General features: G+C 53.2%; 7 protein-coding genes across 14 annotated transcripts; 5 read left to right on the plus strand and 2 right to left on the minus strand.

The window, feature by feature from the left end:
* Nucleotides 1-6,150: 6,150 nt before the first annotated feature.
* Nucleotides 6,151-17,915, plus strand: GLA (galactosidase alpha). 2 transcript variants are annotated; one of them, XM_006137446.4, is made up of 7 exons: nt 6,151-6,271; nt 9,372-9,546; nt 10,500-10,677; nt 12,640-12,731; nt 13,815-13,976; nt 14,824-15,021; nt 15,234-17,915. In XM_006137446.4, exons 2-7 carry the CDS (start codon nt 9,385-9,387, stop codon nt 15,558-15,560), a joined length of 1,119 nt encoding a protein of 372 aa, XP_006137508.3. In that variant the 5' UTR covers nt 6,151-6,271; nt 9,372-9,384; the 3' UTR covers nt 15,561-17,915. The 2 variants fall into 2 exon arrangements, with proteins under 2 accessions (XP_006137508.3, XP_075752831.1); XM_075896716.1 differs by lacking the exon at nt 6,151-6,271 and adding an exon at nt 7,661-7,907.
* A 542-nt stretch (nt 17,916-18,457) lies between these two features.
* RPL36A (ribosomal protein L36a) lies at nt 18,458-24,183 on the minus strand. The gene is made up of 5 exons (XM_075896717.1): nt 24,020-24,183; nt 23,435-23,540; nt 22,337-22,404; nt 18,806-18,928; nt 18,458-18,526 (listed from the first exon to the last, which is right to left on the minus strand). Exons 1-5 carry the CDS (start codon nt 24,143-24,145, stop codon nt 18,506-18,508), a joined length of 444 nt encoding a protein of 147 aa, XP_075752832.1. The 5' UTR covers nt 24,146-24,183; the 3' UTR covers nt 18,458-18,505.
* Nucleotides 24,184-30,020: 5,837 nt separating this feature from the next.
* On the plus strand, nt 30,021-59,891 carry BTK (Bruton tyrosine kinase). 4 transcript variants are annotated; one of them, XM_075896721.1, is made up of 21 exons: nt 34,362-37,231; nt 37,577-37,635; nt 44,871-44,930; nt 45,224-45,415; nt 46,209-46,307; nt 47,091-47,159; nt 48,247-48,328; nt 50,342-50,470; nt 50,610-50,677; nt 51,239-51,420; nt 51,543-51,605; nt 51,900-51,954; nt 52,812-52,894; nt 53,060-53,187; nt 54,788-54,865; nt 55,370-55,541; nt 55,859-56,075; nt 58,249-58,313; nt 58,647-58,765; nt 58,911-59,068; nt 59,389-59,891. In XM_075896721.1, the coding sequence occupies exons 4-21, from the start codon at nt 45,275-45,277 to the stop codon at nt 59,458-59,460; spliced, it is 1,980 nt and encodes a 659-aa protein (XP_075752836.1). In that variant the 5' UTR covers nt 34,362-37,231; nt 37,577-37,635; nt 44,871-44,930; nt 45,224-45,274; the 3' UTR covers nt 59,461-59,891. The 4 variants fall into 4 exon arrangements, with proteins under 4 accessions (XP_075752835.1, XP_075752834.1, XP_075752836.1 ...); XM_075896720.1 differs by lacking the exons at nt 34,362-37,231; nt 37,577-37,635 and adding an exon at nt 30,021-30,215; XM_075896718.1 differs by lacking the exon at nt 44,871-44,930.
* A 1,616-nt stretch (nt 59,892-61,507) lies between these two features.
* Nucleotides 61,508-64,206, plus strand: TIMM8A (translocase of inner mitochondrial membrane 8A). The gene is given in 3 exon segments (XM_075896728.1): nt 61,508-61,598; nt 61,601-61,740; nt 63,243-64,206. Coding segments are annotated over 3 exon segments (378 nt in total). The 5' UTR covers nt 61,508-61,522; the 3' UTR covers nt 63,405-64,206.
* Nucleotides 64,207-67,272: 3,066 nt separating this feature from the next.
* Nucleotides 67,273-79,298, minus strand: LOC102452109 (magnesium transporter NIPA2-like). Its single transcript, XM_075896727.1, has 6 exons — nt 79,172-79,298; nt 76,055-76,202; nt 74,576-74,632; nt 70,976-71,066; nt 70,681-70,841; nt 67,273-68,575 (listed from the first exon to the last, which is right to left on the minus strand). The coding sequence occupies exons 2-6, from the start codon at nt 76,191-76,193 to the stop codon at nt 67,944-67,946; spliced, it is 1,080 nt and encodes a 359-aa protein (XP_075752842.1). The 5' UTR covers nt 76,194-76,202; nt 79,172-79,298; the 3' UTR covers nt 67,273-67,943.
* Nucleotides 79,234-91,499, plus strand: TAF7L (TATA-box binding protein associated factor 7 like). Of its 4 annotated transcripts, none has more exons than XM_075896723.1 (13): nt 79,244-79,366; nt 79,654-79,722; nt 83,213-83,286; nt 84,624-84,702; nt 85,584-85,717; nt 86,088-86,214; nt 86,441-86,499; nt 87,970-88,042; nt 88,541-88,657; nt 89,083-89,271; nt 89,425-89,537; nt 89,867-89,926; nt 90,826-91,499. In XM_075896723.1, exons 2-13 carry the CDS (start codon nt 79,710-79,712, stop codon nt 90,868-90,870), a joined length of 1,083 nt encoding a protein of 360 aa, XP_075752838.1. In that variant the 5' UTR covers nt 79,244-79,366; nt 79,654-79,709; the 3' UTR covers nt 90,871-91,499. The 4 variants fall into 4 exon arrangements, with proteins under 4 accessions (XP_075752839.1, XP_075752838.1, XP_075752841.1 ...); XM_075896726.1 differs by having other exon boundaries at nt 86,441-86,498; nt 87,963-88,042; XM_075896724.1 differs by lacking the exon at nt 79,654-79,722 and having other exon boundaries at nt 79,234-79,366; nt 86,441-86,498; nt 87,963-88,042.
* Nucleotides 91,500-91,636: 137 nt separating this feature from the next.
* On the plus strand, nt 91,637-105,282 carry LOC102457172 (aryl-hydrocarbon-interacting protein-like 1). Its single transcript, XM_025178652.2, has 7 exons — nt 91,637-92,325; nt 93,222-93,401; nt 93,971-94,159; nt 94,333-94,509; nt 95,185-95,326; nt 97,169-98,228; nt 105,210-105,282. Exons 1-7 carry the CDS (start codon nt 92,230-92,232, stop codon nt 105,280-105,282), a joined length of 1,917 nt encoding a protein of 638 aa, XP_025034437.2. The 5' UTR covers nt 91,637-92,229.
* Nucleotides 105,283-106,116: the final 834 nt, after the last annotated feature.

Raw genomic sequence — 106,116 nt, forward strand, 5'->3', positions numbered from 1 at the left:
GGCCCAACCTCTCCAGCCCCGAAGCACCGGGGGAGGGAGGAGGACGCACTGTGCCTCCTGGCCTGGCCCGGCCTGGCCCAGCCTCTCCAGCCCCGGAACACTGGGAGAGGGAGGAGAGTGCACCACGCTGCCTGGCCCGGCTTCTCCAGCACCAGGAGGGCGAGGGCTGAGGGCAGCAACACCTCACCCCAGAATGCCTCCAGTAGGTGTTCTGGGGGAGCTGTGTGGGCGGGGCCAGGCTGGCGGTTTGGGAAGGCAATTCCTTCCCCCGCCTTACCCACCGGACGCCCATGCAGCCAGCTGACACAGGACCTGAGTCAGCCACAGACCCTGGGACTTGCAGAAAGAATAGCAAATATGACAGGTGACCTGCTTGGCTTCACAGGAAAATCTTCGGTGAGTTTAAACACAAAAACAACGCTGACAAGAGGCGGCAACTTGGGCAGGTGATCCCGGAACAGTATTAAAACATCGCTGGAGCATGCAGGGGTGTAATCAGGCCAAAGTGTGCAACTGGAGTTGCAGCTAGCAAGGGATGTGAAGGATAACAAGGAAGGTTTCTACAGGTATGTTAGCAATAAGAAAGGTCAGGAGAAGTGTGAAAAGGCAACCTAAGTAACTGTGGAAGAAAACATTGTCCTTCCTCTGCGTTTGTAAGCAACAAGCAGCCAGAGGCAGTTTTATTACGAGCTGCAGCAAGGGAAAAACTGATTCGGATGCGGGGGAGAAGGGAGGGAGCCCCCTCTTCCCAGGCAGATCCTTGAATACAAGCAATTATGAAGCTGTTTATATACTGTCTATTAAATATAATAACAATAACAATTAGTCTCCTTCCCATTACAAACACCAATGGCTAACAGTTATTTAGTTCCACCCAGATGCTCCTTATCTCAAGGTCCCTGCCAGAGTCAGGATTCTATCCTTATCTCCTATGGAGGCGAGAGGCAAAGGCAGAGTCTTATTACAGCTCTCGAGTTGTCGAGTCATAATTAGCCTGACTCTTGCTCTCTTGCTAACAAGACCAAGATGGCTGCACACAAATTCTCTTATTCCCTTTTTCCTGCCTCCACACAACAGAAGTGGAAAAAGCTGACCTACTCAATAGTTTTTGCACCATTTTTCACAGACAAGGACGGTTTCAAAACTGCTCCGCTGGGCAGCATCGTATGGGATGGAGGTGGGCAGCCCTCAGTAGGGAAAGAACAGGTTAAGGACTATTTAATAAAGCTGGACCTGCATAACTCCAAGGGGCTGTATCCAATGCAGCTGAGGGGGCTGAGAGAGTTGGCTGATGCAAAGCCATTGGCCATAATCTTTGAAAACTCATGGCAAATGGGGGGAGGTCCGAGACAAATGGAAAAAGGCAAATGTAGTGTCCATCTTTAAAAAGGAGAGTCCAGGGAACTACAGACATGTCAGCCTCACCTCACCCCCTGGAAAAATCATGGAGAGGATCTTCAATGAATCCATCTTGAAACACTGGGAGGAGAGGGAGGTGATTAGGAACAATCAACATGGATTCACTAAGGACAAGTCATGCCTGACCAATCTGATTGCCTTCTATGACAAGGTAACTGGCTCTGTGGACGTGGAGAAGGCGGTGGATGTGATATACGTTTAGCAAAGCTTTTGATATAGTTTCCCACAGTACTCTTGCCAGCAATTAAGGAAGTACGGATTGGATACGTGGACTGTAAGGTGGATAGAAAGCTGGCTAGATTGTCAGGCCCAACGGGGAGTGATTAATGGCTTGATGTCTGGTTGGCGGTCGGTTTCAAGCAGAGTGCCCCAAGGATCGGTTCTGGGGCTAGATTTGTTCAACATCTTTATTAATGACCTGGAGGAGGGGATGGATTGCACCCTCAGCAAGTTTGTGGATGACACTAAGCTGGGGGAGAGGTAGATATGCTGGAGGGCAGGGATAGGGTCCAGAGTGACTTAGAGAAATTGGAGGATTGGGCCACAAGAAATCTGATGAGGTTCAACAAGGACAAGTGCACTCGGGGAGGAAGAATCCCAAGCATTGCTGCAGGCTGGGGACTGACTGGCTAAGCAGCAGTTTTGCAGAAAAGGCCCTGGGGGTTACAGTGGATGAGAAGCTGGAGATGAGTCAACAGAGTGCCCTTGTAGCCAAGAAGGCGAAGGACATATTGGGCTGCATTAGTCGTAGCATTGCCAGCATATCGAGGAAGTGATTTTTCCCTTCTATTCAGCTCTGGTGAGGCCACATTTGGAGTATTGTGTCAATTCTGGGGCCCTGATTACAGAAAGGATGTGGCCAAATTGGAGAGAGTCTGGGGGAGGGCAACGAAAATAACAAAGAGGCTGGAGCACATGACTCATGAGGAGAGGCTGAGGGATTTGGGCGTATTTAGTCTGCAGAAGAGAAGAGTGAGGAGGGATTGGATAGCAGCCTTCAACTACCTGAAGTGGGGTTCCAGACAGGATGGAGAGAGGCTGTTCTCGGTGGTGATGGATGGCAGAACAAGCTTCAAGTTGCAGTGGGGGAGGTCTAGGTTGGATCTTAGGAAAAATTACTTCCCTAGAAGGGTGGTGAAACACTGGAATGAGGATTGGAAGGGATGGAATCTCCAGCCTCAAAGATTTTTAAGGCCTGGATTGACAAAGCTCTGTCTGGGATGATTTCATTGGGGTTCAGGGGTTGGTCCAGTTTGGGCAGAGGGTTGGACTAGATGACCTCCTGAGGTCTCTTCCTACCCTAAACTTCTGCAGTTCTATGAACCTTTTCTGAAAAAGCCTCGTTCAGCGAGCCACAGTGCTGGATGCAACTGCCTTTGCTCAGACACTTTCCTATCAGAAATAGCCCAGTAAAGGATCAGTTCTCGCCCCACTGAAGTCAGCAGGAATTGTGCACGTGACTTCACGAGGAGCAGCGCCCCTGCTCACAGTGAAGTCACTGGGAACATTGCTGGTGATGTCAGCAGGAGCAGGATCTAAATGTGGATCCAATCTGTCAAGGCGCTGAGAATCCTCCGTGGGCCCTCTGCAGCTTTCAGGAGCAGGCCCGTTCTGCAGGGAAGACATCCCCTCTTGCTGGGCTTAGCTCTGAGGACGTAAGCGGAGGTGACAACTGCCAGCTGCTGCACAACGTGGACTGCACACAAAGCAGGTCTCCCCAAGGATGCAAAGGGTCCACTCTGGCGATTGGCTTAGCTGTTTAACCCTCTGTAGCCCTGGTGCCTGCAGACTTTGGAAACAACTCTTCTTCCCCACTGACATTTCCCTCTGGCTGGCTGGCTCTTTGTGGTGTCAACTCTGAACTTACCTTCCTTAAGGCTTTCAGGGTTCACATAGGGAGGGGCGATGCACACACCCCTCCCACCCCCCACACATGGGGAGTGATAACAGTGCACACACATGTTTCCATGTTCCTCTCTCAAATGGGGGGTGACTCTGACCAACCCTCCCTGCCTGGCCCCCTCTGTCTTCCATGCCTGGCTGGAACCCCAGGGTGGTCCCGCCTCTCCTGGTACCCGGTGCCACGTCTTCCTGAGGTGACATGTGGGCAGAGGACATGCAAGGTCACATTCCCCCTCCCAGATTTCTGCCAGGGTTAGCACCAGAATGTGGCCAGCAGCAGCCTTCTGGCTCTGTGAGGGAGGTCCGGGATGGGAGCTGCTTCCACCCACAAGAGGGGGGGAGGGGAAGAGATGACTTGGCCCATGTCTTTGCAGAGCTCATCTCTTCTTTCTCCCCCCCACCCCCACCCCGAAACCTGTGGCTGGCAGCAGCTTGTCCCTTCCTGGCCAGTGTCGAAAGGCAAATAACAGCCCCAGGCTGCTACTGGCTACTGACACAGCTCAGCCACCTGCTGTCCTGTCCCCCATCGCTTCCCACTACAGCGCGGGAAGGAAGGGGTTAAGACCTAAGGCTGCACAACAGGGGCCAGGGAACCTGACTATGGAGGATGGGGGGGGGGGGGCAGGCAGAAACCTGGCCACTTTGCCACGAGGGAACGGCTGCTGATGGACCGTCACCTGACACATGCCTGGGACCCAAAGAGAGACAAATGGACCAACGCAGCAGATGGCTCATTCACTGATTTAAAGATGGCCCTTTGCAAACATGCAGTAACCCCATAGCCCCAGACTACAGGAAGGACTCTATCCTGCAGACAAACACCTCAGAGGTAGGACTAGGCACCATCCTTTTGCAGATGGAGGGGCATGAGGATCACCCAGCTCTATACCTCTGCCTGAAACTCCACCCCAGGGAGCAATGATGCCAAGGGAGAACATCTAGCAGACAAACGGGCCATGGAGACCTTCTGATACTACCTGCTGGGGCGGCCCTTCTTCCTCACAGCAGACCACAGCACACTCCAGTGGCTGCACAGGAACCAAGAAAAGAACAGGAGCGTGACTAGTCGGTGCCTGAACCAACACCCCTTCCACTTTCGAGTGCAGCCCAGAGCCGGAACCCGACGTGGCAACACTGACAGCCTGTCGTGACAGCACAGCCCTGCCGTCCCGCCTCATCCAACCCCTTGGTGCTGCGGGCTGAGCAGGGCTGAGGGGAGATACAGCAGGGCCAGAGAACAGCAGGAGGGGGTGATATAAGCCCAAGGCTAATTAAGGTGGTGTCCTCAGTAGACTAGGGACAGCTATTAAAGGCTAATTGACACACTATAGCCAATTAAGGCCCTGTCAGGAACCTAATAAAACTCCCTGCTTCAGGCAGACTGAAGTTTGCAGGCGTGTGGCTGAAACAGCAGCAAATTGGAGGAAGAGAGACCTTGCCCAGGGTTGGGCAGGGGGGGGAGAGAAGAAACCCACAGAGGCTGGAGCTCAGGCCCAGACCTCTTCCCCACTCCCCTCTCTCTCCCACCAGGACACAGAGTGCACAATGCCCAAGAACAGGGACATGGGGTGACACCCTCACCAAGGGAAAGTTAATGCTGGCCATTTGCCACAGTCCCTAAACACAGCTCCTAAGAGGGTGTTCCCAGGCAGGATCCCTGGCTGTCCTGCTGGGGTAGATTCCTGCAATAGCCTCAGAGGTGCAAACTGAGCCCAAATATGGCAGTCAAGTTCTAACCCTGCAGTCAAAGCAGGAACTGAAATCTCAAGTGCAGCTGCTTTGGGGGTGCAGACACCACAATGTGGAAGTGAGCTGGCCTGTGGGGTTGGGAGAATACACGGTTGACTCCAAGCAAGGCTTCCATGCCAAAAGGTTTATTTATGCAGGAGCCCCACAGGGAGGCTGCACAGCTCCCCAGATGACCCGGTGTTCTTGAAACCAAGGCTTGCTTGACAGTCCCCTTTTCTCCCTGCTTTACCCATCCCACAGAGCCTCTCCTGAGCAACGAACAGCCAGAGGCGAGGATGCTTCTGAATAACTGTGATGGGATAGGACAGTGTTTCTCAACCTTAGGGGTACTCGAGAGAAGTCTGGGGGTACGTCAACACAACTGAAATTTGGAGAAAACTGAATTTTTATTTTAAGTTTTACAGCGTTTTATTATTTTTATACTTTTAACACCCAAAAATGTCATCGCCCGCCTGGCTACAATTAAGTTGTTTAAACAAATGTGTTGCAATGGTAGAAAAAAATTTTTTGTGCCTGAAAACTGTAGATACTGGGGGTACAGTCCAGGCATGTCTGGTAGGCCTTGCTGAGCCCCAAAGGGTGTCTCCTATGAGAGAGTCATTGGACTATCACGCCGCTGCTGGACAGTGGCTGGTGATCTGTTTAGCACACACCCAGGTGTTGGTTACCTCTGGTGTCATTGTCTCTGGAGAGTTAGTGTGGCCACAGCCTATTTTAGTGACAACCCTGCAACACAGGCGTATCGATAGTGCCTATGAAGTTTAGACAGAACAGTGACTTTCAGCAGATCATCACCTTTCCCCTGCTCCCTCACACGGCCTGCTTAGATGTGATATCACAATTATCTACACATCACAAAGATGGGCGTTATGTGAAGGTCCCCCACAGTACAGAATGTCACAGTGACCACCAGTTGTGTGGCTAGGGTGGTCCAAGCAGGTAACATCATGACATGCTGAGCAAATGGACAGGGTGTGCCTCTGCCAAGCAAACCCTTTGGCAGCTTCCAAAACTCTGCTCATTCATAAAAGCAAAGGCAATGAGGGGGGAAAGGCCTGATGTAGGAGAATGCTCAGCAATGCCCAAGGACATCCCCAGACATTCATCTCAGAGCTACTGAGCCACAAAACCTCCTTTCAAATGCCTGTGGTGGCCCAAAAGGAAAGAGCAGCACCTAAACTCCTCACCTGCTTACAGCTAGGTAAGGCATGTAGGGTTGCCAGATTTTTGCCCGGACAATCCGTTATTTCTGGCCCCTGTCCAGTTAAAAAATAACAGAAAATACAGGAAGCAAGGAGTGCAGGAATTCTAAAAGGTGCAGCGACTTTCTTTTTTTTTCTGTTCTCCCGTTTTTTTGTTTTTTCTTAAGAACTTTCGTCTCCTGAGTTGTTGGGGTTTTTTTTCCCCTCAACCAAGTTTTTTTCCTGCCATGTTCGAGATTTTTGGTGAAAGCATCTGGTAAGCCTAAAGGTGTGACTGCAGCTTTAATCTGGAAGTAATTACCAAGTGTTTGGGGCAGTTTATACAGCCTCTGCCACAGCTCATTCTGTTGCAGTTCTGCTGTTCCAAGACTCTAGTGAACAAGATTACAGCTCGCTCAGGGACACCCATTTGAGCAGCAAGCACACTGTGACTGCAGCACAGACACACTCTACAGAGGGGATGGGGGGGGGGGGAGCCGGGAAGAGGGGGGAAGAGGCAGGGACAAGAAATAATGGGCTTAAACTGCAGTAAGGGAGGTGTAGGTTGGATATTAGCCAAGGAAAAACTTCCTAACAGTCAGGGTGGTTAAACACTGGAATAAATTGCCTAGGGAGGTTATGGAATCTCCATCACTGGAGATATTGAAGAGCAGGTTAGATAGGCATCTATCAGGGACGGTCTAGACCAGTGGTCCCCAATGCGGGGCAGGGGGACAGGACTTCATCTCTCAACATCCCGTCCTGGTCTAATATTCTATGATTCTATGTGCCCTGCCAATAATCGAAAGGAGCACATTTTAAATTCTTTTTATTCTTTGATTCCAGAGGCTTTAGGATGTCGCTGCAGGGCAGTTCCGAGCTTTTCCCCCAGCAATTCTGAAGACTAGAACCTCTTTTTAAAATGGAAGTTGAGGTGTATGCCATATCCTGATTCCAGCAACTGAGACTTTAAGGAAAACTCCTGCTGAGACTCCCTACAGGAATGGGGCCCCCACCTGCAGGGGCAGCCTAGGGATGGCGCTGCCCCTTGCAGCCAGGCTGGGGTTAGCAGTGTGGGGGAGCTTGCTGTAGCCCAGGGCTCTAGGGCTGGGCAGCCCCCAGCCTGGGGCCAGGAAGGGGAGACAGCTGCCATTCCTGCCCCGCCCCCGGGGAGAGCAGGGGTCACCTGACTCCCTATAGGAGACACAGGCAAACCGAGGCCATCACCTGACACCCTGCACACACGTCAGTCACATGACAGCCCCAATCACGTGACACTCTTCCTCTCTGCCTCCTGGAGGCTTTCGGGTTGGGGTTGCCTACCTTGTTGGATGGGCGGCACCCTGAAGCATTCCGTGCCCTGATTGGCTGAGCTGTGAGGACGGCAGGCTCGGATTGGCCACCCGGAGTGCCCGTGCGGGGCTCTGTCGCCGGCCGGCCCGCGTTGCCAGCAGTGACTGTCCCGTGGCCGATGGGCTCGGCGGCAGCGAGGGGGCGGGGGGCCGCGCTGGCCTGGGCCCTGGCCCTGCTGGCCTGGGGCGGGCGGGCCGGCGCGCTGGACAACGGGCTGGCCCGGACCCCCACCATGGGCTGGCTGCACTGGGAGCGCTTCCTCTGCAGCACCGACTGCGCCGGCCAGCCCCGCTCCTGCGTCAGGTACCGGCGGCGTGACCGCGCTGGGAGCCGCTCCGGCCCGCGTGACCGCGCTGGGAGCCGCTCCGGCCCGTGTGACCGCGCTGGGAGCCGCTCCGGCCCGTGTGACCGCGCTGGGCCGGGCTGGGAGCCGCTCCGGCCCGTGTGACCGCGCTGGGGCCGGGCTGGGAGCCGCTCCGGCCCGTGTGACCGCGCTGAGCCGGGCTGGGAGCCGCTCCGGCCCGTGTGACCGCGCTGGGAGCCGCTCCGGCCCGCGTGACCGCGCTGGGCCGGGCTGGGAGCGGCCAAGGGCTTCCAATTCCGGTTTCCAGGCTTAGTCACCGGTAGCGCTTTTCTGGAGCCCGCTTCCCCCAAGGGCCCGGGGAACACAGCGCTGCCGGACGGGTCACACCCCGGTCTAACGTGTCCATGCGCAAAACAAGGCAGTGGGGGAGCGGCCCACCCTGTCTCCCCCACCTGTCAGAGGGTGACGGTCTCCCCATGACCTCCAGGCTAGTCTACGCTGCAGGCTTCTTGTGCAAAAACTTGGGGGCTGTGTCTAGACTGGCATGATTTTCCGGAAATGCTTTTAACAGAAAAGTTTTTCCGTTAAAAGCATTTGCGGAAAAGAGTGTCTAGATTGGCACAGACGCTTTTCCGCAATAGCACTTTTTGTGGAAAAGCGTCCGTGCCAATCTAGATGCACTTTTGCACAAAAAAGCCCCAATTGGAAAACAAATCTGAGCTGTCTGCACTGGCCCTTTTGCCCAAACGGGAGCAGCACAGTATTTCCGCAAGAAGCCCTGATTTCTTACATGAGATTGTCAGTTTTCTTGTCGAAATTCAAGCGGCCAGTGTAGACAGCTGGCAAGTTTTTCTGCAAAAGCAGCTGCTTTTGTGGAAAAACTTGCCAGTCTAGACACAGCCGTTGAGTGTCTACACTGCATGCGCGTTCTTATGCAAGTAAATTTACAGTAAAGCATGGGAACAGAAGGCTTCCTATGCAAGAGTTAGTCCTCTCCTCAGAGGAATAAGCCCTCTTGCGCAAGAAGGCAGTGTGGACAGGCAACAGAAGTTTCTTGCGCAAGAAACCTGTATGGCTAAAATGGCCATCAGAGCTTTCTTGTGCAAAAGAGCGTCCACACTGCCATGGACGCTTTGGTGCAAATCACATGACAGTGTGCACGCGCTCTTGCGCAAGAACTCTTGTGCAAAACAGTTCTTGCACAAGAAGCCTGCAGTGTAGACATAGCCCCAGTGTAAATGGATGGTGGCAGTTGTCTCTAAATACCCCATGAATTTGGATTTCCCATTAGCAGACTCTGCTCCATTTGTGTAAAGTGCCTTGAAATCTATGTATGCTGCACTGTAGCATCTATGTGTCCTTTCCAGGCGGAAACCATGTCGCAGAGAGATTTCCTGTTGGTAAGATGATATGACACACCATACTCTCTCATGTCCTGTGACCCTGGTTCTTGTGTCCCTCAGTGAGCAGCTGTTTATGCAGATGGCTGATGTGATGGTGTCAGATGGCTGGAAGGATGCAGGCTATGAGTATGTCTGTATTGATGACTGCTGGATGTCTATGACCCGAGATGATCAGGACAGGCTCCAACCTGACCCAGAACGCTTCCCCAGTGGGATCCGCAAACTGGCAGACTATGTGAGTGTATTGATGGAACCTGGCCTCCCCACCACCATCATGGGCTCTTCATCTTTCCTCTAGTTAAAGACATTAGGAATTATATGTACAGTAAAAGGTCTAATGGGTGTGGAAGGCAGGGGAGTTTCTACTGATCAGCTAAAACTTACTGGCTGGCTTGCTTGGTGTACAGTAGACTTCCAATAATCTTGCACTTAGGTGATGCCGGATTATCAGATTTGCGGGAGAATCGGGAGGTCCGGTACAGCTGCACGGCTTAACAGCTGACCAGGACACAATCTCCCTCCCTCTGCCCTCCCCCCTTCATCTTCGTGTCTTCCTCCGTGCTGTAACCTGATCCTCCTCCCCCTCCCCTTTCCCCTTCGCTGAAGCAAAACGCTCTTCTCCATACTATAACACGATCTCACGCCCCTCCCCCTCTCCCCCAACCTTATGCTCCATCTGGTTACAGCCAGCAGTGTGCTGAGCTGCAGGCTTTTTAATCAGCTGGTCAGTAGCACTTGGCATTTAGATGCCGGGAGTATCAGGAGTGCCGAACAGTTGGATGCCAGACTATCGGAGTTTTATTGTACTGGGGTTTTTATGACGACTCTTTCTCAGATTGGCTGCCTAGCAAATTCTATACATGGGTTTCTAGCCCTGGCCTTTGGGGAGCTCTGAACTAACCCCTAAGTGGATTGAGCCCCTGCAGGGAGAGGGGGGGGTTGGTCCTCATTCACATTTTCCTCTAGGCCTGTGAAAATGGGATCCCAGTGGTTTCTGGGCAGTGATTCTCTCTTGAATGGGCCTGTTCTTGGCAGAGCAAGAAATTGACTCCTCAGCTGTGTGGTCAAGGTACTGCAAGGGGCTTTCACGTCTCTCTTCTCCTACTCTGCCGCTCTCCCCCCCCCCCCCCCCGTTTCTGTCTCCCCCCGGCTGTTGCCTCTCATTGGGTGTGTCTCTGCCCCTCTCAGGTCCATTCTAAAGGGCTGAAGCTGGGGATTTATGCAGACGTTGGAAACAAAACCTGCGCTGGCTACCCTGGCAGTTATGGCTACTATGACCTCGATGCCCAGACTTTTGCTGACTGGGGGGTGGACCTGCTGAAGTTCGACGGCTGTAACTACGGCACGCTGGACCTGCTGGCCGAAGGTATGTGTCAGCTGGAGAGATTCCATGGGGGGGGAGTGCTGTCCAGTCAGTCCTGGCTGAGAACTGGCACAGCGTCAGCAGAGTGGCTCTTTACTGAACATACCCCCTGGGACAGAGCGATGAGGGTGAGTGGGTGGGAAGGGGAGGGGCCGTGGGAGGAACCAAAAGGAAGTTTCTCTGAGGGGCCAAGGATACATGCTGCTGGTCATCTCCGTCGTGGGGATCCAGGAATCAGCCAACCTGACTTCAGCTGACTCATCCATCCACAGCCCTTACTCCTCACAACACCTCCGCTTCATCTAGTGCCTCCTGCCCCAGGGTCCTGCCCCTGGCTCTTCACAGCTTCAAACCTTCTGGCATGACTTGAAGGAGCAGCCCTCTTGGCCCCAAGGCCTGCAGTGTGTGAAGGAGAGGTGCTCCAAAAGGCGTGCTTAGAGACACTTGGGGGGCCTGTCTGCAGTGTGTTCTGGCACCTGCTATGGCAACTAATGCTCTACTGTAGAGCCTTTCATCCAAGCACTACAGACATTAAACCCCGAGCCAGCTTCTACCTGACACACATGCAATTACTGTGGCTCCTGGCAGCAAAGACTTGGGAAGCCAACTAAGGCACCCTGTGACTGCAAAGACCCCTCCAGAAGTCAGCAGACACGTCAGCCGTGAAAACAACCAGCCTGTCCGTTTAGTGTCTGTGCCGGGGCATCAGATGTGGACCCTCACCACACCCCGGCAACACACCGCCCGGGCAGACATGCTGCTGTCCAAGTCACAGACTCACGTCAAGGGAAGAGGGCAGCTCAGGAGAGAACGCCTCCTTTGTTAGCTGAGTGGGGAGCAGCATCGCTGAGTCCTTTGGCCAGAGGCAGGCTGGAGCGGGTTCTGTTCTGCCTCAGAACAATCTGATCAGGGCTGCCCAAGCCTGTTGGTCTAACACACACAGTAACTTCACTGCCCACAAGTGCCCTGCCTGCAGCTCAGAGAGCACCGTTAGGCAGCAGTTAGTGACACTGGAAGCTCTTGGGAGAGATTCTCTGCTCTCAGAACAGGGTTCGAATTGGGACAGCAAAGAAACACACTTGCTACCCAGACTTTAATCAAAGAGGACAGGACAGAGTTCTCCTAGCTGCAAAGATACGATACTGGAATCTCACCCAGCTAGTTTTGTCTCCTATGGCTTACCCATTTTCCTCTGAAGTCACATGGCCTGGGGATTCCATAAAGAGAGCACGCTAGTGAGTCATGCAGTTGGTAGCCACAGCTAGCTTTACTCAAACTGCCCTCGGCTGGAGAACAGCTCACAAAGTTAAAATAGCAGCTGTCTGTAAAAGCAAAACAATGAGGGCCGAGTACAAATTGTCTAGACTAGGACACATTGTACAGTGAGGTGGGAGAGCCCATTACACAGCAGCATGTAATTGTACCCATTTTACAGACGCATATGTTGAGTCCTAGAGCAGCATAACAGGTGACTTGAAGCTCTTGCCCTGGGGAGGGGGAGTGGTTGAAATCAGTAGCTGACAAAGCGCTATCCTCTTCTCTAAGCAATAGACCACGCTGTCTAGTAACACCTAGCTCTTGTATAACACGTGTCATCAATGGATCTTGAAACTTTTCACTAACGGACAGTATCATCCTCGTTTTATAGAGGAGAAACCGACACACTGGCAGAGCCAGGAATAGAACCTTGCTCCTGGAGTGTGTCAAGTTTTCTATCTCTAAGTCACATTATTTCCCTCATCCTGACTGCTCTAGCTCTCTGAAAGGCGGGTAACTGGTCTGCAGAAATCTGGCTGGACCATGACAATTCACTCCTCTCTAGCTGGTGTTCTGACTTTCAGCCACTATCACGTGACACATCATTGCATAACCCACTCCCATCTGCCGTTTGACTCATCAGTGCTGAGCCAGGTTTCCCTCTGCCTTGGTAGGTGGTACAACCAGGCTGCTCTTCTCTTCCTTCAGGTTACAGGAACATGTCTCTGGCCCTGAATGAGACAGGCAGAAGCATTGTGTACTCTTGCGAATGGCCTTTATACATGAGACCCATGCGGAAGGTAAGGAGTCCTTCCCCAGACAGACATGGTGCATGGCAGTGGGAACACGCTGGTGACATTCAGAACACCAAGGAAATGAATTAACTTCCCAGATCATCTCATGTGCTACCACAGGAACTGTGGCTGAATGTCAAGGGAGCCAGCGTGGGTGAAGGGACGTGTTGACGAATGAAAGGGCACTGAGCAGAGGGCTAAGGAGGAAATCAGCTGGCTAAGAATCCACAGCAGAACTCACGCGCTAGACATGTCTTTGTGCCTTGCCTGTGTCTCAGAACTGATGCTGTGATATTCTACCCCTCCAGACTTGCCCGAGGGTCACAGAACCTCCCCCCCCTCCTTAGACCACTAGGGTCACCCCCTCACCAACAGGGAATTTGGAGGACTGAGCTACCAGGGATTTTTCCACTAGCAGCGGGGGAGGAATCTGTGAGCAAAATCCTAGTCAGTAAAGGGGCTGGAGTGAGACTCCGCCCTTAGCTGACTCCTTCATTCTGTAATACAGCAGCGCCTACTGCACAGAGGGGACTAAATCCACTGGACACTGTAGGCTGTAAACCCCAAGAACCATGGGTAATTATTAGGGACGTGCGGGTAAGCATCCCCCTGTTGGTTATAGCCGCCTGGCACAGCCTCCTCCCGCCCACCACAAGGAGGGGACTGCTCCAGCTGGGCTGGCCAGGTTGGAGCAGCTCCCTGCACACCCACCGTGCGGTGTGGTGGGCCAGGCCGGAGCAGCCCCCAGCCAGTTAACTGATTAAGCTGGATTTTACATCCCTGCTACGCAGGGTGGTACCGGCTCGGAGTAGGTTTAATGGGGTGACATTAGGCTGAATAAAACCAGGAAGATGTAGGTGGTCATGGGAAGTGGTTGAAATGTGGTTGCCCTAGAGTGGGGGCAAAGGTCCAAGAACGTGCCCCGGGAACAGTCCTGCTCTGCCACCGCACGTGGACTGAATGACCTTAGAGATCTTTTCCATCTGTGATGCCCCAGTGCACCTGTGAAGCAATCAGTCCTCAGGTACGCGCCTCTATCCCACATGCTCAGGCACCTCTCCTGTGAGCGCCCTCTTTGTCCTCCAACAGCCCAACTACACAGAGATCAAACACTACTGCAACCACTGGCGGAACTTTGGTGACATCTATGATGCCTGGAGCAGCATTCGGAGTACCCTGGACTGGACAGCTCTTCACCAAGACACTATTGTGGACGTTGCTGGCCCAGGGGGATGGAATGACCCTGACATGGTGAGAGTAAGCGCTTGTTGCATTGCAACAACCTTGAAGCAGCCTCTACTTGACTGGAGGGGATAGCACCAGTGCACAATGGTGGAGGGGCAGTCCCTTCCTGAAAGCAAGAGACAGAATCACAAGGGAACTTTGTAACAACCTGACTGGGGAAATATCGGGTGGGGGCAGCAGACGGACCCTCTCTGGCAGTCCGGTTCATCCAAGGGAGCGATACCTCAGGAAAAAAGGCAGCCCAGGGGCTGGGCAGGGATGGGGTATGATGCCCACAGGGTACGGGATGTAACCTCTGGGCACTGCTCAGGTTCTGCTGGGGGCATTATCTAAGAGCCCTTCTCTGAAAAGCAAGCCCAAGGCTTTCCGGCCCATTGGGCCACCAGAGCCGGTGCTCGCTTCTGATGCCAAGAGCTGATCACCCAGAGTTCCCCACATCCTAAATACACCTTAACTCTGCCCCCAGTTAGCAGCCACTCTTCAAAGAGCATTTATGATGACCTCAGACTAAGCCTTGTGCTCCCTCGCTCTGCCTTCCAGCCAGGCCCAATCGTCCTCCTCTCCCCCCTGCCAGCTTGTTCCCTAGCTCCTCATCCACAAAGAGCTGCCTGAAGTTGGCATTTGCCCCGTCACTGCCTGCCAGCTGGTGAGGACCTGCTCTTGGTTTCTACCCGGCGTAGGTTTGTCTCACTAGCCCCTACTGCAGCATGAGGTATATTGTTCTGTGCACTGTATGTGGCACATCCATCGAGTCACTTAGCCAGTGCGGGGACACCTGACTTCCCTTCAAAGGAAGAGCAGGAGCTGAAAGTGTTAACACCCTGTTACCAGTCTCCTCCTCTGCTTGTCACAGCTGGTGATCGGCAACTTTGGACTGAGCTGGGACCAGCAGCTGACGCAGATGGCGCTATGGGCTATCATGGCAGCGCCGCTGCTCATGTCCAATGACCTGCGTCACATCAGCCCTCAGGCCAAGTGGCTGCTCCAGAACAAGGACGTGATTGCCATCAACCAGGACCCGCTGGGCAAGCAGGGCTACCGGCTCAGCAAGGTATGATGGGGACGAGCTTTGCTCCTCTCCAGGGCAGGTCACGAGAGGCGAAATGAGGTTGCTGGGGGTGGTGCCTTTGCCTTCCTCAGTAGCCAGAGAATAGTCTTGAAACCTCCATCCACAGAGGGTTGATTCCGACATGCCTCCCAGCTGCCTGCGCAGGGAGAGTCGTCCTGCTCCCTCAAACAGGCTCTGGTTTCCATTTTTGGCAGGAGAGCAACTTTGAGCTCTGGGAGCGGCCTCTGTCTGGGGGCGCCTATGCTGTGGCCGTGCTGAATCGGCAGGAGATCGGAGGACCCCGGCCCTTCAGCTTCTCTCTCTCTTTCCTTGGCAACGGCCTGGCCTGCAACCCTGCATGCGTCATCCAGCAGATCCTCCCCGCCAGCGAGGACTGGGGCCTGCACAACTGGGTTTCGTTCTTGAGTGTGGAGGTGAACCCAACGGGTACGGTGCTGCTGAAGGTGGTGGTGATAGAGGAGCGCCCAGCTGAGAAGCCCATCATGAACTTTAACAGAAAGCTACCTCCAAATATCTTGTAATGCAGGGGTAGCCTAATGCCCTCCGCACCAGCACTCCCTTGCTGCAGCCCTGCCCCTTCACTGCTCGAGTGAAGGAAGAGCCCAGCAGAGAGGAGTGAACTCTACTCAATTAACCTCAATCCGGTACTCTGTCCGGTATATCTGTCGTTGTGTTGCAACTACTGGGGAGGTGGTGTCACTACTTATCCCTGCTCATGTCCTACTTGGTCTAGCATCTGCCCCAACCTTCCTTTGCCTCAAGCCTTCCACCCCCAGGGAATGGCTGAGCCAGTTTAATCCCTGTGTAGGTCTAGTGACCTTAGAGTGATGGGAAGAGGCAGGGTCTGAGGTGGTGCCAACAGCTGGGAATAGTGCTCCCCTTCTGCCTTAACAGCATCAAGGCTGTGTGACTGATGTAGACCCGCTGCAAGGCAACTCCCACCCTGCCCTCAGACTCCACCTGAAGTCACTCCCCTCCCTCTCAGGTTGCTCTCACCTTGCTGCGGTGAGTCAGCAAGTGCCTTAAGCCAGTCCTTACTTGCAGTCTCCATTTGAATAAAGACCACTGCATCCATGTGGTGGGATCTCCCAGGAAAAGACCTCTGCCCCCAGACTTTTACTTTGCGCTAGGGTGGTTTTAAATCCATGTCTCTTGAGGGAAGGGCAGTCACCCAGCTGCCTTCAGTAGCTTCCTGCGAGATGCTGATACTCGGACAGCCTTCTACTGCTGGCTCTGGACTAAAGCAACCCAGTTCCTGGTGCAAAGGGGTTAATCTTTAGCCATCTAGAGGTCGGCTGGCCTGCAGCAGCAGGGAGGAAAGAGGAAGTGGCAGGGTTGGGCTTGCTCTGTCCTTCCCTCTCCAGTACAGATCTACCTTAGTCACTAGAGGGAGTTGAGTCTTGGTAGCAGGTGGTGGAACAGAGCCTGCTGCCCTCCACTTGAGCGTGGTCTGAGCTTTCTAGCTCTTGTGAAATGAATCCCACCCACCAGTGCAAACAGGTACACAAGTTTTCCTAAAACAAAAATGTAAGCATACCTATTCCTGGACAACTTTGATAGTGGCGGCTAACTCCTGCCGTCTTAGCAATACACCACCGAAGGACCAATTACTTCAGCAGGCCTCCAAATACAGTTACAGGGTCCTATAGTAAACCAGCTTAAATAAAATGCCATTCTGAACCTGCACTTGGAAGAACTGCTGGCTGTATTTTTTTACTTCTAGTAAAAAGCCTTCTGATGCTGTAAGTTATGCTAGAAGAAGAACATACGCTAGAACTGCTTATCCTGGCAACAGAGCACCCTGCTTGTTGCTGCACATGAAGAATCAGTTGTCCTCTGCGCGCATGCACGCACACAGGCACGCACACTTCCCCCCCCCAACAAACTTTAGTCTTTGTATCAAGTGGAATTTCATAGAAATGCAGCAGAATGCTCCTTAGTATCCTCTCTGGTGAAGCTGAGGTCAGTATCTAAGAACAGCATGTACTATTCTCATTCGAATGGATCACATTTGCCTTTAGTGCTAGCTGAGTGTTATCCTCATGAGGATGCAGTGCTGTCCTTTACTAAAGGAATTATGGGTTGGTGTTAAGTGGAAAAGAAAACTAGCCAGGTTTGTCTTATGCCAAAGGATGGGATCAGGCTAAACATTGCGAACGCTTGCTTAGCCGAATGGACTTGAGACATTCCCTTTCCAGCACAGAGAATGAGGCAGACCAGAGGCTAAATACATGATGCTTAGCCCATACAATTCTGCTTATCTGAGCTACCAGCAACAAGTTCACATCTACCAACAGAAATGAATGATGGCTGCCTAAAAATGGTACTGGAAAGATGAGACTCACCTGTCAGTGAAATCTCTACATTTGTATTCGAGGGGCAGCTAGACCCTACCCCCAGGTGCCTTTGTACATTTGCCCCCTAGATTCAGTTTTCTACTAGTGCTTTTAGAGATCTAAAATGAGACCACTGCTGTAGACCAGCAGCACATGGACTCATTCCTAATGCTATTCAGTAGGCTCAGCATAACCAAGCCAGCCCTCCCCTGTGCATTAGGGCAGTCACTTACCAGATGAGCTAGTCTTACCCCCCTCCTTTCCTTCTAAACCCAAAAAACAAACACCTAGTCCTAGGGATGTGGACTGGTAACCGGTTACACATTAAGCATCACCCTTACTAACCAATTAGTCATGAGCCCCAGGCACTGCCAGCCCCATCCATGGATGGAGGCTGCTTCAACATCCCCCCCTCCCACCCATGGGATCCTGCTTAAACTGGTTAAATAGGATTTGACATCCCTTCTTCGTACAGAGCAAGGCTAAGACTTTGTCCATGCCCACTGTATGACTGTAATAAAAATGGGATTTTATACAATTTAGCTAAACTGCTGCAGCTTTGTAGAGACACCAATTTAACTCTGCCTGAAACGGATTTAGGTTGTGGCCATATTCTCCGAAACAAGCAAAAACCACTGAAGCAGGTTTAAGACAGGTAAGTGGTCACATATAGAGCGTGCACGAACTTAACTCAGTTAAATGTAACCAGTGCAACTTGTTTTGACAGCCTCCTGGAGTTTTTTCCATAGACACAGCCCTATCTGCTGCTCCCATTTGTGGAAAGACCTGGGAGGAGAGTAGCAGCACATGGCTTCCACTCCAAGCCACTAGTATACGAGACTGGTAGGCCCTGAACAGCCTCCCAGGAGCTGGCACCTTTGAGTGGGGACTTAAAAGTTTTTCTAGCTGTAGCCAGAATTGATTCTAAAGCCTCTTCAGCAGCATGAGCCCATATAACGCAATGTTCAACCACTGAGATTTCCCAGACCCAGAGAAATTTATTTGCAGGGGCAGCCCCCATTTGGGTCTGACGCATCCCAAAGTCCCTCCCTGGCAATGAAGAGCTATGCAAGAGCCGCAGATCCTTTCCACATACTTTAATGGGTTCCAGAAAATGAACAAGATGGAGTTTAGAACTGGATCACCTGGCCCTGTAAGAGAGAAAAAACCGACTCAGTATGTGCAATGCAAAACCACAAACATTGCAACTTGCCTCAGACCTCTGCAGAGCATTATTCGACAGCTCGGCCATTCTGAAGATACACTAAAGGAGACTTTGCAACCTCAGTTTCTCCATGAAACAGCTACCGCCAGCCAGCGATCTTTACATTAATACAGAGGAGGCTAAGATCTGGCCAGCGCCGAGAGTGTAGTTTCCTCACTGAACTGGTCACACAGTCCACAGCTTCACTCTCAGCACCCACGCCTACCTTTCTCTTCTTGTCTCCTCCCAGCTCAAAGTGCTTGCACCTCTTAATGGCCAGCATTCTCTTGGACCTGCAGTTGGGCTCCACACACTCAAGCCTCAGCACAATCTTCTTCGTGGTCTTGGCCTAGAGAGAGTGTCTGTGAATGGAATGTTCCCAGGAGCAGGCAAAGCCAGCCCTCATTTAGCTCAGTTACTCCCGCCTGTACACATCAGGTTAGGCTCCGTGCAAGGCTTTTCAGGAACAAAAAGGCAGCAGCCTTGGGAGTGGAGGCAAGACATTTAGGAGAAAACAACTTCATTCCACATAGGAAGAGGGGTTTCTACAGCAGAGAATTCAGCAGTCGAGAGAGTGAGGAATGAAGAGCACAGAGCAGACAAAACCACAGGCCAGTTTCCCAGTGTAGATCTGTTGCCACATTTCAATACTGGCCTGCAATATTCTGTCCATCCATAGGTTCTAGTCTGAGTCCTGCAGATTAGCAGTAATTGTAAACTGCAGCACCCCTCTTACATTGGCAACTCAAATAGTTTCCAGTACTACCAAGCAAGACAGATTATGTCATGGTTCTGACAGACACTGAATATTCTGTCCATCCTTCTGCTTGTAACCCAAGGTCTTCACACACAAAATCTATATCAGTCACCAACTGTGCCACACAACTAGCATGCTAACGCTACTCTGACATGTCTCTCCCTGTGCTCCTAATAGACCATGGGTTCTCTAATTGGGGACTGATCCTTGGTGAGGGGGTCGCAAGCTGTCAATCTCCACCCCTAAGCCCTGTTTTAACACTATTATAAATGCTGGAGGCAAAAGTATTTTCAATTTGGGGGGGAGGGGCAAGGAAGAAAATCACACTCAAAGGCTTGCTGTGTGAAAGTGGGTCACCAATACAAGAGTTAGAGTATCACGATAATAGACCCAAGCAACACTGAAAAAAAAAATCACTAGTCTTAAAGTGACTTGCAAATGCAAGTGTCTAGGTTGTGTTTCTTAAGACATGAAAAAAGTTATGGGAGTAATTCTGTTTTTTATTTTAAGTTTAAAAAAAAAAAAGTGGTCAGACATTCTGATCTTTTTCCGGGAAGCTTAGAGAGGACCAGAAAAATAAGATGATAGCTGTACCATGAAAGAGAATCTGATCAACTGAGAAGGGAAGTGGGTTTTATTCAAACTATTTAAACACAAAATAAAGCTTTAAAAATGTTCTTAAATGCCCAAGAAACATTAAAAAAAAAACTTTACATCTGAATCGAAATACTGAGTTCACCAGTCCCATTTTCCAGAGACATCTATCAAATCTTCCAGCAAACACAGAAAACTAGACAACACTCCAGACATTTTAAAAATTAACACCAAAATAAATCTCATGCTATTTTCTTTTAAATAATGGTGGTAGTTCTCCAGACCACCTTTATAGTCATGAAGGGGGTACAAACCTGTTTCTCCCCTCTAATCACTTTTAACATTGTAGCCCAGGCCTAGTCTCAGCTGTTGCACTGTATAAACTTTTGCTTAAAAAAAAATTATATCCCTAACCAAAATAGTAAATTTTAGTTTTGACACTTACAGACATTGGATTTAAAAACAAAACAAAACAACCTTTTCAATTGTAAAAACGTAAGATATCAGCAAACTGACTAAGGGAAAGGGGTGCTCTAATTTCTATCTCCATTGTGTTCCTTCATGTACTTATAGCATGGCCCCCTCTCAGACAAAGATATTACTTCTAGGGTTGTAAGATCCCATTTTACTAGTTAACCAGTTAAGCGTTAAGTTAATTGGTTAACCGATTAAAGGAGGTTGTGCAGGGGGCCCATTAAAATTCCTAGCTACTTCAATCTACGATGACAAGAAACTTTCCATTTGGCTGAGGAAAGAAACGAATTCAGGCACAAAAGGGCAAAAGCTATCAATACAAGTTACAATACAATAGCAGCAAGATTACATCCACTGCAAGCAAACTAGACTCATGCCCACATGCACTGCTATCCCTACTCCAGGCTAGGGACGTTAACTATCGGTTAACTGACTAACCGAGTAGTCGATGGAATTTCCATTGACTACTCAAACTCAATTAGTCAATAGGGGGGGTGCTCCTGCTACAGGTCTGCACTTTATAAGAGCCCAGTGGCGTTAGTCGGGACTGAATAGTCCTGACTCACGCCAGCCCCAGGATGCTGCAGCTCTGCCTCCTCTGCAAAGATGGTCCTGGGGGGGAGCCACCTTTTAAGGGAAAGCGAGTAGTCACTTACATCCCTATCCAGGGCTACCTAAATGTTAAAAGTTGCTACTTCTACAGCCTCATGAGAAGTTTGAGTCACCTCTCTTCATAAGAATACACAACACATATAACCAGGGCTCGACAAACCGCAGAGAGATCTATTCACCAGCCCCCATACCACGCATGCGCCAGATGGGCACTACACATGCGTGCTGCGCCGGTGAAAGGGGCGACTGGCTGAAATCTACTTGCCACGGGTGAGTAGATATAGCGATTTGTCAAGCCCTGCACATAACACAATAAAGTCACCAAATGACATTAAGAGGCAGAAGATTTAACAAACAAACAAAAGTATTTCTTCACGCATCACAGTCAACCTGTGGAACTCTGCTAGTGAATGTTATGACGGTCAAGACTATTACACGGTTCAAAAAAGAATTCAAGTTCATGGAGAATAGGTCCATCAATGGCTATTAGCCAGAATGGTACCCCAGTCCAGTACTCTCCAACCTTTTTAAGGACGAGATCAATTTCTGAATTTAAGTGCAGTCCAGGATCTACTTCAAACCCAAACACCCTTGTCCCACCTCCTTCCCCAAGGCCTCACCCCCTGCTCACTCCATCCTCCCTCCCCCATCCTCATTCACTTTTTAATGGGTCTGGGTGCAAGGGTTTGGGTGCAGGAGGGATTCAGGACTGGGGCCGGGGTCTGGAATGCAAGCTCCAGCTAGGTTGCTTCTGGATGGTGGTGCAAGGGGCGAAGGCAGACTCACCCCAACCTTGGCCCTGCACCACCCCCTAAAGCCATCAGCAAACTCTCGTCATCCCTGCCTCCCTCTGCTGTGTGGAGACAGGGTACAGGGAGGGGCAACCTGACATCAGCATCCCCCTCCTTCCTTTTCCCCCATGCCCTGCACAGAAAGCAAGAGGCTCCCAGGGGCGAGGGGCACCTCCAAGGTAGAGAGCAGGAGCAGCAATACAGTGCTGCGAGGGGCAGATCAAGCGCAGGCACTGGATAGCCTCTCGGCCAAACCTGTCAGGATCACCAGTCAAAGGTTCAAAGATCTACCAGTGGATCCTGATCTACTGGTCTGGTGCCCCAGTCTGTCAGAAGCTTTAAATGAATGACGGGGAACAAATCACTTGATTTGCTGTTCTGTTCATTCCCACTGGGGCACTTGGTGCTGGCCACTGTCGGCAGACAGGACACTGGGCTAGATGGACCTTTGGTCTGACCCAGTATGGCCATTCTTATTACATGAAAATGACCAGAGGGTTTCAACGCTCTTTCCTTTAGCTGCGCTCACCTTTTTACGGAAGATAGGCTTTGTCTGACCACCATAACCACTCTGCTTCCGATCATATCGCCTCTTTCCTATGATTAAAGAAACAAAACTATTCAGGCCAACAGCTGAAACTCATTAATATCCAATGATCCTGAAAGCCTCCAGTAGGAACGTAAAAGGTTAATAGAGGATAGAGAAGCATTGCCAGCAAATCTAGAAATGATTATTCCCCTTTATTCCGCTCTGGTGAGGCCACATCTGGAGAATTGTGTCCATTTCTCCCCCCCCCCCCACTATAGAAAGGAGGTGAGCACACTGGAGAGGGTCCAGCGGAGAGTGACCAAAGTCATCAGGGGGCTGGAGCACATAACCTATGAGGAGAGACTGAGGGATTTGGGTTTGTTTAGTCTGCAGAAGAGAAGAACGAGGGGGGATTTGGTAGCAGCCTTCAACTTCCTGAAGGAAGGTTCCAAAGAGGATGGAGAAAGACTGTTCACAGTAGCAATGGATGACAGAACAAGGAGCAATGGTCTCAAGTTACAGTGGGGGAGGTCTTGGTTGGATATTAGGAAAAACTATTTCACTAAGAGGGTGGTGAAGCACTGGAATGGGTTCCCTAGGGAGGTGGTGGAATCTCCATCCCTAGAGGTTTTTAAGTCTCGGCTTGACAAAACCCTGGCTGGGTTGATCCTTCCTTGGGCAGGGGGCTGGACTTGATGACCTCCTGAGGTCTCTTCCAACTATGATTCTAAGCTCCCCAATGCTTCACCGCAGGCTTTACAGTATGAAACCTTTAATAAGCTTTGTGCTGCAGAGCTGGCAGCTCATGTAATTGCTATGCATTTCAGGAATTAGTTACTTTTTAACTGCATTTTTACATCCCTTGCCTCCACCCCATAATCACTATAGATTATGGAAGAAAACAAGTTCTCCACTCCATGCATATCCTCTCCATTATCCAGCATGCGTATTACCTCGGGAGCAATACATCACACACAGCTGCGATTCAGATTTCCTAGGTTCCCACTGCCAGCAGTAATTGTAATACTGTGCACATTGATGGCACTGCTGCCTCCCATGGGAAACATCAGTCTAGAAATGCACAGGTCTGCCGCTTACCCTGAGCGTAGAGGGAGTCCTTGCCCTTCTTGTACTGGGTCACTTTGTGGGGCTGGTGCTTGCAGCATTTCTTGCAGTACGTTCTGCGGGTTTTGGGGACGTTCACCTAGCAAAGAACAGCGCCAGCGTGTTAGATTCAATGGCCGTCGCTCTCCCTGAGTTGTCCCAAGGAAGACGAAGCCTGAGCAGCGTCATGCTCCTGCCCCCACGCCGTACCGGGATCACAGCACTGGGAGAGGCACGCTGGGTCCCTACCGATCTCTTCCCGCACAGGCGGGCGATGCCCACAAACCCCAGGGCCCCGGCCTTGCAGCAAAGGCGGGGGGAGGTGCCGGTGCCGCTCCGCCCCTCCCCCAGCCCAGGGCCAGGCAAGCACCCCCCTGTGCAATGTGCGCGGCCGCTTGGCGGGGGCCTGGCCCGCTGCGGCTCCCGGCTCCGCTGTCCCGAGCCAGCGGCCCCTCCCGCCCCGACGCGCCCCCTCCCCGGCGGGATCCGCTCCCCGACTCGTGGGGCGCGGCCGCGGGCTCGGGCAGGCGGCCCCGGGGGCAGATGGCGGCGGATACACCCAGGGCAGGCCCCTCTCACCATCTTGCCACCAGCGCCGGCCGTGGCACGGAAAAGAAGGGACTTGACCCGGAAGCGGAAGGGAATAAACGCTGCGGCGGAACAATAGAGTGCAAGGGGCGAACCAGAGCGCCGCAGGGCCGCCATAGAATGTGGCAGCGGCTAGCCGTGCGCCACCTGCTGGCGAGAGGCGGACATTGATTAAAAGGGGTGGGCCACGATGAGCCATAAAGATGAAGAAGAGACTCTGATTGGTCGAGCTCCCTCCCAATGCGGGCAGAGGGGGCTGGCAGGGTGCTTGTGGCAGGGACACGCCTCTGCTGTGGGTGCAAGGTGCATTGCTCGTGCAAGGTGCATTGCTCGTGCCAGATGAATTGCACAACCTGTGTGTGGGTGTGTAACCCACACACCTTCTGAGCCGGTGCACTCAGGCATTTGGTGGTGATGGGGGACTTCAACTATCCAGACATATGTTGGGAAACTAACACAGCGGGGCACAGGCTATCTAATAAGTTTCTGGACTGCATTGGAGACAACTTTCTGTTTCAGAGGGTTGAAAAAGCTACCAGAGGAGAAGCTGTTCTGGATTTGGTTTTAACAAATAGGGAGGAACTAGTTGAGAACTTGAAAGTGGAAGACAGTATGGGGGACAGTGATCATGAAATAATAGAGTTCATGATCTTAAGGAAAGGTAGAAGGGAGACCAGCACAATTGAGGTAATGGATTTCAGGAAGGCAGATTTTGATAAGCTCAGAGAACTTGTAGGTAAGGTCCCATGGGAAGCAAGACTGAAGGGAAAAACAACTGAGGAGAGTTGGAAGTATTTCAAAGGGACGTTGTTAAGGGCCCAAAAGCAAACAATTCCGCTGTGTAGGAAAGATAGAAAATATGGCAAAAGACCAGCTTGGCTTAACAAGGAGATCTTGCATGATCTCAAAATAAAAAAGGAGTCATATAAAAAATGGAAACTAGGACAACTAACAAAGGAGGAATATAGGCAAGCAACACGGGAATGCAGGGGCAAGATTAGAAAGGCAAAGGCACAAAATGAGATCAAACTAGCTACAGGCATAAAGGGAAACAAGAAGACCTTTTATAAATACATTAAAAGCAAGAGGAAGACCAAGGACAGGGTAGGCCCACTGCTCAGTGAGGAGGGAGAAGCAGTAACAGGAAACTTGGAAATGGCGGAGATGTTCAATGACTTCTTTGTTTCGGTCTTCACCGAGAAGTCTGGAGGTGTGCCTAACGTAGTGAATACAAGCAGAGAGAGGGTAAGTTTAGAAGATAGGATACACAAAGAACAAGTTAAAAATCACTTAGGAAAGTTAGATGTCAGCAAGTCACCAGATCCTGATGAAATGCATCCCAGGATACTCAAGGAGCTGATAGAGGAGGTATCTGAGCCTTTAGCTACGATCTCTGAAAAATCATGGCAGACAGGGGAGATTCCAGAAGACTGGAAAAGGGCAAATATTGTGCCCATCTAAAAAGGGGGAATAAGAACAACCCAGGAAACTACAGATCGGTCAGTTTAACGTCTGTCCCAGGGAAGATAATGGAGCAGGTAATTAAGGAAATCATATGCAAACACTTGGAAGGTAATAAAGTGATAGGGAATAGCCAGCATGGGTTTGTGAAGAACAAGTCATGCCAAACTAATCTGATAGCTTTCTTTGATAGGATAACGAGCCTTGTGGATAAGGGAGAAGTGGTGGATGTCATATACCTAGACTTTAGTAAGGCATTTGATACGGTCTCGCATGATATTCTTATTGATAAACTAGGCAAATATAACTTAGATAGGGCCACGATAAGGTGGGTGCATAATAGGCTGGGTAACCGTAGTCAGAGAGTTGTTGTTAACGGTGCTAAATCCTGCTGGAAAGGGATAACCAGTGGAGTTCCTCAAGGGTCTGTTTTGGGACCCGTACTGTTCAATATCTTCATCAATGATGTAGATATTGGGATAGAGAGTACGCTTATTAAGTTTGCAGATGATACCAAACTGGGTGGGGTTGCAACTTCTTTGGAGGAAAGGGACATAATTCAAAATGACCTTAGCAAGTTAGAGAAATGGTCAGAGGTAAACAGGATGAGGTTTAATAAAGAGAAATGCAAAGTGCTCCACTTAGGAAGGAACAATCAGTTCCATACATACAAGATGGGAAGCGACTGTCTAGGAAGGAGCATGGCGGAAAGGGATCTAGGGGTCATAGTGGACCACAAGTTGAATATGAGTCAACAGTGTGATGCTGTTGCAAAAAAAGCAAATATGATTCTAGGTTGTATCAACAGGTGTGTTGTAAGCAAAACTCGTGAAGTCATTCTGCCGCTCTACTCTGCACTGGTTAGGCCTCAGCTGGAGTACTGTGTCCAGTTCTGGGCGCCACATTTCAAGAAAGATGTGGAGAAATTGGAAAGGGTACAGAGAAGAGCGACAAGAATGATTAAAGGTTTAGAGAACATGACCTATGAAGCCAGGCTTCATGAACTGGGCTTGTTTAGTTTGGAAAAAAGATTAAGGGGGGACATGATAGCGGTTTTCAAATATCTAAAAGGGTGTCACAAGGAGGAAGGAGAAAATTTGTTCCTCTTGGTTTCTGAGGACAGGACAAGGAGTAATGGGCTTAAAGTGCAGCAGGGGAGGTTTAGATTGGACATTAGGAAAAAATTCCTAACTGTCAGGGAGGTCAAATATTGGAATAAATTGCCAAGGGAGGTGGTGGGATCTCCCTCTCTGGAGATATTTAAGAACAGGTTAGATAGACATCTGTCAGGGATGGTGTAGACGGAGCTTGGTCCTGCCTTGAGGGCGGGGGGCTGGACTCGATGACCTCTCGAGGTCCCGTCCAGTCCTATTATTCTATGATTCTATGTCTGTATGTGCATCACATCCACAGTGCCCTGAGCCCACAATCTGTGGGTGCAGCTGGGGAGCCTCTAGGGAGGCCCTAAGGCAGTGAGGGGCAACCTAGGCTAGTGAGTGGAGCATGTGAGTGGCCTCCTTCCTTTCAGTGGGCCGCAAGATTGTTGTTACCAAGGTAGTTTTGCTAACTGCGCTTGTGTACCTAGAATTTTTGGGGGTGCTGATTGAACCATAGCTGTGCTTTAATTGGCTGTAGAGGGACCGCACAGCTCTGGCAACGTTGTATACAATCAGCACGTACCTCACTTCATGTACCCTCACTTTAAATGTGTCACTTTTGCAATACTGGTATGAAAAAAACCCATGCAGACAAAAACCAGTATGTACTCTAGCAACATTGTGTGTGGGCAATGGTAAACAACATGTCTGGTGGGCCACACATAGAACCCAAAGGGGCCGCATGTGGCCTTCAGGCCACATGTTGCCCACCTCTGCCCTAAGGTCTGACGCTGAGAGATGACCCTGGAGTCACTGGCAGTGACAGGTCTGAGGTGACGGTGTTCAGTTCCACTCCCCCCTCCAGGGGATTTCAGGCTGTTCGTCAGGGAAATGGATGTAGTTGGTGTAGTAAAACTGTCCCTGTCCATTTTTCCTGAGCACGGTACCAATCCTTTCTACAGACAGAACACGTGCGAAGGGGCAGGCCATTCTCAACGGGGTGTCTAGTGGGGAGTGAAATCCTTAAATGACAAAGAAATTCATAAAACTGCCAAGGCAGCAAAAAATGCAGAAGCTTTTTCCCTCTTCTGCTACCATTTTAATCAACAGCAAAAAAATACCCTTAGCTAGTGACTCAGTAGGAGGAAGTGTCTGTCCACGTCTCTGCCTGTAGCTCCAGAGAGAGCTCCAGTTACAAATGGCACATTACTAGGAGCTGTCTCTGTCCCTCTCATTCCCACAATCCCCTTTGCTCTACATGGGATGGGGCTGGCTCTGCCCCCCTTTCTCTGCACCCACCTTTGTTCCACATGGGAAGGGGAGTGCAAAGAGTGCATCTATAATGCAATAAGGAGTCCTGTGGCACCTTATAGACTAACAGATGTATTGGAGCATAAGCTTTCGTGGGCAAAGACCCGCTTCATCAGATGCAAAGTGGGTCTTTGCCCATGAAAGCGTATGCTCCAATACATCTGTTACTCTATAAGGTGCTACAGGACTCCTTGTCGCTTTTGCAAATCCAGACTAACACGGCGACCCCTCTGATATAATGCAATAAACGTCCAGTGTCTGGCCCAGGTCAGCTGGCTTGGGCTGCTGGGCTACAAAACTGCAGTATAAATATTTGGGTTTGGGCTGGAGCCGTCTCCATGACCCCAAATTTCTAAGTTGCAATTTTTCAGTCCCATGAGTCCAAGACACATAATCTGGGCCAGTCGTGTATTTTACTACAGTGTAGACATGCTTTGAGAGAGACAGTTTTTATAAGTAAACTAGGCAAATACAACTTAGATGGGGCTACTGATCCTTCTGCCAGGTAGTGCTGGCAGCAGCCAGGGCTGGGTTCAATATCTAGGAATTCCTTTTCATCCATCTCACACAGAACCGGCTTGAGCCCCCACCCAGTAGCCTGGGAAATTCACACGCCCCTGGGCACCTCTGAGAGGCAATGCTTCCCCACTTGCACGCAGAGTCTGAACGTGGAAAAAAAGCTTTTAATGAAAGAGAGAGAGAAGTCACATGGCATTAGCTTGGGGAAATACCAAAACCAGAGTTCATAACCCCCCACAAGTAACCCTCCCAGCTCAAATGGATTGAGCAATATCCTTTGCCTCTCAGGCTCACCAGTGCAACAATGTAAGGGTTCCATTCACTTACCCAAACTTTCTCCATACCCCACTTCAAACGCCCCACTTACAGCTCCGTCCAGTCAGTGCAGACCCAGAAACATCACCCTGATGACTTCACTCATTGAGCCTGCTCCTGCCAGCCACCCTGCTGACCACCTGTTCCTGCCAGCCACCTGCTGCTGCTCCTACTGGCCTCCCTTCCAGTTGCTCCTGCCAGCCACCCTGATGGCCACCTGCTGCTGCTCCTATCAGCCACCCGCTGGTCGCTCCCGCCAGCTACCCTGCTGGCCACCAGACAGTTGCAATGGGTCTGGCTCCAGACCAAATTAGTGACTTCAGCTATTAGTAATTTCAGCTCTTAGCCACTACCTAGGCTGGCCAAAAGATTCCATCTTCCACTGGAATAACAAAAAGACTCCATATAGACTATAGAGTCTGTTTTAAGCCTATCCTTAGAACAGGGTGGAGGAAGGAGACAGGTTGAACCAGTCTTACAGCTCACACCTGGAGGGCATGTAGCTGGCTGGCTTAAGCCCCTTCCCCCAACTCAGTCCACTTGAATTTGGAAGTGGGAGGCTTGTCCATCTGAGACTCTTTATAATGACAGTGTCTCTCCTGCAAGCACTGGTGTCATATTTTACAATTTCTACATTTAGGGTTAACAGTTTGTGACCCCACTACAGTGAAATTAGTTATAATACACAACATTCCATTCTAACAACTGACCAACCATCAGGCCTATAGCACTGGCTGAACTGGATTTACATAATCACATCCTGGATTCCTTCCCTGTGCCCACATGAGCTGTATTTACATATCAACAGTTAATTATCTGTTAACTGCTAAACAATTTAGTGAGCAAAACCATATCCAGAGCTGCTCTCCCCCTTAGCTGGCTTCATTGAAAGCAGTGGTTCAGACTCTGCTTACATACCCTTACTGTCTCCACCCACCTACTCCACATTTCTCCTCTGTCTTTTCTTGTTCCTCAGCCTGTCCTGTCTCTTCATCTGAAATTTCTTTTATTGTCTGTCTGACATTTGTCCATCCTGTCTTCTTTCATCCTGCCTCTAATCTGTCTTTCTCCTTCCATTGCTGCACCCCTTCCTTCTCATTGTCCTAGTTTGCCTTACTGAAAACACGCCTCCTGCCCCTCACAGGCTAACCCCATGGCCTGGCCCTGGTGCCCTTTCTGCACAGGACTCAGGGTGGCACTGTTGGAGGAGCAAGAGGAACCAAAGCCATTGGCTTAAGTCAGAAATGAAAAAAAGGGGAACTGAAAGGGTGGGGTTAGCTCTCGGTGTCCTTCCTTCCTCCCTCCCAGCTCTCTGTGAGAATGAGTCGCCTGATGCCATTCCTCTCACCCGCTGACCAGCCCTGCATTTCCAACCCGCTGCCCATTGGCTGCTTTGGAGTCTGAATGCCCCTGGGAAACTGCCCTCAGTGAAGCGAGCCAGCTCTGGGGCAGGCACATGGAGAAGGAGTGACAGGGCATCACCAGTAAGTCTCTTTCCTTTGGAGACCCATGGGGCTCTGTGGGTTGGAGAAGGGAGGTAGGGAGGGTTGAGAGGGCAGCTGCTGCGAAGGGCACGTTACACAGAGCGCATCCTGAATGTGCCACAGAAGGGGTGTGGGATCCAGGAGGCAGGAGGAGCAGGTGTGAAGGTCTGCGAGAGGTCAGAGGCCACAGGACCAGGACTGGGGATGGGCAAGGGTGGAGGATCACACATGGGGTCAGATTACAGGAATGTGGGAACTGCCAAAGCAGGGAGCCCCGTAGCCCATCGCGTCCAGGAATCTGCCTCTCACAACAGCCAGTGCCAGCTCCTGCTGAGGACATGCAAGTGGCTATTTGGGCAGTAGCATGCCCCGAAGGGAAGTTTCTTCCTAAGCAGCGTGGGCTGAAGCAGGAAGGTGCGTGACCCTTGCACATGTTCATTTTAGCTCATGTGACTGCAGATGCTGCCCCCAGAAATGTCTCAGACTTTAGATCCTGCTTGGCTCTGTGCCTCTGGAATCCCCTGAGTTCCCCAGCTATTAATAGCAGCAATTCAGGTGGGGTCAGAATTGGGCTGGGGGGGTCACGCTGGCTCAGAGTCCCCATGGGGTTCACACAGTGGGTGAGAGGGCCCCTGTGTCCTCCCAGGCTGATAACATGGTCCCTGGTGTACACACAAAGGGATGGAGGCCAAGGAAACAGAACAAGTCCTGTGGGGTCAGGGCTCCGGGGTTCCATTCTCAGGTCTATCATTGAATTGCTGTGTAACCTTGGGCCGTGAGCCGTGACTCAGTTTCCCCAGTGTCACTGGGCACAGGGGTATCTCACTGGGTGCAGCCCTACCTCAGGGCTGGGTGTGTCACTGGCACAATAGGGATTGGTACGTGGAGTGCTCATTTGTGCCATAGGCTTTGGGATCCCTGGCTGGAAGGTCAAGGTGGGCAGAGCACGGCGAGATGTGAGTGCCCTCTCCACCGCCTGCCCCCCACCTCTGGGACACAACAGCGCTCCAGCCGCTCCACCTCACACAGCGCCACCTGCAGGGCAGCGGAGAGACTGCCGACTGCGGAGCATCCGCCGAAGGGTGGCAGAGTGGGGAGGAGGAGATTCCACATGGGAAAGGGGGCCCCTTGTTTCTTGTCGCCAGCACCCCCTTGCCCTGGATGTCTCTCTCCCCAGCATCCTGCCTCCCACCCCCCACCCTCCCTTGCTCCTCCGCCCTGCCCTCCCTTTGCGTGTCTCCTCTGTGCTGGCCAGCAAGGGGTGCGGGGAGCTGGCCAAGCTGAATGATGGACAGAAAAGGTTGGCCACGCCACTTCTGTTCATCGTGCCAGAATGGCCCGTTCCTGCTAGTGAGTGGGGAGCCGGGGACTCCAGCTCTCAAGAGGGGTCTCATTCCAAGCTACCAGACACGTGGCTCAGTCTCAGCATAATTTGAAAACCATTGTGGTTTGATGAATGGGCTCCCATTCTGCTGCCTTGCTAAGGGGATGTGCCAAAGTGCTGTGATCTAGCAAGAGGGTTGCAGCGGTATCCCAGGGCTGGGTGTCTCTGTCACTGGGTGCAGTGGTACCTCAGGTTTGGGTGTGTCTGTCACTGGGTGCAGTGGTACCTCAGGTTTGGGTGTGTCTGTCACTGGGTGCAGCAGTACCTCAGGGTTGGGTGTGTCTGTCACTGGGTGCAGCAGTACCTCAGGGTTGGGTGTGTCTGTTACTGGACACGGTACCTCAGGTTTGGGTGTGTCTGTCACTGGGTGCAGCGGTATCTCAGGTTTGGGTGTCTGTCACTGGGTGCAGCGGTACCTCACGGTTGGGTGTGTCTGTCACTGGGTGCAGCAGTACCTCAGGTTTGGGTGTTTTTGTCACTGAATGGAGCAGTACCTCAGGGTTGGGTGTGTCTGTCACTGGATGCAGCGGTACCTCAGGTTTGGGTGTGTCTGTTCCTGGACACGGTACCTCAGGTTTGGGTGTGTCTGTCACTGGGTGCCGCGGTACTTCAGGTTTGGGTGTTTTTGTCACTGAATGGAGCAGTACCTCAGGGTTGGGTGTGTCTGTCACTGGATGCAGCGGTGCCTCAGGTTTGGGTGTGTCTGTCACTGGGTGCCGCGGTACTTCAGGTTTGGGTGTGTTTGTCACTGAATGCAGCAGTACCTCAGGGTTGGGTGTGTCTATCACTGGATGCAGCGGTGCCTCAGGTTTGGGTGTGTTTGTCACTGAATGCAGCGGTACCTCAGGTTTGGGTGTGTCTGTCACTGGGTGCAGCAGTACCTCAGGTTTGGGTGTGTCTGTTACTGGGTGCAGCAGTACCTCAGGTTTGGGTGTGTCTGTCACTGGGTGCAGCGGTACCTCAGGTTTGGGTGTGTCTGTCACTGGATGCAGTGGTACCTCAGGGTTGGGTGTGTCTGTCACTGGGTGCAGCGGTTCCTCAGGTTTGGGTGTGTCTGTCACTGGGTGCAGCGGTACCTCAGGTTTGGGTGTGTCTGTCACTGGGTGCAGCGGTACCTCAGGTTTGGGTGTGTCTGTCACTGGGTGCAGTGGTACCTCAGATTTGGGTGTGTCTGTCACTGGGTGCAGCAGTACCTCAGGTTTGGGTGTGTCTGTCACTGAATGGAGCAGTACCTCAGGTTTGGGTGTGTCTGTCACTGGGTGCAGCGGTACCTCAGGTTTGGGTGTGTCTGTCACTGGATGCAGTGGTACCTCAGGGTTGGGTGTGTCTGTCACTGGGTGCAGCAGTACCTCAGGTTTGGGTGTGTCTGTCACTGGGTGCAGCAGTACCTCAGGGTTGGGTGTGTCTGTCACTGGGTGCAGCGGTACCTCTGGTTTGAGTGTGTCTGTCATTGGGTGCAGCGGTACCTCATGTTTGGGTGTGTCTGTCACTGGATGCAGTGGTACCTCAGGTTTGGGTGTGTCTGTCATTGGGTGCAGCGGTACCTCATGTTTGGGTGTGTCTGTCACTGGATGCAGCGGTTCCTCAGGTTTGGGTGTGTCTGTCACTGGGTGCAGCAGTACCTCAGGGTTGGGTGTGTCTGTCACTGGGTGCAGCGGTACCTCTGGTTTGAGTGTGTCTGTCATTGGGTGCAGCGGTACCTCATGTTTGGGTGTGTCTGTCACTGGATGCAGTGGTACCTCAGGTTTGGGTGTGTCTGTCATTGGGTGCAGTGGTACCTCAGGTTTGGGTGTGTCTGTCACTGGATGCAGTGGTACCTCAGGGTTGGGTGTGTCTGTCACTGGGTGCAGCGGTACCTCAGGTTTGGGTGTGTCTGTCATTGGGTGCAGCGGTACCTCAGGTTTGGGTGTGTCTGTCACTGGATGCAGTGGTACCTCAGGTTTGGGTGTGTCTGTCACTGGATGCAGTGGTACCTCAGGTTTGGGTGTGTCTGTCATTGGGTGCAGCGGTACCTCAGGTTTGGGTGTGTCTGTCACTGGATGCAGTGGTACCTCAGGGTTTGGTGTGTGTGTTACTGGACACGGTACCTCAGGTTTGGGTGTGTCTGTCATTGGGTGCAGCGGTACCTCATGTTTGGGTGTGTCTGTCACTGGATGCAGTGGTACCTCAGGTTTGGGTGTGTCTGTCATTGGGTGCAGCGGTACCTCAGGTTTGGGTGTGTCTGTCACTGGATGCAGTGGTACCTCAGGGTTGGGTGTGTCTGTCACTGGGTGCAGCGGTACCTCAGGTTTGGGTGTGTCTGTCATTGGGTGCAGCGGTACCTCAGGTTTGGGTGTGTCTGTCATTGGGTGCAGCGGTACCTCAGGTTTGGGTGTGTCTGTCACTGGATGCAGTGGTACCTCAGGGTTGGGTGTGTCTGTCACTGGATGCAGTGGTACCTCAGGTTTGGGTGTGTCTGTCATTGGGTGCAGCGGTACCTCAGGTTTGGGTGTGTCTGTCACTGGATGCAGTGGTACCTCAGGGTTGGGTGTGTCTGTCACTGGATGCAGTGGTACCTCAGGTTTGGGTGTGTCTGTCATTGGGTGCAGCGGTACCTCAGGGTTGGGTGTGTCTGTCACTGGGTGCAGCGGTACCTCAGGTTTGGGTGTGTCTGTCATTGGGTGCAGCAGTACCTCAGGGTTGGGTGTGTCTGTCACTGGATGCAGTGGTACCTCAGGGTTGGGTGTGTCTGTCACTGGGTGCAGCGGTACCTCTGGTTTGAGTGTGTCTGTCATTGGGTGCAGAGGTACCTCAGGGTTGGGTGTGTCTGTCGCTGGGTGCAGCAGTTCCTCGGGGTTGGGTGTGTCTGTTACTGGACACGGTACCTCGGGGTTGGGTGTGTCTGTCACTGGACGCAGCGGTTTCTCAGGTCTGTCACTGGACACAGCGGTACCTATGGGGTGGGTGTGTCACTTGGCGCAGGGGTATCTCAAGGTGGGTGTGCCACTGGACGCAGCCCTACCTCAGAGATGGGCCTGTCACTGACACAGTGGTACCTCACGGCTGGATGTCACAGGGAGTTAACAGAGCTGGGACGATACTGTGTTTGTCTTCCCTTTAGTTTTTTGGTCACTGAATTTTGTTTCACTCAGTTAAAGTTCTGAAGTGTAAACTTAATTTCTTGTAAAAACTGTGTGTTGAGCTGTGAGCCTGAAGTGAGATCAAACTGCACGGCAGCAGGCATAAACCTTTGCTCCCAGGACTGAGCACTAGGCAAGCTAAGGACATAAAACTGATCACCACTAGGGAGTGACTGTTCCCATTGAGGAGATCCAGATACAGCTGCCTCCCGGCCTTCTGAGAGCGCTGTCAGTGTTGTCTATCTGAATCTCTCTCTTGCTAAAGAACCTTCTCCCCCATACGCCCACGCTGGGGAGTTCTTTCAGACCATCTCTTACCCCTGCCTTTCCCCGCTCCATGGCTCGTCCTCACTGTGACTGACTCAGCAAACTGTAGTGCCATGGCGCTGGCTAGGAAGTGGGGCTAGCAATGGGAATTACCCCTGTCGGAGGGTCAACTGCTAGAGTGGCTCTACGCAGCCCCTCACTGCTGCCTCAGGGCACAGCCTGGCTGAGACTTGTGAGGGAGGGCTGGCCACAGGTGTTGCATTTCAATTGTTCTCTGCATCTCACGACTTCTAGGCAGCCCTAGTGCAAAGGAGAGCAGCCCTGAGATTGCTCTAAGTTACAGCAGAGGAGGCCACTCCAAATGACCCCAGGATATGGACGGGTCCTTCCCCTTCCCTGCACTGACCATAGGAATGGAGCCCTGGAATCAGGCTCTCTGTCTACTCTGCTCAATCCAGCCCCAATCCCCAGAGTGTGAACCCAGCCAGCCCCAATCCCAGCCCTCCCCATCTCCGGCCACACTCCAGGGCTCTGTGGCACCACAGCACTGCAGGAATCCCCAAGTGGGTCCATTTGAAATCTCTGCACCTGCCCTGGGGCACTGCCAGTGGCTGCCAGAGACTCACGCTCATCGAGAGCAAACGGGCTGCCAGTTAAACCCGCAGGGCTGGCTGCAGAGCCTCCATAGCTGAGCTATGCAAATCCCCGCACAGCACAGATGAGCGACTCAGGCAGATTCCTCTCTGGGGGGCAGCGGGCTGCAGCTCAGGTCGGCCACGTGTGTCTCACTTTCAGCATGGGAGGAGATGACGGGGAGGAGGGGCAGCCGAGCAAAGCAGGACACTGGCACAGCTGGATTCCTGCTGGAGCTCCTGCACTACAGCTAATTAAACTGAGACGCAAACAGATTGCCAGGAATACAGAATCCAAAGAGCAGCCTCAGCATTTTCGCAGCCAGCAGTCTTTTGGAAACTGCTCTTCTGCGGAGCTCTGCCTCCGTGCTAATTTCTTGTGCACAGGGGCTGACTAGAACATTAGTTGAAACAATGTATCCGGACCAATTCTGCACTGCAGCTCCCCTTGATTTCGACTACAGCCAAGAGTGTACCATCTCCACACACACACCCCTTTCAGGTCCTGCTAGGCAAGAGGAACCCAGCCCTTGACACAGACCCCACATTCCTCTTTTTGCAAATAATGCAAAATAATGGGTTCTTTACTTGCTGGGTTGACTATTGTGCAATGCTCCTGTGTCCCAGGCTCCAGCTAGCATTCAGTCTCCCCATGGCCAGCAGTAACCCAGTTAGCTACAGTGGGGGGAGGGGCAGGTTCCCATTCATCCCCCCCCCCCCCCCCCGGAGCTGGTGGGAGCGGATTTTCCGCTGCCAGAGGGACAGATGGCGTGAGAAGACAGACAATGGACAGGCGGTTTGAGGAAGTTTGGGGGGAGAAGGGGCTGATCTCTCTCTCTCTGTCTTTCTCTCTGTCTCTGCTTTGGAGGTCGAGGGGGATTCCCCAGGAAACCCCAGGACATGGGGATCCTCCCTCCTCTCCCCCTAGCCAGGACAGATTGAGCGCAGGTCTCATTGGTTCCCGCCTGGCAGGCAGCCAGGGTGCCATGTCTATGCTCAAACTTCACTGCTGGAGAGGAGTGGAGCTGGGAGGCAGAGGGACCGTGAGCTCGGGGGCTGGTCCCTGGTGCCCTCCCCTTTGCTGCGTGGGTCTGGCTTTCCAGCCCCTCCCAGCAGGGAGCATCCAGACAGCCCAGAACGCACTGCACAGCCTTGTGCTAAATTTGGACACAAGAAGCCTGAAACATCCGGTGGACAGCACCCAGGCCAAGTGCCCAGGCAGCTGGATGCACCGGAGTCACAGAGGGACACGCCCACCCCTCTGATCTGAAGGGAGAAATGAGCATCCCCGGCCCTTTGGGCCCTGGGGGCGAGATCCCATGAGCCTCACTGCTCAGAGGACCCTTGGAGGTCCTCCCCTCCCTTCTCCCCTTCCTCCCTCCCCTCCCCCGTGCTGCCTGTAGATCCATCTCTGAGCCACACCACACTGCCTCGCTGAGCCCTGGGGTTTGACACTCTCTCTGTGCAACTGCAGCTGTCCTATATTTGTCAGAGCACACTTGACCGAAGTGTCATATCTACAGGAAATAGCCTTAGCTAGGCAGAGGGGGAGCTACCCTCTCGCTCCCCACTCCTGCGCTTTCACTTTGCTAGCAATGGACAGCGTGCTGCGAGGTAGGGGGCGAACGGTGCTGGGGGGCAGCCGGGGGCAGGGGCTGGCCCTTTGGAAATGGAGAGGGGACCGTGGGCTGGGGGCAGGGTTCAGTATCACGCTGATGTTTTCTTTGCACTGAGGCAGTGCCTGGCGGGCCCCGGTGGTGCCGCTCAGATGCGGGTTAGGGGACGCGCCTTGACCCCGGAGCAAGGCCTAGTGGACGGAGAAGCTGGATGTTACCTCAGCTAGGCTGAAGGAGGCGGCCGTGTCTGGGGGGGCCATAGGAATAGAGGGTAGGGGACCAGCTCCTCCCCTGGTATTTATCTTCCTTTCCTTTGTCACTGGGCTCTCCCTGGAATACACAGTGAGGAGCTGTCCTTCCTGCAGGTGGATGCTGCCAATTGCGCGGGTGCTGCATCGCAAGGTAAAGCCTTTTTCACTCCTGAGGTAACGCGACGACCAGCTCTCCGTGGGGCGGATGCAGCAGCTCCAGCTCAGCATGTCCCCTAGAGTCACGTCGCTGGCAGCTCGGGCGGGTCGGGGTTCAGGGGACATGGCCGTAAAGCCCAAGCCTTCCAGGCATGGGGAGGCCAATGATTACCCCTGTGAAAAGTCATTAGAACCAGAATTCACTGGGACTCCGCGCCTTAGCTGCGTGGCCGCACAGCCGCCTGTCAAGGGCCGGGCAGACGCTCCCGGCTGTGGTGGGGAGAGTCAGTTTTTGCCTTGTCCTCAACCTGCCGTGGTGGGGAGAGGTGCCTCTCCCGCAGCTGCGGCTGTGGGGAGAAAGGACTGGGTGGGGAGAGTCCTCTCTTCTCATGGCAGCCCTGGGGCAGCCTGCACCCTCAGCCCATGATTGCTAGCCCCACCCCAAAGCCTGCACCCCCAGCCAGAGCCCTCCTGCACCCCAGCCTTCTGCTACAGCCCCGAGCCCCCTCCCACACTTCGAACCCCTCAGCCCCACCCCCGCCACATCAATTTTGTTATGTGCCCCAATCTCATGGTGATGCATCACACATGGGGCACAAGGCAGGAACAACTTGCCCAAGTTCACCAAGCCAGCAGACCATTGCCAGGAATTCAACCTAGGTCTCACTCCAGTGCTCTTTCCATTAGGCAATCCTGCCTCCATTGCCATAGGGAATAACCTCTTTTAGCTAGTTTCCCTAGGCCCCCTCTTGCCCCGCCCCCCCGATTCATATCCCTCCTTATGACACTCGTGTGTCCTACAGCCGAGTCAGTCGAGCTCTTTTTCATAGATATTTTCAAACAAAACTGTCCAGAAAAACAATGGTTCGGTTAAGCGGTGTGGGGGCCACGGCTTGGAAGAACATCGCTAATTACTGCAAGCCCTCTCCTCCTATTTGGTTTGTCTGCCTCTTGTCAGCTTCTCTGGTGACAGGAGCCAGGCAGATATCAAACAGAAGAATCTGCAAGGCAGGGACCATGTCAATCGATCTGATCTCGGAGCACGCTGGCGAGCACAGCACCATGTAACTAACGACAATGGGGCTGGCCGGGCCTTGCTCACAAACTCTGGGTCTACCCGATCGCCACAGGTGGGCTCAGGAAGGAATTTGCCCCCCAGCTCAGACTGGCAGTGTCCTGGGGGTTTGTCGCCTCCCCCTGCTGCGTGTAGGTGCAGGTCGCTTGGCAGGATTATCTGGGCATCTCTCACATCATCATTTCCTGGCCACCGCAGCACTTCAGGCCTTCCTGTTCTCTGCCCCCGAGGCACCCCATGGTTAGACTCCCATGCACTGGGAGGCTTTGGTCGTCTTTTGGTTGCGGGGTGTAGCACGCGAGTGCTGGTCATCTGGGCAAGACTGGAGGGCAGCCTGTGTGATCCGGGGGGGGTTTCTTCTGCCCCTGAACTCTGGGGTGTTCATTCATAACAACTTGCAGCTGGAGCATTTTGGGGGTGCTTCTGCACAATGAAACCGAACCCCATAGTGAATGATTCTTGAGCGGGGTGGTTTGTTCTAACAGCTGGCTTTGCTGCGGATGCACGACCAGCTGTGCTCTTTGATAGTGGAGGAAACTGCCTCCCCGGACCAGGCACATTGGAGAGGTCCTGGATCCCGTCTCTGGCAGTGTCCTCTGCATGAGGTTTCAGATAAAGGCACCTCCCCCCCCCTTTGAATGTAAGAACATAAGAATGGCCAGACTGGGTCAGACCAAAGGTCACCTAGCCCAGTGTCCTGTCTGCCGACAGTGGCCAATGCCAGGGGCCCCAGAGGGAGTGAACAGAACAGGGAATCATCCAGTGATCCATCCCCTGTCGCCCATTTCCAGCCCCTGACAAACAGAGGCTAGGGACACCATCCTTACGCATCCTGGCTAATAGCCATTGATGGACCTAACCTCCATGAATTTATTGAATTCTTTTTTGAACCATGTTAAAGTCCTGGTCTTCACAGCATCCACTGGCAATGTACCTTTGTGCTCAGTTGTGCAATGCTGTATGGGGGAAGAAACATTCCTTCTGGGCAACTTTTGACCAGCCTATACACTAAGGACTCGATTCTGTACCATTGACTTCAATGGGATTGTTGTCCTTGACGTCAGTGGCAGCAGGACAAAGCCTTAAAGCACAAGGGCTGATGAGTTTGTAACTTCAGAACAGCTAGTGAACTGGGCGTTATACTCCGGTGCATCATAAGTTGGGGTTTTGAATCTTGCTGAATTAGTTTTATAATATCCTGATGAGGTGAGTTCCAGGGGTCAATGCTTCCCTTGTGCAAAAACTCTGCCTTTGTATCTGCATAGAATGTGTTGCCTTCCTTCTCCATATAGATGGGGAAAGGGAAGGGAAGTTCTCCGATGGCATTCATTAGTGCCCGTTTCTCCAGCAGATCCCTTCTGTCTCTTCTCCCTCCAAATGATAGGCAATGGCCCAGCCTATCATATGACTGCTGCTTGTAACAGTGCCTTAAAACAGTTTTCATCTTTCTCCCTTGCCGTTAGCATATCTGTTTTCATTAAGATGTAGCTGTGTAATTACCCTGGCCTGCAAAGCGCTCTGGGATACAGTTTGCATCACATGAAAGGCATTCGACAAAATAAAGCTGTGTTTTTAAAGGCCTGGTTAGAGCATCTCATACTATCATTAACCTGGCGCATTCGGGAAGAGGGAAAACAAAAGTGATTTTAACATCAAGTGAAACTGACATCAAATGTGATTCACAGGCATCCAGTGCTAATGATGTGAAACAGGCTAAGTATTGGGCATGTTGAAATGAGCAGAGCCAAGCAGTAACTTACTGAAATTTCCAAATGTGACCGTCCAGGCTGTCATCCAGACTTAGCCAGGTTTGGGGTCATTTTGAAAGCCTTTCATACTAGGGCAAAAGTCACTCAACTATTAGAGCTTTCTGGATGCAAACTATGCCACCCGTGGAAAATATGTAGTTATATATTTTTATTCTAATACGTGACTATGTAGAAAATAATTTGCCAACCAGGAACACATGATTAATATATCACCAGAGAGAACCCCTGGATTCATCCTGTAAAGTTCAAGTCCATGTTTGACTTTCCAGAACTTACAATGTAGCAAGGGGCTTGAATCCAGAGATGTGATCTGGATCCATTTCTACCTGGATCGTTTCACCAGGACACCAGAAAGAATTGCTCTGCTGCTGTTGTGGATGTGTTGCATAAAAGGATGGGGACTAAATTAGTTACCATTCAAGAGAGACATCTTAGAACCTACTCCATGTGCAGCGGCAGTTAAAAAAGCAAACAGAATGTTAGGAATCATGAAGAAAGGGATAGAGAATAAGAGAGAGAATATTTTATTGCCTCTATATAAATCATAGTATGCCCACATCTTGAATATTTTATGCTGATGTGGTCACCTTATCTCAAAAGTTATATCAGCTTGGAAAACGTTCAGAAAAGGGCAAGAAAAAAGATTCGGGGATGTGGAATGGCTGCCCTATGAGGAGGCATTAATCAGACTGGGATTTTCAGGTTGGAAAAGAAATGATTTGGCAGGGGGCATGAGAGGGGTCTATACAATCCTGACTGGTGTGGAGAATGTGAAGAAAGAACACAAGAACTAGGGGTCACCAAATGAAATGAACAGGTAGCAGGGTTAAAACGAACAAAAGGAAATATTTCTTCCCACAATGCACAGTCAACCTGTGGAACTCCTTGCCAGAGGATGTTGTGAAGGCCAAGACTACAACAGGGTTCAAACAAAGAGCTAGAGTAAATTCATGGACAGGTCCATCAATGGCTATTAGTCAGGATGGGTAGGAATGGTGTCCCTAGCCTCTGTGTGCCAGAAGCTGGAAATGGGTGACAGGAGATGGATCAGTGGATGATTGCCTGTTCTGTTCACTCCCTCTGGGGCACCTGGCATTGGTCACTGGCAGAAGACAGGACCCTGGGCTAGGTGGACCTGTGATCTGACCCAGTGTGGCCGTTCTTATGATGGAGCAGATGACAGAGCAGCCTAAGATGCTTCGGATGCTTATTGGAACCAAAGTCCTGAGCCTCAGCTCCAGCCAAGCCATAGTCAGAGAAGGGCCTACACTAAGGGTGGCTTAATTGGCCTGTGCACAGCCAGGACACCTGCCTCCATTTCCTCCATTCGCCCATAGCTCGGAACATTGTCTCTCAGGGTATGTCTACACTACAAAGTTAGTTCAAACTAACGGACGTTAGTTCAAACTAACTTTCATAGGCGCTACACTAGCGCTCAGTTAGTTCGAACTTAATTCGAACTAACAGAGCGCTTAGTTCGAACTAGGTAATCATCATTCCATGAGGATTAAGCCTAGTTCGAACTAGCTAGTTCGAATTAAGAGGTGTGTAGCCCCTTAATTCGAACTAGTGGGAGGCTAGCCCTCCCCAGGTTTCCCTGGTGGCCACTCTGGCCAACACCAGGGAAACTCTACTGCCCCCCTCCCGGCCCCGGACCCCTTAAAGGGGCACGGGCTGGCTACGGTGCCCGTGCCAGGTGCAAGCCTGCCAGCAACCAGCCAGCAGACCCTGCACCTGGCACGGCACAGAGCCACCCACCCGATGTCCCCCAGCCCTCCCCCTCTTCCCGGGACCAGGCTGGCTGCTCCCGGGAGCTTGCCCGGGACCTTGTCCACGATCTCCGCACTAGGCACAGGAAAGTGGCCGGCTAGGGCAGGAGAGCTGCCAGCCTGGCCACCCAGGAGCAGGTGTGCAAGAGAATCAAGGGGGTCCACTGAGACCCCCGACCCTGAGCCCTGAGCTTACAATGGCCGTCCTGGGTCAGACCAAAGGTCCATCTAGCCCAGTAGCCTGTCTGCCAACAGCGGCCAACCCTAGGGACCCTGGAGGGGATGGACCGAAGACAGTGACCAAGCCATTTGTCTCGTGCCATCCCTCTCCAGCCTTCCACAAACCTGGGGCAGGGACACCACTCCTACCCCCTGGCTAATACCACTCCATGGACCCAACCTCTATGACTTGATCTCACTTCTCTTTAAACTCTGTTCCAGTTCTAGCCTTCACAGCCTCCTGCAGCAAGGAGTTCCACAGGTTGACTCTTTGCTTTGTGAAGAACAACTTTCTGTTACTAGTTTGAAGCCTGCTACCCATTCCTTTCCTTTGGTGTCCTCTAGTCCTTCTTTATGGGAACTAATGAAGAACTTTTCTGTATGCACCCTCTCCACCCAACTCCTGCTTTTAGAGACCTCTATCCTGTCCCCCCTCCGTCTCCTCTTTTCTAAGCTGAGAAGTCCCAGTCTCTTTAGCCTCTCTTCATATGGGACCTGTTCCCAACCCCTGATCATTTTAGTTGCCCTCCCCTCTCCCAGCCTCTCTCTTCCCCTCTCCCACCTCCTTTTCCCAGTCTCCCCCAGTTTTGTTCAATAAAGACAGATTCCATTTTGGAAGACACATTATCTTTATTTTGTACATCAAGAAGAGGGGCTAGGGAAGGGTAAGTGGAAGGAGGTGAGGGAGGAATGGGGCACGAGACCCCGATGGGGAGGACTGGGCTGGCTCTGCGGGCTTCTGGGGGTGGAAGCTCTCCTGCAGCCCCCCAATTGCCCCCTCTCCCCAGATGGCAGCCTGCGGCAAGTGCAGCCGGGCTGATGGCCGAGTGCTGTGATGTGCCCAGTGTGGGCACTCAGGGCACTCCAAGCCAGGACTGCTTTGCAAGCGGGGCACCCCTGAGAACTGTCTGTCCAGGGTGGGGGTCGGGACCCTTTAAGCACAGCCCTCGGCTAGCCTGAGACAGCAGCTCCATGCTCTAAGTCCTCCTCTGATGCCCTGCCGGCACTGCTTCCGGCCATCCTTAACCCCGCTTCAGGGTCCACTTAATGTGGACGCGCTAGTTCGAATTAGCAAAACGCTAATTCGAACTAGTTTTTTAGTCTGGATCCGTTAGTTCGAATTAGCTTAGTTCGAATTAACGTTGTAGTGTAGACGTACCCTCAGTGTCCAGTTCAAAGGCCACCTCTGGGGGCAACATCTGCGTGTGCAGTAAATCTGGCAACCCACCCTCCTCAGGCCCCAAGCGCAGCAAGTGCAAGCAGCCGTTGTCCTGTGCCCCCTCCAGGGCCATCACCAAATCACCCACCCGAGAGGCCATCGCCAGGCAGCTGCCAGGTCCTCTGCCCTCACTCCCAGCCCCGCTAGCCAGGCCGGCCCTCAGGCCGTTCTGTCCCGTGACTCTGCTGTCACCGCCAAGGTCCTGATCTCCTGGGATCTGCCCTCAGCATCAACCCTCTGCTTCCGGGCTCAGCTTGCCCTGACCATGCTCTTCCCAGGGCCTCTGCAGGAGGAATCTGGCCAGTCCTCTCCAGTGACTTTCTTCAGCTTCCCAGCAGCTCCCTGGACCTGCTCTCCTCACCTGCAGCTCTGCCTGTCTGTCTCTGGTGGTCTCCCTACTCCAGCCTGTCTCCTCCCCAGGCAGCTCTCACCAGCCCTTCTTGTCTCCCTCCCTAGGGCCCAGCCACCCTCCTGGAAGCCAACTAACCCGTCACGCTGCACTGGCCTCTTCCCTCATCAAGGGCTGGGACCTGGGATGATCATTTCCCCATTCCTCCAGCCTCAGGCTGCCAGGGACCCAGCCTGCTGCAAAGTACAGCAGCCTCCATCAGGACAGTTGGAACTCACACCCGGTCCCAAGCCAGGCCGATGGGGACAGCGCCACAATGCTCCAGCCTTGCCCTTGCCCCCAGGGGCCTGCCTACTACATCCCCTGTGCTGAGGATGGCGGGGGAGGGTGGGTGGAGCTACAGACTCACGCAGTTTTCTGGCCTCTGTGTTCAGGAGCCCGGTGCTAGCCACAAATCTCCCCAATCTCATCGGTGGCTGCAGCCGTGTGACTCCCAGAAGCATCTCGTACATTTGCAGTGTGAAGAAACAACACAAAATCTTTCCCCCCGCCCACCAACACACACACACACATACACACACACACATACACACACACACACACACACACACACACACTTTGAGGTTTCTTGCCTGTCACTGTTAAGTATCAGCTCCGTATCCGCTGTTGGTTCACGTCAGATGTTTTCCTTGCTCCGTCTCCTCTTTTTGCCAGCGTCACGCCGGCAGACTCGGGCTATCCCGAGCTTGGCCCCAGGCTGCAGTAGCGTCAGGGATGTCACCGTCGTTGAAATCTGCTCAGGTACCATCATCTCTTTCTTGGTCTTATAGGGACTCAGCAATAAAACCATAGTACAGCAGTAAAACAGGGAACTGAAAGATAACGATCAAGTGAGTAAATTACTCCCCCTTCCCTTTGCATCTCGGTGACCAGTATTCAGCCATTAACGCCTCCGCTCTTAGCATGCTCTGCTCCTGCTCCAACGGGGTTCACAAAGCTAGTCTGGGGTCTCACTCTGCCTTCCCTGGGTGACAGCGGGAGCTATCAGTGCCCGAGCTGCCTCACTGATATCAAAGACACCTGTGGCACTGGGCTGGGGGCAAAGATCTAGAGCTCTGGCTGATGAGTGGGTGGGCTCTGGTGGGCTGCTCCCTGACCGTCCAGGCTCCGTGTGCATTGGCAGCGGCGGTCCAGCAAGTGTGGTGCGGAGGACGAGGAGGAGGAGGAGGAAAGCATGGCCTCTGCTATCCTGGAAAGCATCTTCCTGAAGCGCTCTCAGCAGAAGAAGAAAACCTCCCCCCTCAACTTCAAGAAGCGTCTCTTCCTCCTGACGGAAAGCAAGCTCTCCTACTACGAGTATGACTTTGATCGTGGGGTGAGTCCAAAGGCCTGCCCTAGGGCGACGCAGGGCTCCTCGCTAAGGGGGCAGGGGAGGCTCTGTGGAAGGGCTGGATCTGAGCCCCTGCCGGCGGACACAGAAATGCTCTTTCCCTGAGCCAGTGACTCTGGTGGCAGCGAGCTGGCAGGGCAGCAGGTGCTCCGAGGGATAGAGGTGGGGAGGAAGGGCAGTTTGACCTTGTCACTCTCTGACTGTGTCGGTACATCCCGTGCAGGCAGAGATAGTGACTGGGGGACCAGTCCAGGCTGGTGCCTAGCGATTAACCCAGCAGCTAGCTTGGCTGCAGATCAGACCCCATGCTCACTGGCTGGCCCCTTTCTCTCTGTATAAGGGAAAACCACCCCTGCCCCTCTCCCCTGCTGCCTCCTGAACTCTGGGGACGCGTGGAGCCGCATGCTGAGACACATCAGACTTTGCACTCACATCATTCTCTGATGCCCCGGGGCTGCCACAGAGGTCTAGGAGCGGGCAGCTGCCTTCCCTGCTCCCCAGGGGAAAAGAGCATGTACCCTGCTGGGCATTTATGCCTAGAGCGGTGTTGCAGGAGGCCGCCAGCTCGTGCCAGGCTCTCCAGGGGAACCTGCCGGCACCCTGTCATGCCCCAGGAACGGCTGGAGAGGAACATTCAGCTGTGCGCCAAACCCAGCCCTCCGATACTGAAGTCAGTGGGAGCTGGGGGCAGGAGTCCCGGGGCGGTGTCTGCACTGAATTTGGATCAGGAGGGGCTGCTTCCCCCCCCCCAATTCCTTTCCCCCGTTCTCTTTCGCAGCGACGGGGCAGCAAGAAGGGGTCTGTGGACATTGAGAAAATCACCTGCGTGGAAACGGTGGTTCCTGAGAATAATCCTCCCCCAGAGCGGCAGGTGTCGGTGAGCAAACAACCCGTCCCTGCGCCCGAGAGCGCCCCTCTTCTCCCATCCCCGGCGCTTCCTCCCGGCCCAGCTCTCCTGGCCAGGCCCAGCCCCCGGGGGGGGGGGAGAGTCCTGCCCCACTTCTTCCCGGAAACAGGTTGGGTCCTGCGCTAGCCCTAGGAACTGGTTGCAGTTCCTCTGGGGAATTAAGGCAGGAGCTTCTGGCAGCAGGCCCCTAAGGGAACTGTGGAACTCCTTGCTGTAGGAGGGAATTAGGGGACAAGGCCAGCCCTACTGCCCTTAGAGTCACACTCCATTTCCAAACGGGCATTGGAGGAGTGCCACACTAGTCCTCTGGGCACACTGGCCCCCACTGCATGGCGGTTGGGCGTGGCATACCCCAGGGGCATGGTAGGGGCTGGGGGTAGCTGCTGGCTGCTTCCCCAGTCTCCTGGCCCTCTCCCAGCCATGCTCCTTGGGTGGGAGAGGCTGGGAGCAGGCTTTGGGGTGTCTCTGTGCTGGTAGTTCCCAGCCAGACACAAACGCCTCGTCGTGGGACCCTGGTTGCCCAGCACGGGGCAGGATGCAGCCCTGGGCGCTCGGCCCTGCACAGCAGCAGTTTAAGATCCCAGGGACCGGGGTGGAGCCGGTATTCCAAAGCCCTGACAGCCAGAGCCGGCGGTTCAATACGGCACCGATCTGCGGAGCCAACAGGACAGGACCAGGCTAGGGCTGCCCTGGGGTACTGCCGGCCCCGGTAGCAATGCCCAGGCTATAATCCACCTGCTCTCTCTCCTGCAGAGGAAAGGGGAGGATTACAACGAGATGGAGCAGATCTCGATCATAGAGCGGTTCCCATACCCCTTCCAGGTGAGTCACTCTTCCCCCCGCTCCCGCTGGGACTGGCTGCAGTGGGCACAGGTTTCTTTTGCGTGAGGGGGCAGTGTTCCTAGGCCTTGCTGTCCTGGGATCACACCAGTGCTGGGCCTAATCCACTTTGAAAGTGGAGTAAGCTAAGCAGGGACACTCCGCTCTTACTCCAGAAGCAGAGGGCCCACAGGGTGCTCAGCTGGGATAGTGACTGTGCTTTGCATTCACACCCAACCTTAATCTGAATTAATTGTCAAGTGTAGACAAGATCTGTGTCCCTCAACTTCCTGTCTGGACAAGTGGGTAGCGAGGCTGCCCTGCCCTTCGGGGTGTTGTGAGGGACTGGGAGGGGTTCAGCCACTGCGGTGTCGGGGATCAGATAAGTCAGAGATGTTGATGTGAAACTGGTGGGTATGTACTTGGCACTGCTCAGCCATGCCCGCTGCTGCCATCTGTGCTGCTGCAGCACTGCTATTTATACTCACACTAGCTCAACGAGCTGGTGCACCCTAGCGCGTGGCCTGGACGTTTCCATTACACAGGGTTGCTTACACAGTAACTTTCTCACCGCTTTAGCACGCTGGCCTTTGAGCCAGGGTGCCTATCTGGGCCTAAACAGCACTTTTTGAATCCAGATCTAGACTTGCCCACAATTTCGGATGCAGGGTTTTGGTTCGACCCGGGATAGAACTGGGGGTCTGCTGCAGAGTTTGGGGATGTTTAGATCTGGGGGGTTGGTTCAGGCCCGTCTCTGATATCTTGGCTGGCCAGTGAGCTTCACAGAGACACAGTTTTCCTGATTTCAGTTCTGGAGACTTAAAGACACTCAGCTCTTTGTGGCCTGAATTGTGAAGGAATTTCCCTTCTTCCCCCCTCTCTGAGCCAGTCATAAGCCCCATGAGCTCCCTGCTTGTCGGAGACCCATTTGGTGAACAAAGCAGCCCCTGAAATATTGAAAGTCAAAGGAGGAAGTGGAAAGTCTCGGGGGAGGGGGCATATTTATAACTCCTGGTCACAGTCGCATAAGCACTGGGGGTGGGGGGAGAACACAATCGAAGGGGTTATATTCTGCCTGTCCATCCCACAGGTGGTGTATGATGAAGGGCCCCTCTACGTCTTCTCCCCGACAGAGGAGCTTCGCAAACGCTGGATCCACCAGCTAAAGAGTGGTGAGAATCAGGCTTTTACCGGGAGCCCCTTTGGAAAGCCTTGCTCGGGGCAAGGCAGGTGTCTGTTTCTGCCCAAAGCCTGTTGCCTGCAGATGGGGCAAGATCAGCCTTGGGCTAGAATCATAACCCTTTCTTTTGAGCCAGGACCGTGTCGAATGACTCAGTGCAGCAGGGCTGGGCCACTTGTGGCCGGTGAAATCTGATGGAGTTGTGTGTGGGGGCTCGGGTGTGAGGGGGGAGATTAGCTGGCTGAAATGACACAGGGAAGTTCACCCGTGCAAGCCGGAAGGATGTCAGTCTGATAACGAGGAAGTCAGTTATTGCACGACAGCCCCCTCTCAAACAGCAGGCGCGGAGCAAAGCCTGTAGCTCAGAGCAGCCTTTCAGTTGGGAGACGGGGTGGTGTTCACAGTTCTCCGCCCTGGATCCTCACCCTTGCTTCCACTCTGCCATGCTCTGAGCTCCCTATTAACCATACCCCCGTAGCGGCGGTGCCTTCCGCTCACCACCCCGCAGCCCTGAGCGTCACTCCTCAGCAACCGCGGCCGTCAGGGCCCAAACTCCGCTCAGAGTTACAGAGATGTGGCAGTGCCACACACTGGTGTGATGCAGGCAGGGGCTGCTCCGGCCCACCTGGGCCACCGGTTAACCAGCTACAGGTAGCCATCACCCAGTGATGTGTACAAGTAACCAGTTACCCCTTTACATGGCTGCCAGAACAGCTGCTTTAGTACCTAGTCCCTGAATCCGGTGAGGGACCTGTCCAAGGAGGGACTGAAATTAACTCTTCCAGTCCCACCACACAGAGGGTGGCAGCCTGTTCTGCCCTGGGCCTGTAGCCAGGGCCAGACCTGACCTTCCTCAGCACATGGGAGTTTCCGGCTGTTGGCTGGAGTAGGCCCGTTGGGGAGAAAGGGGACAACTTTGGGAATTAACCACCCATAGTCGCTTCCCCCACAGCGGTTCCTGGAATGGAAGTTGGGCAGTGCAGTGTCAGCTGTACAAGGAGGGTGATGCCTTTGTAGAGTTCAGGTCTAGGGCCCCCTTCTCATCTCCCTGGCTCTGGGCTAAGGGAGGAACGGGCCCGCTGGGACAGTACAACTCCACTGGTGTGAGACAGCCCCATGGTGCCGATTGTGCAGCACAGTCGGTGCGCAACTCCCACTGGAGTCAATGCGAGCTGCTGCTGCATAATCACGGCCAGGGATGTTTGGCTCCAATTGTTGAAACCCCCAGCTGGTCTGTGCAGGTCTCTTAATGCATGGCCTGCCCTCTTGGTGCCTAGGGCCAGCCTCTCAGGGCTGGTGGACCATAAACATGGCTGCAAGGTCCGTGTGCACTGCAGGTAAACCTACTCACAGGCATCAGCTCAGCACACTACAGGGATGAAGTCCTATGGTCACAGCTCTCCTTAAAACCTCCTCAGCCCCCACTTCCCTTTGTCTGGTGCTCATTTGAGTCTCTGATTTCCGGACCGTTGCAAAGCCAGGACTTGCCACACTCAGCAGGTCTCCCCCCAACTGAGAGGGAAAAGTCACCCAAAGAAGAAGAACTGAACCCCAGACAGTCCAATCCCAGTTGCTGGAAGTCCTGGGAGGGATGCAGGTTTCAGGTCACGGAGGGTTGGATTATCAGGCCAGCAGGCTTTGCTGTCAGTGTTCGGGGTCCCCGGAGATAAAAGGTGACTGGTTTCCCCAGGCTCTGCAGTTCTGGTCAAACCAGGCAGGACAGATCCAGCCTTTGGGTAAGTGAGAGTTTGAGGGACCCAGGACTGGGCTAGCCAGGACACTCGGTATCCCAGTCCTGAGAAAGTACCTAGATAGGTAGGTGCAAGTGTGGTTCGGGGGGGGGGGGGCACTGGGTGAAGAGCTGATGCGAGTTACTAAGGAGCCGTCCATCCTTTTTGTCCGACTGTTTATGAACTGTATTCTGGGAGCACCTCGGAGGTGCAGCTCTTACCGTGTGTCAATGGGTGTTGCTCCCTCCCCAAACAAGCTTTCTCTCCTGCTGCAGTGATCCGCTACAACAGCGACCTGGTGCAGAAGTACCACCCTTGCTTCTGGATCGACGGCCAGTACCTGTGCTGCTCCCAGACTGCCAAAAACGCCATGGGCTGCCAGGTCCTGGAGAGCAGGAATGGAAGTAAGAGACCACCTGTGTCCCCAGCCCCCTCGGCCGCGCTTTGGTGCCTCCTCCCGTCTCTGCAAGGCAGCTCGGAGCCCCTCGCCAGCGGCTGAGCACGTGAGTTTTTCAGCTTGTTGCTTCATTTCTTATCTTAAAGGCTTGAAGCCCGGGAAGTCTCATCGCAAGACGAAGAAGCCTCTTCCCCCGACCCCGGAGGAGAATCAGGTACGGGGGGGGCGTGGCTGGGATGGGTACTTGGCACAGGCTGGCCTGTCCCCTGGGGAGCTGGGGAGGCCTGGGAGCCCCATGCTAAGGCATTTCAGAGCAGCTGGTTGCAGGTAAGATCGCCAGGTGTGCCAGCCTGCAGAGCATTAGGAAGGGCTGCTCCTGGCTCCATCCAGAGCCACTGGCAGGAAACTCTCCTCAGCCTGTGAGAGTTCAAGGAAAGCCCTAGGGAGGAGGAGAAAAGAAAAGGCCTGGAGGCAGGCTGTACCAGAGAGGTCCTGGGGCCAGAGTGGGGGTGGGAAGGTCCCTGCTGAGAGAGAACTGGGCCCCGGGCAAAGGGAGGCCAGAGGAACTGCCCGTGTTTTGTACCGACTCGATGAACGAGCCCTCAAGAGGGGACGTGTTGGTTTAACCCATTCCTGGGTGCGGGTGAGTACACCGGAGAAACATGCAGTCAGGCTGAGGTGGGACCCCCCCCACCACCGCTCCCGGTGCTGCGCCCAGTGAGGGGTAGCACCCCGGGGCCCTCACGCTCTTCTCTGCTTCCCCCGCCCTGGGAAGATGATGATGAAGCCGTTGCCCCCGGAGCCGGCTCCCAGCACTGCAAGTGAACTGAAGAAGGTGGTGGCGCTGTACGACTACCAGCCCATGAACGCGCAGGACCTGCAGCTGCAGAAGGGAGAGGAGTACCTGGTCCTGGAGGAGAGCAACTTGCCCTGGTGGAGAGCCCGGGACAAGAACGGGTAAGTAAGAGCCCTGGCGTGGGCAGCCGGGGGGAGACACAGCCCAGCCACGGCCACGGCCACGGCCACGCGTCACCTGAGCTCCCTGCCAACTGGCTGATGGGGTCTCTTTCCTCCTGTAGGAAGGAAGGTTACATCCCCAGCAACTACGTCACGGAAACCAAGAACTCCCTGGAGATTTTTGAGTGAGTCTGCGAAGCGGTGGGGCCAGTCAGCGGGGGGTTCGGGCTTCATTTGCACCTCTACTTAAAATAGTATTTAACTGCCAGGCTCCCGCACCCCACACCGGGGGAGAGGGAAGGGGTTGGCTCTGCCCCAGAGCCTTTGTGCTGTTGCCACAGGATACGGTATTGGAATGGGGGACAGGAGAGCAGTGGCTGCCTCGTGCCCAGCCGGTGAGCTGGGAGCCCGTCCCCATCCCCATGTGGTCTCCTGCCCAGGGGGCCTCTCCTGCTCACAGCCTTGTTCTCTTGTTCCAGGTGGTATTCAAAAAACATCACCCGCAGCCAAGCCGAGCAACTGCTGAAGCAAGAGGTGACTATGGCGTCGGCAAAGTGAAGGGACCTAACTGCAGGGAGCCTTTCTCCACTGTGTGCTTGCCGGGCTCTTCTCAGAGCCCAGGCCTGATTCAGCCTAGCAAGGAAAAGCACGCGGGCACCTCCGCAGCGTGTTCTCCTGGCGCCGGGTCTGAACGCCGGCAGAACACAGCCAAGCTGCCATGTTCTGCCAAGAGCGCCGGCCGCCCCGCTGAAAGGGCTCAGAGACGTGTGGGGAGGGGAGGGGGCTGGCTCGGCTAGTGATGCTGTTTCAATAGGAATTAACAGCATCTCCAGGCTGCCCCCTCCCCCCCCCCCGCGGGTGTCACTCCCAGGAGCTCCATGCAAGTCTGGGGAGCGGTCACTGTACAGCAGCCGAGGGTCTGGCCGGATGCGTACAAAGCTGCTGCCTCCTTTGAGCGGAGCAGGGGGGTGTTCCTATCCCTGCGGCACGGAGGCTGCCGCAGAAGGGCCCAGATGAACGGTCCCAGAGGGCTGCGTTGCAGACTGCACTAGCCCCAGACCGGCCCAGGCCAAGAGTCCAGTCAGAAGACAAAGCAAACTGAACCCAAGAGATCCGCTCCAGCTTGAGCTGCACACGATCCTTGTGCCTGGCGTGTGCAGCCCTGCCCCACGCACAGGCCTTGTGACAAGCCAGGAAACCCTTGTGCTGGGCTCCCCGACTAATTGTGGAGACTCTGCCCACTTTTCCTCCCCCTCCGGCTGGCTGTACAGGGCCCAATTCACTTTAACCCCTGTCTGCCCACTCGCTGTGGAAAGGGCGTGGTCCCATCCCTCGTCTCCTCAGACTTCCCGCGCTGTCCTCCACGCTGAATCCCTCTCTCTATGTTCCAGGGCAAAGAAGGAGGCTTCATTGTCCGAGATTCCACCAGCAAGACAGGGAAATACACGGTCTCTGTGTTTGCCAAGTCTGCAGGGTAAGCGCCATCTGAGGTGGCTTTCCATCAGGAGAGCAGGCTGGCTTCTGGTCCCTTGCTGCCCCTTGCTCTGAGGCCCACTTTCCAGGCCTGCCTCCCTCACTAGCTGCCAGCCCCCCCGGGCCTCTCCTCAGGCGCTGACCAGGTGTGTGATTGGCTCTGCAGGGACACGCAAGGAGTGATCCGCCATTACGTGGTGTGCTCCACGCCCCAGAACCAGTATTACCTGGCGGAAAAGCACTTCTTCACCACCATCCCGGAGCTCATCACCTACCATCAGCACAACTCTGCCGGTGAGCACGCACGAGGAAAGCAGATTCCTGTCAGAGCCCCATCTCCCATACGAGCGCTGCCTCTCCCTCGCCAGCAGTGGGGCTGGAGGGGCCCAAAGGCACAGCTGCCCACCTGACCCCTGGCAGCAGGCGCCCAGGGAGACAGCTGGTGGCGTCATTTCTCCTACCACTGGGCTCCCTAGAAGAGCAGAAGCCCAGAGACATGAGAAGAAAGCAGCTCCCACAGAGGGGGCAGCAGTTCAGAAGAGGGTGGAATGGTCCAGGCAGAGGCAGGGTGAAACTGCCCCTTTGCGTTCAGTGGTATCACTGGGCACAGAACAAGCATGCGGGGCCTGGGCTTTGTCCTGGGTGGGGGGGCTCAGGCTTTGGCCCACGGCTCCCCCAGCAAGTCTACGCAAGTCCTCGCAACCGCCTTAAAATGGGGCGATGACCCACACTGGGCTCCCAACCCACAGCTTGAAAACCACTGGTCTAGAACGCTCTTAGGCTTCATCTACACTCTGGTTTGGCAGGCAGTGAGTATGCAAATGATGCACATATTAGCATATCCCCATGCCTCATGTGCATAATTTATGCGCACTGTTTTTGCACAGAGGGGTTTTGTGGGAAAAAAAAGTAGTGTGGACATTTTTTTGGGCACAAAAACCCCGTTTTTTGCATGATCCTTGTGCCTCTCTTGGAGAGGCATAAGGATCTTGCAGGAAATGGGGGTTTTGTGCAAAAAAACCATCCACACTACATTTTTCCTCTGCAAAAACAGTGTGCATAAAATATGCACATGAGGCGTGGCAATATGCTAATCTGCACCTCATTTGCATACTCACTGCCAGCAAAACCAGCAGTGTAGACGTAGCCTTAGTGGCAGGGTGCCACATCCTTGTGGCACACCAAGACTCTGCTGGCAGCTCCCCCTCCCCTTTCGATTCAGAAAGAAACCGCCCCCACCTCCAGCATTACCGAATATTCCCTTTCCCCTGCCGTCAGATTTCTTCAGGGTAATGACCTTCCTGCAGAGGCGCTCCTGCTTGGAGTCAGGGTCTTCTCACCATTAGTGCTGAGGCATTGCTGTCAGGCCCCTCCCTGCTGGGATGTGCTCCTCAAGTCAGGAGGCACCCAGCCAGCCCCTGCCAAGGGCCCCTTCTTACCTCAGTCCTTTTCTCCCTGGGTTGAGAACTCAGCGGAGGTCCCTCGCCACTCCTCTCCTTGGAGGCAGCCCTCCCTAGGGAGCCCCCCCAACTGGGCTCTGCTACAGACTCCTTCATTAACTGACTGCACAGGAGGCTGGTTGGCCGCTAATTGCTTGCAGGTGGGCGGAAGTGGGTTCATTTGGCTTAAAGACAGACAGATCCGTCTGAGTCCCTCTGAAGGGGACAGCTGCCCTGTGTGCCCCTTCTCTCCGGGTTTCAGGAGGTCATGACACTGGGTCCCAGTGAGCAAGACAGAGCAGCATTGGGGCCCAAAGCCAGGACTGTAGGTTCCTGCTGATGCAAGAATATCTTTGTCTTCCCGGGGTGGATGCTGGCGATGCCTGTTCTTTTCTGGAATGTCTGCCTAGGGCAGGGGCAGTGCCTTACTCTGGCTCCTGTGTGCTGTGTTTCAGGGCTCATCTCCAGACTGAAATACCCTGTGTCTCAGCACCAACAGAAGAATGCCCCCTCCACAGCAGGCCTCGGCTATGGTAATAGCTGCTGTTCTTCCATACATGGGTGATGGTATTGCACGATACAGCCTGCGTCTGCCTGTTCCCTGCAGTGACCTGCTGCTCTGCTACTAGAGCTCTTGCAACATCCCCTACAACAGTGTTTCTTAAACTTTTTAAGACGAGGAACGCCAAACATTTTTTTGTGTGAGGAACACCAAGGGTTTTTTGTTAAGCAAAAAGAAAAAAAGGGGGGGGCGGGTCGGGGGAAAAATTATTGAGCAAAAAAAGAAAAAAAGTTGCCTGCCCCTTTAAGAGCGGCCATTTTGAACTCTTGTTCTCCGTGGCACACTGGTGTGCCGCGGCACACTGGTGTGCCGCAGAACACAGTTTAAGAAACACTGCCCTACTGGGTTCCCATCCGGGACAGTCTGGGGAGGCTGCGAGTGTCCCTGCACCTGTCCCTACAGCATCCCTTCTTATGCGCATGTTTGTCCCAGTGAGTTACTGCCGCAGGATTGCCCATGCTGCTGTTTGTTGCAGGGTCGTGGGAGATTGACCCCAAAGACCTGACGTTCCTGAAGGAGCTGGGCACGGGGCAGTTTGGAGTGGTGAAGTATGGGAAATGGAGAGGGCAGTTTGACGTGGCCATCAAGATGATCAGAGAAGGCTCCATGTCAGAAGACGAGTTCATTGAGGAAGCCAAAGTCATGATGTAAGTGACAACCAATGCTGTGCGTCGCCTCTGGGGTCTTACTACAGAGATGTCGTTTGGCCTCGCTACAGCCTCAGAATTCACCCTCTGGGGTCATTCACTCCTGGTCACTCCCTGCATGGCTCCCCCTCTGCACCCCAGTTCTGTCCGGGTCTGCGAGGAGAGGACACTGCCATTCCCACCTGTGGTAGAGCCCCGCTCCCCCCTGCGACTATTTTGCCAGAGGATGCCAGACATGGAATGCTTGCCCTTGCCAGCCTCTGGTATCTCCCGGCGGCTTTCTGCACTTTCATTTCCTTTCTTGTCCCACAACACAGGAACTTGTCGCACGAGAAGTTGGTGCAACTGTATGGTGTCTGCACCAAGCAGCGCCCCATCTTTATTATCACTGAGTACATGGCTAAGGGCTGCCTCCTGAACTACCTGCGGGAAACCCGGAGCCGGTTCCCACCCTCCGAGCTGCTGGAGATGTGCAAGGACATCTGTGAGGCCATGGAGTACCTGGAATCGAAGCAGTTCCTGCACCGAGACCTGGTAGGGTCTGTAAGGGGCATGCGGAGTGATGCACCTTTAGTGCTGTGAGAGTCACAGGGTGTCCTAGAAGACTTGGCTGAACTTACAGGCGCAACCCAAACTATCCAGTTCTCAGTGAAACTAAGGGCTGGTGAACTGAGAACAAATAACAGGAAATGATTCTTCTCTTAGGTGTAATGGGCCCTGGGAGAGTCACTGACGTGGGAGGTCACAGTAACATCCTGGGGCTGGACAACTCAGTGCCTGATTGTAGTTGTAGTGAAGTAGATTAAACTTCAGCTCTCATGTTCTGGACAATCAGTAGATGGCTGCAGGAGTTAGCAAAGAATTGGATCCTGGATTGGAGGAACTACACCACCTCCTCAAGTCAGCTACGTCAACGGACGCATTCTTCCCTCAACACTGGGGCTGTGTCTACACTGGCCCCTTCTTCGGAAGAGGCATGCTAATTTCTAACTTTGGAATAGGGAAATCCGCGGGGGATTTAAATATCCCCCGCGGGATTTAAATAAACATGGCCGCCGCTTTTTTTCCGGCTTGGGGAAAAGCCGGAAAAGAGCGTCCAGACTGGCGCGATCCTCTGGAATAAAGCCCTTTTCCTGAAGTAGGAATAAGGGATCCTCCGGAAAAGGGCTTTATTCCGGAGGATCGTGCCAGTCTGGACGCTCTTTTCCAGCTTTTCCCCAAGCCGGAAAAAAAGCGGCGGCCATGTTTATTTAAATCCCGCGGGGGATATTTAAATCCCCCGCGGATTTCCCTATTCCAAAGTTAGAAATTAGCATGCCTCTTCCGAAGAAGGGGCCAGTCTAGACGTGGCCTGGGAGTTTGGTCAGCATAGCTATATTGGTCAGGGTTATGGGCTTTTTCACATCCTTGGCCATAGTGACTGTATCTATCTACATCAACCTAACTTTTAAGTGTAGGCCAAACCTCATGGCCCCATTTTTACAATCAGATGCACTTAAAGTCACTTACGCCTCTGTCTGGCTGATGGCAGGTAAAGATGTATTGTAACAGACATTAACTGTCCCTGCAGACACTTATGGGTGTGAAAATGAGATCATAATTACTGGCACCCATAAACCGGCATTGCAAAATTGGAGACAGCTGTGAAAGGTAGGGCCTCTGCACTTGAGAGGTATTTGGGACCACAGGCTGTACAGTTAATACACAAGCTAAAAAGAGCCATTTGGCTGGGTAGCTCGTACAGAGTTTCCTCTTCCAATCCTGATCATGTTAAAGGACTTGGGGAGATGGTGAGTAGGAATAATGCTGCTCAGAAAGTTGCCAACCTAGCCTGATCTGCCTTTGAGCAGTGCAGGAACGTGGCCCTTGTATCCACCACGGCTTTCTGAAAAGTCCTGAGCAGAATGCCAGCTTCGGCGAGGCTCAGACCTCCCCTCGCATAGCGGGCGTCTCAGTAACCTGTGACCGGGCAAAGTCGTGGTTCATGCTCCTCCATGATACGGAGCTGTGGTTTGGCAATCGGTGCCTACCTGTGAGCCCCTGGAGACCAAGGCAAGCTATTCTGTGTTTGCTGGGGGGGACGGTCACTGCTGCAATTATTTCCCCTCAGGAAGGGGCTTTGTGTTCTTCAGGGGCCTCAAACTCTCTCCCCGTGGGCCATCCCAGACCGGAGCAATTGTGCCATCTGGCCTGGGAGTCCTGGCAGGCTGAGGGGGCCTGTCTGTTCCCATTCCCCAAGCCCTGCCCCTTCTCCCCCTGCCCCCCGCCCATGACACCTCATCCCTGAAGCTGCAGCTTCAGAGATTACAAAGGGGACCTGGCCTGGGGCAGCACTAGTGGTCGGGCCTTCTGCAGTAGCAGGAGCAGTGGGGAAGTGGCGTGTGCTCACTCCACTGCAGTCCCTGCTGCTGCTGGGAGAGTGGGGTCCCAACTGAGACTGCTATCAGGCAGTGCCAGGCCCCCGCCCGCCCGTAATCCCTGAGGCCGTGTCCCTCAGGGTGCAATGGGGGGGAGGGGAGGATAATGGCGGGAAGGGACAGGGCATAGGGAACAATAACAGACAGCCCTTCCTCTGGCCCACCAGGACTCCTGGCTGGATTGTGCAGGTGCTCTGGCTGGGGATGGCCCACGGCCCAGGAGTTTGATACCACTGGTGTACTTCATCTGCTGTAATCAATGCCAACTCTTTCCATCTCTGTGCCTACAGGCTGCTCGCAACTGTTTGGTGAACGACCAAGGAGTTGTGAAGGTCTCTGACTTCGGCCTTTCCAGGTCAGTTTTTATATATGTACATGCATCTTCCCTCCTTTCTCTTCCACGCTTCTCCTCTTCATTGCTCTTCTTTTCCCTTGCGCACTTGCCTCCTCCTTCTGTCATTTCACCTAAATCTCACCAAGCTTTTTCTCTGCCTTCTTCCTGTCTCTTCCCTATTATCATTTGCTCTGCCACTGCCTCCATCTCACCCATGTGTATTTTCCTCCCTCTCTGTCTCGTCTCTCCTTTCCTTTCAGGCTTAACTAGGTGCCAGAGAGATTATGAGATTAAAAAAGTGAATGGTTGGGGGGGAAATGGTGCAACATCACATAAAATGTGTGTGCATTGCAGGTATGTCCTAGATGATGAATATACAAGCTCCATGGGCTCCAAATTTCCAGTCCGGTGGTCTCCTCCTGAGGTCCTTCTGTACAGCAAGTTCAGCAGCAAGTCTGACGTCTGGGCTTTTGGTGAGTTGAGAGGACAAAGAGTTGCTTACAGGGAAACAAGAGTGATTGGAATCAGAGAGAATCAGCTCCTCTAGGAATCTGGTTCAAGTATGAGACTGTAGCCTTTCTGCCCCACAGACTGTCAATGTGTATTTCTATTTGACAGGGGTTCTGATGTGGGAGATTTACTCTCTGGGAAAGATGCCCTACGAGAGGTTTAACAACAGTGAGACAACAGAACATGTCACCCAAGGACTGCGTCTCTATCGGCCTCAGCTGGCCTCAGAGAGAATTTATGCTATCATGTACAGCTGCTGGCACGAGGTAGGTCTTATTCCCACCAGTACATAGCCTTCGTGTCTACCACCACCAGTCTGCAAGTCTCCATAGTCTCTCCAACAGACCCATCCTTGCTCTGCAAATGCCATTTAGTCCTGGGGCAGAGGTAGGGGAGAAAGAAGCCCACTTTGTTAGGGGTGATTTTTTTTATCAGTATGGCTAAATCAGCAAAATCCCTCTGGTATAGATGCAGTTATCACTGGTGTATCTACAGCAGCAAAACCCTTCTAGCAAGGCGTCAGTCTGAATTTGGTCTTGGGGTTCTACTTCACTGGTATTTTCCTCTATGCATCTTTTTGTTTCAGAAAGCAGAGGAGCGACCAACCTTCAGAGTCCTTTTGGGAAATATCCTCGACATAACAGATGAGGAACCCTGAACTGCGATTTGAACCATACTGTCATTTATTAGTGTTTGGTTTTGGCATTTTATCTGTTTGTGACTAATGAACCTGCCCTAGCAGGCACTGGAAGAATCCTAAAAGAATCTGCCATGCCCAGAAAGGCAGAAAATATCTGGATCCACCAAACAACATTGGACCCTACTATCTCTTGCAAACAGCTGACTTGTGTGCGAACCCTTCCCCCGTTGGTAAAGAGAATAGCAACCGACTTGATGGATAGTTACAGATCAGGAATCTCTCTGGAGAAAGGATTCTTGAAAGCAACACTTCACTGTTGAACCAGCTCTTGCTACATCCCAGAGACTGGAGAGACTAAACATGGAAATGGGGTACAGGACCACAAGCGGAAATTGAGCAAAGAGACACAGAATCTAGGGATTTTTGTAAAATAAAACAGTACAAATTGAGAGGAATTGGGTCATGGAGATCCAGTAGCCCCTGGGCCAGTTGCCACACTGGGCAACCAGGAAAAAACATTTTGAAAATAACAGAATGGCTTCCACCCTTCATGACTCTAATCAGGAGGTGTTCACAGTCGTGACCAGTGTCACAGGCAACGGGGCGTTGTGGAAGGACAGATAGGATTAAGATAGGTTTCACAATGTCTGCACATGCACAGTATTGTGTGCTGCACATCAGGGAGGGGATTTTCTAAGGTGGTCTGTACTTCGACAGACACAGACCAGAAGGCCGGCACTTGCACACATAGGCAGTGACGGGGCCACCTCACTGTGTGGCAGAATGATGCATGTGCGTCTCCCTGAAGACCAGAGCCTAGCCAGCCAGACCCTGAGCCAGGCAGGGACACTCTACCTGGGGCCCAACCCTCACCCATCTACCCCCTTCCCAGCCTCACAGGCATGGGTGGAGGCTAGTGCAGCTCCTCGCTGCCTGCCAGGCCAGCCCCCCCAGGCACAGGCTGGCCCGGGGGGTGTGTCTCTCTTGGGCCCCCAGTCCTCCAGGAACAGGCTGGCTGGGGGGGGGGGTCTCCCTGGGGCCCCCAGCCCCCCAGGCACAGGCTGGCCGGGGGGGGGTCTCCCTGGGGCCCCCAGCCCCCCAGGCACAGGCTGGCCGGGGGGGGGGTCTCCCTGGGGCCCCCAGCCCCCCAGGCACAGGCTGGCCGGGGGGGGGTCTCCCTGGGGCCCCCAGCCCCCCAGGCACAGGCTGGCCGGGGGGGGGGTCTCCCTGGGGCCCCCAGCCCCCCAGGCACAGGCTGGCCGGGGGGGGGGTCTCCCTGGGGCCCCCAGCCCCCCAGGCACAGGCTGGCCGGGGGGGGGGTCTCCCTGGGGCCCCCAGCCCCCCAGGCACAGGCTGGCCGGGGGGGGGTCTCCCTGGGGCCCCCAGCCCCCCAGGCACAGGCTGGCCGGGGGGGGTCTCCCTGGGGCCCCCAGCCCCCCAGGCACAGGCTGGCCGGGGGGGGGGTCTCCCTGGGGCCCCCAGCCCCCCGGCACAGGCTGGCCGGGGGGGGGGTCTCCCTGGGGCCCCCAGCCCCCCAGGCACAGGCTGGCCGGGGGGGGTCTCCCTGGGGCCCCCAGCCCCCCAGGCACAGGCTGGCCGGGGGGGGGTCTCCCTGGGGCCCCCAGCCCCCCAGGCACAGGCTGGCCGGGGGGGGTCTCCCTGGGGCCCCCAGCCACAGGCTGGCCGGGGGGGGTCTCCCTAGGGCCCCCAGCCCCCCAGGCACAGGCTGGCCGGGGGGTTCCCCAGGCCCCGCCCCAATCGACTGGCTGGGGTCCGGCGCCCAGAGGCTGCGCTCTGGCGGGGGGTCACACAGCTGGTGCGGAGTCGGACCGGGCCCGCAGGGGGCGCTATCGATGCTCAGCTCTCCCTTTCCACCCCCACCCCGGACCCAGCATGAGCCCGCCCCTCAGCCGCGCTCTTTGGGTCACCCGCCGCACGGGGATTGGTTCGTCGCTGGTTGCGTCACGACAGCGCCGCCTGCAAGCCCAAAGGTAATGGGGAAGGTGCGACCGCTCCGCGCATGCGCACTGCCGCGAATGGCTTAGCGCCTGCGCAGTCCTTACAACTCTCCCCCCCGAGCATGCGCGGTGAGACGCTTACTGCCCTGCAGGCGGGCGGCCGGCCGCAGACACGTGAAGGTCGCTGCCGGCGCAGGGCGCGTGCCCGGAGCCCGGCATGGAGGCCTCGTCCCCCGCGGGGCTGGGCGCCACCGACCCGCAGCTGCAGCACTTCATCGAGGTGGAGACGCAGAAGCAGCGCTTCCAGCAGCTGGTGCACCAGATGACCGAGCTGTGCTGGGTACGGGCGGGGCTGGGGCGCGGGCCCCCCCCCCGGGCTCTGCTCCCGGGGGCAGGGGGCGCCCCCCCCCTCCGGGCTCTGCTCCCGGGGGCCGGGGGCGCCCCCCCCTCCGGGCTCTGCTCCTGGGGGCCGGCCCCCCCCCTCCGGGCTCTGCTCCTGGGGGCCGGGGCCGGCCCCCCCCTCCGGGCTCTGCTCCTGGGGGCCGGCCCCCCCCTCCGGGCTCTGCTCCTGGGGGCCGGCCCCCCCCCCGGGCTCTGCTCCTGGGGGCCGGCCCCCCCCCCCGGGCTCTGCTCCTGGGGGCCGGGGGCGCCCCCCCCTCCGGGCTCTGCTCCTGGGGGCCGGGGGCGCCCCCCCCTCCGGGCTCTGCTCCTGGGGGCCGCGCGGGAGCCTGCCCCAGCTTTGGGGGGGGCGCTGGAGTCCGGCCCCGCTGAGCTGGCTGCCAGGCGCTCGGCGGGCCGCGCGAGGAGCCCCCCACAGCCCCGAGCGCTGCAGGGTAGCGGGCCCGCCCGGCGCTGGGGACCACTGGTTGCTGCTGTTTCAGTAGCGCTTGATCCTTGTGCCAAGAAGAGGGTAGAAGCGAGGGACAAAACGGCTGAAGCTGCCTAGCAAACAGGGAGCGCAGGGGTGCAACTTTGTGTGGAGAAAGGCTTCCATCTCCCGTGCACCTTGTGGGACAAGGCAGCGGGAGTAAGTGGAGAGGGGAGGGCACAGATGTGCCTGTGTTCACTCAAGACAAATCTCAACTACAGAACTAAGCCAGAGGTGCGTAGCCACCTTATTATAACTGAATTGGTTTACACATCCACATGATGTTTCTTGTGTCGGGCTGCATGTCCTCGCCAGGAGCGCTTGCACCAATTTAACTGCGGTGTAGAAGGGTTTTTTGGAAAGGCAGCAACAGTCCATGTGAACGACACAGGGTATGTCTTCATTACCTGCTGGATCAAAAGGTAGCGATAAATTGACCGTGAAGTGCTTTCCCTTCACCAAAAGGAGAAGTACTCCACCAAAAGGAGAAGAGTAGGCAGAGTCAAAGGTCCAGGACCTGTGGCAGTATAGACAAGGCTTCAGAGTGTCAACACTGACACCGCATTGACCTAAGCGCCAGCCCTCTTGTGGAAGTGGAGTTAAGTTGCTATAGTGGGTGAGTAACATCTGTGGGAGCTGTTTTAGTATAGACTTTAGTTAGGCAACCTACATTGACCATATGTTGACCTAACTGTACAGTGTAGAGCAGGATAACACAGGTATTTTTCACCATTAGTTGACTTGGTTCTCAGGCTAGTAGGTTCCAGCATCTTTAGGCTTGGCTGTAAAGTAGGCTTATAAGCATATGTCAAAGCATGCTAGGTGTGCACTAGGTGGGAGGATCCTCCCCCTTGCCAAAGCTGCTGCCTATGGTGGATCTGTTGTTCCAAATAACGAGCCTTTCTTTTGGGGAAGTGTTAACGTACTGGGTGGGTGACCTTTCTTCTGACTGGTTCTTTTCATGTCCTGAACAGGAGAAATGCATGGACAAGCCTGGGCCCAAGCTGGACAGTCGGGCAGAGACCTGTTTCGTGAACTGTGTTGAGCGCTTCATAGATACCAGTCAGTTTATTCTGAACCGATTGGAGCAGACGCAGAAAGCCAAGTCACCCTTCTCAGAGAGCCTGTCTGACTGAACAGGGCATGGACTTCTCTGTTCCCTTAATAAAGAGAATTGCACATCAAATGGGAGAGAGAGGAAAAGGAGAGAAGCTGATGGGACAGCTATAGAAGACAAGCTGTGGGGAGGTTGGCTCCTTCCTCTGCATCAGATTCTAGATTGTCCTGTCACCTGAATGAGCGGAGACCAGCATTTTTTGTCATTTAAAATGCCAATCTTGTGAAAATCCTAGCTAGACAAGAGAGCCTGTAACAGATGTACACTTACTACTCTACTTGCCCGTGTACTGTTCTCATTCCCACTGAGTACATTTCATGCACAAGTTTACACTGGGATTGTATGGACAGAACTCCTTAGGTTGAGCACACCAGAATTTCTAGGAGGGAGTGCTCAAATGCTGGAAATGGTGAGGAATGAAACACTAAGTGAAGCTTAAGAAAGGGGACCACTACCTTAAATAGTCCTGAATTACATCCAGCTTTTATAATTAATTCTCCCCTTAGAGAGAAACTAGTCAATCTTGGTTTCAGAGCTAAATCGTAGCTGAATTGATCATTTCCCTCCATATGCTTCTAAGGCATGTCTTAGGGAGAACCAGAGCTTGAATTGCAGGACTGCACCAGTATTGCCCCAGCATCCTTTGAGAAGAATTTGCCCAAGGATGTGTTGCTATGGGAAGAGATTAAGCCTCACTTAAGATAAAGTCAGTCATGTGGCCAAGTAACAGCTTTTCAATGAGAAGTGCAACATTTAATTTTCTCCATAAACTGTTTCCTCCCAATCAATGGAATAAATATATACTTGATCAATTTTTAAAATCAGCTTCTTGTGTTTAGGAAGGAGGGCTGTGGGGGATGTCAGACCTGCCTTTCACCTCTTGTCATCTCTGCCATCATGTGCAGTCTGTCTCTGCGCATACCCTGCCACCTCCATTCTGTTGACCATACAGTAATTTTTGGACAGGAAAAGGATATATAGGCTAGTTGTTATAGCTAAACAACTGCTCTGTTCTGACTAGCGAGTTTGTGTATCACCCTGAACTATAATTTGCTGCTCATAGTCATCTATTTCATGGCTCCCATGACTGGACCAGCTCCTCTGCCAACTAAAAAAAGTACAAAAAAGGCCACCACTCGGTAAATATATTGTGTAAGAAAGGGGATCAAGTCCCTTTCGTTCACAGAACAAACTGGTGTAGATTTCCTGAGTGAAACCCTCTTTTATCCAGACAGACTACCTCTCATGTGAAGGTAATTTGTTTCATGTCCATGTGATCCTCTGTGCCTTTCTAGAAACTACCAACAAGATGAGTGATTCTAGTTGGGGTTTCTGGGCCAAATGTTTTCTCTCAGAAACAGACCTTCCATTTCCTCTTACACGGGCTACTGAAAAAACAGCAACTCAAAAGCTTACTTGTGCTACTATTCTAGTTCCTGGAAACCCCAAATAAATTATTGAATTAACGTTCCAGCCTGTTTTCTGAGCATGGTTGTGACTACCACTTCTGAGTTCTGTGGTGGAAGCTAATAAACCAGTACTCTAGTACGCCTCATTGGATGAGAGTCCTTACCCCTGGAAGTTTATATCATTCACAAAGGGAAGAAATCCCATAACTGTCCACCTCTTGTAGTAGCTGTCTAGAGTAATTTTTCTAAGCCAATGCTTTAAAAAATAGAAACAGAGTAATTTACACTGCAGTCTCCTGCAACTGGAATCCTTCAGAGAATGACTGAGTGGGCCAATGAGAAAACTCAGCCCTCTTAGTCCCCCAGTCCTAGGGCAGAGCTAATCTCTAAATAACAGCCATCTGCTTTTTGAGAGTAAATTCACACCATTGGGCAGTGACTTTTGATAGGACTGTTGCGCTTCCAAATGCTTTATGTACCTGAGCATTCACAGGTAACAGCAGCTAGTGGCTCCATTGGCCACTGGTCACCCTGGCGAATGGTATCCAGCCCATGCTTATTGCCCACCCCTGCTGTAAGGTGTGTCTACACTGCAAAGAAAAACTTGACAGTCTCGCACCTGGATTGGCAACCCACAGCACAAGTCACATGTGGGGTGGGAGCACAGTGGGGAGCCTGCACTGCCGTAGCATCAGCTCCAGGGGACAGGCAGGGAGGCTGCTGAATGGGCTATGCAAGCAACCAGCACACAACTGCCGTACCAGCTCTGGGGCGGGCAGGCAAGGAAGCTGCAGATTGGGCTCTGAGAGTGACCAGCACACAACTGCCGTACCAGCTCTGGGGGGGCGGGCGAGGAGGCTGCAGATTGGGCTCTGAGAGTGACCAGCACACAACTGCAGCACCAGCTCCGGGAGGCAGGCAAGGAGGCTGCAGATTGGGCTGTGCACCAACCGCCGGTGCTCTTCCCCCTTCTCCAATAGGGCAGGGGTAACCCAGCAACCTAGCTGGGGCCAGTAGCCCATGTGTGCTGGCTTGGCAGTGGCAGCAGCCTGGTAACCCAACTGGGGTCGGGCAGCCTGTGTGCTGGCTCAGTAGTAGATTGCGCTGCATGCTAGCTCAGCAGCGAGGACAGCCATGGCAGCCTGGCTGCAGCAGCCCTGCAGGGGAAACCCATCTGCGGCTGTGGCAGCGGAGCCGGGGCTGCATGCTGGCTGGAGCAGCAGTTATGGCAGCAGGGCCAGGACAGCTGTGTCACCATAGCAGGCAGCGGGGAGAGGTGGCAGGCTGAGGGGGCCAGTGGCAGGGGGCCATAGTTCCCTCTAAGCTGTGCAACTGCACAGCTGTTTTCTGAGCTCCACTCAAGTTCAAAGCTCCCAGCAGGCAGAGAGCTCAGCTGATTGGTGAGGGAAGGGGGGGGGGGACATCTTGCTGAGCAAGCAGCTAATCAGAGTTGCTCCAAGAACAGGTAATAAAAAACAAGATAAGGAGAGAATACGTGGCTAGGTGGGGAGGAGGAGTGAGGGAGTGGGTAACTGGGAGGGAGAATCAGAGGGAAGGATGGTTTGGAGAATCCCTTATGCATGGGAGAAAGAGGCAGAAACTCAGCACTCGCAAGTCTCCTGGGAAGCGGATGGCTGCATAGGGTAGGTGGGGGATAGAAGGGATGGGTGGATGCTGGCATTGGGGTGAGGTGGGGAGGAGCAGTTTGTGCTGTGAAGTGGGGGAGGTGTGGATAATTTGTACAGGACCTTTTGCTGGGCTTTAGTACAGGACAGACAGCTGGTGCCTGCCACTTTGAGAAGCAGGATTTTGTCCAAACCCCAACCTGGGCTGGGGGGAGCAGACTGCACAGGGGTAGGTGGGGGAAAGACTATTATTGACTTTAAAAAGGATCAACAGTCCACAGACCCGTAAATAGGAGGAAGTTCAATCTCGGCACGTCACTTCTGGAAGATTGCTCATGTCTGGCCTAGGCTCTTGGGGTAAAAATAGCTTTATGGGCATTGCCACCTGGGCTCTAAGACTCCCCTCCTCCTGCCAGGTTTCACAGCCGCTGCTCTAGCCCAAGCAGGAACATCTGTACTGCTCTGAGACTCAGCACCACTGGTTTTTCCTATGCAGGGCAGACACCCTTAGAGGAACAGTGGGATTTCTATCAAAAGTAAAGAGGAGAGAACAGCATGTACTCATCCATCAGGCACTAAAACCAGGAGCCAAGTCCCATCTGTCCTCACAAAAAGTGAGCATATGAGAAAGTCTTGAACATTCTCTCCAGTTGATTTCAGGCTTTCACATTGTCCCTGTAGTTAGTCTCTGGCAAGCAGTACTCATTGTGTGTGCTAGGCTACTGTCCGCTGGAATGCTTTATGGGGCACTCCCGGCACGAGCAAATATGTTGTAGGGGATTACCAAAACCAGGTTTCTAATCCCTCCCATCCAACAAGCGCCACGTTGGGGAAATCACACTCCCCAATGTAATCCAGCCTAAAAAGCCACAGCATTTACTGGCAGCACCAACATTAACAAGTCATCAGTTTGGGGAACTGAGTCCTGCTTTTAGCTTTGGGTCAGTAACCTGAGCGAGCCGAGCTGGCTTCTTACAGAGAGCAAAGGTACAGATGAGGGTTTGAAATTAACATGCTGGGCATGTCATCTCCACGTACACATTACCCCTTGTTGCTGTAATGACTGACAACATAGAAGGATTTTATCACGTGGCTGGAATGGTTTGTAAACAGTAATCTAAATATTTAGAAAAGGTTTGTTTTAAGGTCACATACATTGAGTGGTCCTTCCATTCAGTAAGGATTAGTCTGCTGAGTCTCTTCCCACGTAAGTTTGTGGCCTGGTAGTAGCTGCAGCAAGTTCTTTCAAAGGGAACTCAAGTCCTCTCGACACTGAGTTGCTGAGGTTTTCTTCTCACCATCTGGAAATTGCAATCAGATCTCTCTCCTTGCTATTCAGGTCCCCAGCAGCGAAAGCGAAGAACACTCATACAAACAGGCAGCAGACCTTACTTATTCCCAAGAATGCAGCTGTGGCTGGTGGAGTCTGATCTAGCAAACTCACTAAATGGAGCTCAACAGTGAAACTAGAAAGCTCTTGGGTAGAAGATCAAAAGCTTTTCCAGGCAGCAGCTTCAGGAGGAATCATACACTCTCCCCTTCCTCCTCCTCCACACTCTGAGAACCCTTGTGGATGTCCTCTGGGCCCAGAAGAGGCTGATGTAGGCATGACTGGTGTTTTTCTGCTCCCCTCCAAGAACCACGCAGGCCTGCTCTCCCTTGCTTCAGGAAGAGGGGCAGCAGGTCTGGGGGAAAGGGAATGTCTCTGAATGCATGCAGAAGGAAAATGCCGGAGACTATGGTAAGAAAGCCACTTACAGTGCCAATTATGTTGTGTAGGACCATGTGTTGCCACTCCTTGAAGAGGATGGCGGAACAAGTCATGACAGCTGTTGTAAACAGGACATAGTAGATCGGTGTGACCACAGATGTATTGAAGATGTCCAAGGCCTTGTTCAGGTAGTTAATCTGGATGCTGATGCAGATCACCAGGCAAATCAGGAGGACCCATCCCAAGGGCTCTTTCAGGACCGGCTTCCCAGCAAACAGCTCTTTCAGTGCAATGCCCAAGCCCTTGACACAGGACACAGAGAGCGAGCCAATGGCGGAGCAGACCAAAACGTATACCAGAACGTTGCTCCGACCATAGCGGGGCCCAGCCACGAAGATCAGGAGAATGGAGCTCACCAGCACACACACCGCAAAGGCTATGAACCCTGATAAGAAGGAATACTCATTGGGATTTGCACCACAGTGGGTAATACTATTGTACATTTATGTTTCATATACTTGGGTGTATAACAGAACAGTGGAGATGCAGGATAGGGTGGCATGTGCCCCATAGGTCAGTACACCCACCTTTCACCTTAATAGTTTGAGTTCAAAATAAGAAGTGGTTACAGGTCTGAGAAATTTTATGGCTATTCATCAGTGCATTATGGTCCGGAGTCACAAGACTACCCCACACCTTGGCATGATTAACAGATTTTGTTCTGCAAATACAAAACCTCAGATCGAGGGAAACTACAGGTCAGGATGGTGGGAGATTTGGCTTGATAAGGGAATAATAATCCACTGATATAGTAGTGGGTGCGGTAAATTGGCAGAGCTATACGGAGTTCCAGGACTGGAACATCAAAATGCCGCAGGTCAGTTCAGAGGGATGCTAGCAGATCTGTGCAGATTGGGATTACGACTCTCCTGGGATAGGAAGGAGTGCTGGAAGTCAGGAGCATGGGCATCAGCACAGTGTGTCTGATGAACTGCTGCAGGAGCCTATGGGTTTTTTGGGAGGGAGGGGGCTGGCACACTTTGCTCCTCTCCCTTCTCACTGCAGGTTTCCTCTCTGTATTGTCACTTGGTCTTTCCTATCATGCTACTGCCCAAATGATTTCCTTGATTCCAATCTTTTCTTCCTTCTTCTCTCAGGCTACGTCTACACTGCAGCCTTTGTCGGCAGAGACAATGCAAATTAAGCACTCATTAGCATTTCTCATGCTCTCATTTGCATAATCTCTTCCGATCCATTTTGCGGAAGAGGTTTTTGCACAAAAAACACAGTATAGACGGGACCATTTTGTGCAAAAACACCCTTTTGCACAAGAACCCTTATTCTTCAAAAAAGCAGGCATACAGGATCTTGTGCAAAAGGGTTTGTTGCCCCATCTACACTGCGGTTTTTTGCACAAAAACCTCTTCTGCAAAACGGATCAGAAGAGACTATGCAAATGAGAGCGCAAGAAATGCTAATGAGCGCTTCATTTGCATTGTCTCTGCTGACAAAGGCTGCAATGTAGATGTAGCCTCACATTGGGGGGTATTTTCTCCTTGAAGTTCCACCTCTCTGCAACTCTGCTTCTTTCTTTGCTTCTCTTATTTATTTTCACCTTGGGTGTGTCTAGACTACATGCCTCCTTCGACGGAGGCATGTAGATTAGCCAGATCGGAAGAGGGAAATGAAGCCGCGGCTTACCGGTGCCGATGAAGAAAGGCTTCTTTGTCGGCGCATCGCGTCCAGACTGCCCCGATCTGCCGACAAACAGCTGATCGGCAGATCGGGGCAGCCATTTAAATTTAAATGAAGCCGCGATTATTTTAATCGCGGCTTCATTTCCCTCTTCTGATCTGGCTAATCTACATGCCTCCGTCGAAGGAGGCATGTAGTCTAGACACACCCCTTATGTTTCTTCTCTGGCCTTCCTCCTCTTCCCACTGATGCTGCCTGTCATACATTGACAAGCTTCTTTCCTACACTAGCATGATATTTGGGTTAATTGTCATTGCTGTTGATATTGCTACTAGTTTTGTGGTTATTCTTCCTCTACTCTTGCTCAGCGCTTTGGTCCTAAAGGAACTGGGGGTCATCGACAGAGGTCTAAGCGCAAAATTAGGACTCAAAAGCACCTGAGATCTAATCTCTGCTTTGACACAGATTCCTGGGGCTTTGGAAGAAGCACTTACCCTGTGTCTCACAAAGCACCCTGAAAATGAGATATGCCATTTATTAATTAAAATAAAATGCAAATGTAGCGAACACTTGCATCATACCTCATGTCAGATTTGGCAATAACTAGTCCTTATCCATCTCAGTAACACAAGTTTTCACAGAGTCTCCAAAAAAGTGAGCAATCTAATATTTTCCATCACTGAGAAGGCGACTACTAAACAATCATGGATCAATGGGCATGTTTCAATCACGTCAGTGCAGAGTGAGATGGAAGAATTGATTACTCGGTCCCTTTCAGGCTACACAAGTTATTCTACTTTCCACTGCCATTGCAAAGGAGTGGGGGGAATTAACCGAGTCCTCTTAGTTTGGTACCTGGATCTTTAAGCTTCTCTGCCATTGACTCCAGGCTGGATACTTCCTCTCCCTGAGGGGCATGGATTACCATCACTGTGGAACCCAGAATGCTCAAGATGCAGCCAATCTTTCCATGGACATTCAGGTGCTCATTCAAAAAGTAGGAAGACAAAACTGCGCTGTGGGATTGAAAGCAAAGGACACATAAAAGCCAAGAGGGTCCATGACTTGAGGGAACAGATAGGGTGCGGGTAGACAACTTCCAGTGGTAAAGGGTCCAGGGACAAGTCCTGTTTGTTCTTCTGTTGCTTACCTGACTAGAACACTTAGTGCACCCAGTGGCGTTACTAGTGTTGCTGGGGCAAAGGCATATGCAGCAAAATTAGCTGCTTCTCCAACTCCCACTGCAAAAGAGACTCAGTCAGTCAGAGCAATTTAATATGGAAGCAAATGCAGCACAATTCAGGTCAGCTCATCACTACTGTGCTGCAGGGCTACCGAAGGGGACGACGACAAAAGGGGCAGCTACCCTGGGGCCCAGGGATTTAAAAGTGCCCGGGGCTCCCACCGCTACTGCGGCTAAAGCAGCAGCCAGAGTCTCAGGCTGGGGATGTGAATGGGTAACAATTAACTGTAACAGCCTGTTGCAGGCAGAGGGCTGTTCCAACTCTATGGGGATGCTGGCTCCCAGCCCGCGTGGGTTGGGAGTGGGCAGCCTCATGTGGAACGGGAAAGAGCAGGTGGGAGGCTGCACCTGCTGAGCTGCCACTTCTGGCCTCATGTGAAGCTAACCAACTAATTAACGGGATTTTACATCTCTACCTCAGGCCCTTTATATTACCATTGAAGCCCTGAGTGGCTTAGACCAGGGAGTGCTGAAGGACTGGCTGGGGGAGGCTAGTCCCCAGCCCCGCCCCTTCCAAGGCCCGGTGCCACACACCTTGTCCAAGGGCCCAGCAACTGTATGAGTAGCCCTGCTGTACACTATAAGAGGCATCACCACTAGTTGCTGATTCCACCATGATGCCATAATTTGTTATCTGTAGTAACTCAATCTAGCTATTTGACCACTGATCGGACAGTGTAGATAAGTGAGAAAAAAAGAAGTGGCTGGCCAAAGAGATATTTACCCATGGATATACTGCTAACCAGCATCAGCGGAGAAAAGAAATACTAACGCCCTTACAGTTCATATATATTTATAGAATTTGGCCTTCCTGTAGTGGCGTCCACGCAACATACTCTGGTTTTACTCAGCATCACGTCTAGGAATTGCCATGAAGTTCTATTGAATAACCAACCACACCAGGAGCTAAGGAGCCAGCTATGCAGCACACATGGCAATCCGCAAAATGCTCTAAAATGCTTTGCATGGTTACAGAGGAACTTCCAAAATGGCCCAATTACCTGGTTCATTCAGGACTCAACTCTTAAGGGAGAAACAGAGAAATATGTGAGATGTGAGCACATAACATGGCAGTTTTGGCCAGATAACCCCACCTTCAAACTCCTCAATGATAAAACAGGGCAGTTGATCCCTGATTATGACAAAGGGAATAAGAGAACACGACCAAGATAAATACGAATAATCAAAAGCAAGGGCCCAAAAGCAAGCTATTCCGCTGCATAGGAAAGATAGGAAATATGGCAAAAAACTGCCTTGGCTTAACCACGAGATCTTGCATGATCTAAAAATAAAAAAAGAATCATATAAAAAATGGAAACTAGGACACATTACAAAGGATAAATATAGGCAAACAGCACAGGAATGCAGGGGCAAGATTAGAAAGGCAAAGGCACAAAATGAGCTCAAACTAGCTACGGGAATAAAGGGAAGCAAGAAGATTTTTTTATAAATACATTAGAAGCAAGAGGAAGACCAAGGACAGGGTAGGTCCACTGCTCAGTTAGGAGGGAGAAACAGTAACAGGAAACTTGGAAATGGCAGAGATGCTTAATGACATCTTTGTTTCAGTCTTCACCAAGAAGTCTGATGAAGGAATGCCTAACATAGCGAATGCTAGTGGGAAAGGAGTAGGTTTAGAAGATAAAATTAAAAAAGAACAAGTTAAAAATCACTTAGAAAAGTTAGATGACTGCAAGTCACCAGGGCTTAATGAAATGCATCCTAGAATATTCAAAGAGCTGACAGAGGAGGTATCTGAGCCTCTAGCTATCATCTTTGGAAAATCATGGGAGACAGGAGAGATTCCAGAAGACTGGAAAAGGGCAAATATAGTGCCCATCTATAAAAAGGGAAATAAGAACAACTCAGGAAACTACAGATCAGTCAGTTTAACTTCTGTGCCAGGGAAGATAATGGAGCAAGTAATTAAGGAAATCATCTGCAAACACTTGGAAGGTGGTAAGGTGACAGGGAACAGCTAGCATGGATTTGTAAAGAAAAAATTATGTCAAACCAATCTGATAGCTTTCTTTGATAGGATAACAAGTCTTGTGGATAAGGGAGAAGCAGTGGATGTGATATACCTAGACTTTAGTAAGGCATTTGATATGGTCTCGCATGATATTCTTATCAATAAACTAGGCAAATACAACTTAGATGGGGCTACTATAAGGTGGGAGCCTAACTGGCTGGATAACCCTACTCAGAGAGTAGATATTAATTATTCTCAATCCTGCTGAAAGGTATAACAAGTGGGGTTCCGCAGGGGTCTGTTTTGGGACTGGCTCTGTTCAATATCTTCATCAACGATTTAGCTATTGACATTGAAAGTACGCTTATTAAGTTTGCAGATGATACCAAGCTGGGAGGGGTTGCAACTGCTTTGGAAGATAGGGTCATAATTCAAAATGATCTGGACAAATTGGAGAAATAGTCTGAGGAACACAGGATGAAGTTTAATAAAGACAAATGCAAAGTGCTCCACTTAGGAAGGAACAATCAATCAGTTTCACACATACAGAATGGGAAACGACTGTCTAGGTAGGAGTACGGCAGAAAGGGATCTAGGGGTTATAGTGGACCACAAGCTAAATATGAGTCAACAGTGTGATGCTGTTGCAAAAAAAGCAAACATGATTCTGGGATGCATTAACAGGTGTGTTGTGAGCAAGACACGAGAAGTCATTCTTCCGCTCTACTCTGCCCTGGTTAGACCTTAGTTGGAGTATTGTGTCCAGTTCTGGACACCGCATTTCAAGAAAGATGTGGAGAAACTGGAGAGGGTCCAGAGAAGAGCAACAAGAATGATTAAAGGTCTAGAGAACATGACCTATGAAGGAAGGTTGAAAGAACTGGGGTTGTTTAGTTTGGAAAAGAGAAGACTGAGGAGGGACATGATAGCCGTTTTCAGGTATCTAAAAGGGTGTCATGAGGAGGGAGAAAACTTGTTTATCTTGGCCTCTGAGGATAGAACAAGAAGCAATGGGCTTAAACTGCAGCAAGGGAGGTTTAGGTTGGACGTTAGGAAAAAGTTCCTGTCAGGGTGGTTAAACACTGGAATAAATTGCCCAGGGGGGTTGTGGAATCTCCATCTCTGGAGATATTTAAGAGTAGGTTAGATAAATATCTATCAGGGATAGTCTAGACAGTACTTGGTCCTGCCATCAGGGCAGGGGACTGGACTCTATGACCTCTCCATGTCCCTTCCAGTCCTAGTAGTCTATAAAAAACCTTAAAGGGGTGGTAGCCCTGCTACTCTGTAACTAAAAGAACCAATGAATGGTCCTGTAGCACCTTAGAGACTAACCAAAAATACAGATAGTATCATGAGCTTTCATGGGCACAACCCACACTTGAAGAAAGCTCATGATACTATTTGGTTAGTCTCTAAGGTCTCTAAGGTGCTACAGGACCATTTGTTGTTTTTTAAGTTTTTTTAATCAAAAACCTTGACGATCATAATCATAATGTCTCTTGCCATAAGTCAGTTTCACAGCAAGTACTTACTGGACAGTAGCCCGGCCCACCAAAGCCACTCCCTCAGGTATGCATGACCTCCTTGTCCTGTGAAAGAAAACAAGAGCAACGACAAATCCAGGGTGAAGTTCCAATGGCCCAAGCTACTCAAGTAATTCAGGATCTCTTATTAATAAAGAAAGGAATGACTTTTTCTCTGAGGGCTGGGACAATCCTCCAGCTCTCCTCCTCCTCTGTAAAGGAAGTCAATTTCCAGATAATAACACCTTTTAAAAATAATGTGATGCTGATGAAGAGTGCTGGCTAGCAATTCCTGGGGACAAAGTCCAATTTATCCTCAAGAGTAAGTACAGCACATGCCTCCTCCACTCTGTCTCTCTACGTGTCCAACTATGTCAGGACCACAGCTCCTACCTAAGGAGATAGTTTGATCTTTATTACATCTCTGGTGAAGATATCATCAAGAGTAGCAGCTGTAGTAACTGTTTTATGAAACAAATACTTGCCTACTAAGAACTGGACTCAGATTACGAAACTCACATGATTCACCATTAAGCAGTTGTCAGATAGTAACGACTCTGGGTTACTGATCTGAGTCTGACTTGGAGCTGAAATACTTCATGAAACACCCCGTTTTCCTCTGCCCAGGTTTGGTATTTCTATTTATCTTCCCTGTTCATCTGAACTCTTGTCATTTTCCCCAAACCTCTACAATTTTTGATTGCTGCATTTCTCCTGCTCTCTGCTTACAATACTGTGCAATATTAGACCACAACTGGTTACAAGATCCACTACAGCACTCTTTTTTTTTTCACCTACATTAAAAGCTCCAACATCAAGAAAATGATGTGTTCCTTTTGGCTGATCCTAAAGCAGAAGTGGGGCAAATCTGGCCTGTGGCCAGGTTCAGCCCACCAAGCCTTTTAATCTGGCCCACATGCATCTGCAGCATGGAGCAGCGCTGCTCAAAGTGGCTAGCTGCTTTCTGTGGCTGTCTGCGCTGTGGGGGGAGAGAGGGAGGCTTCATGTACTGCCCCCTCTCCCAGCAAAATATCTCAGCTCCTATTGGACAAAAACTGCAGTATCGGGCATCCCCTCTATAAGTCGCCCTGGTATACAACAGTTCCACACTAACGTCGTTGATGCTTACAGGAACTGATGCGTTATAAGTCCTCCCATTCCCCACTCTTATGTTGTGCAAAAACCCCATTTTCACAAATTGGTGGGAAGTCAGCTGTGGGAAAAAAATCCTCGCTTTACATCGTTTCGCTATACGTCCGTGTTTTTTGGAACGTATCTTGGATGTATAGCAGGGACGCCCTGTATTAAAGCCAGAAATGTTTTCACATCATCTAGCTGAATGATAATTGAAGCTTTTTGAAATTCAGACTTTCCAAGTGTGTAGAGAGCCCCTACAAACTTTTATTGTTCTATTGCCTTTGGGCGGGGAAGGGGCAGACGGGAACACAACTTCTTACAGCCAACTGTAGCAATAAAGATGGGAAGTACCTGCCCTAATGGAGCCTCTGCTGGCCAACTTGAGAAGCCCTTTCTTCTTTAGGATAAAACTTCCTCCGATGAAAATACTCGAAGATAGAGCCAGGCCTAGTCCAATGTAGAAGTCATAGCGCCCTGATACACCTTCCATTACAGCCTCCTGTATGAGGAAGGAAGAACACCAAAATTCATAGTGAGGAGAGGGCTGGGAATGTCTGCCACAGAAATCTAAGGCAGTGGTCGCCAACCTTTTTAACCACAAGATCACTTTTTTCAATTTAAGTGTAATGTAAACTCTACCTCAAACCCAAATGCCCTTGCCCCGCATTCTTCCCACCCCCTCTGAGGGCCCGCCACTGCTCCACCCATCCCCCTTCCTCCCTGAATCGCATTCACTTGCACCAGGCTGGGGTTGGGGTGCAGGCTCTCATCTTAGGCCAAGAGGTTCAGAGTGTGGGAGGGGCTTCGCCCAGGGTGGAGGATTGGGATCCAGGATGGGTTTTAGGGTACAAGCTCTGGGAAGGAGTTTGGGTGCAGAGGGACTCATGTCTGGGGCAGGAGGTTGGGTGCAGGAGAGGTTCAGGGCTGGGACAGGGGTTCAGGAAGCAGGCTCTGGTTGGGCACCACCTAACTGAGATGGTTTCCGAGTGATGGAGCAGTGGGGTTAAAGCAGGCTTACTCCTGCCCTGGCCCTGCACCACTCCTGAAAGCAGCTGGCATATACAGCAGTGACTCCATGGTGCCATGTGCTGCCCCTCATCTACAGGCACTGAGCCCACAGCTTCTGCTAGCCTTGGTTCCCTGTTATTGATCAATGGGAACTGCAGGAGTGGTGTCTGCAGGCAAGGACAGCATGTGGAGACCCCCTGCTTTGCCTTTTCTCAGGGATTGCAGGGACATGCCAGTCACATCCAGAAGCAGCAATTACCATAGGATTAATTACTCCAGCCATGACAGGTTAGGCATTTTAGAACTCACTACCCAAAAAGTTAAATGTAAGCATAAGAGAGAAATGAAAATTATGAAATGCACATACCAGTCACAAGCCCAAAAGAACCTACTTTGCAAGCAGTAAAAGAAGTAACAACAATCCCTCACGTGTGTTGGGGTTGGGAGATGAGCGTGAAGGACAATGTTTGTGAGTGTATGAGAGTAACAGAAATGTGCATTGCCAAGCTCCCTCCTTCCCCATCTCTCTGTGTGGAGATAAGGTACAGGAGTAGAGGGGGGAGAATGATACCCAGACATCAGTGACCCCTTCTTCTCCCTCTCACACCCTGCACAGCAAACAGGAGGCTCCCAGTGGGGCAGCTCCAAGGCCGAGGGCAGGAGTAGATGACAGTGGGGGCAGGAGCAACAGAAGTGCCAGCACTTGATAGCTTCCTGGCCAAACCAGTCAGAGGCTCCAAGATCAACTGGTTGGTGATCACAGATCTAAGGATAGCCCCAGATGCAGGGTGTTCTCCTGGAACATGACCAATTGTTTTATGTAAAACTACTACTTTGTAAGGGATCTAGTGGGAGTCTTTTCTTGATCTCCACTCCTGCATGTGGTAGGGTCATTGACATTTCCAGCTCCTAATGCAGTATCTCTCAAACTGGGGGTCCAGACCCAAAAGGGGAGGTAAGATCACCTTTTTCTTTGATTTCAGAGTTGGGCAGCTGCAGAGTGCTGGCTGCTGGTCAGGCACCCAGCGCTCAAGGCAGCAACACCGAAAGCAGCAGTGCGGAAGTAAGGATGGCATGCTTATAGATACGGTTACTTAGCAGGGATCTGCCATGGTGCTGCAGGTGCTACGTTCGGTAGCAAAAGTGTGGGAGGAAGGGAGGTTGTCACAATCTAAAATATTTTCAGAAAAAGTTTGGGAACCTCTGTGTTAATGGATACTACAGAGGATAGGGGATTCAGATTTTGCTTCTCAGGAGACAGTGGTACCAATAGTGTCTCAGTAACAATCATAAACCTGAGCGCAACCCAAGAATGCGCAAGCATCTGGAACTGACTTTGCAGCTCCTGCTTGACCAAGTCGCTGGCTGAAACTCCTAAAGGCCAAGTGCAACTGAGCCCCAAGTGCTGCTCTCCGCATCCTGCCCAACAAGCCCCAATCCCCACATGTTGAATGCTGAGCCTGGGGTGTCACAGGGACTGGGGGGACCACAGGCAACGCTGCACATTAAGGATGTAATAGTGTAGTTAATTAACAGATTAACTGTTAAGCAAAAGCTTGTAGGTTAATGCCATAGACTATATGCATTTCTCCTTCTCCCCAAGTAAATTTTTTAGCAGGCTGTCAGCAACCTGGCTCAGTCTTGGATTGTGATGGGCCAGGACCTACCCCTACTGTGGCTCTACATTTAAAGTGTATTAGAAGCTAGGCTGTCAGGCAGCCCAGTTCAATTCTGGCTTATGCCGGGTCCAGGAGCACAGACACGCCCCCCCGGACAGGGGCTGCTGCCACCCTACACTGCTGCCTCTGTATAAGAGGCAGCAGCATGGGGCAACTGGCAGCTGGTTCACAAGGGGGAGCTGATTTTTAAACTGGCTCCCCTCACAGACCAGCTGTTGCCTGGCACCCGGTAAGTGGGGCCAGAGGGCACTGGCTGCTGGCCCCAGGTACCATAGCATAGTCGACTAACCGACAGGGGCGGCCCGTCCGTACAGGCGAACTAGGAGGTTGCCTAGGGCACTAAGCTAAATGGGGCGCCAAATGGTGGCGCAATATCATTGAGGGGTTTGGAGGGGGGGGGGGGGTTACTGCAGGGCTCGCCCAGGGCGCCAGTTGCTGGCAGCTCGTCTAGGGCTAAGAATTCATGAGGTCACTCAACTAGCCCGTCAACCGATATTTAACCTCCCTGCTGCGTCACACGCCGACGGGCCCGCCTGCTGCCAGAGCGCCCCGCCCCCCGCGGCCCAGCGCCCCCCGCCCCCCCGCGGCCCAGCACCCCCCGCCCCAGGCTCGGGAGGGGGCAGGGCTGTAAAATCTCTTTGAATCGCGGGGCGGGCCGGGGTTCCCCGGTAGCGGGGGGGGGGGGGTTGCCCGGTTAACCGCTGCCGCGCCCCCTGCCCGCAGCCCCGCGGGGGGGGGCACAGAGCCCTGCCCCTCCCGCAGAGACGTCACCGCCCCCTACCTGCAGTCGGTCCCGGCACCACTTCCGGCCCGTCCGCCAAACCCTCCCTCCGGAACCAGCCCGCGGGGCGAGACACCTGGCGGCCCCCTTACTTCCGCTTCCGGTTCACCACCCTCACCCTTCCGCGGGGTCCGCGCGACGAGCCGGCCGGCCTTCGCGTCTGCCCCTGTTGCCAGGGCGACCGCTCGGGGCCCGGTGAGTAGCGGGGAGCCTCAGCCAAGCCCCCCCCCCCCCCCCGCCGCCCTGCGGCAGCCCCGGCCCTGGAGCCAGCGGGCCCCGCTCGGTGCCGCCCCCACGACCCCTCGCTGCAAACAGCCTTGTGGGGGCTGCTGGGGGGCGGGCGCTGCTGGCGCCCCTCTCGCCTCTGCAATGAGCCGCCGCGTCACGGGCAGGCGCTGGCTCCGTTCCCGCCCCCCGGCCCGTTGGGATGCCCCGAGTGTGTTACACTGACGTGTCTTTTCTTTCCCGCTTTCGGCACTGAGATGTGGCTATTGGCGCAGGTATTTGTAAGCATTTGTGGGAAGCAAGAAGAGGCGAGATGACATCGACAAGTAATGAATTTGTTTCCTTATGTCTCTCTGGTGCTGGGTCTCTCTCTCCTTCCTGTGTGGGGGAAACGATTCTCCAGAGTCCTAAAGCCGCTGTGTCCCCGGGCCTCCTTGAAAGGATCCGCAGGAGAACAAGTTATTGGGGCGGAAATCAAATCTGCAGAACAAACAACACACACGCCGTGTGTAGATGAGGAACCAAGGACAATTTTCAGACCGCTATGGCTAGGGAGCCACCTGTTCCCATTGTCAAGCACTCCTGATATTAAAACACTTGGGCTCTGTCTACACTCGCGGCTTCTTGCACAAGTACAGCCGTTCTCGCGCAAGAATCTGCAGAGCGTCCACACTGCCCGCCCGCTCTTGCGCAAGTATGGCTTGGTAAGAGGGGGCTCCTTGCGCAAGAGCTACACTCTTTTTTGACAGGTGTAAGCCCTCTTGTGCAGGAGCTCTTGTGCAAGAGGGCTTTGTGGACGCTCAGCAGGGATTCCTTGTGCAAGAAAGCCCTATGGCTAAAATGGCCATCAGAGCTTTCTTGCGCAAGAAAGCATCCACACTTCCATGGGCGCTCTTGCGCAAAAGCACAGCTTGCACATGGCAGTGTGGGCATTTTCTTGTGCAAGAGTTCTTGCACAAGAACACTTGCGCAAGATGCCGCGAGTGTAGACATAGCCATAGAGTTTCTGATGTGGAGTGCAGGTTTCCTGTGCTGTATTAGATGCACAGTGCTGTTCCGGTTACCTGTTCCCTGGCCTTTTGCTTGGAATGCCCTTCTTGCAGAGACATTTTGAGTATAATGAAAATAAATATCTCTGTAGTGCACTTGGTAAATCTAATGGAACAGAATCAACTGTATATTTTTCTCCTTACAAGTCCTCCATTGCCTCTTAGGCTACGTCTACATTGGCAAGATTTTGCACACTTTTAACGCAAGAGTTTTTGCGTTAAAGTATTTGCGTAAGAGAGCATCTACACAGGCATGTGCTTTTGCGCAAAAGCATCCGTGCCAGTGTAGACGCTCTCTTGCGCAAGAAAGCTCCGATGGCCATTTTAGCCATCGGGCTTTCTTGCACAAGAAATTGATGTTGCTTGTCTACACTGGCTTCTTGCACAAGAACAGTTGCACAAGAGGGCTTATTCCTGAGCAGGAGCATCATAGTTCTTGCGCAAGAAGCACTGATTTCACACATTAGAACGTCAGTGTTCTTGCTCAAGAACTCCCCGCCAGTGTAGACAGACAGCATGTTTTTGCGCAAAAGCGGGTGTTTTTGCGCAAAATCATGCCAATGTAGACACAGCCTTACTGTAGATATTATCTTACCATTATAATGGCATCTTTTAGCAAGTAAAAGTGGGGAGGATGCCTGTTTATGTAGCAGTTGGGGCTGAATATTGTTATAGGAGCTAAGCACTGTAAGTACTATCATTCTAGGGGAGCAACATCAGATATGGAACTGATGTAGAAACATCCACTCACTTCCCATTTGTTCTAGGAATGGTAAAATGTTTCATGTTAATGTTTAATGTACACTAAAGCTGCTCTCATGAAAACAGAATTTTGATCATCTAAGTTTTAGGAGCAGAATCTTATTTGACTAGCCAATTAGCCCATCATAAAACAGGATTTTAATGTCTTCTCTCCTGAGCTCTCTTGCTCTGTGTGTGTGTGCGTGTCTCTCTCTCTCTCCTCCTACTGCCCCCCCCCCAGCTCTCCTCCACCTCCTGCCTTTCTTTCTCTCTTTCTCTCTCTTCTCCCCCTCCTGCCTCTCACTCTCCCTTTCTCTTCTCCTCCGTCTCTCCCTGCCCCCCTTCCCTTTCCCTCCCGCCATGGCACTTGGCTGAGTGCTGCCTGCTCAGCGGGGCTGCCACGAGGGAGGGGGCGGGGCGGTGACGTACATGGCCAGGGGGCGGGGCCGTGTGCGTCACCGCCCTTCCTTCCCCTCCCACCCTGGGGGAGCCCAAGGGGCACAGCACTCATCTGAGTGCCATAGCGGGAGGGGAAGGGAGCGGTGACATACACGGCCCCGCCCCCTGGCTGTGTACGTCACCACCCTCTCCCCATCCTCCCTATGGCATCCCGGCTGAGGAGCGCACCGCTCAGCACCACGGCGGAAGGAGGAAGGGGAGACGGTGACGTACACATCCTCCCCCACCCAGCCGTGTACATCACCGCCCGGTCCCCTTCCTGTCCCACCGGTGCTCAGCTGAGTGGCGCAGCGTCAGCACCACTCAGCTGGGTCGCGGCCGGGGAGCAAGCGGCTGTTTGCGGTCCAGCTACGGCCAGTGGCTGCACCCCCCGCCCTCCCCTCGCCAGGTCTGCTTCCCTCCCGCCTCGTCCCATCCAACCCCATGGCCCTCGATCCCCCCCCCCCCAGCTCTGCTTCCTGCCCCCTCTTCCTGCCAGCCTGCCCCACAGCCCCCCGGACACCCCCTTCCTCCCCCCCACACCCCCTTCCTCCCCCCCACCAGTGCTGCTTCCCTCCCCGCTTCCTCCAGGCCCCCCCATCCTCCCCTCCAGCCCCACAGCCCCCAATCCCCTCCAGCTCAGCTTCCCGCCACCCTTCCGGCCAGCTCTGCCCCCCTTCCCCTCCCTGCAAGGCGCCCCGCCCCCCCTTCCCCTCACTCTGTGGCGCGCTGTGCCACTCAGGTGAGCGGCGCTCCTGCCGGACCCCAGCAGGGGAGCAAGCGGCGGCAAGCAGCCCTTTGGAGTCTGTGCTCTGCACGCGTGGGGAGCGCAGACCCCAAACGGCTGCTTGCTGCTGCTTGCTTCCCTGCCCAGGCCCAGCTGAGCAGCGCAGCACTGGGCCGAACCACCACAGAGGGAGGGGAAGGGAGGCCGGGCGCTGAGGTACACAGCCAGGGGTGGGGCCATGTACATCAGCATTACACGCTCACAGACAATGGGCTACTACATATATGAGAGCACTTTTTAACATCCCACCTTTAAATTCTAAGTGTTAGCCTAACTCTGTTCCTAGTGAGGTAACAGGACTTTACTACTAATGTCAGTAGGAGCAGGTAAGCTAATATTGAGTGCGTTGGAAAATTCCAGCCTAAATAATTTCAGAAATGAGTCCCCCACAGTCATAGAAACTGCTCTTGCTGTCTTGAGCTCGTCTCTCACTTAAGCCCTTCTGTGTTCTGGGTGTGTAGGCTTAAACTCTTGTGTCACACCCCAAATATATCCTTTTGGTCAGGAATATTTTGTACTGTCTTTTGATTCTTACAAGGGAGATCCTACAGAAAGTTGGAGACCGAATGTAAACATTGGGTACCAGAAGCAGCAATTCTTTAGTGTTGTCTAATAAGGAATTTCTGAGTTAAGTGTCCATCCCATAGGTGCTTGTGTCTCAGCAGCCAACACGTACTGTTCCTAGTAATACAACAGGGAGAATAGGCACTTTGTTTATAAATGCTGAGTAGCCATCGCCTGTGGGAGGTGAAAACAGACATCTTGGTGACATTGTGTTTTGTCTTGTTTTCTGATCTCAAGAATTAAAGATGAGTAAGAACAAGGATGACGCGCCGCATGAGCTGGAGAGCCAGTTTATTCTGCGGCTGCCTCCGGTAAGAAACGCTTAGATTTGAGCCCGATTATAGACGACCAAGCGAGAGGAGCATTCCCACACAAGGCTACCATTGCTGCAAAAAATCACCAGCTTCTTAAGGCACCCATCCAGTCAGCCCCAGTTTGTAGGGTGCAGAGCAGCAGCTTGTAAAGCGAATAGATGGGTGAACTCAATAGACATTCTAAAGGCTCTGTAAAATAGTGATAGAGATGCAGCCGTGTTAATCTGGTGTAGCTGAAACAAAAGACAGAACTATGTAGTTCATTCATGCTTAAAGTTGACACTTTTTATGTATGGGTTTAAACAAAAACTCTAATTATCTCACCCATTACAAAGATAGCTTCCCCAATTATCACCCCTAATGTCATTACCTCACAGAAACTTTCTCCCTCACCCCCACTCTGTTCTAAAATTTGATTGGTCAATTTCACATGCATTCATTTTTTTGATTGTATCACTTTGGTATATATGGTTGTGCCAATTTTCTTCCACAGATTGATCTGAGGAAGTGGGTCTGGCCGACGAAAGCTCATCACCTAATAAACCATCTTGTTAGTCTTTAAAGTGCTACATAGTTCTGTCTTTTGTTAAAGGCTCTGTGTGAGAGATTGACTCACACTGGGTATTTTTACTGCACTCCCACCTGTTTGCAGTGTAGCTCCTTTAAACAATCCCTGGTAAACTGACCTTCTACCCATTCCTGTTCATGTCTATATCTGTGGAACGCATCCTGATGCACTGCTGCTTGGAGAAACTATGGTATTGTGAAGAAGATCAAGGCAAAGCATTAACAGGTGGTAATTCAGTTGGACCCCATTGCCAGTGACCAATTCTAATGTTCACAGTTGGTGTAATTATTCATTCAACAAATGCTTCATCGGAGAAGAAGCCTCTTCAAATAACACATTGATGATGTATCTCCCCATGACCCTCATGGAGCCCCTCTGGATTTCCACAAGTACATTGTAGAGTAGTATAATAGTGAGCAACTGAGTTCTGCTGAAAAGGTCTGTTACTCAGCTGCTCCATAAATGAAATAGACATGAGACGTTCATAAAAACATAGGGAAACTTCTGTTTTCCAAAGGACCATAAATAGAATCTTTTCCAAGTTACATTAAGTTGCTGGCTGTGAGATATGTTGGAAATAAGAGTCATGAGGTTAATGCACACTTCTAGGAGAAAAGTGTTTGCTTCCTGTGTTTAATGGTGCTTTTCAGCTGGGTTTCTGTTTTCAGATGAAAGTATAGATTAAAATCTGGTTTGAAAGCAGTCTCTCTTTAGCCATTCTGCCAAGGAACACACAGTGCTGACTCACTCATCTTTCTTTTCTCAGGAATATGCCTCCACTGTGCGGAGGGCAGTACAATCTGGAAGTGTCACCCTGAAAGACAGACTTACTATTGAGTTACACCGTGAGTAGCCAAGATCAGTTGCCTTTAATCTCTCATCTTAGGAGGGAGTATTGTAGATTTTGAAGGAGCGTGACTTGTCTTGCAGTGGCCAAAGTGAGAAGAGACATTGGGGCTTCCCTGGGGATCATGCAGACATAGTGAGGAGGGTGCTCTGAGGAATGTTGGGGTTTGATTTCTGGTGGAAATGTCCCTGGCATCTAATCAAGAACTGTTTCCTGGCTTCCCATTGGGAGACTCCAAGGAGAAGTGCATCTTAATAAAGAAGATGAAAGCTGCACACCCCCTACACTGGACAAGTTTCACATCTTGTAGAACCTGCTTGGCCAATACCCTCAATAAAGAGGGTTACGCATACAACAGCTAGTCATTGATATGGCTGGCCCAAGTGGTCTTTCTCTTTTCTCTGCACCTCACAAAAATGTGCATCTCACTTTTTCCCAGAAATTGTGAAGTGAATATTTGTGGGTGTGAAGGTAAAATACCACTGATTCATGAGATGCATTAATCACATGGGTAGAGCCATCTTACAAAAACAGGCGTAAGTCATCGGCCCTCCAGGAAATCCCAAGAATCTTCTTTCTCCCTCAGATTCCCAGACCTGCCCTGGAGGAACCAAAGGCAAGCTCTGCCTCTTGCTGCGAGAATAGCCAGTGTTGCTTGTAGAGCATGCCTCGCTGCTTGTTCCTCTCCTGCAAAGCGAGTCCATCTGTAGTTATCTTGCTGCAAAGAGCATCGCTGACTTCACAGGAAAACGTTCTGTGCAGCTCCAGTTCACGCAGCAGTTTTAGGATTTCTAAAGGGTTTGGGCCATGGATGCAGCACACAGGTTAGCCATTCACCCGGTGGGCCACAGCACTAATTTGTCTCTTGGTTTTCTGCAGCGGATGGGCGACATGGGATTGTCCGCGTAGATCGCGTCCCATTAGCTGCCAAGCTGGTGGACCTGCCCTGCATCACTGAGAGCTTAAAAACCATAGATAAGAAAACGTTCTATAAGACAGCCGATATTTGTCAGGTACGGGCTGCCCACTCTATTCACTCTGCTGGTTTTGTTTGTCCCCGTACATTATGGCAGTGCTCCATAGGGTATCCCAAAGCTCCTTACCACATCTTCAGAATGTATGTAGAGTGGCTGTGATATTAAAACTTCTCACCTCAGCCTAGCAGCTGGCAGTTCCTTTCCTGAGGGCTACCCCGAAGCACCCTTCAGAATGAAGGGTCATATGATCCATCCACACAATGTGATTTTTGTCAGTTATGCCCGTGAATCCCAGAGACAGGGAGTAGCCTTTCCTTGTATATTTTGTAAATGTACCAGCCTTTCATTTCATTGAGTAACTCTGCTCCCACATTATAATCCGCTCCCTTGTGTTCTGGGGCTTCAGATGTTCGTGTGCACTGTGGACGGTGATCTGTACCCCCCTCTCGAAGAGCCAACTGTGAGTACTGATCCCAAAGCAAACAAGAAAAAGGACAAGGACAGAGAAAAGAAATTCATCTGGAACCATGGCAGTGAGTAGAGCACAGGATGCTTTACCTATCTTACCTTAGCTTGACCCTGATCTCTCACTGCCCCCCTCCCCCCCAAGTCCTTCTCATCCGTCTTTGGCAATATAGAGCTAATCTGCAGGACTCCTCAGATCTCTCAGATCCTGGAGTGAGAGTTTTCTGTACTCAGATGCGTGTGACTTTCCCTGAGATCATGTGCCTGACACACTGCCTGTTTCCATTGTTCTAGTCACTCTTCCACTGAAGAATGTCAGGAAGAGGCGATTCAGGAAAACAGCTAAGAAGAAGGTGAGTTGCAGCTCCTCATCTGTGTGTCAGGAGTGGTGGCCAGAGATGGGAGACAGAAGAGGCGGCTCGTACCGTGCTTAGCTGAGTCACAAGCGTAACAATCTGGGTTTGCATTAGGAACTTAGCTTCGCACCTCACTCAGAGTGCACAGAGGAAGGGAACTGGACATTTTAACATATTCTTGGCAATCTCCTGGTTGTATTTTGAACGCAGCCCTAAGGTGGGGAATTCTCACTGAACAGGAGTGGATCGACTCTGTGTCCATTTTGCATTCTGTGCATCTCTTGCTTCTGAATTACTAGAAATATCTGTGTTGAAACAAGAGGTTTTATCTATTACTCATCTTTCACCACTTGACATACTACCAGGGTGGGCAAAATATGGCCCACAGGCCGGATATGGCCCTCAGGAGCCTCTGTCAGGCTCCCTGCCTGCCGCTGCCTGCCGGCCTCCCCCTGCGCTCAGAGTAGTTCTCTAAACACTGCCCATCCGGGGGGAGAGGAGAGGCTTTGTGCGCTGCCCCGCCTCCAGCAAAATTTTGCAGCTCTCATTAGCCGGAAACCAAATCCTTGCACCTCCTCCTGTACTCCTGCCCCAGGTCACAACCCCCTCCCAGACCCTGCACCCCCTTCTCCACCTCTGCCCCAGGTCACAACCCCTTCCTTCACCTAAACTACCTCCAGATCCCACACCCCCTCCTGCACCCTAATCTCTTACCTCAAGCTCCCTTGTGCACCCAGACACCGCACCTCCTCCATTCAAGTGCCACTCTTGACCACTTACCAGATTCTTGAGTGGCCCCCCCTTAAAAATTATTGCCCATCCCTGTCAAACTAAGTGGCTGCCCATTGCGGTACAGGCTGGGAGAATGAATTCCTCTCTGCTTTGCACTTCATTTACACACAAGGGAGCAATATTGCAGTGTAACATTAGGGAAACCAGACCCTGGATGCGCTATGACTTCCCCATAGAAGTGTGGAGACACTTAGCCAGAGTTCCCAACAAATGTAATAATCCTAAAAAGTGAACCCTAGTGAAAGTGATTCCTCAGGTGACTCGCAAACATGGCGGTGTAAGGGGGAAGCCTTTCACTGAGGGTTCATAAATGAATTCAGCCATGGGGAGTTCTCGTGTGCCATCCAATCAGGCTGGCTTTCGTTCAGAGGTAGTGGTGGGAGCGTGAGAATGGAGTGGAAGTCAGGGCAGTGAAAAGATTCAGCCCGTCCAGGCACTTTGAGGCAGGGGGAGGAAGATGGAACACCACCCTGAAAAGAAGGTAGTGGCAAGGGAGGGATTTCTGGCAGGATGTGCACACGAGGAAAAGTGTAAGATAAAAGTCTTAAAATAAGGTGCTGACATGCGGGATGAGGTGTGGGAGGCAGCCAACACCCAATATACCACTGCACTGGAGGACTGTCCGTCCAAGGGTGTTTAACACCGTCTCTTCTCTCTTTCCCCTCTCTGGCCCAGTACATTGAGTCTCCAGACGTGGAAAAGGAGGTGAAGCGTCTGCTGAGTACAGATGCAGAAGCTGTCAGTGTCCGTATCCTTTCTTCTGATCAACTCCGCAGAGCAGGAGAGTGGCTGTGGGAGGCTCTGCGGGCGAGAGAAGTTAAGTTCATCTCTTAAAACGCATGAGTAGCAGCAGGCAGGGGAGGAGGATGTGACAGACACCACAGCTATAGCTGGATCCTTACCCTGTTCAAAACCTGCCGCTTCTCCTGAGCGACCCGTCTCTAGTATTTCTCACAGCCCTCCTTGTGGGCATGCCCGCACACATGCATCTGCTACTCCTGACACTGGGCCGACATCTCCCGAGTACAGTCCTTCAAAGAAATAATCTGACCCTGCAGGCCTCTGTGTGAGCCTGTCAGCACAGTGCAGAATTGAGCACAGTGCAGCACACTGAGAGACTGCAGTCATGCCTGGTGTAGTGTCCACTGGAGAACCTCTTCTAGCACTTGCTGTCAGTGGTCTCTCGCTGGGACCACCTCTTGTCATTCTTCTGCTTTCTCCTTGACTCTTCTGTGTCTGCTGTCAGGCTGGGAGGTCATTGCTGAAGATGAAACCAAGGAAGCAGACAACCACGGTTCACTTACCGGCTTGGACATCTCCTCTCCTGGGATGTCTGGACACAAGCAGGGTCATGGCTCATCAGGTCTATTAACAAAGGCTTGTCCTTTTAGTAACTTGCTTTAGCCACCAAAAGGCAGGGTCACTTGGTGTTGGTTTCTATGGGGTTGTTTCACACGGAAGCCTCTGAGCAGAGGTGGATGCTGAGGTTTTGCTCATTGGGATGAGAGAACAGGACCGTGATGGTTTGCTCAAGCATTTTGCCAATTTAGTGAATATAGTAGGCGAGAGAAGATCAGTATTTTCTGGGTCTTGAATTAATCTACTGACTAGCCAGTTGAATGCCATAAGGAAGGCTAAGGACAATAGGTGTGCTTAGATAGACACTGGGTTCAGAAACCGATGCCTGACATCCCTAGGGATGTGTAGTGCCTTTCAGGGAGAGGTGATACGCTGGAATCTGATGGGAGTTCATCAGCTGAGGCGCTTCTCCTCCTTTCACACCACTAGAACATGATGAGCTGCGGGAGATATTTAATGACATCAGCAGCAGCAGCGAAGATGAAGATGAGCGAGATCATCATGACGATGAAGATTTGAACATCATGGACACAGAAGAAGACTTGGAGAGGCAACTGCAGGACAAACTGAATGAATCTGACGGGCAACACCAGGAGAACGAGGGAGCCAACCAGATAGGTGAGCCGTCTGCGGTCGTGGCAGGTTGGTGGCAAGGAAGGCTGGAAGGCTTAGGGCCATTGGGGATTGGCACGTTGCTCTGCTAGTGCTCTCACTCAGACTGATGTGGATCAGTTCTGCTGTCAGGTCAGAGTGCTCTGTTGTCTCCCTTAGCCATGGGGATCCAAAAGCAGATTGACAACTTGAAGGGTAAACTCCAGGAGACCCAGGAACGGAGAAAGCGCCAGGAAGATCTCATCATGAAAGTAGAGAATCTAGCCCTCAAGGTGAGTGCTGTCCACCCTTTGGTACTTTTCTTTCTAGCCCGAAACTGGCGTCCCTTCTGGGGTCCTGGCCAGCTCAGCTGAGGCAGTGCAGGCTTGGAACCGGAAGGCATCCAACTCTGTGGGCCTGGAATAGCCAGTGGCCTTGCCACATGGAATTTAAGACGAAAGCTGAAATACATTCCAGCCCGATGCCTTGTGACCAATGCAGAGATGGGTCCTGCAATCCATGCTATGTTCCCTTTACTCCGCGGCCTGCAGGCCGATGGCTGCAGCTTTGCTCTCTTGACATAAATGGCCAAGTTATGTTCTTGCTTGTGTGTCTCTTCCAGACCCGCCTCCAGGCTGTGCTGGATGAATTCAAACAGCAGGAAGACCGAGAGAAGCAGCAGGTGAGGAAGCCTCAGTTACTGTCTCTTTCACGTTCCTATAGAAGAAAGTAAGGAGTGTGGGTGTTGTGGGGTGACGCCGAGTGATTCTCGGCACGAGGAAGCAGCTCGTAGCATGCTTGCCCGGTAGTTTCACGTTTCAATTCCCCTGAGCCCGGCATCAGTCAGGCTGTGAGCACAGTACCCCCCTGGTAGAATGCCTATGCCCAGTGGCGCTGCGGATTCAGCAGGTGGTAGTCTTCTCCGGAACACGAGTGAGCCAAGCTGCATTGCTGCTCTGAGGCTGCCATGTTTAGCATGAGATGTAAAATGAAGCCCCTGACTCCCTGTGTTCATTAAAGATACAGAAGCACTTTCTGAAGAGCGGGGATAGCTCCAGGTACTTAGCAGATGACCGGGCTGGGTAACTATATTCTGCCTCTTTACATCTCTCCCTGCAGTTTCAGTTGGATTCTACTGTTTTTTCCCCCTACAATCTGGCTTGCATAGCGTTGTTTGCTGTAGACTCCTGTGACTTTCCACCTAAGAAGTGGCTGCATTTCAGTTGTGAACAAGGCCGTTTTTACATCTGTCCCTGATTTTTAAAAGCAAGCACTGAGTCCGTGCACACAGCTACTCGCACGTGTTAACCAGTTATAGGCACAGCCATCCAACTTGCTATTACCTAACATGATGTTTGGGGCAGAATACTGGGACTCGTGCTTGCTCTTACTCATTCTGCGCTTATTTAGGCTTGGGTATTTCTCTTAGGCAGTTACATGAAGACCTATAGTCTGTAAAAAGTTTTAGGGGTCCCTTTGACAAAAAGAGTAACATTACCCCTTTGGCATGAGCGTGCAGTCTGAGTGACGTATGCTATCTCTAATGCTTCACTCATGCCCCCTCCTGCCTTCTCTCCACAGCTCACCTCTCTGCAAGAACAACTGGAGTCCCTTATGGAGAAATAAGGGGGGGCCCTTTTGATCAGGGCGAGAGCAGTGCCGTCCAAGCAGGCACAGTGCTGAGAGAGACTGATGAAGTCCCATCCTCTGGGCTGAAGATCTGAGGTCACTGGCATGACCTCACTGCCTACAAGCCACTCCTGTTAACGTTGGCACTCTCTATTCTCCTGGGACGCTGTTTCTAGAGCTGCTGGCTGATGTTGGTTGCGCTGGACAGAGCAACCCAAAGCATTAACCTTGGAAGAAGGAAAGGCAGTAACCTGGAATTGGTCCTCGGAGAACAGCAGAGACATGTGACTAGTGGTTTAGCTGCACCCCTGGAGGAAGATGGTTCCTTGACTAGTTTGACCCATTTTTCTCTAAGTGGAAACCATTGGTTCCTTGGAACACTCCTTAAAAGGCATTTTGCTTCCCAACAGGCTAATCCACAGGAATTAACCCCCCACGCACTGCGCAGGCCCGGAAGAGCAGAGTGGTTGTTGCTATCATCTGAGCCTGCAAACCAGCATTCCCTGAGGGGAACGTCTGCTTCCTTTGCAGACTCTGACAGGGGCTCTGCTGTGCTGGGAGTTGTGCCCGGGGCTGGGGAACATCTGCTTGAACAAAGCTAGAATGAATAAAGTGTGTGTTCCCAACCGTGTCTGTCCATTACTGCTCATTTCCTCTGTGGTGCTGCGACGGGCACTGTCCCTTCGCCAGCTGGAAACACAGCTCCCTGGTGCTTGTAGTTACGTGGTGGGGCTCTGCAGCGGCTTTGCCTTCTCACTCACCGACAGCAAGTTCGATACAAAGGGGACCCTCCCGAGGGAAAACACTGGGAAGCTGCTGTTGTGCTGTCATTGTGGGGACACCCCTCCCATTCTGGGTAGAGCCCTGGAGAGTAAAGAGCTTTCTCTAATTCCAGATTGATTAGGGAGGCCAATCCTAGATTGACCAGGCAGGGGATTAGAAGGGCAGCCCAGTCAGCAGTTGTCTGAATGCATCGCAGGGCACTGGGCGGAAGGCTCTTTTGTGCCACAGAGCGAGGCGCAGACGGGTAAGGAAATATAACAGACAACAGGGACCCTCCGCCGTCTTGAGGTGATTGTGGTACAGCACAATTCTCTCTGCTCCTGAAGGGGCAGGACTCCGCCTAGGGGGAGTCCAGGGAGAAAACGCTTTAGGAGGCAGAGCAGTCTGTCTCATTCAGGATGGGCAGCCTGAGGCCAGATATGCAGTAGCCTAAAGGCTGTTAGATGAGGAAGAAAACTCATCCCAACAGACAAGGAACGAAGGCACCCGGCAGCTCTGGGAAGAGACAGAACAACCGTGGGTGCGGCCAGCACCCCCAAGAGGTGAGGTGGGAGATCTGCCGACCGCTCCAGCATGGATGAAATGTACTTGCTTAATGTGGAAGGAGTCAAGAAAAAGATTTTACATGGAGGCCGTGGGGAGCTGCCGCAATTCAAAGATGGGAGCAAGGTAACTACTCTCAACAAGCATCTCCAACTGGCTAAGCAGGGGTAGAGCAGGTCAGCTGTTCCCGTGCACCCTAGAGTCACAGCCAGGATCCGACTCGCCAGCAGCTGGCTCCCAGACTCCCCTGCGGTAGGTGGTGACCCAGAACCCTTATTACAGAAATCCTGTCTGTGTTTCCTTGAAAAGCACCGGTAGTCAGAAGAGACTAAAAATAAAAGCAGCTGATTTCTTCTCTCATTGAGTCCAGATCAGTGTAGCTGAGTTGACCAGGCAGCAGGTTTTTCTAACCGCCAGAGCTGCAGGCTCTGAGATTCCAGCTGCGTTTCGTCTGCCTCCTTCCTCAGCGGCACTAATAGGCTCTGCCACTGGAATCCAGCTGGCAGCTTTGTGGTGTAATCCAGCTCAGGCTCCTGGGGCTGCATTAGCACAGCAAAAGGACGGAATGAAGGCGTTTGACGGTGACACCCACAGCGGAGGCAGAGATCTAGGGAGCCCATAGTGTGGGTGACGTGGTGCCCTTTGTGTGTACACACAAGCCAGCTTTCGAAGCCCCTTGCGGTGGCACTTAAGGATTTTCTTTGTGGTTCGCTTGCTATGAAGTTTGCCTGCTGTATTTGCAGAGCAGGGTGTGAGGAAGTTCATGCTACTGGAGCCCCAGCTGAGTTGGGTTAAAAAGAGGTCGCAGCAGAGGGCAGTTGTGTATATAACTACATAGCAGATGGTGGCGTGTCTCACAGCCCATCCCTTTGCTCCGTGAGAACAACTAAGTAACACTAAACTGGGGTCATGTCTCCCCTTCTTGGTGACCCAAAGATGGGAGGGGAAGGAGACCAGGCTACTGCCGCCTCCTGTCCCCTCGCCTGTAGCTGACCCACTGTGCACTGGTCTCTTTGGTGCAGCTCACGTTCCACTTTCAGACCCTGAAAGACAACTTTGAGCGCACTGTGATCGACGACAGCCGGCAAGCTGGCATCCCCATGGAGATCATCGTGGGGAAGCTGTTCAAAATCGAGGTGTGGGAGACCTTGCTAACCTCCATGAGGATCGGCGAGGTGGCGGAGTTCTGGTGCGACGCTGTTGTGAGTGATACCCCCGTGGCTGGGAACACCTAGATTTCAGACCCTTACACACACACGCATTGTGCACCCTCAACACTGACACCATCACATGCACACAGGGACACGCTCACTGCCCGCGAGGCAGGATGGCATAGGTGCGCCGTATCATCTGTGCCTGCCTTGTGCCTGGCTCCATGCCCCCTGAACGGTCTCACATCCTGCCCCCGTGTCACAATTGGGGGAGCTGGAGCGCTGGGTTGCTTAGCCCAGCAGCCTGTCCTTCCTCGCCAGGTCCTCCCCAGGGCTTTACACCTGAGGCGTGGCGGGCGTCCTCACTCTAGGACAGGCTGAAAAGCCCCAGCTCGGGCTGCAACTCGGCCCTCTAGCACACGGTTCCTCTTCCCTCCACTGCGAGAGGGGGCTGCGTTTAGAGTGTTCCTGCCCTGCCGGCTGAATAGCTGACAGAGGCAGGGCCTCACGTCACCCTGCACCATCTCGCCCCACCTGCTCTCACTGGCCCGCAGGCCGGGGGTTGTTCTGCACACTTGCACGAGCCAAGGTGTCCCTCCTCTCCCCCCGCCATGTTTCAGCACACAGGCATGTACGCGCTGGTCTCCAAGGGCATGCGGAGGATCGCGGAGGGCAGGGACCCGCTGGAAGGGCAGAAGCACCGCTGCGGGATGGGGAACATGTTTGACTATCACAGCACTGGCTATGCGGACCTGGATGAGCTGCAGAGGGCCCCCCAGCCCCTCATCTTCATCATGGAGCTTTTCAAAGTAAGGCCCGGGCGAGGGGGGTAGAGCCGGGACAGGCCATGGCAGGGCTGTGGAGATGTTCAGCTCAGTACAGCCCAAGCTGGTGGCTCCTCTGGGGGAGGGGGAGCCCGGCTCAGCTATCCCAGGCAGAGTGGGCCCAGGAGTGTGAAGGTCTCTCCCCCCCCCCCCACCAGGTGGACGACCCCTCGTCCTACAAGCGGGACACCTGGGCCATGAGCAAAGAGGAGAAGCTGTCGGCTGTTCCTGTCTTGCACCGCGAGGGCAACCGGCTGGTCCTGCTCAAGAGGTACCAGGAGGCAGCAGCAAAGTACCAGGAAGCCGTCATCTGCCTGCGGAACGTCCAGGCCAAGGTGAGAGCCGCCCCCCGCTGGACACCGCAAGTGGGGAGGGACGGGCTGAGGTAGAGGTGGAGGCCAGTGCTCTGCTGCAGCAGGGACAGCCTTCTGCTCAGGCTGCCTGTGCCCAGGCCTATTGCGGTGGTACGGCGCGCCTCGCACCGGTTTTCTCCTCGCTGGCCCGTGGTATCCACGTAGCAGTGGTGAGCTGGCTTCATGAGGCCCTGGGCCAGCACTGCAATTCCTAAGGCAGTAAACAGCCCTGTCGGCCTGTCACTTTGCTCTCCCTGCGGCTGGGAGAACCGACCCTCGTTGGCCTTCACGGGGGCATTGTCAGGGTACAAAGTCCTGCGAACTAAACCAGACCAAGTGACTGCGAAGGGCCAGGCAGGGCTTGCTGCAAACAGCCACTTCTGGGCCGTGGCCTCCAGAGAGGGGATCCAGAAAGCTCCCCCCGTGGCTCTCTGAAGGGCATAGGCAGCCAGCTGGGCCATGCATGCCCGGGGAGCCCCAGGAAGTGTGCTCCATCTTGCCCTTCAGAGGGAGCTACAGCCCCCCTTTTGCCACAGCTCGCCCCCACGGGATGCACGAGGCACCTCTCCCAGCAGCAGGTGCGCTGAGCCTTTGAGCGTTCTCCGGCCAGGCAGGCAGGGCTGGTGCTCCCGCAGCACATTGCTGGATTTTGAATAGGAGAAGCCCTGGGCTGAAGACTGGCTGAGCCTGGAGCACCTCATCACGCCCCTTGTGCTGAACTACTGCCAGTGCCAGCTGGAGCTGGGGGAGTACTACGAGGTCTTGGAGCACACCACCGACCTTCTCCAGAAGGACAACGGTAATCGCCCAGCCTGCCTGTGCCAACCTTCCCCTGGGCTCCCAGAGAGGAGACTCTGCCCCCCAGTGCTGTTGGCCCACGGCCGCTTCTTCCCTGCTGCCAATCCCCTTGGAAAAGTCTCAGTGGGGGGGCTGGGTTAGTCTGTATTGGCAAAAACAAGGAGGAGTCCTGCAGCACCGTAGGGAAGAACAGATTTATTAGGGGAAAACCCACATCAGCTGAAGTGGCAATAAATTCTACTCCAGCTGGCAGGCCCACTCTGAAAAGCTGTATTACCTTATTGAGACCAATCAAGGCAGGGCATTGGGCATGGAGATGTGAATATCCAAAGAGGGGGAATTGCCTTTGTAGTGGGTTAAGCACAAGATCCGCATTCACGCCTAAGTTGATTATATTGAATTTGCCAATGGATTCCAGTCCAGCTGTCTGCCTTTATCATTGGTTTTGAACTGGGAGTGCGTCGTCAGCTGCTCCCTTCGATTGCTGGGGGAAGGGAGCAGAAGCTCTTATATGTGCACAGAGAAAGTGTTTCAGGCTGGCAGAGTAATATTGCCATCCAATGGCTTGGGGCCATCCATAGAAGGCCACGCCCATGGTGCATGCTGAGTGGCAGATTCAGGAATAGGCTGGTAGCCTGCACTCGGGCTGGTCAGTGAGGCTACGTCTAGACTGGCATGATTTTCCAGAAATGCTTTTAACGGAAAAGTTTTCCGTTAAAAGCATTTTCGGAAAAGCGCGTCTAGATTGGCATGGACACTTTTCCGCAAAAGCACTTTTTGCGGAAAAGCGTCCGTGGCCCATCTAGACGTGCTTTTCCGCAAAAAAGCCCCGATCGCCATTTTCACTATCAGGGCTTTTTTGCGGAAAACAAATCTGGGCTGTCTACACTGGCCCTTTTGCGCAAAAGTTTTGCAGCATAGTATTTCCGCAAGAACACTGACAATCTTACATGAGATCGTCGGTGCTTTTGCGGAAATTCAAGCGGCCAGTGTAGACAGCTGGCAAGTTTTTCCGGAGAAGTGGCTGATTTTCCAGAAAAACTGGCCAGTCTAGAACTATCGGTACACCTCGTTCCACGGAATAGGAATCCTAGTTCGAACTACCTAGTTCGAGCCCCGTGTAGCAGCGCTGCACGGGGTTCGAACCAGCGGGGATTTAAAAATGGCGGCTCCCCGCTTATGCAAATGAAGCCCGGGAAATTCAAATCCCGGGCTTCATTTGCAAGTGCGGTATGCCTACATTACCCTCCTAGTTCGAACTAGCGGGGTAGTGTAGACATACCCTGAGTGTTTTCCTGTCCCTCATCTACAGCTTTTCCCAGGTGAGAACTCTGTCCTGGACAGGGAATACTGTCACAGTAGCTATAACGTAGCCTGTGCCACTTGCTGTCATTGGCTCTATAGGCCCAGAGCTCGCTAAGGGTAGGTCTACACTCATGGCTTCTTGTGTCAAATATGCAAATGAGGCTAAGCCTGGAATATCCGTGAGCCTCATTTGCATACCTAATGAGCCGCCATTTGTGCAGAATAACGGCATTCCACGAGAGGGGTTTTCTTGCGCACGAAGGGACAGTGTAGACAGCTCCTTCTGGCGCAAGAGCCTCTTCTGCAAAAATGACGGCTCATTAGGTACGCAAATGAGGCTTGGTAGTATTCCAAGCTTAGCCTCATTTGCATATTTGACACAAGAAGCCGCGAGTGTAGACACAGCCTAAGGTTATAGACCTGGACAATGAGAACATCCCCAGTGGGGATATGAACCCTTCAGGCCATGAGCTGACGGGGGGTTGATAGAGGCTAGTAGGAAAAGGAGCGTAACCCCAAGCTTCTCCGCACTTGCCAGAGAACGTGAAGGCTTATTTCAAGCGTGCCAAGGCGCATGCGGCCATCTGGAACGAAGCGGAGGCCCGAGACGACTTCCTGAGGGTGGCTCAACTGGACCCGTCGCTGGCAGCGGCTGTGAAGAAAGAGCTGAGGCTGCTGGGGGAGCGGATGAGAGAAAAACGCGTGGAAGATCGGCAGCGCTACCAGGGCCTCTTCCAGCAGCCGCAGCTCCAAGGGGCCAAAGCAGGGAGGGGGCAGTGGGAAGGGGTTGGGAATGCTGGAGCTGGCAGGCAGGAGGGAGGAGACTGGGGGGAAGGGAGGGAAGAGACCAGGCTGGGAGCAGCAAGCTCCACAGCACAGGGGGAAGGACAAGACCAAGGCAGGTCTGGACCAGAGGGGGCCATGGGAGAGGCAGGACTTGGGGAAGGGAACATCCACCCAAAGGGGGAACGAGGCCTGCGGGATTCTGGGGAAGACACAGGACTTGGGGGAGAAAGAGCAGAAAGAGGGGAGCCCGGGACAGGACCAGCCAAAGGGACATCTGGGGTCGGGGGTGGGACGGAGGAGACAGGAGGGGGAGAAGAGAAGCGGGACGCAGAGTGGGGGGAGCCCGGGAAAGGACCAGCCCAAGGAACTTCTGAGGTCGGGGGTGGGACGGAGGAGACAGGAGGGGGAGAAGAGAAGCTGGACGCAGAGTGGGGGGAGCTGAGGAAAGGACCAGCCCAAGGGACTTCCGAGGTCGGGGGTGGGACGGAGGAGACAGGAGGGGGAGAAGAGAAGCTGGATGCAGAGTGGGGGGAGCCGGGGAAAGGACCAGCCCAAGGAACTTCTGAGGTCGGGGGTGGGACGGAGGAGACAGGAGGGGGAGGAGAGAAGCTGGACGCAGAGTGGGGGGAGCCTGGGAAAGGACCAGCCCAAGGAACTTCTGAGGTCGGGGGTGGGACGGAGGAGACAGGAGGGGGAGAAGAGAAGCTGGACGCAGAGTGGGGGGAGCTGAGGAAAGGACCAGCCCAAGGGACGTCTGGGGTCAGGGGTGGGACGGAGGAGACAGGAGGGGGAGAAGAGAAGCTGGACGCAGAGTGGGGGGAGCCAGGGAAAGGACCAGCCCAAGGGACTTCTGGGGTCGGGGGTGGGACGGAGGAGACAGGAGGGGGAGGAGAGAACCTGGACACAGAGTGGGGGGAGGCAGGGAAAGGACCAGCCCAAGGGACGTCTGGGGTCGGGGGTGGGACGGAGGAGACAGGAGGGGGAGAAGAGAAGCTGGACGCAGAGTGGGGGGAGCCCGGGAAAGGACCAGCCCAAGGGACGTCTGGGGTCGGGGGTGGGACGGAGGAGACAGGAGGGGGAGGAGAGAAGCTGGACGCAGAGTGGGGGGAGCCCGGGAAAGGACCAGCCCAAGGGACGTCTGGGGTCGGGGGTGGGACGGAGGAGACAGGAGGGGGAGGAGAGAAGCTGGACGCAGAGTGGGGGGAGCTGAGGAAAGGACCAGCCCAAGGGACGTCTGGGGTCGGGGGTGGGACGGAGGAGACAGGAGGGGGAGGAGAGAAGCTGGACGCAGAGTGGGGGGAGCTGAGGAAAGGACCAGCCCAAGGGACGTCTGGGGTCGGGGGTGGGACGGAGGAGACAGGAGGGGGAGAAGAGAAGCTGGACGCAGAGTGGGGGGAGCCGAGGAAAGGACCAGCCCAAGGGACGTCTGGGGTCGGGGGTGGGACGGAGGAGACAGGAGGGGGAGGAGAGAAGCTGGACGCAGAGTGGGGGGAGCCCGGGAAAGGACCAGCCCAAGGGACGTCTGGGGTCGGGGGTGGGACGGAGGAGACAGGAGGGGGAGGAGAGAAGCTGGACGCAGGGTGGTGGGAGCCGGGGAAAGGACCAGCCCAAGGGACGTCTGGGGTCGGGGGTGGGACGGAGGAGACAGGAGGGGGAGGAGAGAAGCTGGACGCAGGGTGGGGGGAGCCGGGGAAAGGGCCAGCCCAAGGGACGTCTGGAGCAGATGGAGCAGGAGAAGGCCCAGCACGCTCAGGGGCAGAGGACCCAGGCCTGGGCGACGGAGGCTCCAGCGCAGAGAGGGAAGGCGCAAGCCAAGGCGAGCGTGAGGCAGCGTCTCATCTCGTTCAAGGCCCGAAGATGCCACTTGAGCGAGGCGGGGGAGAGGAGCCTGCCCGGGAGGGCCACGGGGCAGCAGGCAGGGCACGGTGCGCAGAGGCAGAGGAAGAAGGGGGCAGGAAAGCAGGAGGACAAGCCAGCTCCAATGCAGCGGAGCAGAGCTTGTGGGGAGGGGCAGGGCCGGGCAGAGAGGGCAGCAGGGCGCTGGGAGACGCCTGCTGAGACGTGCAAGACGCTCCCTCGCCACTGCCCTGCAGGGAGGGCTGCACGGAGGGACACTGCTGCCGCTCGATGGGGCCGGCTAGGAGAGGTGGGCGAAGGCTCCCAGCCTCTAGCAGGGTAGAGCCGGGCAGCCGAGAGCCCAGGGCGGGCAGGGCAAAGCTGGGAGCGGAGGCCACAGGGCCAGGCTGAGGTGGCGGTGGCCTAGTTGGGCCGCTCGGTGACTAGTTAGGCTGTGCCCTGCAGGAAGAGCCGGGGCTCAGCGTCTGGGCCTGGGCTCGAGCTCCGGGCCCCCGGCGGTAGGTCTGTATTGTGCAGGCTTCCTCCCGAGCCCTGTCACGGCCGAGACACCAACGAAACGGGGAGCTGACAACCCAACCCAGCCACGGGAGCCGACTTCAAATTCATCCACCCGACGCCGTGGGCGCCCGCTCTCCCAGCCAGCTCCTGCGGGGCACAGGAGCCGGCGCTCACCCCGGGCCGAGGCCGCAGCGCTAGCCCCTGGCCCGTGTGCTGCGGCTGTGTGAGCTCGCTCAGAAATAAAGTGCGTCCCTGGCAAGGCTGTGGCAGGATTCTTCTGGGCTGCGCCTAGTGTCTGTGAGCAGCAGACGCCCAAGCGGCCCCCCAGACCAGAGCGCTTTGCTTTCCCGCCATGCTCCCGGCCCCCCAACCAGCCTGGGAGGGGGGATTTAATAACACACACAGCCCTGCCTGGGCGCCCTGCAGCAAGGCCATCTGCCCACGAGCTCACACGCCAAAAGAGGAGCCCGAGGATGGAGCCCAGTGGTTTTGCTTTGGCTCCAGGGTGGTGGTGATGGCGGGGGGCCGGTGTATGGCTGGGGAGCAGCGGGGAAGAAGGGGGGAATTATCCCCATGCTACCAGTGTAATCCCTGGGACTGGAGTCTGGATTGGGAGGTTCCTAGTGTCCACAGGCCACTGCCAGAGTTCTGTCCACACTGGAGTCCAGTTCAGCTCCCCCTTTGCCATACGGTGGGTGGGGTGGGGTGACCAGCTGACCACAGGACCAGGCTTGGGAATGGGACCTGCAGAATGACAACCAGACATTCCACCATTAGCAGCAGGTGCCTGTCCATTACACATGAAAATGACAGGGAGGGGTGTAGCCTCGGAGGGAGGACTCCTGGATTCTGCAGCTAGCACAGTCAGTAGCAAGTCCCTCCCGTGGGGTGTTTGTAAAGAGCTCTACCATTCTCAGGCCAATAGGTCTGGAAGTGTTAGGCTAAGGGTAGGACAAAGGCAACTGCAAACCAGTCTCCTGGTTGAAAGAGGAGCAAGATTAGGTAACACAAGACCCAGTCTAAGGCTACGTCTACACTGGCAGCTTCTTGCTCAAGAACTCTTTTGTGGAAGAGTCCTTGTGCAAAAACTCTTCCAGAAGAGAGTGTCGACACTGGTATGTCAATGTGCTTTTGCGCAAGAGCATCCATGCCAGTGGAGACGCTCTCTTGCGCAAGAAAGCTCTGGTGGCCATTTTAACCATCGGGCTTTCTTGCGTAAGAAATTCATGTTGCCTGTCTACACTGCCCTCTTGTGGAAGAGCACTTGTGCAAAAAGGCTTCTTCCTGAGCGGGAGTGTCATAGTTCTTGTGCAAGAAGCCCTGATTTTATACAGTAAAACGTCAGTTTACTTGCACAAGGACACGTGGCCAGTGTAGACAGGCAGCAAGTTTTTGCGCAAGAGCAGCTGCTTTGGCACAAGATCGTGCCAGTGTAGACACAGCCTAAGAGTCACTAGAGCCCAGAGGGAGTTTGGAAGGGGGGGAGAGGAATCTCTGCCCAGGGTTTCCTGTCTCATTATGCACTTGGGCACCCCTGTTTGTAAGCTGGTGCCCTGGTTGGTTGTTAGCAAAAAGAACGAGGAGTCCCGTGCAATGTTCTCTCTAATTTTTCATCCATGTGAAGAATAATTTTTGTGGTGTGCACCTAAACATGGGTGATGTGCACCACCTCTAGAATGGGTGGCATTTGAAGTTCTCCTGAGCAATCGCTCAGTTTACAGGGAACACGGGTCTGGTGGCATCTTTAAAGACTAACAAGTTTCTTAGGGCATGAGCTTTTGTGGGATTGTGAGCTGCAGCCCCCAAAAGCTCATGCCCTAAAGAACCTGTTAGTCTTTAAGGTGCCAGAGGACTCCTTGTTTTGCCTGCTTGTAAAAGGCTCTTCCATACAAGAGCAGGCAAAGAAAAACGGCCTAAGCTCTGGCTGTGGTTGTCAAATCCCAGCTTCCTGATGGGCAGGGCCGGGAACTTTGGAACAGATTTTGTTGGTCAGAGAAGAGCCTGAGAAACCAGCACTTCCTTTACGCATGGGCCCCGGGTGTAGCCAGACTCCTGCCTGCTCGGCTCACCACGAACATTCCCACCCGCAGAGCCAGCAGGGCCCTGGAAGAGGGAGAGGGACTCTAGTCTGGCCTCCTTTTGTCCACAGCGTTATTAATGAAGTGCCCACGGCGGAGTCGCTAGTCCTGGCAATGATGGATGAGCTAACGGAGCCAATTCTGCTGCCAGGCCCCAGGATGAGTTTGGGGCACGGGCACAGAGGAAAACACACACCCTGTAAACTGAGCAAATCTGGTCTGGGGTAGGACCACGGCTGTCCCCAGAAATGTGAGCAACGTCCCGCTCCTCCAAGCCCCCTTTAACAGGCTCTTGCAAGGAAGGGAGCAGAGACAGGAGAGGATGGATGATTGTGCACTGCCTTACCCACCAGGGAAGTTGCTCCCCACCCTCTGGCACTGAGCAGTGGGGTGCAAACCAGCAAGCCCCGAATGGCAGATTCACAGGGAGAGAAGGAAGGGGCGCAACCGGAATAATGAGGTCAGAGAACCAGCTGACGTATCAATATAAATACAAATTTATTCTCTCTCCAGAGCCGAAAGGGAGAGAAGCCAGTGAGGACAGCACCGCAGCACACAGCACCCCAAGTTAGCTAGTTCGTTCCCTGCCCAGCTGTAACAGAAATCCTGAACTCACTTATGCACAAGACAGTCTTTGCTTCCCACGAAAACGTCCTAGAGGTTGGGTCGGTTGGCCTGGGCTATGTCTTGTCTTAAGGCGCACAGCTAGGTGGGGAGAGAGCTCAGATTCTCTACAACTGCCCTTTCCGGAGGCAGAGGGCAAAGCAATCGGGGCCGGTCCTCACAAGTATTTCGGCACCTAACTGATGGGAATTAGATGTGGCAGGGCTCGGTAGTGAAGGGAAGGAGCTCAGAGGAGATACAGAGAGAAAACTCAGGTCTTTTCCTAGCTAACGCCCCACTACGTACATCAGTGTATCAGGTGGTTTAATCCGAGCCTGGATCAGCACTCATGGCGAAGAGAATGGTGGAGTGCCGCAGAGCTTTGTGAAAGTGGGAACCAAATATTGCACCCGGGGGGAGGGGAGGATGCTGTAGAACAGGTCTGAGACTGGGCAACGTCCAGGAACACCTGTATTCAAGGAGGGCAGAGCAGAGGGGGCAGAGTCCCAGGGTATGGGGGTCAAGGTAAAGAGACCCCACTCTCTGGGCTTATGGCGCTGTCACTCCATGGAGCAGAGACACTCAGATTAGCAGGGCCTTTGCGGGGGATTCTACCTTTCTCGGCAGCTTGTGGGCACGAGTCACTTGCTGGGTTTATTTGAGCATTTCCCTGCCGCTGCGGGGGCCTCCGGCACCACAGTCCCTCTTCTCTCTGCCTGCGGCACATCCTAGGCTGGCAGCCTCTGGGCAGCGATGGCCTAATTCCCGTTGCTCGTGTGCGGTGGCTGGGGGGTGGGCGGCTTGTGAGAAACAGGAGCTCAGACCCACGGTGGTCCCTTCTGACTCGGTCGCGGCTCATGACGGGCAGGGCTCTGAACCGAACCAGCCCTAGTCGGGGAGATGAGTGGGTGCCAGGTTCTGCACCCCAGAAGGGAGAGTCCGAGCTGGGAAAAGCACCAACTCCTGACCACGCTTTCAGAGGTGCCTTGGCCCTATTCTTACCGCTCGCTCGCTCTTAGCCACTTCCCAGCCTCGCTCTTCCACATGCTCAATAGTATCCCTGCCAACCCTTCTCCGGGTTTGCTAGCAGAAGGAGCCTTCTGCCATCACCACTGATACCGGGGGGCTGCAGCCATCTCTGCAGCAGGGCCCTCGGCCTGCATCTCCGTGTGGCAGGCAGCCGAGGAAGCCACAGGCCATGGTAGGACCAAACCCTTCCCAGCTGTAGAGGCACTGGAGCTAAGTGGGTTGTGCTTGCACTGCAGGGTGGTAAACGCCACCTGTCTGCATTGCCTCCTCTCCCTTTGAGCCTGGCTAGGCTGGTGCAATCGAAGTGTCTTCTCCTCCAGACTGGAGCCAGGCACCAGCCTGGTGTGGGCTGGGGAGAGCCCCAAGGTGGGCAAAGCCAGCAGCAGTTCAGAGGAGCAGCAGCTGCAGGCTCCCAGGGGAGCAAAGGACGCCTGTTTGTCTGGGTCTGTGTGTCTCAAACAGTCCCATCTGTCAGAGCTCTCTCCAGCCTGAGCCTTCTGCACTGCTCCCAACACAGAGCGCCTCTGCTAGGCTGACAGTCCCCTGCAGGAGTGGCTCCCGGCCCCCTCCGAAAACACTCCTGCCACGGAGTCACCGAAAAACCTTCCTGGTGCTTCTCACACACAATCACAACCTTCTGCAGCTGCCCTAAGACAGGGCAAGTCACCCTCCTGCCCTACATGCTACACTAAGCGCAACCCACCGCCCCTCCAGGATGCTAGCGCAAGCCTAGCAATCGACAGGGCTTCCACTGGTCACCACACGACGGGAATTCACAGGGCTACGAACAGACACCCACCTCCACAGCACCTTGTACTACACAACGTCACACATCACAGCAGCTCCTACGCACAACGGACTACAGCAAGCCTCATGCCACGTACTCGACGTGCTGCCCCCGCGCGAGATCCACAACAGAGCACCACGAAGTCAGCCTCGCACACAACCTCCGAGACACGGCGCACTCCCTCAGACCTCACCCCGTCCTGCAGCGCCCCCCAAACTCACCACACGGCAGTCGCCTAGCAGGCCACGGCACACCACCGCCATCCAAACAACATGGCCCACAGCAGTTTCGGGACACAAACCAGAACGTTTCCAATGCACGACTGCAGCAGTCAGATCCCCACCCCAGGCATTCTGCGGTGAGTTCCCCAGATAAAACACTAATGGCAGAGCTTGGGGAATGGAGCAACCCTAACGCGCCGTCTGCCTACAGCATTCCTAGGTGTTCTTCCCAAAACACCACTGCTACGCCGCCGCCTTCTTGCCTGGCACTCCCCAGGCCTCGCCAAGACAGAGCAGCCCACCCCCTTCCCCATGTACCTTTCCCCTCAGCTCTGCAGCCTTCTCACCCACAACGCTGGGTTTCAGCTTTCCGGAGCCTTCCGGAGCCAGGTGCTACACTGCCTGCTGGCAACTCAAGTTTTGTACGCCCCCGTCCATGCCCTGTGGTTCCTTCATTTAAGGAGAGATCCCAGCTGTATCCTCCGGCCTCCCTAACCAAACAGCGCCCTGGACTGTAGCAAAGGCTCTAAGGGCCCTAGCGCCAGAGAAGAGATTTTTTAGAAGCCTGATGGAGCGCTCAAGAGCACAGCTCCATCCTCTTCCTGATTTTGCTCCAGCCGGTGCCACTGCCTCACGACATCATGCCACAATGCAGGGCATGTCAGTCGTCACAATGGTTCAGTGTCACCGTGAGGTGTGAGCACACCCATTCTCTTGCAGTACCCTGGCGGAAAAGGAGCCCATTGACCTGTCAGGTGGGGAAACAGAGGACAGCCTGCCTGGTGGGAAGTAACTGCCACACGGACACCCAAAGCCGTGAGGAGCCCCAGGACCAGCGCTAACCTGACAAATCGGAACAACCCACTAGGCACACTGGGATAATCCTCCATGTCCAGGGTGTCGAGACTCAGCTGAGGGAAGCCGGGCTGCCTGCTTTATTTAGTTGGATTTTCCATCACAGGGGATGTTGCTCCTACCTTGGATCTAGGGTTAAGGTGACAGACCGCTCGGAAGGGAAATGGCGGCTCTAGGGTTAAGGTGACAGACCGCTCGGAAGGGAAATGGCGGCTCTAGGGTTAAGGTGACAGACCGCTCGGACGGGAAATGGCGGCTCTAGGGTTAAGGTGACAGACCGCTCGGAAGGGAAATGGCGGCTCTAGGGTTAAGGTGACAGACCGCTCGGAAGGGAAATGGCGGCTCTAGGGTTAAGGTGACAGACCGCTCGGAAGGGAAATGGCGGCTCTAGGGTTAAGGTGACAGACCGCTCGGATGGGAAATGGCGGCTCTAGGGTTAAGGTGACAGACCGCTCGGAAGGGAAATGGCGGCTCTAGGGTTAAGGTGACAGACCGCTCGGACGGGAAATGGCGGCTCTAGGGTTAAGGTGACAGACCGCTCGGAAGGGAAATGGCGGCTCTAGGGTTAAGGTGACAGACCGCTCGGAAGGGAAATGGCGGCTCTAGGGTTAAGGTGACAGACCGCTCGGATGGGAAATGGCGGCTCTAGGGTTAAGGTGACAGACCGCTCGGAAGGGAAATGGCGGCTCTAGGGTTAAGGTGACAGCCCGCTCGGACGGGAAATGGCGGCTCTAGGGTTAAGGTGACAGACCGCTCGGAAGGGAAATGGCGG

This window comes from Pelodiscus sinensis, chromosome 13 (genome assembly GCF_049634645.1).
Source record: "Pelodiscus sinensis isolate JC-2024 chromosome 13, ASM4963464v1, whole genome shotgun sequence".
Taxonomy (NCBI): domain Eukaryota; kingdom Metazoa; phylum Chordata; order Testudines; family Trionychidae; genus Pelodiscus; species Pelodiscus sinensis.

Excerpts from the sequence above, each read along its gene's own strand:
- GLA (XM_075896716.1), top strand. The coding sequence starts at position 7,723 with ATGGGCTCGGCGGCAGCGAGGGGGCGGGGGGCCGCGCTGGCCTGGGCC. Across the intron at positions 10,678-12,639 it reads GCTGGACCTGCTGGCCGAAG|GTTACAGGAACATGTCTCTG; the intron begins GTATGTGTCAGC and ends CTCTTCCTTCAG. Across the intron at positions 15,022-15,233 it reads AGGGCTACCGGCTCAGCAAG|GAGAGCAACTTTGAGCTCTG; the intron begins GTATGATGGGGA and ends CATTTTTGGCAG.
- BTK (XM_075896718.1), top strand. Across the intron at positions 48,329-50,341 it reads GATCCACCAGCTAAAGAGTG|TGATCCGCTACAACAGCGAC; the intron begins GTGAGAATCAGG and ends CTCCTGCTGCAG. Across the intron at positions 51,421-51,542 it reads AGAGCCCGGGACAAGAACGG|GAAGGAAGGTTACATCCCCA; the intron begins GTAAGTAAGAGC and ends TTCCTCCTGTAG.
- TAF7L (XM_075896726.1), top strand. Across the intron at positions 84,703-85,583 it reads ACTTACTATTGAGTTACACC|CGGATGGGCGACATGGGATT; the intron begins GTGAGTAGCCAA and ends GGTTTTCTGCAG. Across the intron at positions 86,215-86,440 it reads ATTCATCTGGAACCATGGCA|TCACTCTTCCACTGAAGAAT; the intron begins GTGAGTAGAGCA and ends CCATTGTTCTAG.
- LOC102457172 (XM_025178652.2), top strand. The coding sequence starts at position 92,230 with ATGGATGAAATGTACTTGCTTAATGTGGAAGGAGTCAAGAAAAAGATT. Across the intron at positions 94,160-94,332 it reads TCATCATGGAGCTTTTCAAA|GTGGACGACCCCTCGTCCTA; the intron begins GTAAGGCCCGGG and ends CCCCCCCACCAG. Across the intron at positions 95,327-97,168 it reads CCTTCTCCAGAAGGACAACG|AGAACGTGAAGGCTTATTTC; the intron begins GTAATCGCCCAG and ends CGCACTTGCCAG.
- RPL36A (XM_075896717.1), bottom strand. The coding sequence starts at position 24,145 with ATGGCGGCCCTGCGGCGCTCTGGTTCGCCCCTTGCACTCTATTGTTCC. Across the intron at positions 23,541-24,019 it reads CCGGCGCTGGTGGCAAGATG|GTGAACGTCCCCAAAACCCG; the intron begins GTGAGAGGGGCC and ends GTTCTTTGCTAG. Across the intron at positions 22,405-23,434 it reads GGACTCCCTCTACGCTCAGG|GAAAGAGGCGATATGATCGG; the intron begins GTAAGCGGCAGA and ends CTTTAATCATAG.
- LOC102452109 (XM_075896727.1), bottom strand. The coding sequence starts at position 76,193 with ATGGAAGGTGTATCAGGGCGCTATGACTTCTACATTGGACTAGGCCTG. Across the intron at positions 70,842-70,975 it reads GCACTAAGTGTTCTAGTCAG|CGCAGTTTTGTCTTCCTACT; the intron begins GTAAGCAACAGA and ends TCAATCCCACAG. Across the intron at positions 68,576-70,680 it reads AGAGAAGCTTAAAGATCCAG|GGTTCATAGCCTTTGCGGTG; the intron begins GTACCAAACTAA and ends CCTTCTTATCAG.